The sequence below is a fragment of the Oncorhynchus keta genome, chromosome 15 (assembly GCF_023373465.1).
Source record: "Oncorhynchus keta strain PuntledgeMale-10-30-2019 chromosome 15, Oket_V2, whole genome shotgun sequence".
Classification (NCBI taxonomy): Eukaryota; Metazoa; Chordata; class Actinopteri; order Salmoniformes; family Salmonidae; genus Oncorhynchus; species Oncorhynchus keta.
Genome location: NC_068435.1, coordinates 29,067,394 through 29,211,572, shown reverse-complemented (window position 1 = coordinate 29,211,572; position 144,179 = coordinate 29,067,394). Strand labels below are relative to the sequence as shown.

The following is a 144,179-nucleotide window of genomic DNA, read 5'->3' as shown; positions in this document are numbered from 1 at the left end:
CAAAAGACCTGAGACTGGGACGGAGATTTGTCTTCCAACAAGACAATGATCCAAAACATAAAGCAAAATCTACAATGGAATGGTTCAAAAATAAACATATCCAGGTGTTAGAATGGCCAAGTCAAAGTCTGGCTGCTGGTGAGTTCTATGGGCTTGTCGGTGGACATGTGGAGCAACTCGGGAAGTTTGTCTTGCAGGTAGCGGATCAGTGGCGTGTTTCCCTCTTCTTTTTCGCCCAGATTGAATAGAACACAATTATTCCTTCGCCGGGTAAAAATGTCACCTGTAGTGTCGCCTTTTGTAGCCGCCATTACTTTTTCTTACTAAAGCTAAATGAGTTTGAACTTGGAGTGGAGGTAAGATTAGGAATTGGAAACTACTTGTGCGGAGCTCTTAGTTCATGCGGCCATCTCGTTCAAGGGTCACGTGATCCCCCTTTTCACATTCTTAAAATAAAGTGGTGATCCGAACTGACCTACGACAGGGAATCCTTCTTTCAAGTCTGCAATATGTCTCGATAGAGTGATTGCGATTGGCTGGAGGTATAAAATAAAACTCTTGATTCTAAAAGAAGCCGGAGTATGTGCAGGTGAGCAACCTACATGTTCAGTAGAAATATCACGATTAGAGGAGCTAAAGTATCCCCTTAAACAGATGTTTCTAAACTTAAACATGTCTACCTTAACATTGAAATCGTTGCACTGAGTTGTAGGCACAAAAGAAAACAAGGAGACATGGGCAAGGCTCAATATCTTGCTTGATAAATTGAAGACACTTAGACCCGTGGGTTCTGGGACTGTGTGAACAGTCCCCTCTGCCTCTGGTAGTCGTTTCTTTTTACCCCGTCGGGTGCGGCATCTCGTCGGTGTGCGTGTCCTCGGCTACCTCCGTGCTTCCGCCGGCCCAGTCTCTCGTTGGATAAAGAAAACTGGCACTGGAAGCGGATGAGGCGCTGTTTGTAGAGTGTTGGTCAGATGGGGGTGGATAGAAGTAAGCGGCCTCCCTCCTGCGTCTGTCATGGAGAGGAGGAGCGGGGCCTCTTATCTGGATTTCTCCAGAAGTAGACTTTGTCCTCGGCCTTGTCTCAAGACTTAGCCGCTTCATTAAATAGTACCCGCAAAACACCAGTCTCAACATCAACAGTGAAGAGGCGAATCCGGGATGCTGGCCTTATAGGCAGAGTTGCAAAGAAAAAGCCATATCTCAGATTGGCCAATAAAAATAAAATATTAAGATGGGTAAAAGAACAGACACTGGACAGTGGAACTCCAGCATCCTGGAGTCGCCTCTTCACTGTTGACGTTGAGACTGGTGTTTTGCGGGTACTATTTAATGAAGCTGCCAGTTGAGGACTTGTGAGGCGTCGGTTTCTCAAACTAGACACGAATATACTTGTCCTCTTGCTCAGTTGTGCACCGGGGCCTCCCACTCCTCTTTCTATTCTGGTTAGACAGTTTGCGCCTTCATTTCGCAGAACAAGAATAGACAGTTTCAGAAGAAAGTTATTTGTTTCTGGCCATTTTGAGCCTGTAATCGAACCCACAAATGCTGATGCTCCAGATACTCAACTAGTCTAAAGAAAGTCAGTTTTATTTCTTCTTTACAACATTTTTCAGCTGTGCTAACATAATTGAAAAAGGGTTTTCTAATGATCAATTAGCCTTTAAACTGAAACTTGGATTAGCAAACACAATGTGCCATTGGAACACAGGAGTGATGGTTGCTGATAATGGGCCTCTGTACGCCTATGTAGATACAACATTTAAAAAATCTGCCGTTTCCAGCTACAATAGTAATTTACAACATTGTCTACACTGTATTTCTGATCAATTTGATGTCATTTTTTAAAAAATTACAAAAAAAGTGCTTTTCTTTCAGAAACAAGGTCATTTAAGTGACCCCAAACTTTTGAACAGTAGTGTATTTGTTAAGAGAAATACCATGGTGCAACTTAGAAATAACCCAAAAACCCACAACCAATAAATTTTCAACCGGGACATTGTTTTTAAAGTAGCCCAAAATGGCAGCAAAACCACAAACCTGGCAACACTGCACTACACACACAGCTGCCTCTGTTCAAGTTTCTTCTTCTTTGGTATCATGGCATTTGCACATTTTGTTTGTGCATGCCGCCACCTACTGTGTGTTCAATCACGTTACATACACAAAGAAAAGCAAAAAAAAATCCACCACCAGCTAAACCTATATACCACTACTAAAAATAACCATCCCGTTCCAATACTTTGACTCTAACTGATCCTACACCAGGCCCACTTTGTTCAACACACCTTGTAGCATAACTTTTCTGCAGTAAAACGTCATACACCCAAATACTTCTCTGCAGCTGCCACCACAACATCTATTTTCTGTGATTCACGTTCCATTTCTGTGGTACAGCTGATAACTGTGGCAATGAAATCTAAAAAGCCAACCAAATTCGTATCACTCTGTATTGGCAAAGGCCTACTTCTCACCCTTGACCCATCATCCTCTACTCTCTTAACTGCCTCAGCATGTGACCCCCTTCTGATCCTTCTGACAATATCAACCTCTCTCACACTGGACGCTTCTGATCCCCCGCAATATCGGCACCCCTACAATTGACAGGTTTTTTCTTCCCACAGATACTAAACATTCCTTTGCCCCATGCACTCCTGCACACATCTCGGAATCTCCCTCCTACCCACTGTTGAAAAATTACCATAAGCTTGGCATCTGAAACACCGCATTGGCTTCTGCAGCTCTCACTGAATACCTGCCATGTTTTAACATGGCTTTATCAGGTAAAGACTGCTTCAAAAAGGACAATGTCTTCCCAGTTTCACCACCAGGTCTGCGTCTCACCAAACGGCAGGCGTCACAGACACAACGTATTGTCAGTTTCAGTTACTCCACCTCAGTAATTCCTCCTTTCAAAAGGAGCCCTGCTCCAGAGAGCAAAGCAAGTCACAGATCTTGTGCCTCTGTTCATCTCCCCCCGTGCCATCTCTCCTGTCCGCACGCTCGGAGGTATCCACATGTTCCTAAAGCACACCAGTGTGTGTGTGTGTGGGGGGGTCATTTTCCCAGTTAAAGTTGCACCCCTGTAGCAGAGGAAGGAGTCTGCTTCTGCTGCAGTGTTCATAGTAAAATATTACACGTTGTGGCGATACTTCACCTGTCAGCATATCTGTAACAACTGAAATACCAAACAGATGTCTTTAGCAATGTTCAAATTCACAATACTGATTTATATAGTCAGTGAAATACACAATGTTTGAGTCACATTGACTAAACTCTTTCTAGCAAATAACAGGATGACTCATCCCAGATGTGTGTGTGAGAGAGAGAGAGTGCGTGGGAGCGAGCTAATGATAGACTAACACATTCTTGTGGCTCACAGATGACCCGGTACAAACCCAGTCTTCCACATGAGCTTACAAATATAGTGCCTTCAGAAAATGTTCCTAACCCTTGACTCAATCCGCTTTTATTTTTTGGACCTTTTATTTAACTAGGCAAGTCAGTTAAGAACACATTCCTATTTTCGATGACTGCCTAGGAACAGTGCCTTGTTCAGGGGCAGAACGACAGATGTTTACCTTGTCAGCTCGGGGATTCAATCTTGCAACCTTGTTGTTACTAGTCCAACGCTCTAACCACTAGGCTACCTGCCGCCCCCAACCTGATTTCAAAATGCATTCCCTAAAAATGACTCCACCCATTTACACACAAAACATGTTTTTAGAAAAATTAAATACAGAAATAGCTCATTTTACATGATTCTTCACACACCTGAGTCAATACTTTATAGAAGCTCCTTTGGCAGCAATGACAGCTGTGAGTCTTCCTGGGTAAGTCTAAGAGCTGTGAGTCTTCCTGGGTAAGTCTAAGAGCTGTGAGCCTCACAATATCACACATGTCATATTGGACATTTTTTTTTTTTTTTTAACCAGGCAAGTCAGTTAAGAACACATTCTTATTTTCAATAAGGGAACAGTGGGTTAACTGCCTGTTCAGGGACGACAGATTGTCAGCTCGGGGTTTGAACTCGCAACCTTCCGGTTACCTTCCGGTTACTAGTCCAACGCTCTAACCACTAGGCTACGCTGCCGCCCCATGCCGCCCCATACATGCCGCCCCATACATGCATACGCCTCAACTTTTTACACATTTGGTTACGTTACAGCCTCATTCTAAAATAGATCAAATATATGTTTTCCCCTCACCAATCTACACACAATACAATATAATGAAAAAGCTACACTTTTTTTTTTTTTTTACAAAAATGCACATTTACATAATTATTCAGCCCCTTTAGTCAGTACTTTGTTGAAACACATTTGGCAGCGAACCCAACCTGGAGTCTTGGGTATGATGCTACAAGCGTGTTCTTGGGTACCTTCAATGCCGCAGAAATGTTTTGATCTGTGCCTCGACCCAATCCAGTCTTGGTGCTCTAGGGACAATTCCTTCTACCTCATCGCTTGGTTTTTGCTCTGACGTGTACTGTCAACTGTGGGACCTAGACAGGTGTGTGCCTTTCCAAATCATTTCCAATCAATTGAATTGAACACAGGTGGACTCCAAGTTGTAGAAACAGCTCAAGGATGATCAATGGAAACAGGATGCATCTGAGCTCAATTTCAAATCTCATAGCAAATGGTCCAAATACTTTTGTAAATAAGTTATGTTTTTTTAAATATATGGGGTGTTGTGTGTGTAGATTGATGAGGAAATGTTTTAATTTAATCAATTATAGAATAAGGCTGTAACAAAATATGGAAAAAGTCAATGGGTCTGTATACATTACAAATGCACTGTACATATTGCACCATACATAATTTCCTGTACATTGTCGCAGTAATGCAGTACGTGTTACATATTGGACATGCATATTGTAACATATACAATTATCTGTACAAAGCAGATTAGTTAGAACAAAATCTAGGTTATAGGAAGTGTTGCTGGACTTCTACTATGGTCAAATAGCTTAAGGTGGGGTGCCTGGACACTATGTGTCACGGATACCCCCTCACCGGCGCTCTAGGTCACCAGGCTTCTGATTATTGCGCTCACCTGTCACCGTCGTTACGCGCACCAACGCCTCACTCAACTGGACTGCTTCACCTTCTTGATAACCTTCCCTATAATCTGTCACTCCCATTGGTTCCTTCCCCAGGCCTTATTTACTCTGTTTGTGTTTAATGTCTGTACGTTTTTCGTGTTTTCGTTAATGTATTTATTAAATGATTCACTCCCTGTACTCGTACACGTTACAATATGGCACTGTACAGGAAAAACGATGTGTTGTTTGTGTCCGTAAAAACAGGGTCCAGTCTGCACTTTTGTACTGTCGCAATAACCCTGCTGAATTACTAATTCAGGACAATATCTTTATTACGAAACAATAAATTAACTATTTTAGACGGGCATACCTGTAAATGACCTACATTATCCTAATGATGAGAATGCTACAGACTTTATACTTTTAAATATGCCAGACTTACGTGCCAAAACGTGCATCAGGTCAAGTGTTTTGCTAGACTAATAAAATATGAGGCAGTAGCCTAGTATGATTATGTTCCTACAGGCTACTATCACCACAATCATCCAATATATTTTCTTCTTTAAATGACGTGGAAACAATGTTGATTCACAACCTGATTCAACCAGGTTATGCCCAGTAGGTTCACTCAGCCCATGAGATGAATAGGATAATGCATATCATTTGAAAATGTTGTTTTAATATCGATGATCAATTTCACAAAAGTTATTGATTAATTCACTGATGAATAAAGTTTTTTAAATATTTTTAATTTTAACCGAATTGTATCTTCATTTTTTGAATAAACCTATTGTTTGTTTGTAGAATGAGCAGAGATGCTCCTCAGAGTGTAAACTTTGTGGATTTGGAAACTACAAGTGCTCTCGGGTACAATGGACCCCACTTTTACTGTGACAATGTACAGGAAATTGTGTATGGTGCAATATATATGTGCAATTTGGAGAAAAAAAACGACTGGATTTAAGCCAATTGACCACTCTTTAAGGGCCGCAAAATGAGCAGTGACGCTCCTCTAGGTGTAAACTGTGGATTTGGGATTTTAGGCAACGCATCTATTCAGAAAGATGACAGAAGTGGATGATGAAGTGGATTCTAATGGCGGTAGAATCAAGGATCATTGGAATATTGTCAAAAAGAAAGGAAAACAGAGAAAAGTAGAGTACAGTGATGATAATGTCACTTCATATCTTGTAGGAGTACGGTTTGTAAATGAGGAGCAGATGATCGAATTACTGATCTTGAGGAATCTATTTGAGATATCCATACTGGAGGACAGAGTGCTGGGTAGAGTGAAGGGTGTTAGGATCAGGAGAGTCGGGCTGGTTTAGATTTGTTTTGCTTCTGAGGAGCAGAAGAAACGTGTGTTTCGTCTCACCCGATTTGATAAGTTTGAAGTGTTGTGTGTGTCTCTTAGAAGCAGGGCACTCCTCAGGGGGGTTATATCTGGAGTCTCATGGGAAGTAGATGTTGAAGAGATTAAAAATATTCCTGGAGTGAAGAGTATCTGTTTTTTTTTTTGGTATGGAGTCTCTCCTACTCAAATGCAGTTAATAAGGTATATTAACTACAGAGTCAGAGCATTTATCTTAAGACCAAGTCAGTGTGATATTTGTAAAGATTTTGGTCATGTTTCAAGCGTTTGCAGAAGGGAGAAGCCGAGATGTCCAACTTGTGGAAAATATCATATTATGTGTTATGAAAGTGACATGTTGCAATTGTGGTGGGAAAGAAGAAGCCACATTTTTCAAATGCCCCCAAAGGGTGAATGAGAATGAGGTGGCCAAAGTCTATCCAGAGCATATCATATGCAGCAGCTGTTAAAGGGATTGAGGGTGTGAATAGTGCACTTGACCAGTCCATGGTGGTGGATAAGCAGGATCCTGACATTTTAAAGGTTAGGGTGGACTTTATAGCTATGGTGATAAATGCTCCTGCCAGGTGGTGAGAAGGTCCAGGTAGATAGATATCATTGTGAGAGCGGAACCTGGGGCTGAAAGACTTCTCTGCGAAGGACTTACATGGAATATTATCACAAGCCGTAGAGCCTGAGAAGGGAGATATGGAGAATTGAAAGAAAGAAGAGATTGGAGTTTTGTTTTGTCAATGTACTATTGCTATTTGGGTGGATAAAGTTAGTTTCACTATCACGTATGGATATTCCTTTTCTTTTTTTACCTAGTTTTAGTTTCAAACCGTCCAGTCGGTGGCGGCAATACGCCTTTTGGGGTTGTAGTCCAGCATAAAACCCACAGAACTGTGGATTTGGAAGCTAGAAGTGACACAAGGTACTGAAAATGGTGTAGGATGGAATATGCATGTCCAACATGAAAAAAACTACTGGATTTAAACTGATTGGCCGCAAAATGCGCAGTGACGGTCCTCTGGGTCTAAACGTTGTGGATTTGGAACCTAGAAATACTGCTGAGTATAATGACTCACATTTTACGGTGTCACAACATACTGTGCATTTACAATGCATACAGGAAGGAAATCTTGTTTTTAAAAAATTCAAAAAATTTGTGACCCGGAAGTACTTCGTTATTCTTACCTGTTTCACAGCGGTCGTTTTGGTTTATGTTGCAGCTCGGCAGGAACAGAGTGCAAGATCCACCTTATAACTCAGTGGGTCCACCACAGCGATTGGTTTTTAGGAGAAATGCTTCTGACTCGCTGCCAAACATACTGCTAGAAAACTCTTCCTCTGTCGCCACCCCTTTGACCAGCCCCCACGATTCTCTCCAACAGAGTCCAAAAGCGAACGTTAGCTACTAAGCTAACCAAACTGGCAGTTTCACCCATGTCCTATGAGGAAGGGTTGAGTTCAACGATCATGGATTTGCTTTTCTTCAATTCCTGGTGGCTCCTTTTGCCTTTTATCATGCTTCTAGTCGTTGCAGCATTCATCGTTGCATTCGTGTTGCTGTTGTCTATGATATCCCCTTTGATTAGCCCAAAACCTCTCAAATTAAATGGGGCCCATGTCGTGGTAAGTGACCATTGCACGGTAGGTGTTGCAGGTGAATACATTTCCTAAGAAACTGCGCGTGCACACAGCAGATAGCTCATCTCGTCTACACCTACAATGAATTGACAGCTAGTAACACACCAGTTCTCTAGTGAAAACTAGTATTTTAATACTGGCATCTGTGGTTTGCATCTGTAGGTAGTCAAAGCTAGTCAAAACCAGGACATTCGTGTAAAAGAAACACATGTACTAACTTGCAAAAGTCACATTTATAATTAAGCATTAAGGCACGAGAGGGTATAGTATATTGGCCATATAACACAGCCCCCCCGAGGTGCCTAATTGCTATTATAAACTGGTTACCAGCGTAACTAGAGCAGTAAAAAATACATGCATTGTCATACCCATTGTAAAACAGTCTGATATACCACAGCTGTCAGCATTCAGGGTTCAAACCAGCCACTTTATAATTACCTATATATGTTGGACTTTGACCCCCGGGGCACAGCCCTTGTATTTAACTTCAGAAGGAATGCCCCTCCTCTCTCACCTACCACCTCTCAACCTGCAGGTCACTGGAGGCTTCAGTGGAATAGGGAAAAGCATTGCTATGGAGTGCTACAGACAAGGAGCATTCATCACACGAGTGGCAAGAGACGAGGTTAGCAGAAATACATTTAAAAAAAACATCAATGTCCTTGACTCTTTTGCCCTGTTCTTCACCCAGACAGCACATTTATCAAGCCTTCTGTCCTTTTCTTTAGAGTAAATTGGTACAAGCGAAAAAAGAAGTAGAGAAATGTGCGATTAATGATAAGCAGGTATGTATTACGTAGCTACATGTTTTAGTACAACCTGGAAGAAGAAAGACAAGGCTCTTTTTTTTGGATGCAAGTAAATGATAAAATATTGACCCTAATGATCACATTAGTAACTTCTTACACGAGCACTGACTGTTTTGGTATTCGCATTCCTCTTCCACTCGGGTTGTGCTCTGCATGTCAGTTGATGTGTCCAAGGACTACGGACAGGTGGAAAGTGTGATTAAGCAGGTAAATCACAAGTGACAGGCAATCTTCCCTCCAAGTTGTTCTCAGGAGCGCAGCTCTCCCGGGACTGCTTCGCAGAGGAAATATCAGCCCCCGCAGAGGAAATATCAGCCCCCGCAGAGAGGCACGTGATTGAACTTCACTCAACTTTCTAGGTTTTACCTTTTAGTTAACACTATCAATGTTTCGCTCTACTGTGAGAATTGGGATCGAATCAACGTAATATCAGACACGTTCAATGCAACATACTGAAACAAAGCTAACTATGCAAGAGATTTTCTTGTAGGCAGAGCGCATTGGAGTAGGATTCTATTGCATTTGACAGGTACAACCTATACTCTACCAATCCGGTGCGCCATAACCAGAGATGCAGTATCCCTATATGCAAATAGACCATTGCCATATGTGGATCTGTGCCATTCACTTTGAACAGGACTGTGTTCACAGCATGAGTGTTCGCAAGCTTGTTTTGAGATCAAAGCGAGAGCTGCATGTAGCCACGTGTGCACATGTATTCATATTATTTTCTAGTAAGTGAGTTATTAGCCCAGTTATAGCTCATTTTTAGTCAGCAATGGGGGAGTGGTTGCTTCCTACAAGGGCACACAATGTATTCAGGTAAAGTCAGGTAAAGATGTCAGGGAAATAATTATTTTTCTGTCTAAAAGGGTAGTGTTGTATTTTGAGACATATCTTGAATAAGCTAAGTAGCCAATAGGTAGAGGGTAGAATAATTTGTCTTATTCTCTGTAATAATGGTATGGGAATAATAATGCATTTTATTTTGTAAAGTGAGTTCTTGCATCAAACACCACAACATTTTCAGTCACCTCCTGGTCTGGGGGGCAAGTGGGTTAATGTCAAGCCCTGCATTATTTTTTCCAAAGGTCTCATGGAATGTAGGCCTACTTTGAACACCACACATTGGCTGCTACTGTAGGCTGAATGATAGAACAGCTATTTCCATGTTAATATGTTATGGGATACATTTTCTCCATTGTTTTTGATGGTAGTCCACTCTGGTAGTCCTACATTATGATCAAATAGCCACAGTAGCCTACTTGGCCACTGTTATAACTGTAACTTAAAGCAGGTACAGCCTCATTGTTCGCAGTAAATGTGTACCAAAAGTTACACAGAATTTTCACAATGTTCAAGTTTGAGCTCAGCAGACCTGAAATTTGCTCAGTTACAGAAAACAAATTTGAGGGAACACTGGTGATTTGAACTTTTGTATAATTATTTGCAAATGACAACATCAATGTAACTTGAATCCATTTAGTGTCAAGAGAAGCTTGGTCCGGTGGACATGCTGGTGAACTGTGCTGGGATGTCCTTCTCTGGGAAGTTTGAGGAGGTGGAGGTGGAGCGCTTCAGAGTAAGTAGGTAACTAGTAGGTTGGGGAGGCTACTGTAACTAACCAGGGGAATAGACAGACAGGGCTGGAAGGATGAACACAGAAACCCAACACCTACAGTATGTGCTTTAGAAAACAGTTTTGGCACAACATCAATAACTCTGAATAGGCAATGAGACGAGATTTTAGATTCCCAGACTGAACAGTCAATGGGTTTGATGTGTGTCTGAAGGTGGAATCGAGGGTTCAGCTTTTAGTTTAAAATGCAGTTAGCAAACCATAAGGCAAGATGAGAATGCAGTCTAGGTCTGCAGCAGATTGGATTGCAGTGGAAGAATGAGAGAGCGGTTTAATTCAAGGCCAAAGAGGTGGCAGGTTTCTTCACTCTCTCACAGTCAAGTGATTGTCCAGATTCAGAGATAATGACCGAAGGGAAATTATATTGTGTGTACGTGTGTGTGTGTGTTCACAAGTGTGTGCATGAAGGGATTGTTCCAATACTAAGATAATGACCAAGGGGAAATGTGGCTGTTCACATCCTAATGTACACTGAACAAAAATATAAATACAACATGTAAAGTATTGGTCCCATGTTTCATGAGCTGAAATAAAAGTTTCCAGAAATGTTCCATACGCACAAAAAGCTTATTTCTCTCAAAACATTTTGTGCACAAATTTGTTTACATCCCTGTTAGTGAGCATGTCTCCTTTGCCAAGCTAATCCATCCACCTGACAGATGGGGCATATCAAGAAGCTGATTAAACAGTGTGATCATTACACAGGTGCACCTTGTGCTGGGGATAATAAACGGCCACTCTAGATTGTGCAGTTTTGTCACACAACACAATGTCTCAAGTTTTGAGAGAGCATGCAATTGGCATGCTGACTGCAGGCATGTTCACCAGAGCTGTTGCCAGACAATTTAATGTTAATTTCTCTACCATAAGCCGCCTCCAACGTAATTTTTGAGAATTTGGCAGAACATCCAACTGACCTCATAACCACTCCAGCCCAGGACCTCCACATCCAGCTTCTTCACCTGCGGGATCGTTTGAGACCAGCCACCCTGACAGCTGATGAAACAGAAGTATTTCTGTCTGTAATAAAATCCTTTTGTGGCGAATAACTCTTTTTGATTGGCTGAGCCTGGTTCCCCCGTGGGTGGGCCTATGCCCTCCCAGGCGCACCCATGGCTGCACCCTTGCCCAGTCATGTGTAATCCATAGATTAATGACTAATTTGTTTATTTAAATTGACTGATTTCCTTATATGAACTGTGACTCAGTAAAATCGTTGAAATTGTTGAATGTTGCGTTTATATTTTTGTTCTGTATATTTATTTGGCTTCATTACAATTCCTGGAAGGAGCCTGGCTCCTTCTCATCCTGCCATTCCACTGCTGGTCACATGCCTCGTTAAGGGTCTGAATTCATTAGGCCTCCCTCCAGAGAAATGCTATTACTATGGAAACCGCACAGATATATAACACGTAACATATTGCAGGACTATTTTTGCTCCAGTAGTATGGGTATTACTCAGCTTTCATTCATAATAATAGTAATACATCATGAATGACTTTTTGTGCTCCTTCCCTTGTCTATAACAGAGTCTGATGGAGGTGAACTACCTGGGCAGTCTGTATCCCACACGGGCCGTAATCACCACTATGAAGGAGCGGAGGATGGGACGCATCATGTTTGTCTCCTCCCAGGCTGGCCAGATCGGCCTGTTTGGCTACACTGCCTACTCCCCGTCCAAGTTTGCCCTTCGTGGTCTGGCTGAGTCCCTGCAGATGGAAGTGGGTAGTATTTAGTTCCTCCTCCTAACCAGGTTGGAGGCCAAAAGGCCTCTTTGTGGCTAATTGAATGTACTCTTTCCTCTACTCCTCCATGCAGATGAAGCCATGTAACATTTATGTAACGGTGGCCTACCCCCCCTGACACAGACACATCAGGACTAGCAGAGGAGAATAGGACGAAGGTAAGTCTCCTCATGAAAAAGTGGAAAGTTCTCTTTTGTCTTTTACTCTGACGCCTCGTTTGATATTTTCTCTCTTCGTCCATTCCATAGCCTTTAGAGACCAGACTGATCTCCGAGACGTCTGGGGTGACTCAGCCGGAGCAGGTTGCTAAAATCGTGGTCAAGGATGCTGTGGTAAGAGACTGCGTTCTTAACAACTGTCACTATCACTATTTACTCTGCCTTAAGGCCAACACAAAAAGCGTTATCAGTACATCCCTTCTAGTCAGGACCATAGAGAGAATGGCTCTCTAGAAGTGTGATGAAGCGTTTTTTCGGAAGGCCATGTCTTTGTGACCCCTACAGCAGGGGAACTTCAACAGCTCTGTGGGGCCTGACGGCTACATGCTCTCGGCTCTCACCTGTGGAATGTCATCTCCATCACAGAGGGCCTCCAGCAGGTAACACATTACAACACACCCAGGATATTACTCTGGGGTCTTTTGGTAAACATGTGTTAACTGAACCTCAAAAATCAACTTACCAAAGCAATTTTGTATCTATTACACATCTATTATAACCATAGAGATGTAATTAAGTCATATTTTATATGATTATAACATAATAATAGATTGTCCCAAAACTGTCTGTTCCTGTCTAACTCTGGTGATCGTGAATAGTGACTAGGGCTCATAATGTTAACGTGACTTCTGTGCAGATCGTGACCATGGGGCTGTTCCGGACCGTCGCTCTGTTCTACCTGGGGAGTTTCGACAGCATTGTGCGTCGCTGTATGATCGAGAGGGAGCAGTCCAAAGCAGCGGACAAGCGGGAGTAACACGCCCACCCCAACCTCCTCCCTCATACACCCCCTCCCCCGCCTCTCCATCCTCCCAGAGTCGTAGCCACTGAAGAACCCAACCGAGCCACCACTCCTCTCCCATCCCCTTCTCCCCTAGAGGGCACAACCCTGGGTAGGCTAAATGGCCAGTCATCTCATCCACCAGTGATAATATCTAATTAAAGAAGATGGCGGATGTCTTTTCCACTTGACCGATGATGTGACACATACCATTCTTGGCAGCCATTTTGTCATTATTCCATTGACATTTACTTTTTTCCCCTTCCATGCAGAGAGGTAAGTAAGGGATAGCCAGTCTGACAGAGTATGTCAGCATGTTGACCTGCAATTCCTTTACCAAGAGTCTGACAAAATACCAACGCAAACAATACTGTATGTCATGCAGACCATTCTGAGTAAGCTACCAAATGCGTTCTGTTCCGCCTTCCAAAGCTTTTTTCTTTTGCAGGCAGGGCTTCTTTCCTCTATATTCACTCTGTTGTAACCTGTGCCCCTCCTTGTGCTGTCTATGTCATGTGGTGTTTTGGCCCCTCCTTGTGCTGTCTATGTCATGTGGTGTTTTGGCCCCTCCTTGTGCTGTCTATGTCATGTGGTGTTTTGGCCCCTCCTTGTGCTGTCTATGTCATGTGGTGTTTTGGCCCCTCCTTGTGCTGTCTATGTCATGTGGTGTTTTGGCCCCTCCTTGTGCTGTCTATGTCGTGTGGTGTTTTGGCCCCTCCTTGTGCTGTCTATGTCATGTGGTGTTTTGGCCCCTCCTTGTGCTGTCTATGTCGTGTGGTGTTTTGGCCCCTCCTTGTGCTGTCTATGTCATGTGGTGTTTTGGCCCCTCCTTGTGCTGTCTATGTCGTGTGGTGTTTTGCCCCCTCCATGTGCTGTCTATGTCGTGTGGTGTTTTGGCCCCTCCTTGTGCTGTCTATGTCGTGTGGTGTTTTGCCCCCTCCAAGTGCTGTCTATGTCGTGTGGTGTTTTGGCCCCTCCTTGTGCTGTCTATGTCGTGTGGTGTTTTGGCCCCTCCTTGTGCTGTCTATGTCGTGTGGTGTTTTGGCCCCTCCATGTGCTGTCTATGTCGTGTGGTGTTTTGCCCCCTCCATGTGCTGTCTATGTCGTGTGGTGTTTTGGCCCCTCCATGTGCTGTCTATGTCGTGTGGTGTTTTGGCCCATGCTGTGGATGCATTAACTTCGAGGTGATTTTAGTCGTTTTGGGCTCCCGAGTGGCGCAGCAGTCTATGTGCTTTTACACCTGCATTGTTTGCTTGTTTGGGGTTTTAGGCTGGGTTTCTGTACAGCACTTTGAGATATCAGCTGATGTACGAAGGGCTATATAAATACATTTGATTTGATTTGATTTGATTTGATTTATGTCACTGCATGTCAGTGCAAGAGGCGACACTACAGTCCCTGGTTCGCATCCAGGCTGAATCACATCCGGCCGTGATTGGGAGTCCCATAGGGCGGCACACAATTGGCCCAGCGTCGTCCAGGTTTGGTCGGGGTAGACCGTCATTGTAAAAAATGATTTGTTCTTAACTCACTTGCATAGTTAAATAAAGGTTAAATCAAATAAAAACAGTAATGACATTGGGCATAGCAAGAGGGCAATGCAAAAATGTCATTTGCTTCCCGGAAATAAACATCCAAGGCATTTTCAAGTAGAGAGATTGTATGTGGAAGTACAAAGGAATTTGTGTGTGCTGTGCATGTAGGGGCTTTGTGAAGAAGCCGATGGGAGAGATTTTAATGCAGTGTTATTTTACAATGTGTTTGAATAAATATATATATATGCCATTTAGCAGACGCTTTTATCCAAAGCGACTTACAGTCATGTGTGCATAGATTCTACGTATGGGTGGTCCCGGGAATCGAACCCACTACCCTGGCGTTACAAGCGCCATGCTCTACCAACTGAGCTACAGAAGGACTATACACTGACCCAGCCTACTCCAGGGAGAGAGAAAAGCCATTGGACACTGGTGGTGGCTGGGAAAAAAGAGAAACCTCCTCTATAATGTATTCCTCTTATTTGCCTGTCACTTTCACGCCATATTATTTGTGTTTTTTACCTGAGGTAAAAGCGGCAGGTTAAAGGTCAGCATGGGACAGTCATACGATGTAGTAGGAGAACAAATCCACTAACAGCTGATGACCACTCTTTCCTGTTTTCCTGAGGGGGTTGAGGGTCTTTATGTGTGATCTGTGTACATATTTTGCCTCCTTAATAAGATTGATGGGGTGGTGTCAGGACAAGGCGTGGGGTGTGACTCACAGGTTAGAGCAAAGTCCCCTTGGGCCTAGAGAGGGCGCCAGAGCTGTATTTTATATAGAGGCCAAGAGACGAAGAGGGACTGGCAAGCTCATTGAGGAGCTCTGTGTGCTATTGTATGATCTGATTTGACATTTCATGCACAGTCACTGTGGACGTCATCCAATGCGTTCCTATCTGATTGTTATTTGTCTCTGTAAGTATTCACAGATCCCTCCTGAAGTCCTCTAAAGAGGAAAATGCGAGCTCATGCAAGTCTTCCTTCCAGCGATCAACTATGTGGAGAATGTACTTCACTTTAACACAAACAATACGCTACAAATCAGAAAATATACATAATCTTTTGAAAAGCCACCAATATTTGAATGCCAAGATGTATTAAGAGACCATTTCTGTAAGTACGATGCAACTATTTGAGATTTATTTTGTTTGATGTTGCTTCTCTGTTCTATCCTAGAAATAGTTTGTAATGCAGTCAAGCACGACAATTGTGGGGACCCATTCCAAGCCTTAAGAGAGAACTACAGATGTTGATGCTAAAATAATACAATTTCATCCACAGAAAAAAAACTTGACTTGAGCCTCTTGTGGTTTACCAGTTAATTTAATACTGTTTTACCGTGTTTTTTGTTGTTGTCGTCAATTCCAGTTGAGTTTTTGTACAAAAAGGCCTTACTCAAAACCAAAATGACAGAAGTGAGAATGCATGATTCAACTCTGAGGTTCTCATTTGACATTGGTTCAAGGCATACTGTCACTGTCCCGCAAAGTGTCTGTGTCTACCTGTCATGTTATCATCTGTGTGAGTTGTTTTGCTTTTAGCAACACATTAATGTTGTAGTTGATAGACATTTGGTATAATATGTAGTTCATGGACAAAGCTATTTTGTTTTAACACTTAAGCTATGCAAATTAAACCTATGCTCACAATATGTTAAAATACTACCACCAAGTTTTAAAATGCTCTAGTTTTCCCATTCGTTGGTGTCGTCCAGAGATATTTAAAAGATTATATAGAGTTTATAAGTACAGTACTACTGAAAATTGTCATGATGCATTCCGCTTCTGTTGCCATTATATTGGTTTGTTCTGTTTTGTTTTTGCCAAACGGGTAAGAATTTCACCTTGTGTGCCATTGAAAATAAAAATGTAAGGAGTAGAACAATGTTGCTTTGTCTTATTTTCTTACATAATAAAACAAAATAAATAACTTTGGAAAATGTCATTTTTTCTTATCTTTTTTCATTTACAATGTGTCCTGTTTTAGTTCTAGGTGGGGTTTTTCCTCCTTCCAATGCCCATCTAAATCTCTGTTTTAGGTTAATTATATAATTTGCTTCTGCACTCAGTAGGCTACTGAACACAGGCCTCTTGAAAGCTTTTAGGCTTTGTTATTACACTGGTATGGAACCTAACCTATACCATATGTATAAGTATACATAGTTGAATGCACTGACTGTAAGTAGGTCTGCATAAGACTCTGCTAAATCAAGAGTTCCCAAACCTTTTCACTCACAACATTCCACACCACCCCTGCGCGCGTGCACACGCCATGTCTATTTGTATGGGCACAAGCACTGCTCATGACACCAACTGTTCACAGCTCTCCCGTCTGCGGAGATGCTTTTTTTCCAGGTTTAAAGCATATTTCCTGCAATTCTACACATTCTGTCATGGGGTGCAGAAAACATTTTTGTAATTTTAAAACTAACTTTGCAATTCTTCACATTTTGCCATGTCTAATGTGAATTCATGTGATATTTGAGTTGACTCAAACCACAAAATCTATAGGCTAAAAAACATTAGCTGACATGGGCTTGTTGGGACCTCCCGCCCCAACCACAGGGACACGCCCTACAGTTTGAGAACCACTTCACTAGATGAATAAATTGTAAAAAATGTATTTGTGTATCTGTGTTTGCTTTGTTTGGATTATGAGCTTACATTATTCCGTTGCTGAGGGTTGCACAGCCTAGATACATACACAACCTATGGTTACAGTTGATCAATCCTGGCTCCTGTGTTTACAGATGTTGAGTGGAGGGGATGTTTTGTACCATTACGGAGCGTTTCAGTTTTGATGTACAGTGTGTGTGTGTGTTCAGCCGGGTGGTTATTGGGGGGCTACTGTGTGTACTGTGGGTGGATGTGAGGTTTTACATATTCTGTTTGAGTAGTGGACTTTCATCTTCCATGAGGGGAACAGAACAGCCTGGGCAGCAGGTAGCTATAGTATACACAACCGGTCAAAAGTTTTAGAACACCTACTCATTCAAAGGTTTTTCTTTATTCTTACTATTTTCTACATTGTAGAATAATAGTGAAGACATTAAAACAAAGAAATAACACGTGGAATCATGTAGTAACCAAAAAAGTGTTAAACAAATCTAAATATATTTCATATTTGAGATTCTTCAAATAGCTACCCTTTGCCTTGATGACAGCTTGGCACAATATTGGCATTCTCTCAACCACTCTCTTCACCTGGAATGCATTTCCAACAGTCTTGAAGGAGTTCTCACATATGCTGAGCACTTGTTGGCTGCTTTTCCTTTACTCTGCGGTCCGACTCATCCCAAATCATCTCAATTTGGTTGAGGTTGGGGGATTGTGGAGGCCAGGTCATCTGATGCAGCACTCCATCACTCTTCTTTTTGGTAAAATAGCCCTTACACAGCATGGAGGTGTGTTGGGTCATTGTCATGTTGAAAAACAAATGGTAGTCCCACTAAAACCAAACCAGATGGGATGGCGTATAGCTGCAGAATGCTGTGGCAGCCATGCTGGAAAGCACCCCCACACCATAACACCTCCTCCATACTTTATATATATGTATATATGCCATTTAGCAGACGCTTTTATCCAAAGCGACTTACAGTCATGTGTGCATACATTCTACGTATGGGTGGTCCCGGGGATCGAACCCACTACCCTGGCGTTACAAGCGCCATGCTCTACCAACTGAGCTACAGAAGGACCACTTTACTGTGGGATAAACACATGCGGAGAAAATCCGTTAACCCGCACCGCGTCTCACAAAGACACAGCGGATGGAACCAAAAATCAACCATTTGGACTCCAGACCAAAGGACATATTTCCACGGGTCAAATGTCCATTGCTCGTGTTCCTTGGCCCATGCAAGTCTCTTCTTGTCATTGGTGTCCTTTAGTAGTGGTTTCTTTGCAGCAATTCGGCCATGAATGCCTGATTCACACTGTCTCCTCTGAACAGTTGATGTTTAGATTTGTCTGTTACTTGAACTCTGTGAAGCATTTATTTGGGCTGCCATTTCTGAGGCTGGTAACTCTGGGTCTTCCATTCCTGTGGTGGTCCTTGTCATGACGTTGGCCTGGGGGTAGGTTTATGACAGTCATAAATACCTCTTCCCCCCTTTTTCCTCTCTCTACCCTACTGATGTTACATTTGCAAACACCTTGGTTGACATAGAGATACTGGGAACATCAGAAGGTGGGGGGAAATAAACTATATTCTGGTAATCCAACCAATTGAACATATGCAGTGGTACTTAATGAATATGATGTCAGTTCAGTTGTCATCTGAGACATTCTCATCAAAGATAAGATGACATAAACTCTACAGTGTAAAGTCTACACATCAGAGTTATCGAAATTCAAATGGAATTGTTGTTCAATTTAAATGTTTGAATATGAAATTATTCGTGATGGGATGAAATGTGATTTTAGCTTCTAAAATGTGAGATTTGGGTTTTCATAAGGTTAGGGCTCTGCTCAGTCAGTGGCCTGTCCCTGTGAAGGGACATGGGCTATAAAACTGTTCAAACACGCCCTCCTCTCCCTTCCTATATAAAGCCTTGACGACAATGTATTCTCCTCTTCCGAGGATGTGAGGACGACGGTCTAATGTCAGAATGGTTCAGATAATAACTACAGAACGAAGCCAACATCAGCATGAGCTTTGGTTGCGAATGGTATGAAATTTGAACTCTTATTCACTTCAGAAGTGATACCTCCTAGCCGTTGAGTTAGCAACAGCAGCTGCAAACGCAGGTTAGGAAGGAACAGACAGAGTATCCCGTCTACCACACAACGACGTGACTACAACGTATCCAGTTGACCACCAGAGACCACCAAGGACAAAGGACTCGGTTGGGCAGCACGGCCTTCCATCTACCACCAACCTACTGAAGAGTAAAATTTATTGCATTTTCCTTTTCCAAATGGGCGGTAATTTAGAATGCATAAGATACTGTATTTACGATAGCTTTGCCCTGTGTCCCTCAGTCTTCCCGCTCTTTCACCCAAACCCAGCCCCTTTGTCACATTCTGACCTTTGTTCTTCTGTTATGTCTTTGTTTTAGTATGGTCAGGGCGTGAGTTGGGTGGGTTATCTATGTGAGTTTTTCTATGATTTGCTATTTCTGTGTTTGGCCTGGTATGGTTCTCAATCAGAGGCAGCTGTCAATCATTGTCCCTGATTGAGAACCATATATACCACATATGTTTTCTGTTGTGTGTCTGCACCAGCCAGAACTGTTTTTGGTCGTTTCTCTTTGTTATTGTTATTTCCGTGTTCATTTAATAAATATGGACACATATTACGGCCGTTACACCCTTTTCTTTTGTGTAAACAGCTGTCATATCTGTTCTGCCCACCAGGGACGTTTTCCTTTATGACGTAATTAGTAATCAAGTAATGATTAATTATGTGTATGTGTAATTCTGTGTGATTAGTTAGGTATTTAGCAAATAAATATTTAAACCCAATTTTGTATTGCTGATTCAACTTGTTAGCCAGGGTTCGTGCAGATACTAGGTCTTTAAGAGTTTATTCGGAAGATAACAGCTCTATAAATATTATTTCCTGGTGCCCCGACTCTCTAGTTAATTACATTTACATGATTAGCTCAATCAGGTAATATTAATTATGGATAAATTATTTTATAGAATAGCATGTCATATCGCTTAATCCGGCATAGCCAAAGACACAACACTCTGATGAATTTATCCTCTGCAGCAGAGGTAACTCTGGGTCTTCCATTCCTGTGGTGGTCCTCATGAGAGCCAGTTATATCATAGCGCTTGATGGTTTTCGCGACTGCACTTGAAGAAGCGTTCAAAGTTCTTGACATTTTCCATATTGACTGACCTTCATGTCTTAAAGTAATGACGGACTGGCATTTCTCTTTGCTTATTTTAGCTGTTCTTGCCATAATATGGACTTGGTCTTTTACCAAATAGGGCTATCTTCTGTATACCCCCTTACCTTGTCACAACACAACTGATTGGATCAAATGCAGTAAGAAGGAAAGAAATTGCACAAATTATCTTTTAAGAAGGCACACCTGTTAATTGAAATGCATTCCAGGTGAAGCTGATTGAGAGACTGTCAAGGTGTGCAAAGCTGTCATCACTTTGTTTATCACTTTTTGGTTACTACATGATTCCATATGTGTTATTTCATAGTTTTGATGTCTTCACTATTATTCTACAATGTAGAAAATAGTAAAAGTACAGAAAAACTATTGAATGAGTACTGTAGGTGTTCTAAAACGTTTGACCGGTAGTGTAGCTCCCTCAGATCATCAGGAAAACTGCATGAGGATTTAGGATCTGTGTTGCCCTGTCAGGGAATGTATAGATAGATATAGACAGAGAGATTGAGCGAGAGATACACAGACACACTGGAAGAAAGAGCAAAACACAGAACATCCAAATATACATCCACCAGTGAGATGTGGATTAAAACAGTCCCTTTATGAATCAATGGTGTAGTCCTGTCTAATAAGGGTTCAGGAATTATTCATCAGGCAGGGTTTCGGAGAGTAAAATTGAAGCTTCTAATTCTTCAAACAAGCAAAGTTCACTGAATTGATACTACTGTCCATAGTAGTTTAAATGGCTTTTCACCATGATATTTTGAGCCATGAAATCTCAGGGAAAGGTTAGGGTTATGCCACCAACCTTTTATGCATTAGATAAGAATTCAAGGTCAAAATCCTATCATGCCTATCATGGCATCAATTTCTCAATTGTATTCCAGATTAAACTTAAGTAACCAAATGAGAAGAACATGTAGGCCTACTCCAAACAAACCTACAAAGGATAACTTTGGATGGGTGACGACCAGTAGCGTCATTAGGCCTGGGCTTCAGCCCCGGATGTTTTTGGTCCAGCCCCGAACCTTTTGATTGTCTTTTTTTGTGTGTAGGGGGGGTTGCGTTTCAGTCTGATATGAGTGTCCATAACCACACATTTCTAGAGCTATGAAGTAACGTTTTACAGAGATTTTTTGATGCCAGAAATACACTGAGTGTACAACATGTTGGAATCACATTTGGCAGCGATTACAGCTTCTATTTCTGGGTAAGTCTCTAAGAGCTTTGCACACCTGGATTATGCAATATTTGCACATTATTCTTTTTTAAAAATTCTCCAAGATGTCAGGACCCGGTTACGAACTCGGGTCTCCGGTGTGAGAAACAGTCGCTTAGTAAACTGAGCCACTAATAGTTGGAATCCAGAAGATGAGGCAGACACAGCAGTACTAGAGACAGTGATTTAATAAAGAAAAAATGTATATCCTCCAAGACACAAGGAAAATCCACAAAGAGGTAAGAACAGCAGGGGGGAAAAAAACTCAAAAGAAGAATAAAAAAATAAACAACAACAAAACCAGAGTACCTCAAGAAAATCCAACTAAAGAACCAAGAGTTCACAGCATGGCTAGGTGCTAACGTACAAACACAGAGCAAAGAACTGAGGAAAACTAAGGGTTTAAATACAATCAAGGGAAACGAGGCACAGGTGCAAATAATAACTGGGAACAAGGGAAAACAAAAGGGTCAAAAAGCACAATGGGGGGCATCGAGTGACCAAAACCGGAATAACCCTGGCCAAATCCTGACACAAGGTCAGTCAAATCGGTTGTTGATTACTAGACAACCATTTTCAAGCAGATTTAAGTGAAAACTGTAACTCAGCCACTCATATTCACTGTCTTCTTGGTAACCAACTCCAGTGTAGATTTGGCCTTGTGTTTTAGGTTATTTTCCTGCTGAAAGGTGAATTAATCTTTCCGTGTCTGGTGGAGAGTAGACTGAACCAGGTTTTCCTCTAGGATTTTGCCTGTGCTTAGCTCTATTCCATGTTATCATTTAAAAAACTCCTTAATCCTTGCTGTTGACAAGCATACCCAAAGCAGGATTCAGCCACCACCATGCTTGAAAATATGAAGAGTGGTTGGATTTGCCACAAAGTTAAGGCTTTGTATTCAGAATTTCTTTGCCACATTTCTTGCAGTTTTACTTTAGTGCCTTATTACAAACAGGATGCATGTTTTGGAATATTTTTATTCTGTACATGCTTCCTTCTTTTCACTCTGTCATTTAGGTTAGTATTGTGCAATAACTACAATGTCGTTGATCCATCCTCTGTAACTGTTTTAAAGTCACTAATGGACTCATGGTGAAATCTCTGAATGATTTCCTTCCCCCCCCGGCAACTGAGTTAGGCAAGACCATGTATCTTTGTGGTGACTGGGTATATTGATACACAATCCAAAGTGTAATTAATAACTTCACCATGCTCAAAGGGATATTCCAAATCTACTTCTATTTTTTGAATACTCATCTACCAATAGGTGCCTTTCTTTGCAAGGCTTTGGAAAACTCTCCCTGGTCTTTGAGGTTGAATCTGTGATTGAAATTCACTGCTCGACTGAGGGACCTTACAGATAATTGTATGTGTGGGGTACAGAGATGAGGTAGTTATTCAAAAAACATGTTAAACATTATTATTGCCCACAGAGTGAGTCCATGTAACTTATTATGTGACTTGTTTAGCACATTTGTATTCCTGAACCTATTTAAGCTTGCCATAATAAAGGGGTTCAATACTTTTGTATTTGTTTTTGTATTTATTATGTTAAGGCCGATATACAATTTTCAAAACATTACAATACATTTATAACACATTTCACAACACACTAAGTGTGTGCCCTCAGGCCCATACTCCACTATCACATATCTATAACACATCTGTTTTATAAAACTGATTATACTGCTTGCATAAATTACCTTGATGTGGAATAGAGTTCCATGTAGTCATGGCTCCATGTAGTGCTGTGCGCCTCCCATAATCTGTTCCTGACTTGGGGACTGTGAAGAGACCTCTGGTGGCATATCTTGTGGGGTATGTATGGGTGTCTGAGCTGTGTGCTTGACAGACAGCTCGGTGCTTTCAACATGTCCACTTTGAGCCAGGAGAGATTGACATGCATATTATTAATGTTTGCTCGCTGTGTACATCCAAAGGCCAGCCGTGCTGCAGTGTTCTGAGCCAATTGCAATTTTCCGAAGTCCCTATTTGTGGCGCCTGACCACATGAATGAACAGTTCTATGGGTTGGTAACAGGCTGATTGGTTGGCTATTTGAGCCAGTAAAGGGGGCTTTACTATTCTTAGTAAGCAGGAATGACTTTTGCTTCCCTCCAGCCCTGAGGGCACACACTTTCTTGTAAGCTTAAATTGAAGATATGGCAAATAGGAGAGGCAATATCGTCCGCTATTATCCTCAGTAAGTTGCCATCCAAGTTGTCAGACCCGGTGCATTGTCATTGTTGATAGACAACAACACTTTTTTATTTCTTCCACACTCACTTTATGGAATTCAAAATTATAATTATTGTCTTTCATCATTTGGTCAGATATACTTGGATGTGTAGTGTCAGCGTTTGTTGCTGGAATGTCATGCCTAAATGTGCTAATCTTGCGGTTGGCAATATCAATCGGTTTCGTGATGAATGAACCATCTGATTCAATGAATGATGGAGCTGAGTTTGCCTTTTTTCCCAAAATGTCATTGAAGGTGCTCCAAAGCTTTTTTACCATCATTCTTTATGTAATTTAACTTTGTTTCATAGTGTAGTTTCTTCTTCTTTTTAGTCACATGATTTCTCAATTTTGCAGTACGTTTGTCAATTGGTTGTGCAGCCAGACTTATTTGCCATTCCTTTTGCCTTTACAATATTTCAATTCCTCATCAATCCACAGGGATTTGACAGTTTTTACAGTCATTTTCTTAATGGGTGCATGCTTATTAGTAATTAGGATAAGCAATTACATCTGTCAAGTGCAACGTCTGTTTGCTCCTCATTACACACCACGGACCAACAAATATTCTTTACATCAACAACATAGGAATCACTACAAAACCTCTTGTTTGGCTGGGCCTTTGGAACTTTGGTTTTACTTGATATAGCTACTATATTGTGATCACTACATCCAATGAAATACACTTTTCGTTTGATCTGATGTATTGTGCGATGCAGTGCATATATACAATTATGATGTATTATTCTTAAAAACAAGGATTTTGGAGGTCATCAGTGGCAATCATAATGGCAAACGACGACACTGTTGATGATTTCATTCAATACTTATTGACTCAAGATATTTCAGCTTTTCATTTTTAATTAATTAGTCTAAAATTAATTAAAACATAATTCCACATTGACATTATGGCGTATTGTGTGTAGGCCAGTGACACTAAATCTAAATTTAATCAGGCTTTTAAACTTCAATTTTAAACTTCAAAATTTGGAAAAAGGGGGTGTGAATACTTTCTGAAGGCACTGTATGTGTTCCAGAGTAAAGAGTAGAGAGTGTTCCAGTAGAGAGACCCACATAGTTTCTGTAATTAAGTTCTGGCAGTGTCTGCTATGGCAGGTGGGAAAGTGCAAGTTACCTGAAAAAGATCTAATCTCTCAATGTTCTAATGTCTCAATGTCTATCTCAAAGTGCACCAAATTAATGCATTTAGCTCTTGAAATTCCTTATTTTTTACCGGGGTAGGATGCCCCCGGACCCCCCTACTGGCTTTGGGCTAAGCCCCTAATGTCTTCAAATCCTAGAAACGCCCCTGACACAAGAAATACCTCACCAGCAAAGCAGCAAAGAGTGTACAACAGGCAGCAATTGTGGGATACATTCCTCACTCAAAACGTCTTTCTGTATGCGTAAAACGCAGCTGGAATAGTTTTCGGTATCATATTCTGGATGCATGCGACGTTGACCTTCATATGTAGATTTTCGGTCATGTATTTGTAGTGTACATTATGTGCATATGGAGAATATTTTTTTATCTCTTCCGTATTTCTGGCTGTCTAGATTTGGAGTCTACAGAGAAGGGAACTGTCGCCACTTCTTGAACAACGCTTCGAATATTTTATTTTGAGAGCACAATTGGGAACATTTGGAAATTCTGACGTGGTTTATATTTGGACTTTTCACGGTTTCAGCCTAGTTGGGTGAAGGGGCCGTTTTTCAATCCACACATATCGCTCCCTTTCCAGTGTTTCGTTTTTGCACCGTTCAATTGTAGGCGGCTATCCTAAAAACTTGAACAGAACATTTTCTCAGAAATACAGTTTTCGTTTGATCTGATGTATTGTGCGATGCAGTGCATATATACAATTATGATGTATTATTCTTAAAAACGAGGATTTTGGAGGTCATCAGTGGCAATCATAATGGCAAACGACGACAACCGCTTTATAGTGGAAAAGTACATTTGTCACAAACTCTTGAAACGAGGATATGCGTGGGATTTCGAAGATGCCGAGGAGGAGGAAGGTGTTGCTAATAATGGGTCGATGATTTCTCCTCGGCCGGGTTTGGCACGGCGGTGCCACGGGGCCAATAACGGCGGACCGGGCAGCGTCCCTCGTCTTTCCAAATGGCTCTCCCAACCGGACCCGCATGCAGCTATTCACAGAGTTTTGCGTGAGGCCGGGGACGAACTCGAAAGACTGTACCAGCCCGACTTCGCAGAGATGTCACACCAGCTGTATCTCACATCCTCCACGGCTGAGAGGAGATTTAGAGAGGTGATAGACGAGCTGTTCAGGGATGGGGTTAACTGGGGACGGATTATCGCCTTCTTCGAGTTCGGGGGCACAATATGCGTGGAATGCGTGAACAAGGAGATGACGTCGCAGGTGGATCACATCGCGGTGTGGATGACAGAGTATCTAAATGGACCACTGCTCAACTGGATTCAGGAGAACGGGGGATGGGTATGTGTAATCTACTGCTTTAGTTTACATTAGCCTACGCATGATGCGGAGGGAACGTCTGGATATGAACGACATAATTTACTAGCCTTCCCGATTTGATGTTCTGGCTGTTTGTCTAGCACGTCTGGCCAATGAAATATTACCGTCGCTGTCACACCTCCCTACGCTCAAACCCGCCTCCGTCGACTGTAGCCATCAGTGGCAGATGCCTTGTAGTTCCAGGGTGAGGGATCAATTCCAGGGTGGGGGGTAAAACCAAACGTTTCACTGCACGTAACCGGTGTATGTGACAATAAAACATATTAAATGTTATTTTGTTTATTTTGTCCTATAGCCCATGCCTGTTATACTGCTGTTATTCACTATACTGCTGTCACACATAGATGTCTGTGACAGGCTATCAGCATAGAACAGTCTGTACTGCACACAGGGCAGCTGAGGCACTAGTAGGATAGGATCATTATATCTGTGTAGTTCCACATCCATGGCAGGGCAGAGCAGGACAGACACACGTCAGGGGAAAGGGTGACATCAAGTTAATAGTGTGGGCTATCAGCCCCGTTCGAGACAGGACAAGAGATGAGGAACACTTATCAGAGATCTACATGACCAAAAAACTATGAGATCCCCATACTAAATCTATACTGTACACACGCACTCACACATTTTGGATACTTGATTTGGATCCACAGTCACACACGAACACACACACACACACACACACACACACACACACACACACACACACACACACACACACACACACACACACACACACACACACACACACACACACACACACACACACACACACACACACACGTACACGCACACACACACACACGCATTTACCACCAAATATCTGAGTATGCACATCCACCACTACCAGCCACACAATATCCTCTGTTCTGTTTTTCTTTTGTTACAACTATTTCCCCTCTGAAGATGAACAATGTGGCCACCCCTTTACGACTGCTGTCCTCTACAGCTCTACATCTATAAGGCCAAACTGCCAAAAATGTGTCCCTAATTGGCAGAAGTGCTATTTATGATAAGATAACATGCGTTTGCACCGTTTCAGCTGTCTAGCCAGGAAGCAAGGTGGTAGATGGGGGTGGGTATGGGAGGGGTGAAGGCTAATCAATGATTTATGTGGAGCATTTCATCTCTAAAGGATGGAGCGTTTAACATTCCCCTTGAGTCTCGTCTGCCCCTGAAGGTGTCAGGTTGTGCCACATATCAAAGGGAAGCACAGAGAGGAGAGAGGGGCCCCCAGGAGTACAGAGCCACAGACTCGAGCCAGGTTGTATGTTTAACATGTAACGTGCACCCTCCAGTGCATTTCGGTTCAGTTGGAGTCCTTTGGTCATGGGATGGTGGATCGGGCTGTGGCTGCCATGTCTGTCTGTGTGTGAGAGGTCTCTGGAGCCTGATACCCGACATCCCAGTCTAACTATGTACTTTTTTATGTAGGTCAGCATAAACAGTAATGTTTCAAGACTGAGGTTGAGACGACGGGGTTTCATGTGCCATATCCATGGGAACTGAAGGGAATATTTTCATCCAATGGATAATTCAGGATTATGGGAAAGTATATGTAAACAATTTTCTGGGTCATTTTGCCAGGGCCTTGTGATCATTGGCGACAATTGCACATCCCAAAAATGTGGTCTCTGATGTGACGTCAGAGGCTATAGAGAAGTGAGTGAGCTTCACGTCATGCCAGAAAAATGTCACATAAATTCCGTAAATGTAATATAAATACAAATACTGTTCATGCTAAATTAAGAATGTTGCAGAGATCCAACTGACAATGCAAACAGACACTATCATAATAGTTTTACTTTTCAAGGGGCAACATTCCCTGATGTTTATAATTCAGCTCATATTATGTGGTGTTCTCAGACATCTTAGGCAACAGTGTGTTCGGAATATTTTCAGACCCCTTGACTTTTTCAACATTGTGTTACGATAATGCCTTATTCAAAAATTGATTAAATAAACATTTTCCTCATCAATCTACACACAATACCCCATAATAGCAAAGTGAAAGCAGATTTTTAGAAATGTTTGCAAATGTAAAAAAAAACAGAAATACCTTATTTACATCAGTATTCAAACCCTTTGCTATGAGACTCTAAATTGAGCTCAGGTGCATCTTGTTTCTATTGAGCATCCTTGAGATGTTTCTACAACTTGATTGGAGTCCACCTGTGATAAATTCAATTGATTGGAGATGATATGGAAAGGCACACACCTGTCTATATAAGGACCCACAGTTGACAGTGCATGTCAGAGCAAAAACCAAGCCACGTGGTCAAAGGAATTGTCCGTAGAGCGCCAAGACAGGATTGTGTCGAGGCACAGATTTGGGGAACAGTACCTAAAAATGTCAGCAGCATTGAAGGTCACCAAGAACATAGTGGCCTCCATCATTCTTAAATAGAAGAAGTTTGGAACCACCAACACTCTTCCTAGAGCTGGCAGCCCGGCCAAATTGAGCAATGGGGGAGAAGGGCCTTGGTCAGGGAGGTGACCAAGAACCCATTGGTCACTCTGACAGGGCTTCCAGAAGGATAATCATCTCTGCAGCACTCCACCAATCAGGCCTTTATGGTAGATTGGCCAGACGGAACCACACCTCAGTAAAAGGCACATGACAGCCCGCTTGGAGTTTTCCAAAGGGCAACTAAAGGACTCTCAGGTCTGATGAATCCAAGATTGAACTCTTTAGCCTGAATGCCAAGCATCACGTCTGGAGGAAACCTGGCACCATCCCTACGGTGATGTATGGTGGTGGCAGCATCGTGCTGTGGAGATGCTTTTCAGTGGCAGGGACTGGGAGACTAGTCAGGATCTAGAGAAAGATGAACAGAACAAAGTACAGTGAAATCCTTAATGAAAACATGCTCTAGAGTGCTCAGGACCTCAAACTGGGGCGAAGGTTCATCTTCCAACAGGACAGTAGGCCTATACGATCCTAAAATAGTTGGTGTTATTACCCTTTTACATTTAAAAAATATATCTCAATATAAAAATGTAAAGGATTATTATTGTTCCGATACACACCGTCAAATGGATTAGGTATTGTCAACATGGTTGTTGTCTCTATTAGTGTGTGGCGGGCTGGTTAACATTGGGATAAACTGATTCAAGTTAACGGTATTACTAACACAATAACTGGCTTATGGAAGCACTTAGTGGTGTAAAGTACATAAGTAAAAATACTTTATAGTACTACTTAAGTAGTTTTTTTGGGGTATCTGTACATTGTTTTACTATTTATATTTTTGACAACTACATTCGTTAAGAAAGTATTGTACTTTTTACTCTATACATTTTCTCTGACTTGTTACATTTCAATGCTTAGCAGCACAGGAAAATGGTCCAATACACGCACTCATCAACAGAACATCCCTGGTCATCCCTTCTGCCTCTGATCTCACTAAACACACATGCTTCGTTTGTAAATGATGTCTGAATGTTGGAATGTAAAAAAATAAGAAAATGCTTCCATCTTAGTAAAGGAATTTGAAATTATTTATACTTTTTTACTTTTGATACTTAATGTCACGACTTCCGCCGAAGTCAGTCCCTCTCCTTGTTCGGGCGGCGGTCGACGTCACTGGCCTTCTAGCCATCGCCGATCTACCTTTCATTTTCCATTTGTTTTGTCTTTGTCCTACACACCTGGTTTCAATTCCCCAATTACCTGTTCATTATTTAACCCTCTGTTTCACCATGTATGCTTGTGTGATTGTTTGTTGTATTGTGGTCTGTATTGTGGGCTTGGTAATTCTCTTGTATTTTGATGACTTAGAGTAAAGTTACTTTCATTTACTCATCTCTGCTGTCCTGCGCCTGACTCCTCTGCACCAGCTACACACAGACCCTTACACTTAAGTACATTTTAGCGATTACATTTACTTTTGTTACTTAAGTACAGTTGAAGTCGAAAGTTTACATACACCTTAGCCAAATACATTTATACTCAGTTTTTCACAATTACTGACATTTAATCCTAGTAAAAATTCCCTGTCTTAGGTTAACCACTCACATGCTTGGGGTCATTGTCCATTTGGAAGACCCATTTACAATCAAGCATTAACTTCCTGATTGATGTCTTGAGATGTTGCTAAAATATATCCACATAATTTCCTTTCCTCATGATGCCATCTATTTTGTGAAGTGCATCAGTCCCTCCTGCAGCAAAGCACCCCCACAACATGATGCTGCCCACCCCTGTGTTTCACGGTTGGGATGGTGTTCTTCGGTTTGCAAGCCTCCCCCTTTTTCTTCCAAACATAATGATGGTTATTATTGACAAACAGTTCTATTTTTGTTTCATCAGACCAGATTACATTTCTCCAAAAATTACAATCTTTGTCCCCATGCGCAGTTGCAAACCATAGTCTTGCTTTTTTATGGCGGTTTCGGAGTAGTGGCTTCTTCCTTGCTGAGCGGCCTTTCAGGTTATGTCGATATAGGACCCATTTTACTGTGGATATGGATACTTTTGTACCTGTTCCCTCCGGCATCTTCACAAGGTCCTTTGCTGTTGTTCTGGGATTTATTTGCCATTTTCCCACCAAATTACATTACTCTCTAGGAGACAGAACGCGTCTCCTTCCTGAGCGGTATGACAGCTGTGTGGTCCCATGGTGTTTATAATTGCATGCTATTGTTTGTACAGATGAACATGGTACCTTCAGGTGTTTGGAAATTGCTCCCAAGGATGAACCAGACTTGTGGAGGTCTACAATATTTTTTCTGAGGTCTTGGCTGATTTCTTTTGATTTTCCCATGATGTCAAACAAAGAGGCACTGAGTTTGAAGGTAGGCCTTGAAATACATCCACAGTTACACTTCCAATTGACTCAAATTATGTCAATTAGCCTAATAGAAGCTTCTAAAGCCATGACATCATTTTCTGGAATTTTCCAAGCTGTTTAAAGGCACAGTCAACTTAGTGTATGTAAACTTCTGACCCACTGGAATTGTGATACAGTGAATTATAAGTCAAATAATCTGTCTGTAAACAATTGTTGTAAAAATTACTTGTGCCTTGCACAAAGTAGATGTCCTAACTGACTTTGTTTGTTAACATGAAATTTGTGGAGTGGTTGAAAAACAAGTTTTATTGACTCCAACCTAAGTGTATGTAAACTTCTGACTTTAACTGTATATTTAAAACCAAATACTTTTAGACTTTTACTCAAGTAGTGTTTTACTGGGTGACTCACTTTTACTTGAGTCATTTTCTATTAAGGTATCTTTACTTTGACTCATGTATGACAATTGGGTACATTTTCCACCACTGGTAGTATTTCTCTAAGTGAGAGGTATATAATATATTTCTATATATAAGATATTTACGCTACCTTTTATATATTCTTGATCCCAATGATTTTGGCCTGTAAACAACAGCCAATGTGTTAGAGCAACGACCCTGGAATAAAAAAGAATGTGTATGGGTGGAGAGAGGGTTGGTTTTACAGGTTTACTTGCTCTGGATTGTCAGTACTGCATGTATTCTTGGCTATTGTGCCATGGCTGTGTCCGAGTCAATTGTAAGTTAAAAACTTGGGTATTCCTTTATGGGTAGTGTGATGCCTATCAATGTTCTTTTTTCCTTCTTCTTCTTTTTTCTTCTTTTTTCCTTCTTCCTTTTCTTCTAAGAATTAAACAGAATATAATGAGGATGTGATGTGATGGACATTAAGAACTGGTCTTGCGATGTATAAAGGTAGTTTTCTCTTCATTTTTTCAAAACATTTAGGACAATTGAATCGAATGAACTGAGCAGGCTGGGCTGACATGCTTATAGTCTTGCTAGGACTCTCTAAATATGAGCATGCATTTATAAGATTGTGCTGTTGTTATTTCTATTAATATGATATATTATTGTTACTATTTCTTGTTTTCTGTCTGTTATCCATGTTATTTGGTTAGTTCTCTTAAAAAGCACCCTCATAGATATTTATGTTATTTCCCTCTGGCCTACACCAATTGGCAGCCAAGGGTTTACCTTAGGATGCAAATGTGCGCCATGAGTCAGGGAGATGAGGTCTTAGTTACAACAGACCCAGATATGGGGGTAGGTTTTAGTGGGTGGAATATGAGGACAATTGGAATTGCAGCTACAGTATGCTTAACAGTAAAAAATATTATGGTACAGCTATATGGACACTTAATCATCATGGTCCTTTTTAATGGTAAGTTTACAAACATTGGTTGTGGTAAGTATACTTGAAACTTTGGTATCATTATGGTAAGTGGAGAAATAAGTATAGCCAGGTATAATTGTAATGTCTTGGCAGATCTTAACAAAATAAGATAGATTTTTACTTGTCTAAAAGAGAAACAATATAATATCTATTGTTTACAGGAAACTCATTCTACGAATATAGATGAGGTTGGGTGGGAAAAGGACTCGGAGGGAGAAATATATCTTTGTCATGGGCAAAGAAACTCAAAAGGGGTGATGATACTAATTAATACACATTTTGATCTGATTGTGCAAACTGTGCAAACAGATCCGCAAGTAAAATGGATTATTTTAAATATGCTATTGGATCAAAAACAGATCTGGCTAATGAATTATACGGGCCAAATAGTAATGATCCACACTTCTTCTAAAATATATATATTAATCTATTGAGCTCACAAGCAACGAATGAATCTATTATTATGGTAGGAGATTATCATACGGTTTTAAGTAGCTCAATGGATCGTAAAGAAAATCACACCACAAACTATCACCCTCAAGCACTTAAGGAGATCACGAAGATCATGGATATATTAGAACTAGTGGATATATGGAGGCTGAAAAACCCAGACCTATTGAGATATACATGGAGGAGGCTTAATCAAACTAGCCATCTAGACTACTTTCTAGTCTCATTCTTGCTGGCATCAAAAGTAAACATTAAAAATAATAATAATAATAATAGGAGACCGAATACCATTGGACCACCATCTAATTGGCCTCCATATATACAAATATATACAACAACAATATTGAAAATGTAATCGAATCCTATTGATTAAATAATTTACTTTTTTTGCACAACATAGGTACAGCAGATCCCCTTACTTTTAAATGTACATTCAATACAATACTCATCATTAAAACAAAAGCAGTTTAGGTCAAAAGAGATTAGACTAATAGAGGAAATAACAGTGCAGGTAGGTGGTAATGGAAAACTACTATAGAGTCACAAAATAAATTAGAGTAAAAACAAAAAGAAATGGTGTAATACTCCGGGTGTCGTGGGTGTGGAGTCAAATGCAGGAGACAGAGTTCAATGCTGTGCGTCTTTTAATAGCACCAACGCACCACAGGGTGCTCACAAAAGTACGTTCCCAACCACAGGGAATCAAAAAGTAAAATGGAAAAAATCACGACTAGGCACTAACACGTACCTCTACAACAGAGCCGAAGGTTACATAGAAATAATCCCGCACAACAACCAGGCGGGCCGGCTGTCTAATAAAGACACACTAATTAAACATGAACAGGTGCTACCACTAAACATACAAGGAGGGGGAGGAAAAACAATCAGTGGCAGCTAATAGGCCGGTGACGACGACCGCCGAGCGCCACCCACCCGGGAAGGGGAAACACCCTCGGTCGGACTCGTGACAAATGGAGGTACTTATTCAAGAATGATCAAGTGTAAGGTATTACAAAAATAAAGCAAATTGGATAGAAAATTGTGAAAAATGTCAAAATAAATTATTGAATCTTCAACATAGAATTGCTATCAAAAATAATTTACAGAAACTCGTTATAAATGATGGAGTCATCCATGATTCACCAGATTACATTTTGAGGAATCAAAATAGTTTAAGCATGTTTTATTTTCATTCTCCTCCATTTCCCCTGAATGATGTTAACTGTAAGGATTTATTTCCTAATAATAATAATATAAAATGAACTTTTTGAGGCAATAACATTTTTTCAGTCTGGCAAAACACCAGGGCTTGATGGTATGCCAGTAGAGGTATAATCAGACCTTTTTTGATGTACTCAAATATCCATTTTTAGCATGTTTTATTTACTCCTACAAAAATGGTAGACTTTCAGGTACTCAACATGAAATTCTGATTTCATTACTACTAAAACATGACCCAGGTGGTAAGTATAAAGATCCAGTCCATTTAAAAAAAACTGGAGGCCTCTTACACTTGCGAAAATTCTGGTGAAATGCATAGCACATAGAATAAAACAGGTTTTACCAGATATTGTTCATCCAGATCAGACAGGTTTTTTACACGGACGATATATTGGATATAATATACGACAATTACTTGAAACAATTGACCATTATGAAACATCAAAGATACCACCCCTCGTCTTCATAGCAGATTTTGAAAATGCATTTGATAATGTACGACTATAATTTATATATAACTGTCTGGTTTACTTTAATTTCGGTGAATCTCTTATACAATGGTTTAAAGTTATGTACAGCAACCCCAGATGTAAAATAGTAAATAATGCTTACTTCTCAGAAAGTATTGAGCTTTTAAGAGGAGTAAAACAAGGCTGTCCGTTGTCTACATATTTATTTATTATGGCCATTGAAATGCTAGCTATTAAAATTAGATCGAAGAAGAACATCAAGGGGTTAGAAATCCAGGGGATAAAAACAAATGTGTCAATGTATGCTGATGACTCAAGTGTTTTCCTAAGTCCACAATCTGGATCCCTGCACAGTCTCATTGAAGATCTTGATCACTTTTCTAGCCTCTCTGGACTAAAACCTAATTATGGAAAAATCAGATTGATTAACTATTTTCTCCTATCACAGTTAACTTACTTACTAATGGCACTGCCTACTCCTGACGACTCGTTTTTAAATCATATGAGCATAAATATTTAATTTATTTGGAATGTTAAGCCAGACAAAATTAAACGTGCCTATTTATATAATGAATATGAGTTTGGGGGCTAAAATTATGAAATATTAAAGCTTTAAACCTCTCACTGAAAGCTTCACTCATACATAAGTTATACTTAAACCCAAAATGGTTCTCCAGTAGATTATTAAGGCTCATCCTTTGTTCAATAATGGCTTTTTTGCCTTTATACAGATTACAGCTTCTCATTTCCGACTAAATCATTTTTTAAAATGTATTTTTAAGAATCAAGCCATACAAAGCTGTTTACAATTTCAGTTTTCTCCTGCAGAAAAGATGGAACAAATATGACAACAAATGTTTTGGTTAAACTCAAATATACTGATTAATAAAAATGTTTAAAATGTTTATTATATTTATGAATGATATATTCAATGAAAATAAACGGAGGAGTTATGTCACATGCAGCTATTGAAAATATATGGGAATATCTGCTCAATCCAAATTTACAACCAACTGATTACAGCATTAGCACAAAAAGGGAGGAAGCAAGTGGAAAAGGGAGAAGGTAGAGAACTTGTTTGCCTGCCATATATTAAAGATACAAATTGGCTGAAAGGAATTTGCATAAATAGAAACTAATACCAGTTTCGTTTGAGGACAAAAATGTTGACAGCTACGCCAGACAGGTTGCAAAATAAATGGGAAGAGATTTTCGATGTACCGATTCCATGCCACATGGTTTCTTTTATCAGAACAAGTTTTCAGCTGTGCTAACATAATTGCAAAAGGGTTTCTAATGATCAATTAGCCTTTTAAAATTATATATATTTATATTTATATTTGGAACACAGGAGTGATGGTTGTAATCAATGCCAAAGGTGCTTCAACAAAGAACTGAGTAAAGGGTCAAAATACCAATGTAAATGTGATATTTCAGTTTCCATTTTTTTATACATTTGCAAAATTTCCTAAAAAATCTATTTTTGCTTTGTCATTATGGGGTATTGTGTGTAGATAGAAGAGGGAAAAAAACGATTTAATCAATTTTACAATAAGGCTGTAAATGTAACAAAATGTGGAAAAAGTCAAGTGGTCTGAATACTTTATGACTGCACTGTATATACTGAGCAATAAAGGTGTCTATAAAGATCCCCATAATGTATATTCCAAACCGGGTTAGTGTTCCGCTGTAGATCAAAGATAGATACTGAATGTTCTAAAAGGTATTGGAATGAATGTGGATTATTAACTAGCAGAGGTAGTATAGTGTCACCAGCCATAAGTAGGGAACATTGTGCCATTGTGTGTCTTACTCTGAGGTAATTCAATCTGCATGTTGATGTTTTCCTCTCCTCTAAAAACAGAGAGAAGTGGGAAGTTAATGAACCTAGTGACATTTAGACACATGAGAGTGGTGTGGAAAACATGTCCATCAGCCACTCGCATGCTTCCTGTTATTTTGGAGACAGTCTCAAAGCTCTAAATAGGTATGGGTCACTGGCCGTTGTTGAGTCTGGAATCACCGGTGCATGTGCCGAATATATACCTTCCCCAAAACAAAAACTATAACAAGGTCTCAATTGTTTGTAATCCATCTGGGTTGGGATGGCTCACATTCGGTCGTGATCATTACCCTCCCACATACCCCAACTCCTTCAGATTCACCTTGGTCCCGGCTCTTAAGTTTGTGTTGTGTTGTCCGGTCTTTGTGCCTTTTTTGTCCTCCTTCTTTCACCTGGATAAATGTACTATTTCCTGTCTTTTGTGGCGAGAGTAATTACAGCTGTTTAAAAGGGCCTTTATTTTGATTGGATAATAAGGTCTCTGAGCCAGACAGACAGTGCCACATACAGTAGACATAATGTTTAGGCCCTGTGTCCACCCACGTGTGGATGAGGTACACCTGTGTTTATTTGTGGGACTTTCAGTAAATAATGAGCGATTGGATAGTGGCGCCCTGGATGGCAGACGACTGCCAACTTCCTTCTGAATTGACACACTTAACCGCAGGGAGTAGTCTAGCTGAGGGGGTGGAGGGGAGTCTGGCCAAAATGTACTCTGCTAAAATACAACACAGGTCACACAGCTTGTCCAGGCCTACAGTTAACACAATTGCAACAATAATGGGTTAAGCTTAACATTGGCCAATGTTTTTTTGGTATTTTTTAAAGTCTGGTTCACAAAAGGTTCAGAGTTTATTTAAAGACACCGAACTCCACTCTTACTTCTTTTTATTTTATTTTTTATTTCACCTTTATTTAACCAGGTAGGCTAGTTGAGAACAAGTTCTCATTTACAACTGCGACCTGGCCAAGATAAAGCAAATCAGTGCGACACAAACAACAACACAGAGTTACACATGGAACAGACAAACATACAGTCAATAATACAATAGAGAAAGTCTATATACATTGTGTGCAAATGAGGTAGGATAAGGGAGGGTGAGGCAATAAATAGGCCATAGTGGCAAAATTATTACAGTATGGCAAATGAAACACTTGGGTGATAGATGTGCAGAAGATGATATCACTTCTAATTACTACCTTTGTTTTGGGTTTTCATACAGTAGGAGGAGGGGTAGAGGATGGATGAGAGCACCTGGAAGACCCATCATGAGGGAGTTAGAGGCAGGTTATTGGAGGGTGGGGGACAGGAAGAATTCACCGGGGCCAGTCCAAACACCACGGACAGGGTCGTCTAAGGAGTACTGGGAACCAGGTGGTCTTGTCTATGGGCAGGTGTTTGTTGTAATAATGTAGAACAAATTTGACTGGGTCAGTCCTGGAGAGGGTACTACCAAAATCAGGATAAGGGGGTTGAGCGGGGAGGTGTTGCTAGGATACTGTGCTGCTGTGGGCATATGGTCTGTCTGCTCCCCTTCATCTCTTCCTCTCCCTTTCCCCCTCTGTTCGGGGATGAGGGGAACAGGGACAGTTGGGAAGTCATTAATCTCCATCAGGGTGACATGCCTGTACAGGATGGAAGGGAGAACCTGTTTCTCCTGCGCCGAGCTGACATTGGAGACCTGGGTGCATCCCAAATGGAATACTTTTCCATAAATAGTGCACTACTTTTGACCAGGGCTCTCGGGAAATTGGGAAAAATATATATTTAAAAAAAAACTCTCATCACTACCCGCAGTCAACCAACTGCAACTCTCATTTCCGAAAAATGTCCATGTTTCCGAGTGTCATTTGGTGCCATCGGCCATTCATCCTGACAGAGGGGTTTATAGAGTCCATTCTTGCCCATCCAAGCCCCAGAGGACTGCAGAGGTTGATACATTTTAGTTTGATGTCATGGCGGAATGGGAACGTGCAGCCGTTAGCCACAGATGATCGGTGGGGTTTCAGAAGCCTGATACAGCTATCAACAGATCCAGATGCTTTCTAACCATAAATCAACCCCAAAACTAATGTTAAATGTTGGGATGATGTGGATTTGTGGACTGTAGGACTGGGGTTGTATAAGGGAGATTTAAAAAGCATGTATGAGCTTTGCCGGAGCAGCCAAATGTACCCCCTCTGTTGTACCCCTCTGCGGAGTGTAGTGCGGAAAGCAGAGTTTGATTGGGCATCAGTCGCTCAACATCTGCCACTCTGTTTCCACTCATCAGCAGAGAGAAAGAAAGAAAGAAAGAAAGAAAGAAAGAAAGAAAGAAAGAAAGAAAGAAAGAAAGAAAGAAAGAAAGAGAGAGTTTCAGATGCTGTAATCTCAAAAACATTTCGCACTGATAGAGCCAGGTCTCTCTGACATGAATACACACTGTAAAAAACTGTAATGCATCAAGCTGCAATAGGATTGTGAGTTTGTTCAACATTTGGGAATATAGCTGAAACAACATAGAATTTTATGTTGAGTATACAGTTTAATTTGAGAATATATATACAGTTCAATTTGAGAATATATTCTATCTAGGGATGTACCGATATGACATTTTTGTCCGATTCCGATATCCGATATTTTCCCTGCCAAAAAATCCGATACCGATAACTGATCTTGAACATTTTAGCAGCCTTTTAAGCATTCTAGTATAGTTAAATAGTTGAAATGCACACACACACAGACACACACAGACACACACACAGACACACAGACACACACACACACACACACACACATTCTTGAGCATGAAATACGGCTTTCATCAGTACGAATCCTCATCGACTAACTGCTGTCAGACTCAGCATGCTCATGGGGCTGACATCTCTGGTCCAAATGTCAGTCGTGAAGTTAATAGCAGTGATGCCCATAGCAAGTAGCTCATGGATGTGAGTTTCAACAATACTGTGTAACTCCGGTAGAGCACCATCTGCAAAATAGCGCCTACTTGGTAGTGTGTACCAGGGCTCGAGGTGCTCGACCAGTCGGCGAAAGCCAACATAATCCACGACAGAGAACGGTTGATTGTCAAAGGCAATAAATTCCATTATCTTGGCGTTAAATGGATTTTGTCTTTGAGTTGTCTCGCTTAAATGTTCTTACTCTTTCAAATAACTGCTCGACTTGTTGACTGCTCGATCCACACAGCACACATTGTGTTCTAGGTTAGGAATGCTGTGTTGCACGTGTAGCGCTATATTTTTCTGTGGCGTCATTACGTCATCTACCTACGTTATATAGGTATGCACGTCATCTACCTACGTTATATAGGTATGCACGTCATCTACCTACGTTATATAGGTATGCACGTCAGCTTTGACATCGGTTTTGCACATCGTCGTTAAACTAGACATCGGGCCGATGTTGGCATGTTTAGCTAATATAGTCCGATTCCGATATGCTTACCGATATATTGTGCATCCCTAATTCTACCTTATTTGCATTTTTCCCAGAGTGCCTTGCCTTTTAAGTGAACTGTAGTTACCACCCGTGACTGTATTTCTTAGCGAGTCATGGTTGTTGTATTCAATGGTTTTACTGTCTAAGTGAATATATTATCTTTAAAATAAAATTATTTATGGCAATACATTACACATATCATCAGGCCTTTCTTTAAGGGCCTAGTTACACCCTAACATGGTGGTCTGAAACTACTGGTTTACAGGCCACATCACTTTGCAAGTCACGTTATGTTGCCTTGCAAAGTGGTGTGTAATTCCTATTGGAATCTAGGCAGAGTGAGGATAGCGATAAATTGGAACTTTTTAATCACCCACAACCTGCATCCAGAATGACTGCCGGGATAAGGAAGATTCCTTAATGAAACTACTTAAATCATATCAACTTTAAACAGCCATTTCAGTAACGAGCGCAATAAGTCAAACTACTAACAGATTGTATTAGTAAAGAAAAATGTATGTTATTTATGTTTGTGTAGCATAAGGTCAATCAACCAATCAAATTACATGCAAAAACAGGTATTGAAACAAACAATTCTGAAAAATCTACCTGTAAGAAAGCATGCTGGGAAATATGATAATGATGGGAATGGTTTTCAGTTGTTTTGAGCAAACATTAATTTGTCATTTTACTCAACAAGCTTGATCAAATTTGGCTGACTCAAGCAGAGTGTGTTGAGCAAACACACTTTAACACATCAGTTCAAGTTCTCATCCTTTTGAAGTCTACTCAACTCACATAATAATGCTGATGAGATAATTGGTTTAGTTAGGGCTGGCACAATTACAGTATATCCATGTAACTGACGGATGAACTGATGGATGAAGACCGTCATGTAAAAAAAACAACGGTCATAACCGTTCAAAAAACAGAATGTTGTTGTGTGGAACGAACAGCTGACTGTAGATGGGATGGCCGGGCAGTCGTGCGGTCGAGTCTGTTTCGGCCATAACATGGACTCTTAACAAAGTGATGCAACTTTGTTGCTCCTTGCTGAAACAAACGAGTCTTCGGTTGCCTAGGCAAAAAAACACCCCCAACAACGCAGCAGCAGCACACATAGAAATAGAATGACTAGAACTTGACCCTGCCAATTTCACTGTTAAAGTCACGGGTACACTCGCAATAGATGTGGTAAAGAGGTCAATCGAACTCGACCAAAACAGTGGAATTGCAATGGAAATCCATAAGGGAAAGAGCCATGGGGGAAAGATCCCATGTCTACTCATTGGCCTCCAGCAAAATGTGTCTACATTTAGGCTATTGTTTATACAGTTGAAGTTTACATACACTTAGGTTGGAGTCATTAAAACTCATTTTTCAACCACTCCACAAATGTCTTGTTAACAAACTATAGTTTTGGCAAGTCGGTTAGGACATCTACTTTGTGCATGACACAAGTAATATTATAAACAATTGTTTACAAACAGATTATTTAACTTATAATTCATAATATCACAATTCCAGTGGGTCAGAAGTTTACATACACTAAGTTGACTGTGCCTTTAAACAGCTTGGAAAATTCCAGAAAATTATGTCATGGCTTTAGAAACTTCTGATAAGCTAATTTACATAATTCGAGTCAAATGTATTTCAAGGCCTACCTTCAAACTCAGTGCCTCTTTGCTTGACATCATGGGAAAATCTAAAGAAATCAGCCAAGACCTCAGAAAAAAAATTGTAGACCTCCACAAGTCTGGTTCATCCTTGGCAGCAATTTCCAAACGTCTCAAAGTACCATGTTGACCTGTACAAACAACAGTATGCAAGTATAAACACCATGGGACCACTCAGCCGCCATAACGTTCAGGAAAGAGACGCGTTCTGTCTCCTAGAGATGAACGTACTTCGGTGCGAAAAGTGCAAATCAATCCCAGAACAACAGCAAAGGACCTTGAGAAGATGCTGGAGGAAACCGGTACAAAAGTATCTATATCCACAGTAAAATGGGTCCTATATCGACATAACCTGAAAGTCCGCTCAGCAAGGAAGAAGCCACTGCTCCAAAATCGCCATTAAAAGCCAGACTACGGTTTGCAACTGCACATGGGGACAAAGATCGTATGTTTTGGAGAAATGTCCTCTGGTCTGATGAAACAAAAATAGAACTGTTTGGCATTAATGACCATCGTTATGTTTGGAGGAAAAAGGGGGAGGCTTGCAAGCCGAAGAACATGATCCCAACTGTGAAGCATGTGGGTGGCAGCATCATGTTGTGGGGGTGCCTTGCTGCATGAGGGCCTAGTGCAATTCACAAAATAGATGGCATCAGGAGGACAGAAAAGCTTAAAGCTTGGTCGCAAATGGGTCTTCCAAATGGACAATGACCCCAAGCATACTTCCAAAGTTGTGGCAAAAAGGCTTAAGGACAACAAAGTCAAGGTATTGGAGTGGCCATCACAAAGCCCTAACCTCAATCCTGTAGAAAATTTGATTTGCTGGCAGAACTGAAAAAGCTTGTGCGAGCAAGGAGGCCTACAAACCTGACTCAGTTACACCAGCTCTGTCAGGAGGAATGGGCCAAAATTCACCCAACTTATTGTGGGAAGCTTGTGGAAGGCTACGCGAAACATTTGACCTTGTTAAACAATTTAAAGGCAATTCTACCAAATACTAATTGAGTGTATGTAAACTTCTGACCCACTGGAAATGTGATGAAAGAAATAAAAGCTGAAATAAATCATTCTCTCTACTATTATTCTGACATTTCACATTCTTAAAGGAAAGTGGTGATCCCAACTGACCTAAGACAGGGGATTGTTACTGGGATTAAATGTCATGAATTGTGAAAAACTGAGTTTAAATGTATTTGGCTAAGGTATATGTAAACTTCCGACTTCAACTGTGTATGTATTTCACTCAATGTTGAGGTAAAATTGGAGTATAATGGTTTCATGGATGTTAACCCCAAGACATGTTCATGACATCATTACCAATCAATTACATTACAGGTAAAAAAACACCTTTGAATACCGTCAACGATTTCTGTATGCTGCTATGTCAAGCATATTATACGATCGGGACTTAGCATTTAGCAGTCACTTCTTCTAACACTGAAAATGGACAACTGCTACATGTTATGCAGCAAAAACAGCCAACTATATCCAAATGAGACTTAACCCAGCTAGCAATGAGGAATCGGCCCAGAAGCGGCCCTCTTCCGGGGGGCCGGAACTGCTTGAATTGGCCCGGAATCGGGTGTCGGACTCAGCCCAGAATCAAAATGAATGACTGCCCAGAATAATCTCAAGTACACCGGGCTGTTTCCGTTTACCGGAATATATATGTACCAGTCAAAAGTTTGGAAACACCTACTTTTTCTTTATTTTCACTATTTTCTATAATAGAATAATAGTGAAGACATCAGAAATATGAAATAACACATATGGAATCATGCAGTAAAGTCTTGAACAAATCAAAATGAGATTCTTCAAAATAGCCACCCTTTTGCCTTGATGACAGCTTTGCACAGTCTTGGCATTCTCTCAACCAGCTTCATGAGGAATGCTTTTCCAACAGTTTTGAAGGAGTTCCAAAATATGTTGAGCAATTGTTGGCTGCTTTTCCAAACCATCTGTCACGACGTCCGCCGAAGTCGGTCCCTCCCCTTGTTCGGGCGGTGTTCGGCGGTTGACGTCACCGACTTTCTAGCCATCGCTGATCCATTTTTCATTTTCCATTGGTTTTTGTCTTGTCTTCCTTCACATCTGGTTCCAATCCCATCAATTGCATGTTGTGTATTTAACCCTCTGTTTCCCCTCATGTCCTTGTCGGTGATTGTTTGATTGTATGTTATGTGCAAGTTATGTTCTGGTGTGCGACGGGTTTTGTACCCACTTTTATTATGTTTATATTTTGGTTTTCTGAGTTTTGTGAGCACTTATTAAACGACTCCGTTTATACCAAGTTGGTTCTCCTGCGCCTGACTTCCCTGCCACCAGCACGCACCCTTTACACCATCTCAATTGGGTTGAGGTTGGATGATTGTGGAGGCCAGGTTATCTGGTGCAGCACTCCATCACTCTCCTTGGTCAAATAGCCCTTGCACAGCCTGGAGGTGTGTCCTGTTGAAAAACAAATGATAGTCCCACTAAGCGCAAACTAGATGGGATAGCGTATCGCTGCAGAATGCTGTGGTAACCATGCTGGTTAAGTGTGCCTTGAATTCTAAATAAAATCAAGTGTCACCAGCAAAGCACCCCCACACCATCACACCTCCTCCTCCATGCTTCACGGTGGGAACCACACATACAGAGATCATCCCTTCCCCCACTCTGCATCTCACAAACTTTAACACATTAAGTCAAATGTTTGTCCTTTTGAAGTCTACTCAATTCACAGAATAATGCTGATTAAGCAATTGGTTAAGTAGCCTTTTTTACAGTGCACTCTCAGTGTGAGAGGATATGACCTTTGGTCCTTTGCCTCCTCTCTTCTCCCCCAGGCCCTCCACACCCCTCCTATCCTGTGCTTATTTCTGTCTCTTCTCAGGAGAGTCATTGGAATGTCTGCAGCTCAGGAACTGACTACATAAATAATGAGAGAGGTCCTGGGTGTAGCTTTCCTGAGTGACCAGAACAGCCAAGGGTGTGGACGGCGCTGGACGGTTTGTTCATTTGTGGACAATCTCTTCAGGCCAGGCCATGAATAGTTCATACACAGACCACCAGAGCAGTAGATTGTGTGTCTGTTTCCGTGTGTGTGTGTGTGTGTCAAGAGCACTATGTATTTAACCTGGTTGTTTATGTGTGCTTGTGTCTATTGACCTATTGTTCCATTATGCTGTGCTGTTCTGCTCTTAGGCACTACCATAGATGAATAATATATGGGCACCATAAACTCTTGACACTAAATGGATGTCCATCAAATAGAGCCCCAGGGCTGCTGATGTAGTGATGGGGAGATATCTTACACACACGCACACACACACGCACACACACACAAACACACACATTCGCTTATTACCTCAAGACCTGGCTTGCCGTGTCAGGTGACAGTAGAGATCCTTGAAAAATGCAGGGCCATGTGAGAGGCCTCTAAATATAGATGTGCTGCTATTACTGCTATTACTTCGATTACTGCTCCCCTTAGCGCTTTAATTGTATGAATTAAACACTGCACGGTATCGTAGCACCACTACCACTAACAACACAGAAACCCTACCTACTTAAAATAATCTATGTGCCTTTAATGAACTATTTGAAGTTGGAGATAAAAAAGATTGTTCCATATTTCTAGCTACGCTTGGAACTAGATAATGAGAGGGTCTATTGAGACACAAGTTGACTTTGCCACTGGGCAAACTCCAATGTCCCATTATATATCAACGTGGGGAAGGTTGAATGGTTCTGCCCAGTAGCTGGCTACGCAAGATATTTTGGGACCTGTTCCAAAAAGGCTGGCAGGGAAAATGTCATATTTTTCATTATTTCTAGGGCAACAATGGCTATTGGCTACCGCTGTACAATGTACAATTAATAATATGTGCCTTATCATAGCCGTTCCATCATCTCTCAGGGACACAATGGCATGAAGAGTAAGCCAAACCGTTGTTGAGATTCACTGACCAAATAGTAGCCATTCGCACACATAAAACACACACACACACACACACACGCATAAAACACACACACACACAGAAGCGGATGTATTGGTGTGAATCAATAATGTTGTCTTGTCACAGAGTGACATGTGAGCCATGGGGGGGGAGCAGATGGCCCCATGGCAATACAGCTCCAGCCACGACAGCCCAGTCCAGCCTCCACTGCTGGGGAAATCCCACGATCCACTGCGCAACACTGTCCATTACCAAACAGCATGGCATTATTGACATTTCCTTGAAACACTGAACAGAGTATGCCTCCAAAAGACATTGGGGTGATTGGTAAATAAGCACCGTAGTGTCGTGCAGTACATGAACATCTGAAGAAATCCTTTTCTCCTCTTTCTCCATGTGATTTCTTGTAATAGAGGAAACTTTCCTCCAGAAAATAGATTATCGTTGATGGCCAAAACTAGGTCACTGTGACTTTTTAGGTGATTGACTGATTGACTGCTTAATTGGTTGATTTGAAAACTTGAGAGATTAGTGTTGGTGTCATTGAGGAGGATGCATCTAACCTTGGTGTCATTAAGGAGGATGCATCTAACGTTGGTGTCATTAAGGAGGATGCATCTAACCTAGGTGTCATTAAGGAGGATGCATCTAACCTTGGTGTCATTAAGGAGGATGCATCTAACCTTGGTGTCATTAAGGAGGATGCATCTAACCTTGGTGTCATTAAGGAGGATGCATCTAACCTTGGTGTCATTAAGGAGGATGCATCTAACCTTGGTGTCATTAAGGAGGATGCATCTAACCTTGGTGTCATTAAGGAGGATGCATCTAACCTTGGTGTCATTAAGGAGGATGCATCTAACCTTGGTGTCATTAAGGAGGATACATCTAACCTTGGTGTCATTAAGGAGGATACATGTAACCCTGGTGTCATTAAGGAGGATGCATCTAACCTTGGTGTCATTAAGGAGGATGCATCTAACCTTGGTGTCATTAAGGAGGATGCATCTAACCTTGGTGTCATTAAGGAGGATGCATCTAACCTTGGTGTCATTAAGGAGGATGCATCTAACCTTGGTGTCATTAAGGAGGATGCATCTAACCTTGGTGTCATTAAGGAGGATGCATCTAACCTTGCAAAACATTCACCTTCAAGTTGTATTACACAGGAATGTTTAAATGGAGGCTAGTACGATCCCTTTTTCTCCTTCAGACTGAAAAAAATACAGAGGAAAGAATGTCAATGCTTGTATGAGAAAGACCTTGGGACGGGTAGATGAGCATTTTAGCACTTTTAAGATGGCAGCTTTGGCATGATGACAGTAGCAGCTTGTGATTTCTGGCGGGCTTGCCCCCCTCTGGCAGTAACCTTTGATGGCAGCTGATTGGTTTTGAAGTGTGGGGAAAGTGATGCGCGTGTGATGTCAAAGAGATGAAAGCTCGCTGGGGCAACATTCCTACGTATGGTACAGGTACAGTACGCCAAGTTATAGCACAGAGATCAGGTAAACTCCACTCACGTAAACTTCTCGTGCATGTCGTTGCTCACCCACAGTACAAGTAGATCCTATCAGATTGAAGAAGAGAACATTCCTTTTGTTGGTACCCTCAGGCTCTTAGAAGATGTCTACTGCATTTAGAGCAACTGATGTGAATCTCTCCACTATGCTATTCTGAAGGGTCTACATTGTGTTAAATTTGCAATATGTAACTTTTTGGGCAACCCAACTAAATCCACATAGAAATGTGAGTTATAGATATGTCATCATTCTAATTAAAAGCAAGTCTTAGAAGCTGTAGATCTGTTGTATGCACACTATTTCTATGCTTTCCATTCCTAAGTTTTGTTTTTGCGTCTTTTAATTTCGGGTTTTGTACACCAGCTTCAAACAACTGAAAATACAATGTTTTTGCTTATAGAAAATATATTTGACAGTGGTTTAAATTGTGCAATGAGTTTCTACACTATACTTGCTTGCTTTGCCACTTAAACTGAAAATCGTTGAACTATTTGAATTTTAGCAAGCAGGAAATGGCAGAGCGATGTCTGCATAGTGCATATTTAATCTAGGAATCTTGCCATTGTCAAGAGGACGGTGGAGGAGTGGAGGGGATAGACTCTGCCACTGCAGTATTATGATGATGGCAGCACTAGCTGTCCCCTCTATGTTACGCTGGTCTGTTCAGCATGCGTCTGAAGACACAGAGAAACTTCATATACAGCCCTGTTATGTCTTGATCCAGTTATGAAGTGCTCCTGTTTGCTTGTTAGGACCAAACAAGAAGAATACGAACAGCCCATAGACATGTCTAGACAGGGTTTACGGCCATTAAGTCAGTAATAAGACCCATAACAGGGTTTCATTTGTATTCTCAGCTATTTTATGACACTTAGTGGTGAGCAGCAGTGTTTCAAAGGAAAAACAACCAATGTAATGAAAAAAGAACAACCAATATCCTTTCTCTTTTAAATGTTGTTGACTTTCCAGAGGGCCTTGCGTTAGGTCACATGTACAGAACACTCAAGAAACTCACGACACATCTTTTGATTTATATTCTGACTAGAGAAAACACACGGCATCAGTTGGCTACTCATTTGGCTTGTTCTATCATCCCTCTATCTATCCATCCATCCTGACGTTCATAGTGGCTTAATTACAGGATTACAGGACCACAGGCTAAACAGGAGCTCCATCCTCCACAACATCACACAGGCACTGGGGTCCTCTGGCCTAAGGAGGGCTTGGCAGAGGGCTGCCAGCATCCAGACACACAAGCTGCGGGACCAGAAAGAGACATCTTGTGCTATGCCAGGGCAATGGGTGGCATGGCCAGTGAGAGATTGATGGCTTAACACCAGGGTAAAGGCTTGGCACAGCCAGAAAGGGACGGCAAATAGGTTCAGGGTAAATGGTGGCAGGATATGGTTAACTGATGCCAAACAGAGAATTGGAACACACTTCTCACTGAGCACAGACGTAAATTCATTGTCAATACAATGGTATTCATTTAACCAGTGTGTGCCTAGTGGGTTGTGTAATGTACTGTATGCCCAACTTGTTTTTCAATGTCAAAAGTCATCTGACAAGAGTCATCTGTTTCCTCTCAGTTTCTTCTGCTGATAACAAACTGGCAAAAATTATGTTAACACATGATGACATATAGTCAGAAAATTGATTGTGGTCCCAAAGCATTCTCAATATCAGTTTCCCAAATTTGTCAAGCAATTTGAATGAACACTTGGTCTAAGAAAAGCAAACATTTTAGTTGAGATGTTTTCAGTTTTAGCGCTCTTTATTTGGCCTCTAAATAGACAGCCAATAGGCAGTTTGTTGCCAATCCATTGACATGTCCCAAGGATTCATACTTGTCTAACAGGGAGCAGGGAGCTGTTGAGAAAATGCTTCGAACCTCACTCGATTGTGAAAGTGACACCCACCCTGTTAGCTAGCTCTCCACACTCCTTCACACTATACTTATTTTTTTATTTATTTTACCTTTATTTTACTAGGCAAGTCAGTTAAAGAACAAATTCTTATTTTCAATGACGGCCTAGGAACAGTGGGTTAACTGCCTGTTCAGGGGCAGAACGACAGATTTGTACCTTGTCAGCTCGGGGATTCGAACTTGCAACCTTTCAGTTACTAGTCCAACGCTCTAACCACTAGGCTACCCTAACCACTAGACCATTTATTGTCATTCATCAGACGGGCTGGGCCTGTTTCCGTTATGACTCTCTTCACATAGACATTGAAGGTCACTGTCCCGATAGGCTCCTTTAAAGAAATTGAGAAATTGCTAACCAAAGGGAGAAGATTATTCAGGTTTTTGGTTGCAGCAGAAGAATGTTGCACCAGGGCTCAAGAAATGTGAGTCAAATATGTACTCGGTGTCGTGTATCTTTCTGTCCTTGCTGCTTTTTATTCTCTTGATACATCAAACCAGACCATCGAGGAGTGTTGGCCCGCCTTGAACTAGGGCCTATCATGTTTTATTGTGTAATTCTGCTGTAGTGGTTAGCCAAGCAATGTTCTTCATGGGCAGCAAGCTAGCTAGCTAACTCATCTGAGGGAGGAAGGCAGCAAGACTTGCTTATCTAAAGGGTGAATAGTTATCATATCAGCCCCTTCAGCTCAGACACACAGTGGAGTTGTTTGTCTCCTCACATCAATGCATTTTTCTCATTCCTTTCCCTTGGTCTGGGATTAAAATCAGCTGGTTGCTGAATACAGAGTGAGAAGGGTAGAGAGAGAGAGGGGTTGGTGAACTTATCCCTTGTTTCCCAGGCGGAAGGCGGGGGGGGGTATTTTGTTTTAGCAGGGAACATAGGATTAGTTTGCTTTGGCATTATGGATGTCGTTTGCACTGATGTTAACAGAGTTTCTGTCAATATTGGACGACTGAATAAGTATTGCTTTGGTCAAGTTTATGTCCTTCCAGATAGCATAGAAAGAGGGCCGAAGGGCATAGCAAACACAAGCTTATGTCCTTCCAGATAGCATAGAAAGAGGGCCGAAGGGCATAGCAAACACAAGCTTATGTCCTTCCAGATAGCTTAGAAAGAGGGCCGAAGGGCATAGCAAACACAAGCTTATGTCCTTCCAGATAGCATAGAAAGAGGGCCGAAGGGCATAGCAAACACAAGCTTATGTCCTTCCAGATAGCATAGAAAGGGCCGAAGGGCATAGCAAACACAAGCTTATGTCCTTCCAGATAGCATGGAAAGAGGGCCGAAGGGCATAGCAAACACAAGCTTATGTCCTTCCAGATAGCATAGAAAGAGGGCCGAAGGGCATAGCAAACACAAGCTTATGTCCTTCCAGATAGCATAGAAAGAGGGCCGAAGGGCATAGCAAACACAAGCTTATGTCCTTCCAGATAGCATAGAAAGAGGGCCGAAGGGCATAGCAAACACAAGCTTATGTCCTTCCAGATAGCTTAGAAAGAGGGCCGAAGGGCATAGCAAACACAAGCTTATGTCCTTCCAGATAGCATAGAAAGAGGCCCGAAGGGCATAGCAAACACAAGCTTATGTCCTTCCAGATAGCATAGAAAGAGGGCCGAAGGGCATAGCAAACACAAGCTTATGTCCTTCCAGATAGCATGGAAAGAGGGCCGAAGGGCATAGCAAACACAAGCTTATGTCCTTCCAGATAGCATAGAAAGAGGGCCGAAGGGCATAGCAAACACAAGCTTATGTCCTTCCAGATAGCATAGAAAGAGGGCCGAAGGGCATAGAAAACACTGGGAGGTTGAAACTCAGTCTGAAGATTGTTTTATGTGAAACACATTCTTACTCCCCCATCCCCCCGTTTGACTATGACCTCATGTTCCGAGAAGGAGAGACAGCTTTGTTACGCATTCCAGAATTCCAGTCTGCGGTAAATCGCCAACTTCTGTGGGCAGACCCTCATCTTTCCGTAATTCCCGTTCCCTTATTCCTAGTGCACTACTTTTGACCAGGGCCCGCACTATATAAGGAATAGGGTGCCATTTCAGACCCAGGCCTAGTGAATCTTAGCTCGTCTCCTCACCACTTCAAAGCAGTTCCAGAGGGAGAGCCTACTTCATGATGATTATTGTTTTACCTGACAATAACGGGTCATCTGAGATCCTAGAACCTCATCCTAGACGGTGGCCTCTCTCATTTACAGATCCCAAAAGGTGAACCTGAAACCACAGCCTCATGTACACCAGTCACATCAGGTAAACTACTCCTTCTGCTATCTTGTTGCCAAAACTGACGAGAGCTCATTACAGGCTTGCTCTGCATTACAAGACATCGCTGTAATGAAAGGAGACACTCAGTGATACAGCGGCTGTCTATCTTTGATGTTCTAGCTAATACTTTCTCCTACACTGACTTAGAAGTCTCTGTTGGATGATGATTATGTGGGCTACTTACCAAACCTCATAAACGGAGGGCGTATAAGTAACTCACTTTTGATTTCATTTACTCTGGTAAGCAAACACCGCACTACCTTTTGAGTGTGTATAAAAAAGATACAGTACCAGTCAAAAGTTTGGACACACCTACTCATTCAAGGGTTTTTCTTTATTTTGACTATTTTCTACATTGTAGAATAGTCGTGAAGACATTAAAACTATGAAATAACACATAAGGAATCATGTAGTAACCAAAAAAGTGCCAAACACATTTTGATTCTTCAAAGTAGCCACCCTTTGCCTTGATGAAAGCTTTGCACACTCTTGGCATTCTCTCAAGCAGCGTCACCTGGAATGCTTTTCCAATAGTCTTGAAGGAGTTCCCAAATATGCTGAGCACATGTTGGCTGCTTTTCCTTCACTCTGCGGTCCAACTCATCCCATCTCAATTTGGTTGAGGTCAGGTGATTGTGGAGGCCAGGTCATCTGATGCAGCACTCCATCATTCTCCTGGAGGTGTGTTGGGTCATTGTCCTGTTGAAAAACAAATGATAGTCCCACTAAGCACAAACCAGATGGCATGGCGTATCGCTGCAGAATGCTGTTGTAGCCATGTTGGTTAAGTGTGCCTTGAATTATAAATAAATCACAAACATTTTCACCAGCATAGCACCCCCACACCATCACACCTCCTCCATGTGTCACGGTGGGAACCACACATGCGGCGATCATCCATTCACCTACTCTGCATCTCACAAAGACACGGCGGTTGGAACCAAAAATGTCAAATTTGGACTCATCAGACCAAAGGACAGATTTCCATCTATCTAATGTCCATTGCTCGTGTTTCTCTGTCCAAGCAAGTCCCTTCTTATTAGTGGTGTCCTTTAGTAGTGGTTTCTTTGCAGCAATTTGACCATGAAGGGCTGATTCACACAGTCTCCTCTGAACAGTTGATGTTGAGATGTGTCAGTTACAGTTACTCTGTGAAGCATTTATTTGGCCTGTAATTTCTTAGACTGGTAACCCTAATGAATTGATCCTCTGCAGCAGAGGTAACTCTGGGTCTTCCATTCTTGTGGCAGTCCTCATGAGAACAAGTTTCATTATAGCACTTGATGGTTTTCACGACTGCACTTGAAGAAACGTTCAAAGTTCTTGACATTTTCCATATTGACAGACCTTCATGTCTTAAAGTAATGACGGAAAGTCTTTTCTCTTTGCTTATTTGAACTGTTCATGCCATAATATGGACTTGGTCTTTTACCAAATAACGCTGTCTTTTGTATACTATCCCTACCTTGTCACAACACAACTGATTGGTTCAAACACATTAAGAAGAAAATAAATTCCACAAATTAAGTTTTAACAAGGCACACCTGTTAATTGAAATGCATTCCAGGTGATTACCTCATGACTCTGGTTAAGAGAATGCAAAGGGTGTGCAAAGCTGTTATCAAGGCAAAGGGTGGCTACTTTGAAGAATCTCCAATATAAATTATATTTGGATTTGTTTAACACTTTTTTGGTTACTACGTGATTCCATATGTGTTATTTAATAGTTGTGATGTCTTCACTATTATTCTACAAATAGTAAATAATAAAGAGAAACCCTTGAATTAGTAGGTCTGTCCAAACTTTTGACTGCTCCTGTATATTACAAGCTGTTTGTATTAAATTGCGTAAGCTATCTTTGAATGTGATCTGCATGTGTAGTCTATTGGCTAGCCTAACTGGTTATAAGTAGGCCTACAAACCCTAAACACTCTAGCAGATCATAGCCCACCCTAGCTCGAGCTCACTCCAGCTGTGCCTCCACCCTTTCTCCATGGTATTAGTTTGAGTGTTTAGCTAGCCTGGAGGCCTCCCTTAGTTACAGGAACATATTACAGCCTCTTTGATTTGGCCATGGATCATGGCTGGCGTATTGCAGTAGAGAAACCATACAGCCTCAAACCAGACAGTGATGTCATCTCCACACTCACCCCACAGGAAGTGATCTCACAGCAAATGATCTGCTGAGGGTTTAGCCAGGGGCACTCTTAACGGAGTTGCTAACAACCGGATGCGTCCGTTTTTCAGGAATACAGCTAATTCAACTTAGCTGCCTTTTCCACTTAAAAACCGGATGTGGGAACTCCGCTCAGGCCTGCTAAGTTAGATTAAGCCAGAGAACACTTATTGTTTCCCGTAAATCAGGGGCCTCGAAATAGTGATTTATTTTAGGTGTCCACATTTAGCACTGTCTCTGCTTATAAGTTGTGTAATAAGCATCAATGACCATACAAGAGAAGCCTATAGGGGCGGTGTGCTGCGTGGTCTGAAGGACGGACCAGGATCAGTGAATAAGTCCTTAAAAGGCATTTATTTTTATTTATTTTTATTTCACCTTTATTTAACCAGGTAGGCAAGTTGAGAACATGTTCTCATTTACAATTGCGACCTGGCATGAGGAGAGTGTGGTGGAGCCCCTGTCACAGGAAATTAACTTCTCCCACAGGGCGTACTTGTCACAACGGAAGCCACAGGCCACCTGGGAATCTTCTAGTTCCCGCGGTCTGTGAGGCCGTATCAGGCCCTCCATCTGAACTACACTGGGGCTTGGCCATGGCTCGGGGGGCTCCCACGCTCACTCAGTTGCCACAGTGTTGTGTCAATCGTTTTGGATCCAGCCCCCTTGTTGTGCTATCGTTCCTTAAGAACTGAATTTAGGCTGATAGCGAGTTGGCAAGAAATGAGGAGTGCAGAGTGGAACTGGGAACAAGCAGCTCTAGCTCTAGAACCTTGTTTCTAATAATTTCTTGAACAACTTATGACGTCTAGTGTTTCAGGTACCACACATACCACTTTGGTGTACTAAGTACCTCGTTCCAAGATTGCCTTTACTTGTCCAAGTGAACGGTGAAAAATTAAAAAAGAAGTCAGGCATAATCTTTTCATGCACCTAACCCAGGCAAAGTGACCATAGTTGACTGATTTTAGGTGGTTCCCATGGTTTGATTGTAAAAGCCAACAGATGTTATCGCAAAACAAGCTATCAGTCCATCCACTCTGCTGGGCATAGCAAAATACACAAAAAGTGTCAGTCTTCCTGTACTCATGCCCACACCACCACCCCCAACCTCACTCATCCTCCCCCCTCCCCCGGGGGAAGTACATGGTGACTCAGCTACCCTGTTCTGTTCCATTTTCTCCTTTCCTCCTCACACGTCATCGCTGGCCTTTTAAACAGCCAAAGCTCCAGAGATGGGGAGATGAGAGAGAGCAGCTTTATTAGATTGGGCAGCAACTGCCCTCAGCCCTGACCTGGCCATCCAGCCTGCTGTTATTTATAGCAGCGAGAGAGACTAGCAGTGGCATAGCTGCAGGAAGTAGGGGTGCTGGAGGTGCTGCAGCACCCTCTGATAAATTGAAATCAATAAAATTATTCAAATACTAGAGAGACACAATTTGGGCAGCAAGCGCCATAGAAATATAATCCATAGAAGGGCCTCGGAACCTCTCACCCTGGCAATTTGTCCGGTAAACTCAAGAGTACACTCGCAATGGCTGCCAGTTCTGACTTGATGGGCACGTCCATTCTATGGATTATGTTTCTATGCTTGTGGATGTCAGTGAACAACAGCTACAATTGGCTTTTCGCAACTTTCTAAATACAGTCGCGGGAAAAATGTTGTTTGGAAAGCAAATGACTGAAAAGAGAAGACTAGTCTATTCTGTCTGTAGAAACTACCGAAACATAGTAGCCTAGCGATATTGGCATGAGCAGATCAGCCATCACCAGTGAGAAAACATATGATATTCATGTTATCTTTGTCTTTGGGTGAGTCGGTGTCACTGGAAGGTTTAATAGCCTATACTGTTAGTAGCCTATTATATTTCCACCTAATATTGTATAATCTGTGTCTCGCCTCTTTTCATTGGCCTGAGCTAATGATTGCATTCACCACAAGGTCATTTTTATGGATCTCAGTTTGTAAATGTCAGAATATAATTTTGATCATTTGTGTGATATTAGAAACATTCTGCTCATGTTACCAGTCATGTAGAGGAAGTAGAATTGTATGGGGGGGAAAAGGCCACCTTTTCTTTCGAACCCTGCAACAACAAAAAATGTAAACGCTTCTGCTCAACTGTATGCCACTATGCAAATGAGATGATAGATGCATGCAATGCTTTATTATAAAGGGGAATCCCCCCCCCCCACCCCACTGCACCCCCGACTCAAAACATCTTCCCATGGCAATGAGTAGTGAGTTGTGTTCCTTTCAGTAGCAACGGTCATCAAAATTGTTAAAAGGTTTTAAAAACAATTATAAGAAATGCAACAGTAAGACAATGTATAAAGATACTCCAAACATTTAGAATGTTTATAATCCATCAGATATTGATGGAATTATGTCACATAAAACATTTTGGTGGCACGGACAAATGAGTTCAGTGATTTTGGTGGGAATTGAGGTATTCAATTTATTGGAAAATATCCCTTATTTTTTTATTTGAATGCAGTTATACTGTATACACTACCGTTCAAAAGTTTGGGGTCACTTAGACATTTCCCTGTTTCTGAAAGAAAAACGTTTTTTTTTTGTCCATTAAAATAACATCAAATTGATCAGAAATACAGTGCAGACATTGTTAACGTTGTAAATGACTATTGTAGCTGGAAACGGCAGATTTTTTTTATGGAATATCTACAGAGGCCCATTATCAGCAACCATCACTCCTGTGTTCCAATGGCATGTTGTGTTAGCTAATCCAAGTTTATCATTTTAAAAGGCTAATTGATCATTAGAAAACCCCTTTGCAATTATGTTAGCACAGCTGAAAACTGTTGGCCTGATTAAAGAAGGAATAAACTGTCTTTCTTTAAACTAGTTGAGTACCTGGAGCATCAGCATTTTGTGGGTTCGATTACAGGCTCAAAATGTCCAGAAACAAAGCATTTTCTTCTGAAACTTGTCAGTTTATTCTTGTTCTGAGAAATTAAGGCTATTCCATGCGAAAAATTGCCAAGAAACTGAAGATATCATACAACGCTGTGTACTACTCCCTTCACAGAACAGCACAAACTGGCCCTAACCAGAATAGAAAGAGGAGTGGGAGGCCCCGGTGCACAACTGAGCAAAAGGACAAGTACATTAGAGTGTCTAGTTTGAGAAACAGATGCCTCACAAGTCCTCAACTGACAGCTTCATTAAATAGTACCCGCAAAACACCAGTCTCAACGTCAACAGTGAAGGGGAGACTTCGGGATGCTGGCCTCTCTACTGAGAGAGATCTTTATAAGGTCAGACAGACTATAAGAGAAAGGTATGGTCTGACTTGCCACGAATGTCTTTTATCTGTACTTGTACTGTATTTTCAGAGGCGGTCTCCCACAGTACCTGTAAATTATATGCTCTCTGAGCTCAGAGCATAGGCTAAGGTGTGCTGCAGAGCGCCTGTAAGTCAATCCACCCACCCTGGACAGGAGAAGGTGGGAAGAAAACCAATCAGAGAGGAGAAGCTGTCCATCTGCATTCACCCACACTCAGTCCCCTGGGCCCACATGGTCACACTGCTCAAAGATGTCTCATACAATGGATTCTATAACAATACAGGTCCCACTATAATAACATTATACTGGAGTTCAGTCAAGGGTAATAAAGGTTATTTGTAGAAATAATTAAAAATATATTTGTACTATTCCAGTGGAATAAATATTGTCGATATAAATGTTTTCCCTCATAATCCTGGACTATCGGACCACCATTTTATTACGTTTGTAATTACAACAAATAATCTACTCAGACGCCAATCAAGAATGATCAAAAGCCACGCTATAAATTCTCAGACAACCCAAAGATTCCTTCCAGACTCCCACCTACCCAAGGACTTTGCAGTACAAAAACCAATTAACCACCTAACCAAAGATCTAAATGTAACCTTGCGTAACACCCTAGACGCAGTAGCACCTCTAAAAACAAAACAAAAATTCTCACAAGAAATTTGCTCCCTGGTATACAGAAAATACCTGTGGTTTGAAGCAAGCTTCCATAAAATTGGAACGGAAATGACTCTCCACCGAACTGTAAGTCTTCCAACCAGCTTTTAAAGACTACTTTTCCAACCTAATTGAGGATAATAAAAACAATCCAAAATGTATTTTTGATACTGTCGCAAAGCTAACTAAAAAGCAGTATTCCCCAAGAGAGGATGGCCTTCTTTTCAGCAGTGATGAATTCATGAACTTCTTCGATGAAAAGATCATGATCATTAGAAAGCAAATTACGGATTCTTTTTTGAATCTGCGTATTTCTCCAAAACTCAGTTGTCCTGAGTCTGCACAGACCTGCCAGGACCTGGGATCAAGAGAGACACTTAAGTTTTTTCTCCTTTATCTCTTAACACATTCACGAAAATAGTCATGCCTCTAAACCTTCCAGCTGCCTACTGGGCCCTATTCTAACTAAACTACTGAAAGAGCTACTTCCTGTGCTTGACCCTCCTATATGTTGAACATAATACATGTCTCCCTATCCTCCTGATGTTTACCAAACTCACTAAAAGTGGCAGTAATAAAGCCTCTCCTGATAAACCAAAACCTTGACCCGAAAAATGAAACACAAATAATGGATACAAAATGCTCCAGTCTGGTTTTAGACCCCATCATAGTACTGAGACGTCACTCGTGAAGGTGTCTCTCTCTTTGTCTCTGCCTTACCTGCTGTCTTGACCTCTGAATGCTCAGCTATGAAAAGCCAACTGACATTTTACTCCTGAAGTGCTGACCTGTTGCACCCTTTAGTCTACAACCACTGTGATTATTATTTGACCCTGCTGGTCATCTATGAACGTTTGAAAGTCTTGAAGAACGATCTGGCCTTAATGGCCATGTACTCTTATAATCTCCACCTGGCACACCCAGAAGAGGACTGGCCACCACTTAGAACCTGGTTCCTCTCTAGGTTTCTTCCTAGGTTCCTGCCTTTCTAAGGAGTTTTTCCTAGCCACCGTGCTTCTACATCTGCATTGCTTGCTGTTTGGGGTTTTAATCTGGGTTTCTGTACAAGCACTTTGTGACATCTGCTGATGTAAAAGGGGCTTTATAAATACATTTGATTTGATAAGATAATGAAAGAGCCAGCTATGTCTGTCATCCACCTACCTTAATAGGATCTTATTGCACTCTTGTTTTCTGAGCAATGAACAACATAAATCCAGAATGTGCTTTAGGCCTAGAGTTATTCCCCTCCTGACTCCTGTAAAACAATATGTTACATGCATAAAGTGTAGAAAATAGATTTCTCCTGGCCTGCTGATGGAGTTAAAAGATTATTAATGGAGATGATCAAAATGAGAACTGTCATTGACAGCCTTTGGTGATTTACTGGGCTATCAAGTTACATGTTCCAGGAGAGAAGGAGAAGAGCCGTGGGCGCTCACTGTTTTGTAAACACACCGATGCTGCTGACACATATTTGAATATTTATGAGAATCAGCAGGGCCATTTGCAGGTTATTTTGGAGGCAGGAGAGAGTTAAAAAAAAAATTGTAACCTTTATTTCAACAAGGAACACAGACTGAGACCAAGGTCTCTTTTACAGCTGGGCCCTGTGTATACATGTTTACACATACAGTTTAGGTACAATGATTACAAAACTAAACGAGACAAACAAAATGATCACAGATAACACAAAAAAATACAGCAACCTATTACATTTACACACAGGTTATTCTACTAACAGCACAAGAACTTGCATTACACAAAACAGTTACAACCAATACAAAAATAAAAATCCTCCAATAAATATTTAAAATGGGCGACCGGGGGACAAGAGTCTCAAGTTTAAGTTTAGTCTGCAGGCTATTCCATAGGCAAGGAGCGTAACAGGAAAAGGCAGCCATATACAACTCGGTGGAAATCGCATGGGCCTCAAGTGTAACCCATGCTTGAGACCTGGTTTTAGGAATTCTAATTCTAATATTGATGAGTGATGATAAATAAGAAGGCAGTTTATTCAGAAGTACTTTATAGACAAACACGAGGGCATGTTGTTCTCGTCTCACGGACAGCGAAGTCCAACCAACATTTTGATATAAAACACAGTGGTGAGTTCTGTAGCTAGCACCCGTAATAAACCTAAGTGCGCATTGATAAGTAGCTTCCGGCGATTTAAGTGTTGATGCCGTAGCATGCATGTAAATAATATCTCCATAATCTATAACAGACATAAAAGTAGCTTGCACAATTTCTCTTCTATTTGTAGAGGAAAAACATGTCATGTTTCTATAGAGGAAGCCACGCTTGATTTTTAGCCGTTTACAAAGTTAGTCAATATGCATTTTAAAAGACTGTTTATCATCCAACCATATCACTAAGTATTTATATGCAGAGACCTGATTAATTCGAGAACCATCTAAGCTCGTAAGTGCAAGTGTATTTTCAACCAACTTTTTGAACCTATTAAAAATCATAAAATGTGTTTCTTTGCATTTAAAACAACTTTCAGCTGTATAAAAGACCCTTGTAATACCTTAAAACCTGTCTCCAATAGTGGTAATGCTTAGTCAGCCGTTGAAGCAATAGAGTACATGACAGTGTCATCAGCATATACGTAAATTAATTTGACATTTTCTTATCTCATCACCGATATTGTTTATGTAGAGAGTGAACAGTAATGGACCAAGTATAGAACCTTGTGGGACCCCTTTAACCAACTCCAATGGCTCCGACTGGATGCCGTCGACTCTAACAGCCTGACTCCTATCCTTTAGATAGTCATGAAACCAACGACAGGCATCCAATTCCAGTCCTATTGACAACAGCTTACCCAAAAGTATCGTATGGTCTACAGTGTCAAAAGCTTTAGATAATTCTATGAACAAGGCGGCACAGTACTTTCTATTATCTAGGGCATTAGTAATATCATTTACAACACGTACAGTGGCCGTAATAGTACTGTGTTTAGGTCTGAAGCTAGATTGATTACTAGAAAGAGTATTGTTAACAGTTAGAAAAGGATTGTAGTTGCCTATTCACCAATGACTCTAGAATTTTAGAACAGGAGAGCTTAGAGATGGGCTGATAATTATCCAATTCACTACCATCACCTCCCTTGAGGATTGCTAAAACAAAAGCTGTTTTCTAAGATTTAGGAATCTTTCCTACGACAAATGTTTGATTGAAGATATGCGTCACTACCTTGAGCAATAATAGGTGCCGCACACTTGAGTAAATACGGATCCAGTTTGTCAGTGCTTAATGATTTCTTAGAATCTATAGCAGATAGTGCAGATAAGACCTCATCTTCCGTGAATTTTTGAAAATGAAAAAAACTGCTTACTGTTTTCCACATCAGCTGAAGGTCGAGGGACTGAAACAATAGAACGGTCAGGATCATGTTGGCCATTTTTTCTTTCAAAAAGAAAACCAGCAGAAATAAAATGCTTATTAAAAACATCACACATTTCAGTTCGGTCACTGATGATCCCAGATTCCGATGTAATTTTCTTCGGCAGGGATGTCAAGGAGTTTCCTGGTTTAAGTGAGTTAACAGTTTTCCAGAATGTAGTGGGATCACCAGACTCTGTCAGAGCATCAAGAAAAGACCTAGATGTTGCCTTTTTTTATTCCTCCGGTCCATTTATTTCTCAATTGCCTAAAAAGCAGCCAATCAGCTGTTTCACCAGTTTTCCTCGCCAAGGCCCATGCTTGATTCTTTTGCAGAAAAATGATTTTCAAATCACAGGAGAACCAAGGATTAGTTCGATTTTTTTTTACCCTAAGTCGCTTTAACGGGGCGTGCTTATCAGCCATGAAGGTACAATTTGATGAAAAGAAAGAGAACGCTAAAACTGGGTCCATTATGCAGTTTACGGATAAAAGCTCTGAGTAATAAAGGTCATGGATAAAGGCTTGCTCTGAGAAGTGTTTATAGTTTCTCTTTAGAATTATACGGGGGTCAGGTTTTTTTAAGCCTAGTATCTCTGATACATGCAATAGGGCAGTGGTCACTGATGTCATTAGCAAATAACCCACTAGCTATATATTTGTGAGGTGTATTTGTTAAGATAAGGTCTATTAATGTAGATTTTTGGTGGGTCCTTTGGATTAGGATGGGTAGGTATAGTTATTAGTTGAGTAAAATTTAGTTGGTTACAAATGTCTTTTAATTTAAACGATGCTGGCATCAGCCAGTCCAGATTGAGATCTCCGATAATCAATAATTCAGAGTTTGCATAATTAGACATTAACTCAACCAATTTGCATAGAGCAGATCTCGGAGCTGAGGCTGGACGATAAACTCCTGCTAGCGTTAATATTGCATTACGACCAAGGACCCCATTCAGAACTAAACATTCATACTGTTTCAGAACAGAATTTGAAATGGACACAGTGACATCTAGGTTGCATTTAACATATATGGCAATACCTCCACCTCTACCCACTCTGTCTGCTCTGTAGACATTATACCCAGCTAACAGAACATCTGAGCCTGGAGCAGAGACACACAGCCAGGATTCAGATATAATCATTATGTCAGCATGTGATTGTGAGACCAGTATTTCAATGAAATCTAGCTTTTGGATCAAGCTTCTAGCATTCAAATGAATAATTTCAAGGCCACTATTTCGAGAGCTCATATCAGATAAAGCATTCAAGGTAATATTAGATGAGCAACGCTTCCTCGTGCGGCTACTGACAGGCCTGAGTTGGATGGAGATGAGATGACTTCTAACAATACCTCTCTGCCTGTGCGAGGAAGTGGCAACACGGTACCTTGACAGTAGTGTAACAATAACATAACAGTCCATCGAAAGGTTCATCCATGTTAGCAGCACCTGTAGAGCTATTTAAAGCTATGGGGGGAGCAGTGATTATAGTCCCGAGTATCAACCCCCATGGCTATATACAGTATTGTCAATTCTCACATGCCCTGTATGAGGCTATAGTGAGAGCCAGGTTTGAGGAGAGAACGCTTGTACCAAACCTATTCAGATTTAATCCATCCTGGAGAAATACATTTGGTCGATGTAGAAAAGCTGTAAAATTGGCCACATATTGTATGCTATTGAACAACAATAACCTTTAAGCCAGATGTGTAGCTGGCGTATACGACTGAAATTATTATCCGTAGAGCGTGGAGACGGGAATGGACCTGAAATAATGCACTGTTTACCTGATTTAAGTACATTATGAATCAGTGATTTAAAGTCCTTTTTAAGTTGCTCAGATTCCTGTAGTTTAATATCATTTGACCCTACATGGACTGTGATAGCTGAAGCAGTCGGGTGTTCACTAATGAGTAGCGGGATCATACAGTCAATGTCCTGGATCCGGACACCCGGGCAACAGATGGCCTCTGCTTTCCTAATATAAACATTTTGGATCCTAGATGAGCCCACAATTAAAGACATTGGGACTACTGCTTGGTAAACATTTTTTAAAGTTGCGTCTCTCGAGTTACCTTCCTCCTAGAAAGTTGTTTGGGGCTAGTTATAGAGCTGTTTCGTTGTAAATGGTTTAGATGGCAGGGGGTCCACTTGCTTCCGGGCAAAGTTGTTTGTTCCTTTGTGGCCAGCGGCAGAAATCTCAGACTCTTCCAATACCCGGTATCTGTTTCCCAGTTCCAAGGCATCACTTTGCCTTGGCATTTTCCTGCCATGGTTTTTTGGTGTCCATACAGTAATCCATGGCTCCTAATGGCCAAGGCTCTTCCAGCGGGACCAAAGCACGTCTCACAGCCGCAGGCTCCTCCAAGGCCGCGTTGACAAGCCATGGACAACATTTTTGCCTGACTCAAGCAAAGAGTCAATCAGCTGTTCATCTTCTTAAATCTGATGAAAAATAGACACTCTACCCTACAATTCAGCAATTTTCTGGGTCAGTTGTTCACAATTGACACATCCAGGGGTGAGTTTGGTCATTATTCTGAGTTGTTAGCTAGCAACGCTAACTAGCTTTGATGTGGGGGTAGGCCCAAATCGAGCTAACACGCTAGCCAGCGTTACGGCGCTACTGCGAGTCCAATACGATTTTCTTTGCAGATAGTCTGTTTGTAGTTCACTTGCTCCATGGGATTTTTTTCCAGCAGCAGTGCATCAACTACCTAAAACACATACATATGGCCAAACACCCCAGCATGGTTGGTGACATAATTTATTCATACAATATTGTCGCTTTATCATAGGTAATCATGGTAAGACAAGCAATGATAATTGCCATTAATGGAAGCAGGTACGGGTAACTGCCAAAATAATGAAAACACTTGAGTAAATGAGGGATACAAAGTATATTGAAAGCAGGTGCTTCAACACAGGTGTTTAAAAAAAATATTTACATTTTTTAAATTGAACCTTTATTTAACTAGGCAAGTCAGTTAAGAACAAATTCTTATTTCCAATGACGGCCTACCAAAAGGCAAAAGGCTTCTTGCAAGAACGGGGGCTGGGATTAAAATAAATAACATATAAATATAGGACAAAACACACATCACGACAAGTGAGGCAACACAACACTACATAAAGAGAGACCTAAGACAACATAGCAAGGCTGCAACACATGACAACACAGCATGGTTTCAACACAACATGGTAGCAACACAACATAGTAGCAGCACAACATGGTAGCAGCACAAAACATGGTACAAATATTATAGGGCACAGACAACAGCACAAAGGGCAACAATACATCACGTAAAGCAGCCACAACTGTCAGTAAGAGTGTCTATGATTGAGTCTTTGAATGAAGAGATTGAGATAAACTGTCCAGTTTGTCCAGCTCGTTCCAGTCGCTAGCTGCAGCTAACTGAAAAGAGGAGCGACCCAGGGATGTGTGTGCTTTGGGGACCTTTAACAGAACGGGTGTTGTATGTGGAGGATGAGGGTTGCAGTAGATATCTCAGATAGGAGGGAGTGAGACCTAAGAGGGTTTTAAAAATAAGCATCAACCAGTGGATCTTGCAACGGGTGAGATGACCAGTTTACAGAGGAGTATAGAGTGCAGTGATGTGTCCTATAAGGCGCATTGGAGGCAAATCTGATGGCCGAATGGTAAAGAACATCTAGCCGCTCGAGAGCACCCTTATCTGCTGATCTATAAATTATGTCTCCGTAATCTAGCATGGGTAGGATGGTCATCTGAATCAGGGTTAGTTTGGCAGCTGGGGTAAAAGAGGAGTGATTACAATAGAGGAAACCAAGTCTAGATTTAACTCTAGCCTGCAGCTTTGATATGTGGAAAGCTTTGATATAAAGACAGTGTACTGTCTAGCCATACTCCCAAGTACTTGTATGAGGTGACTACCTCAAGCTCTAGACCCTCAGAGGTAGTAATCACACCTGTGGGGAGAGGGGCATTCTTCTTACCAAACCACATGACCTTTGTTTTGGAGGTGTTCAGAACAAGGTTAAGGGTAGAGAAAGCTTGTTGGACACTAAGAAAGCTTTGGTGTAGAGCTTTTAACACATAATCCGGGGAGGAGCCAGCTGAGTATGAGTATCTGCATATAAATGAATGAGAGAGCTTCCTACTGCCTAAGCAATGTTGTTGATGTAAATTGAAAAGAGCGCGCAGCCTAGGATTGAGCCTTGGGGTACTCCCTTGGTGACAGGCTGTAACGGTTGTCATAGGTGGAAGAAGGTGAAGAGGACCAAGGTGCAGCGTGGTACGTGTTCATGGTAGATTTAATAAAGAAACTGAACACAGGAACAAAAAAACAACAAAACGGAACCAACAAAACAGTTCTGTCTGGTGCCAACACACAAAGACAGAAAACAACTACCCACAAAATCCATGTGGGCAAGAGCTACCTAAGTATGGTTCTCAATCAGAGACAACAACAGACAGCTGTCCCTGATTGAGAACCATACCCGGCCAAAAACAAAGAAATACAAAAACATAGAAAGAATAACATAGAACGCCCACCCTAGTCACACCCTGGCCTAACCAAATTAGAGAATAAAAAGCCTTTCTATGGCCAGGGCGTGACACAGGCAGTGACTGAGACAATAGAATTTCTGACTTTATACACTGCATTCTTTGAGAGAGGTAGTTAGCAAACCAGGCCAAAGACCCCTCAAGGACACCAATATTCCTTTACCGGCCCAAAAGAATGGAATGGTCTACCGTATCAATAAAAATAGCAGCACAACATTGCTTAGAATCAAGGGCAATGGTGACATCACTGAGGACCTTTAAGGTTGCAGTGACACATTATTTGAGTGGAAACTTGAGCGGAAACCAGATTGCATACCAGAGAGAATACTATATACATCAAGAAAGCCAGTCAGTTGATTATTGACATGTTTTTCCAACACTTTTGATAAACAGGGCAAATAGAAATAGGCCTATAACAGTTAGGATCAGCTTTACCTCGCCCTTTAAATAAAGGACAAACCGTGGCTGCCTTCCAAGCAATGGGAACCTCCCCAGAGAGGAGAGACAGGTTTGAAAGGTCAGAGATAGGCTTGGCGATGATAGGTGCAGCAACCTTAAAGAAGAAAGACTCTAAACCATCTCACCCAGATGTTTTTTGGGGTCAAGTTTCTAGATCTCCTCTAGCACCTAGAACTCAGTGACTGCCTGCAGGGAGAAACTTTGTATCGGGGCAGTGGGAAAAGAGTGAGAAGCTTCGGGGATAGTCGCATTAGAAGGAGTGGGAGATGAGGAAATGTTGGACAGACAATGAGGAATGGCTGAGTTAAATAGGAATCCTGACTTAATGAAGTGGTGATTAAACAGCTCAGCCATGTGCTCCTTGACAGTAACAACCACATCATCAACATTAAGGGACATGGGCAGCTGTGAGGATGAGGGTTTATTCTCCTGGTCTTTAACCAATTTCTATAACTTCTTGGGGTCAGACCCACAGAGAGAGAACTGCTCCTTAAAGTAACTAACTTTGGCCTTCCGGATAGCCTGAGTGCACATATTTCTCATTTGCCTGAACGAGAGCCAGTCAGCCTGAGTATGCTCGTGCCGAGCCTTTCGCCAAATGTAATTCTTGAGGTGGTGTAACTCTGCAAGATCACGGTCAAACCAGGGGCTGAACCGGTTTTTAATTTACGAGGCGTGTTTGTTCACAATACCACTGAAAATATCAAAAAGAAGGTCCAAGCGTCTTCGACAGAGGGGATCAAGCTGATTCTATACCATTTTACAGAGGCCAGTTCATGAAGGAAGGCTGTGTTTCCTGAGTTAATTAAGCAATTAACATTCAATCATGTATCAAAATGCTGGGCAGGCCATTACTTTGGCCATTATTTTGGCTAGCATGGATAAACCCCCATAGAATGACAAGGCCCCCATTCACAGGGCACAAGTGGTCACTGAATGGTTTGATGAGCATGACAATTACGTAAACCATATGCCATGGCTGTCTCAGTAACCGGATCTAAACCCAAATGAACACTTATATTCTGGATCGGAGCCTGAGACAGCGTTTTCCACCACCATCAACAAAACACCAAATGATAGAACTTCTTATGGAAGAATGGTGTTGCATCCCTCCAAACACTTGTAGAATCTATGCCAAGGTGTTGAAGCTGTTCTGGCCCCTGTTGGCCCGACATCCTGTTAAGACACTTAATGCTGGTGTTTCCTTTATTTTGGCAATTACCTGTGTATCGTCAAATCAAATGTTATTTGTCCCATGCGCCGAATACAACAGGTGTAGACCTTACAGTGAAATGCTTATGTACAAGCCCTTAACCAACAGTGCAGTTTTAGGAAAAAATACCAAACCCCCAAAAATACCTAAAAAAAAGAAAATACATAAAAGTGACAAATAATTCAAGAGCAGCAGTAAAATAAAAATAGCGAGGCTATATACAGGGGGTACCGATACAGCGCAATGTGTGGGGGCACCAGTTAGTCGAGGTAATTGAGGTAATATGTACATGTAGGTAGAGTTATTAAAGTGACTATGCATAGATAATAAACAGAAAGTAGCAGCAGCGTAAACTAGGGTGGGGGGTGCAAATAGTCTGGGTGGCCATTTGATTAGTTGCTCAGGATTCTTATGGCTTGGGAGTAGAAGCTGTTTAGAAGCCTTTTGGGCCTAGACTTGGCGTGCCGGTACTGCTTGCCATGTGGTAGCAGAGAGAACAGTCTATGACTAGGGTGGCTGGAGTCTTTGACCATTTTTAGGGCCTTCCTCTGACACCGCCTGGTATAGAGGTCCTGCATGGCAGGATGCTTGGCCCCCGTGATGTACTGGGCCGTACGCACTTCCCTCTGTAGTGCCTTGCGGTCGGAGGCCGAGCAGTTGCCATACCACGCAGTGATGCAACCAGTCAGGATTATTATTATTATTATTATTTTTTTCACCTTTATTTAACCAGGTAGGCTAGTTGAGAACAAGTTCTCATTTGCAACTGCGACCTGGCCAAGATAAAGCATAGCAGTGTGAACAGACAACACAGAGTTACACATGGAGTAAACAATTAACAAGTCAATAACACAGTAGAAAAAAAGGGGAGTCTATATACAATGTGTGCAAAAGGCATGAGGAGGTAGGCGAATAATTACAATATTGCAGATTAACACTGGAGTGATAAATTATCAGATGATCATGTACAGGTAGAGAGAGATATTGGTGTGCAAAAGAGCAGAAAAGTAAATAAATAAAAACTGTGGGGATGAGGTAGGTGAAAATGGGTGGGCTATTTACAGCTGCAGCGATCGGTTAGCTGCTCAGATAGCTGATGTTTGAAGTTGGTGAGGGAGATAAAAGTCTCCAACTTCAGCGATTTTTGCAATTCGTTCCAGTCACAGGCAGCAGAGTACTGGAACGAAAGGCAGCCAAATGAGGTGTTGGCTTTAGGGATGATCAGTGAGATACACCTGCTGGAGTGCGTGCTACGGATGGGTGTTGCCATCGTGACCAGTGAACTGAGATAAGGCGGAGCTTTACCTAGCATGGCCTTGTAGATGAACTGGAGCCAGTGGGTCTGGCGACGAATATGTAGCGAGGGCCAGCCGACTAGAGCATACAAGTCACAGTGGTGGGTGGTATAAGGTGCTTTAGTGACAAAACGGAGGGCACCAGTTTGCTGAGTAGAGTGTTGGAAGCAATTTTGTAGATGACATCGCCGAAGTCGAGGATCGGTAGGATAGTCAGTTTTACTAGGGTAAGCTTGGCAGCGTGAGTGAAGGAGGCTTTGTTGCGGAATAGAAAGCTGACTCTTGATTTGATTTTCGATTGGAGATGTTTGATATGGGTCTGGAAGGAGAGTTTGCAGTCTAGCCAGACACCTAGGTACTTATAGGTGTCCACATATTCAAGGTCGGAACCATCCAGTGTGGTGATGCTAGTCAGGCATGCGGGTGCAGCCAGCGATCGGTTGAAAAGCATGCATTTGGTTTTACTAGCGTTTAAGAGCAGTTGGAGGCCACGGAAGGAGTGTTGTATGGCATTGAAGCTCGTTTGGAGGTTAGATAGCACAGTGTCCAATGACGGGCCGAAAGTATATAGAATGGTGTCGTCTGTGTAGAGGTGGATCAGGGAATCGCCCGCAGCAAGAGCAACATCATTGATATATACAGAGAAAAGAGTCGGCCCGAGAATTGAACCCTGTGGCACCCCCATAGAGACTGCCAGAGGACCGGACAGCATGCCCTCCGATTTGACACACTGAACTCTGTCTGCAAAGTAATTGGTGAACCAGGCAAGGCAGTCATCCGAAAAACCTAGGCTACTGAGTCTGCCGATAAGAATATGGTGATTGACAGAGTCGAAAGCCTTGGCAAGGTCGATGAAGACGGCTGCACAGTACTGTCTTTTATCGATGGCGGAGGATGCTCTCGATGGTGCACCTATAGAACCTTTTGGGGGATCTGAGGACCCATGCCAAATCTTTTCAGTCTCCTGAAGGGGAATAGGTTTTGTCGTGCCCTCTTCACGACTGTCTTGGTGTGCTTGGACCATGTTAGTTTGTTGGTGATGTGGACAACCTGCCCAATCTTGAGAATGGGGGCATACTCGGTCCTCATTTTCCTGTAGTCCACAATCATCTCCTTTGTCTTGATCACGTTGAGGGAGAGGTTGTTGTCCTGGCACCACACGGCCAGGTCTCTGACCTCCTCCCTTTTGGCTGTCTCGTCATTGTCAGTGATAAGGCCTAACACTTTTGTGTCATTTGCAAACTTAATGATGGTGTTGGAGTCGTGCCTGGTTCCTTTTGTCCAGGTGTGAAAAGAGAAACAGTCCTGTAGCTTAGCATCTGCTTTATCAGACCACTTTCTTATTGACCGAGTCACTTGTGCTTCCTGCTTTAGTTTTTGCTTGTAAGCAGGAATCAGGAGGATAGAAATATGGTCAGATTTGTCAAATGGAGGTCGAGGGAGAGCTTTGTGTGGAGTAAAGGTGATCTAGAGTGTTTTTCACTCTGGTTGCACATTTAACATGCTGGTAGAGATTAGGTAGAACGGATTTGAGTTTCCCTGCATTAAAGTCCCCGGCCACTAGGAGCGCCGCCTCTGGGTGAGCATTTTCCTGTTTGCTTATGGCGGTATACAGCTCATTGAGTGCGGTTTTAGTGCCAGCATCAGTTTGTGTTGGTATATAGACAGCTACGAAAAATACAGTTGAAAAATCTCTTGGTAAATAGTGTGGTCTACAGCTTATCATGAGATACTCCACCTCAGGCGAGCAAAACCTCGAGACTTCCTTCGATTTTATGCACCAGCTGTTGTTCACAAATATACATTGACCGCCACCCCTTGTCTTAATGGCTGCTGTTTTATCCTGCATAAAAAGCTTAAAACCCACCAGTTTTTTGTTATTCATGTCGTCATTCAGGCACGACTTGGTGAAACATAAGATATTACAGTTTTTAATGTCCCGTTGGAAGGATATTGTCATAATGCAAAACATGTTTTTTAGTATGTCATTGTCCTCAGCAGGTATCTCTACAGTAGCAGAGTTCCATTAGTTATTTTCTTAGCATTAAATATTCTCTCTATTCCTTGGTAGCTATGCCAAAAAAATGCTCTTAGTTATTTTGTTATTTCCACCCCAACTTAATGTGGATTTCTGACTGATCGACAGATAGCGCACCTCTTTTTTTTGTCACTTTATATAACCAGGCTATCAGTTTGCTTCTGTGTGTAATATCGATGCTATCCAAGGACTCAGACATTGTCCCCTGTTCCTGGGCCTGTGCAGCTGACGCTAGGGGATTTTCTGGGTAATGAGTGTGTGTCTGAAAAGTCCTCAGTCATCTGTTTCCCAGCAGGCAGCAGGTTGATGGATGACACCAGAGACGCTACACACGCCGAGCGACCTTGTCGCCGCAGTCTCAAGGTTGCCATCTTGTCACCTATTGTGTCTGGATTGGACAGGATAGTATAGGGCTGCGTCTGTTTAGGTAAACAGAACTAGATAGATACAGGCAGGATTTCCTGCTTGATCAATAAACAAGTGTAGCACAATATTCAATGAAAGATTCTCCCCTATAGGCTTTGCTATGGTTTCTGTTTTTCTGTATTTCTACACTATTTTTTCTTCTCTGCCCCCCTTCTTTTAGTAAGAGTTTTGTCTTAGATGAATTAGCTTTGGGGGTAAACAGCCAGATCCTCCATAGAGAAGACACTGTAAGAGCTGAGAGGTGTAGTGTGTCTGAGTGTGTCTGCAGTGTACTAAACAGTATGTTTATGGTGTGGTGGTGTAGACCCACAGCATTGGGACACGCTTGGTTTAGCGGCTGCTGCTCTGAAGCCACAATACATAGGCACTTTAATTAATGTCTGACCCTTAACCCACATTACTCCTCCTCCTCTCCTCCCTCCTCCTCTTATCCCGCCTTCTCTCATCCCTCCTTTTCCGTGGTCGTAATGAGGAGAGGAGAACTCCCAAGCTGGCCATAATTAGCCAGTGAGCCAAACAACAGAGATAACTTGCCTAATAATTTATCTGTTTTGGCAAAGGCCTTGATGCCTGGTGGTGTTTTAATCAACTGTCTGTCTGAGAGGGTGGAGACTAGAGGCCAGCCAAGCATACAAGGCTATTCCTTATCTCCCACACACAAGGCAAGTGTAGGCAAATTATCCATTCACAATAACGAACAGGAGAAGCCCGGGATACCCAGGATTGGAGTGGAATTTTGAAGTTTCCTGTTCCCCTCTTGGGGAGAGTAGAGTTAAATTCAGTCTAGAGGGACATTCTCTAAGAGACAATGCTGAAGCTCTGTATTATGAGAAAAGCAAATCAGAGGTCAAGAAAAGACAGCCCTGCTGGTGGGAAAAGTCAATCTCAGGTCGTCAAGCTTATATTGTAGCATCAGGAGATGTGGCATGCTACAGGGGTAACCATGACACTGTGTCTACATGGTGCCGCCCATGCCTGTGGCAGCCAGTGATCTTGTCTTCCCCTCATTTTGTTTCCCAGAGAGTGCTGCTGTGGGTCTCCAAGGGATTTGTTACGTGACACTGTGAATGTTGTCATAGATATAAAGCAAAAAAAGATTTACTGGGCCTGATAGAAGGTTGGGCCGGATTTTTGTTTGATTCTTGGCACCCGTGTGTGTTGATCAACAAAGCACTCTAGGTGAACTTCAGCGCTGAAAGACTGTATGTAACATTGGACTGATTCCCCAGTCCCTCACCTCCTTAAGCTAGCAGATGGTCTTGGTGAAGGGCAAACTACTTGTCATGTTTTTGTTCTTGCATGGATAGGAGAATGATATTTCACTATCTGAGTGTAAGCCAAAGGCCCTTTCCCTGTCTCCTCTGACCTTGCAGAGAGAGAGAGAGAGAGAGAGAGAGAGAGAGAGAGAGAGAGAGAGAGAGAGAGAGAGAGAGAGAGAGAGAGAGAGAGAGAGAGAGAGAGAGAGAGAGAGAGAGAGAGAGAGAGAGAGAGAGAGAGAGAGAGAGAGAGAGGAACTAACCTCTAGTTGTTGTTTTTCAACAGTAGTCACATGTTGTCTGTAATGGTGAGAAACTAGCTGGTGTCTGGGAGCTGACCGAGAGAATTAGAGCATGATGTACCATGCCACAGTCTCATGATGTCCACCTGACTGACCCATCAACTCCATTACCCATGGTGCCCTGGTGCTCCCTGTCTCAGGTTATTACACAAAGTACCATTCTGGGGTTTTCTAAACGGAGTGTCTAGTCAGTTGTTGCATTTGAATTATCCATTGTTCGGAACCCCACGTGTTATATAATTTATTGCTGCTATAGATGCACATTTCCTTTTTGCAAGTTTGTCTAGCTATCCATAATATTATCATGCATGGTCAGGAAGGTATCATGCAACGGCTAGTAGTGGCAACCGGTGGCAACCAGTCTGTGTTGTCGCAGCAAACAGTTTTTCCTGTGGTGGGAAAAGAAGGGCAACAGGCAGCCAATGTTTTTAGCAGAGGAGCTGTACTGCAGTCCTCACAGTAGGAGGTCCGACTGAGGCACCCGTACACTAAATCACACCTGTGGTGAGAAGGATGGAAAGGTGTGTGTGTTGGTGGGTGGATGGTATAAAGTGGCAGCAGTTTTACGGGCACTGGTCTGTGCATATTTGTAAACAACAGCTGGTGCACGAAATCATAGGAAGTCTCTAGGTTTTGCTCGCCTGAAGTAGAGTGTCTTATGATAAACTGCAGACCACACTATTTGCCAAGAGAGTTTTCATACTTTTTGTGTCTGTTTATTTACCACCACAGACGGATGCTGGCACTAAGACTGCACTAAGTCATCTGTATAAGGAAATAGGCAAACAGGAAACCGCTCACCCAGAGGTGGTGCTCCTAGTGTCTCGCTACTGTTATCGTCTCGCTACTGTTGTAGTCTCGCTACTGTTATAGTCTCACTACTGTTATAGTCTCGCTACTGTTATAGCCTCGCTACTGTTATAGTCTCGCTACTGTTATAGTCTCGCTACTGTTATAGTCTCACTACTGTTATAGTCTCGCTACTGTTGTAGTCTCACTACTGTTATAGCCTCGCTACTGTTGTAGTCTCGCTACTGTTGTAGTCTCGCTACTGTTATAGTCTCGCTACTGTTATAGTCTCGCTACTGTTATAGTCTCGCTACTGTTATAGCCTCGCTACTGTTATAGTCTCGCTACTGTTATAGTCTCGCTACTGTTATAGTCTCGCTACTGTTATAGTCTCGCTACTGTTATAGTCTCGCTACTGTTGTAGTCTCGCTACTGTTATAGTCTCGCTACTGTTATAGTCTCGCTACTGTTATAGTCTCGCTACTGTTGTAGTCTCGCTACTGTTATAGTCTCGCTACTGTTATAGTCTCACTACTGTTATAGTCTCACTACTGTTATAGCCTCGCTACTGTTATAGTCTCCGTACTGTTATCGTCTCACTACTGTTATAGTCTCACTACTGTTATAGTCTCGTTTCTGTTATTTTTCTCTATCTTTTTTTACTGTTGTTTTTATTTCTTTACTCTTGTTCACCTCATCTCTTGTTCACCTCATCTCATCTCTTGTTCACCTCATCTCTTGTTCACCTCATCTCATCTCTTGTTCACCTCATCTCTTGTTCACCTCATCTCTTGTTCACCTAATATCATTTTTTTTACCTCAAATTTGCGCTGTTGGTTAGAGTCTGTAAGTAAGCATTTCACTGTAAGTTCTACTACACCTGTTGTGTTCGGAGAACTTGACAAATAAACTTTGATTTGATTTGATCAATGAGGGTAGGGGCCTTTTCAATGAGCTCCTTTTTCATTTTGTGCTAATTTCAGCAACAACAAAGAAACAAACAATGGCAACAACAGGAGAAATGTCTGTTGGTTTAGTGAATAGTGTCTGACTAGGAACGGTTGTGTGTTTTGATAACAGAGCACCTAAAGTGAAGAAACTGCTGATCTGATCCTGACTCTCAATGGCCCCTGGCCTCAGGAATGTGACAGGAAAGGAAAGGGGGAGAGAAGAGGGAGTCAGGAAATACTTTTGTCTTCCGTAGCCATTTGAAATAGACTGCCTCTTTTAGTCATCCTGTGAGGCTTGGTTTGCTGGAAATATTCTCTTACACTCTCTAACAATGTGACACTATTCATAGAAGATGGCCCAGTTTATCTTTCTATTTGATCGAGGGCAATTTTGAAAGAAACATATATTTGTCTTGCTCTACAAATAGTAAATAACATGATGTGTGTAGGTAAATGGAGTCTTGATCTAATCAAGACAGACTGAAAAGAATTTGGCCCTCAGGGGACTAATAATGTAGAATTGAATTGAAGGTAACACTTGAATTCACCCATAATCAGGTTATCTGCCATGCTACAGTAGTGCTCCACTATTGAGGTGATGGGTGTGCGTTTTGTACCTATAATCCACTGTATCTCAAATGAATTGTTTATATGATTATCAATGTTAAAGCAGTCTAGGGTTAGTGCTACTGCTGTAACGACAATGTATTACCGGTCTAGGTTTAGGGACTTAATATAGGGCAGGGGCATAAACAACATGGCCCCCCTTCAGCTCTGAAGAAAACACTACAATATCATGTGTACTGCACCCCTCAACCCTCAGACCCCTCCTATATCCAAAGGTGCACTCCTTCTTGGGTTGACCAGTTTGATACAGGTTCATCAACACCAACCATTTATGGGGTCTTCAAGGGGGATCTCTATACTCTAACTTCCCATCTAGCTGTTCTCACTATCAGGGCCTGAAGGCTTCTAAATGGTATTGATTTCCTCACACAGCACATGGGCCATAAATACATTAAGCCAGGGTGGATATCCTACTGTACACGATACGGACATATGGGATCGTTTATTTTAACAGGCTGTATTCATTGAGATTATGAAGAAGCAGTTTCACCAGTAACAGGCTGTTGTAGGACCATGAAGCATCTACGGAGCATCACAGCTGTTATGCAGTGTTTTCCATTAATGACTGACCATGTACAGTATACTGTAGCTTGCATCAAGACATCAATAGGACGCAGTGTATGTTTTCATGTGGAGTGTTTGTCTTGGGTTGTGTCCATGAGTACTCTAGGTTGTGTGTGTGTGTGTGTGTTGTGTTTATGAGGGGCCCTCAGAGTTTTGCCGGGGGTGAGCATGAGGGGTGTTACGGGTGTGAGGGGAGCTGGTTTGAAATGGATCTGGCTTCCTGCATGTAATAACACTGGAGTTGGATGGCATCCAAGGGGGTTTGAGATATGCAGGCCCTTCCAAAGGAGACCCCCCAGCTAGCTTTGAACACAAGAATACACACACACACACACACACACACACACACACACACACACACACACACACACACACACACACACACACACACACACACACACACACACACACACACACACACACACACACACACACTCTGCTTGTATTAACTCGGTCTCTCTCTCTGTCTCTCTCTCTCAGGAGGCCTTTGTTGAGCTCTATGATAGACAGAGGGACTCGGTGTTCTGTTCGTGGCCGTCCATCAAGACCGTCTTCGGCCTGGCTGCACTGGGGGCCGCAAGCCTTACCATCGGAGCATACCTTACACAGAAGTGAAGGAGTTCTCCTTTTCTCTCCCTCTCTTTTTGTCCTCCCTCCCTCTTGCTACTTTCTCTTTAAAACAAATGCCAAATCAAACAACAGGCAGCTCTGCCCCCTCCAAAGAGAGAAGAAAACATGTAATGAAACAGTCACTGCCCACAGAATCCCCAACCTGCATGTCTTCAAAGCCATGTCTCTCTCTCTCAGTTTGTCATGAAACTCACTCCCTGTTCTCAAAAAAACTCCCTCTTTCTTAACCACTGCCCACAGAGAAGAAAACATGTAATGAAACATAAAACAAATCACTGCCCAAGAGAAAACATGTAATGAAACAGTCACTGCCCACAGAGAAGAAAACATGTAATGAAACAGTCACTGCCCACAGAGAAGAAAACATGTCATGAAACAGTCACTGCCCACAGAGAAGAAAACATGTAATGAAACAGTCACTGCCCACAGAGAAGAAAACATGTCATGAAACAGTCACTGCCCACAGAGAAGAAAACATGTAATGAAACAGTCACTACCCACAGAGAAGAAAACATGTAATGAAAGCCGTGCCGTTTAACTGTAATCACAGAATGTTTGGAGAGACAACTAAGGGCTTGACAAGAGAGGAGAGGAGGGGCGGGTTGGCATGTGTCCTTTTTGTTCGGCCTGCTTCAGTACTAGTTGTAGCATGAAACCTTTGTGTGCTCGTGTAGATTTGTGTAGCATGTGTCGGTGTGGCAAAAGAAAGCAGATATTGCACCTGAGGCCTCCCTTGAAGGATTTACTAATAGGAGTGCAAGGACATTGATGATTCAACCACTTGCACCAAGGTGATGGCCCCGACCCCGGTTGTTAGGGCGAGGAGCTCTTTTTGAACTGTGTGCCCCCTTCAACCCACCTTCAAAGGACTTCCTCCACACAACAGCAGCTCTGAATGTATAATTGAAGGAGTTCGCCACTAACCAGAACGGTGTGCCTGTCCACCCACCGCTTCTACAGTGCAATAGACCAGGAGCATCACTCGACTCTGAACACACAGCATCGTTATAAATACATGTATAGATACAAGGTCTCATCAGAACGCCATCTAGGTGCCACAGATGCAGCTTGCCCTGCAGAGATCTGAGAGAGAGCTGTTGGACTGTGCAGTGGAGCCTCTTTCTTTGCATTTGACCCATATGAAATGTAATAAGAGAGGATAGAGGGAGGCATTGTAGAGAGGATAGAGGGAGGCATTGTAGAGAGGATAGAGGGAGGCATTGTAGAGAGGATAGAGGGAGGCATTGTAGAGAGGATTGAGGGAGGCATTGTAGAGAGGATAGAGGGAGGCATTGAAGAGAGGATAGAGGGAGGCATTGAAGAGAGGATAGAGGGAGGCATTGTAGAGAGGATAGAGGGAGGCATTGTAGAGAGGATAGAGGGAGGCATTGAAGAGAGGATAGAGGGAGGCATTGTAGAGAGGATAGAGGGAGGCATTGAAGAGAGGATAGAGGGAGGCATTGTAGAGAGGATAGTGGGAGGCATTGTAGAGAGGATAGAAGGAGGCATTGTAGAGAGGATAGAGGGAGGCATTGTAGAGAGGATAGAGGGAGGCATTGTAAAGAGGATAGTGGGAGGCATTGTAGAGAGGATAGAGGGAGGCATTGTAGAGAGGATAGAGGGAGGCATTGTAGAGAGGATAGAGGGAGGCATTGTAGAGAGGATAGAGGGAGGCATTGTAGAGAGGATAGAGGGAGGCATTGTAGAGAGGATAGATGGAGGCATTGTAGAGAGGATAGAGGGAGGCATTGTAGAGAGGATAGAAGGAGGCATTGTAGAGAGGATAGAAGGAGGCATTGTAGAGAGGATAGAGGGAGGCATTGTAGAGAGGATAGAGGGAGGCATTGTAGAGAGGATAGAAGGAGGCATTGTAGAGAGGATAGAAGGAGGCATTGTAGAGAGGATAGAGGGAGGCATTGTAGAGAGGATAGAGGGAGGCATTGTAAAGAGGATAGATGGAGGCATTGAAGGAGTGAAAAGCAGGTTAGTTAGAGCTTTTGGCAGCCCAAACCCCTGTTTTATCAATCAAATGTATTTATAAAGCCCTTTTTACATCAGCCGATGTCACAAAGTGCTGTACAGAAACCCAGCTTAAAACCCCAAACAGCAAGCAATGCAGATGTAGAAGCACGGTGGCTAGGAAAAACTCCCTAGAAAGGCCAAAACCTAGGAAGAAACGTAGAGAGGAACCAGGCTATGTGGGGTGGCCAGTCCTCTTCTGGCTGTGCCGGGTAGAGAGGAACCAGGCTCTGAGGGGTGGCCAGCCCTCTTCTGGCTGTGCCGGGTAGAGAGGAACCAGGCTCTGAGGGGTGGCCAGCCCTCTTCTGGCTGTGCCGGGTAGAGAGGAACCAGGCTCTGAGGGGTGGCCAGCCCTCTTCTGGCTGTGCCGGGTAGAGAGGAACCAGGCTCTGAGGGGTGGCCAGTCCTCTTCTGGCTGTGCCGGGTAGAGATGAACCAGGCTCTGAGGGGTGGCCAGTCCTCTTCTGGCTGTGCCGGGTGGAGATTATATCAGAACATGGCCAAGATGTTCAAATGTTCATAGATGACCAGCATGGTCAGATAATAATAATAATCAGATGTTACTGACAGAAAGTGAAAAAATATTATCCCACCTAGCTGGGTTTCTGGCTTAGTCGAGATCCGAGAGGGATAGAGGGATAGAGGGAGAGGTAAATAGAGAGAAAGAAAGAGAACGTGTGAGAAATAAAAAAGAGGGAGCAAGAGAAGAGAGAAAGTCAATGTGTGTACAGAGAAAGAGAACAAGGAGTTTTAGGAACATACAATGCTTGGGGACAAACATAAGAGGGACAGTGAGCCTCCCTCTCCAGAAGCTAGACACTCTCAGTCTCATTTGCAGGAAGAACTGACTCTCCCAGAAAGGCATGGATCAGTTTGGCCTCACGTCACTCACTCGCTGTGTCAGCATTTTGGATGTCTCTGACTGACTCTCGTTGTAGTACTCTTTATCTTTCTCTCTATCTCTCTTGGTTTCTCTCTCCCCCTCTTGCCTGTACAGTATGTCTGACCAGAACTCATGGCCTCACCCAAGCCAAGCCACTGCTGTAAGGGGACTGAACCAAACCGCCAATTCTCCTAGAACATGTGTCCTCCAGCTGCTACTGTTGCTGGGCTCTTAGCTAGGGGACAAAGAGACCCTCCCCACAGGCCACGTTAATGGTTGATTCCACATTTAGGACGACCATGTTGGAGACACAGTAAATCCCAGTGTGCACCTCTCACAGTATCTCGAACCGTATCAAACTCTCACAGCAAGAAGAATCCCTGTTGGACTCTGTACTGTGTTGGAGTGAAGTGGGAGTCCATTGTATTCCCAGTAAACTGAGATATTTGAGCATCCTCTGCGAGGTTGGCACCGGCTGGCACAGAGCGCAACATCTCTTCAGAGTAAACAATCATTTCCAACAATGTTTTATGTGTTTGTCTAGCGTTTTCGGAAAAGCTTAGGGTTCTATTCAAACCGTGCCGCTGAAGCGTTACAGATGGCGTGGCAGAAACGTGAAGGTCATTTCTGATTGAGCCGACATATACAGTGTTTACCGTGAATGCAGCCTCCGACCAACGAGGGAACATTACCTTTACATTTCAGTTGGGCTTTCGCGCTGAACTCTGGAGATCTGGATTGAATATAGCCCTTACTATCCATATGTACTCTCTTGCTCTCTCTTTCACACACACACACACACACACCGTATGTTTATGTAGATAAGTGTAAAGAGCATGTTGTTGAACCATCTAAATTCCGTGTAGACTGTCATGTGTAGACTGTCATGTGTAGACTGTCATGTGTAGACTGTCATGTGTAGACTGTCACTTTTGTTTTAACAAAAAATCAAAAACGAATCTCATTCTTCTTTAATGTCTTCTTACATCAATGCAAAAAAACAAAACAAAAAAAAATAGTTTTCCCAGAATGAATATTCACTATGTATACCCATATCTACTGTATATCAGAATAGGACAAATGATACATATACCAACTTCTGATTTGTATTTATTGAGAGGTACCAGAACACACATATTTAAATCATAGATGGGACAACAAGTTAAGATCATGGAGACACTGAAGTGTCTAGAGAAATGGTATCTTTAGTTTTATTAATGGAACAATACACTATTTGGGGCTGCTATTGTATCGGACGTAACATTGAATAGTGACTTTCTGTGTAAGACGTGTTCATTTTGGCTTATCGCTGCTATACTGTATAGTCCTGATTTAACTTAACTCACAGCTTCAAACTGCCACACAGATACAGTATCGTTATAGAAAGCTGTAAACCAAAGTTAACCTGTAAGTAACATTGTGTTCATAGGATGTGAAGATGTAGCATGAAGAGAGAAACACCATGCCAATTCACTTTCACTCCTTTGAAAGAGTGTCAGAGTCAGATTTTGCAGGATTTCTGTGGAAGGGTTGTCGTAAAGAAGCGTCCCAAACAGCAGCCGATCCCCTTCATAGTGCATTACTTTTGACTCGGGCCTGTGGGGCTCCAGTAAATAGTAGTGCCCCATGTAGGAAATAGGATATCATTTGGGGCACAGTAAATATTAGCCTGCTTGGTGTTGTTCATAACGTTTCAGTAGATACTGTGGCAACCAACTGTATATATGGTCACCCGTGCTTTAATGATATGTATGTATGGTGATTGTTAACATAGTTATGAATTCCTTCTCAAGTGTATGTCTCCACATCTTGTGCTTTTTACCTGCTAGATTATATCATCTTAACCACGGGCACTATTATTTTTCTATAATAACATTAGTTGTGAATCCCTCCTACTTGTGATAAACCCTCAATGGATATGTACATAGACACATATAAAAACATTGTTTTCAGTACTGTAGTCTTGTCCAGACCTTTTAGATAATGACTCATTAACCTGTTCATAATTGAAAGATGTGTGATGGTTTTCTCAGATCCCCTACTGTAATGCTGTTTAAATGATTGTAGCCTACATGACACCATGGTTGTAGCATTGTAAATAGAATCCTCAGCCTGTGGCACTTAAAAAGGTGGAAGGAAATGCGTTACCATTGTTTACTGCTAAGTATGTATTCACAATAAGCTAGCTGGGATCATGTTCCCAATAAACCACATATTTCCTGCAGTCTGAGATGTGTGTTTTCTGCATGTGGTCGGGTATTGTTTTGGCTTGTGATAGGCACACTGAGTGTATAAAACATGAGGGACACCTGCTCTTTCCATGACTGACCAAGTTTCAAGTTTTAATGTCCAATGCACAAGTGCAGTGAAATGCCTTTCTTGCCAGCTCTAACCCCAACAATGCTGTCATCAATAACCATGGAATACTACAAATAACAAGGTAGGATAAAAACACACAAGATGTAAAAACAAGAACACAATAAAGTAAATAAGCATACTATGTACAAGGGTCAGTTCCTATACCATATTTACAATGTGTAAGGATACTGTATCGATAGAGGTAGATATGTATAGGGTTAAGGTGACTAGGCCACAGGATACATGATAAACAGAGTAGCAGCAGCGTATATGATGATTGTATGTGAGTGGGTGTGTCTAGAGTCAGTATAAATATATGTGCATATTATGTGTGTTATTGTTGTATATCAAATCAAATTTTATTTGTGTGTTGGAGTATCAGTGTGTGTGCATAGTGTGTAGGGCCCTGTGAGTGTGCATAGTGTGTAGGGCCCTGTGAGTGTGCATAGTGTGTAGGGCCCTGTGAGTGTGCATAGAGACAGTCAAAATTAAGAGTAAAATACAAAGGTCAACTCAGGTGAATCCAGGTGAAAGCTGTGATCCCTTATTGATGTCCCCTGTTAAATCCACCTCAATCAGTGTAGACGGAGGGGAGGAGACAGATTAAATAAGGATTTTTAAGCCTTGAGACAATTGAGACCTGGATTGTGTATGTGTGCCATTCAGAGGGTGAACGGGCAAGACAAAATATTTAAGTGCCTTTGAACGGGTTGTGGTAGTAGGTGCCAGACGCACTGGTTTAAGTGTGTCAAGAACTGCAACACTACTGGGTTTAACGCTCAACAGTTTTCCATGCGTATCAAGAATGGTCCACCACTCAAAGGACGTCCAGACAACGTGACACAACTGTGGGAAGTATTGCAGTCAACATGGGCCAGCATCCCTGTGGAACGCTTTCAACACAGTGTAGTCCATGCTCCGACGAATTGAGGTTGTTCTGAGGGCAAAAGGGAACGCAACTCAATATTAGGACGGTGTTTCTAACATTCTGAATAAAATAAAAAACACAGTCAAAGATTGACTTCTATTAAATTACATGACTGACTCTGTGACTAACATTTATTTAATTGTCTCAAATATTTCATCCACCATGTCTGTGCACTACTACATATATCAATCGAGAGAGGGGGAGTGGGAGGGAAAGAGAGAGAGAGAGGGAGGGAGGGAAAGAGAGGGAGTGGGAGGGAGAGAGAGAGAGAGGGAGGGAGAGAGGGAAAGAGAGAGAGAGGGAGGGAAAGAGAGAGAGAGAGAGAAAGAGAGAGAGAGGGAGGGAAAGAGAGAGAGGGAGGGAAAGAGAGAGAAAGAGAGAGAGAGAAGGAGTGGGAGGGAAAGAGAGAGAGAAGGAGTGGGAGGGAAAGAGAGAGAGAGAGAGGGAGGGAAAGAGAGAGAGAGAGAGGGAGGGAGAGAGAGAGAGAGGGAGTGGGAGGGAAAGAGAGAGGGGGAGGGAGTGGGAGGGAAAGAGAGAGAGAGAGGGAGTGGGAGGGAAAGAGAGAGAGAGAGGGAGTGGGAGGGAAAGAGAGAGGGGAGGGAGTGGGAGGGAAAGAGAGGGAGTGAGGGAAAGAGAGGGAGTGTGAGGGAAAGAGAGACTTTTATCAGAGGTGTGATCATAGTGCTTTTCCCTGTCTGTGTTGCTGTGTGCTGTCCAGTCAGTGCATACGGGTGGCTGGGTAGACATGGCTGTCTGAGACCCAAATCCTCCCATTCTTAGGGGCTCTGCAGAGGAACAGCAACCGCACCCCACAAGACATCAAAGCCGACTCTCTGAAACCTAGAGCTCGTCAGTCCTCGTCCTCTCCGACTGCTCTTTCGTGCAGCTAAATGCGACAAGTGTAAAAATCAAATGCCCCGAGGCCTGGTTTTTACACTCTCCCCTCATCATTCATATCACATTTGTCTTCAAAGGCCAGGGTCATGTGCTCCTTCACACAATTACTGAAAAGCATGATGCAGTAAAACTAATGCTGAGAGAGAAAAAGACAGTGGGGGAGAGAGAAAGAATGAAAGGAGAACTCTCCTCTCACTCCATGCATATAAAATACATGACACTCCGAAGAAGGAGAATTATAAATCACCCATACACTTTCAAGGGAACGTCCAGTGTGTGTATGTGTGATGGGCTGTCAGTTCAGGAGGGGGCCAGCAAGCAGATAAGCCATCTTGCTTTAAGGATACAAGGTATTGGCGAGATTTCATCCTCACTGCTGGTTAGTGGAGGGGGGTAAAAACTGATCTAAGACCAGTGTCCAGAAAAATAGTTTTACCTTTGTAGTAAAGTCCAGAAGATGCATTGAGATTACAGTACCATTCTTATGCCACACACAGACTAGCGGATGCCTGTATCTACTGCCTGGTAATACATGGCATGTCATTTCTATAAATAAATACTGTTTTGTTGGTGAATTTGGAGCAAAACATCTTGTCTCATTTGGAGTGCCACGAAACGACATTATACTAGCCTTCACAGTGTGTCTATCTATCATACACGCACATGGTGCTTATGTTGTGTTCATAACCAAGTGGAACGGTGATACATTGCCTTTGGAAAGTATTCAGACCCCTTGACGTTTTCTACAATCTACACACAATGCCTCATAATGACAAAACAAAAAGTGTTTTTTTTAAATGTGCAAATCTATTAAAAATAAAACAGAAATACCTTTCCATAAATATTCAGACCCTTTGCTATGAAACATGAAATTGAGGTCAGGTGCATCCTGTTTCCATTGATCATCCTTGAGATGTTTCTACACCTTGATTGGAGTCCACCTGTGGTAAATTCAATTGATTGGACATGATTTGGAAAGGTACACACCTGTCTATATCCCACAGTTGACAGTGCATGTCAGAGCAAAAACCAAGCCATGATGTTGAAGGAATTGTCCCTAGAGCTCTGAGACAGGATTGTGTCGAGGCACAGATCTGGGGAAGAAATGTCTGCAGTATTGAAGGTCCCCAAGAACACAGTGGCCTCCATCATTCTTAAATGGAAGTTTGGAACCACCAAGATTCTTCCTAGAGCTGGCTCCCCGGAAAAACTGAGCAATAGGGGGAGAAGATAGCGGTGCAGCAACGCTCCCCATCCAACCTGACTGAGCTTGAGAGGATCTGCAGAGAAGAATGGGAGAAACTCCCCAAATACAGGTGTGCCAAGCTTGTAGCGTCATACCCAAGAAGACTCGAGGCTGTAATCGCTGCCAAAGGTGCTTCAACAAAGTACTATGTGAATGGTCTGAATACTTATGTAAATGAGGTATTTCAATTTTAATACATTTAAATAAAAAATGTTAATGCATTTTCTAGCATTTCTAAAATAACAGTTTTTTTCTTTGTCATTATGGGGTATTGTGAGGTCATTATGGGGTATTGTGTGTAGATTTATGAGGGAAAAAACTATTGAATCAATTTTAGAATAAGGCTGTAACCTAACAAAATGTGGAAAGTCAGGGGGTCTGAATAGTTTCCCAAGGCTCTGTAATTACCAGTTGTGAAGTCGGAAATACCAGTCGGATGCATTCACATGCTTTGAACTCAAGATTGGCTAATGGCCAACAAGTTGCGTCAACCATAAACTAAAATACAGCTATTATGCTTGTAAACAAATGAGGGTTCGTAAACTATATTAGATTTTTTTTATGAATAAATATTTAGTTGTTACATTTAACAGCCGAAATGCTGTTATCAATGGTAATTTAATTAATAGGTGATGTCAGAGGTTACTTTTAAGGGAGAAGTGGGAGCTCAGGGGTGATAAATGAGTTACCCACTAGTAATGACGTTACCCACTAGTAATGACGTTACCCACTAGTAATGACGTTACCCACTAGTAATGACGTTACCCACTAGTAATGACGACTAAGAGTGGCGTTGGAAGTGGATTTTCCCAGTCGTATGTGGTAAACTTGGTTATGAATGCAGCATTAGCACCTCATGGTGGTTAGAGCGTTGGACTAGTAACCGGAAGGTTGCAAGTTCAAATCCCCGAGCTGACAAGGTACAAATCTGTCGTTCTGCCCCTGAACAGGCAGTTAACCCACTGTTCCTAGGCTGTCATTGAAAATAAGAATTTGTTCTTAACTGACTTGCCTAGTAAAATAAAGGTAAAATAATATATAAATAAAATACTGCTTGTATTACACTGTCATCTTGTGGCTGGTGTTTGGAAATGTTTTGGGAGTATCCTTTGCTTAAAAGCTGAAGTAGAACAGCTTTTGAGGGGCACCTTGGTGGTGTTTGCTGATCTGTATATGGCCCGAAGACATTTTGTTTACTTTAAATATTAAAATCATGTTTTGCACATTAGGATGTTGCTTCCATTTCAATTTGTCATAGGAGCCCTCCAATATTTTCTAGCATGAAGTTTCGAAGACAAGAGGAGGGAAAAGACAAACTGCCATTGATCTCCTCTGAGCCTCAGACTAAATATGCTTATGGCGCCATCAAAGAGTACTCTCAGGACGCGTGATGGTCAATCATTGAACAGGTGCAGATATGCCTGTAGTGCAGCTCCTAACCACTGGCAGTGTTCAGACGTCCAATCCGATGATTATCATTGAAGGCATTATAGGCATTATAGCCATGACAAATAAGTTTCATCAGAGAAGAGCATAAAACATGTGTTATACTGTATGACATTAAAATTATTCATGTGTATGGCGGTTATCAAAATATTACATCAATCAATGTATTTAGGATTATCATTATATCAAATGTATTTATTTACCTAGGCACTTTTAATTTGGCTTTCTTGCTAACTCAAAATAAAACAATAGTTAAATATGTGGTCGTGAAAATGTACCATACAAATATTTATATTTATTTAGCTGCTTTTAGAAAAGTAAAGAACATTTACAACTGTTAGTGTCATTTATCACTTGCACTTGTAGTCCATCTTGCTCTGAATACAACATTTTACTGCCACATATTTACAAAGAGAATATTAAACTGTAGTCAGTTTAACATAATTTGTTTAAACTTAAATAAAAAAAGCTTTCTCTGGCACTTTTCTTCAAAACGTTGTTGTTTACAGTAATAGAACACAGATGAGTTTTGTCAGAGTACATAAAGTACATAGAGTACATAAAGTACATAAAGTACATAAAGCAGGCAAAACATGTCTTAAAATAAGGCCTTTTTTTATGTTCTGTCTCTCTTCACAGCATATTACTCATATAAACATACAGACCCTCCCACCATTATAAGGTAAAGCATGTAAACCTGCCATTTCTCCTAAAAGTGTGTATCATCAAGTCTAAGATGCTTTGACCATATCGGTCAATCTTCTTGATCCTTGAAGGTTTAAAACTTACTGGGAGTGACTAGGCACTGTTGCTGGGAACAACGACAGAGCAGCATGATAGAGAGAAATACCTAAATATACATAGCTCTCATATACATAGCCACAGTCTCCAGACTGGCTCAACCCCACCCTGCGTCATCATTCCACCCTACTATAACCCTCCCACAGTGAATGAAGCCCAGTTCCATTTAGACAGAGAGATGTTGGTCCTCGGGCATTAGAGACCTTTACATCCCCGTATCAGTCCAATCCAGTCTAGTGAAGTCCAGCCCATCCTTTTGGTTTCAAAGTCTAGAGCATCAATACCAAGGGCTCCGGGCCCCATGTCTGAAGCTATAGAAGTAGAATACTAAGTTTGAAAACAGCCTTCAACCTCAGTGGTCCCCACAGCTTTTCCCCTCTCACTCCAGCAAGCCCTCCTCTCGGCAGGCATCTAGGGGTGGGGGGAAGAGAGGACAGACGTGAGAAAACAAGAACACATCCTACTAGCCTGGTCTCAGATCTTATTGTGCTGTATAGCCAACTCTTATGGTTGTTGTTATGGCATAGCAACGACAATAGGTGTTGCCTATACAGCACCAACAGATCTGGGACCAGGCTAATGCCCAACAAAACAGTAGGCTTCTTTGCTTCAGGGAAAGAGTTCAGTGCAAGATGCTTCAGGTTTTTTTCTCATCCCGTCTCACATCAAAGATAATCTGTCTTGCTCACTGTACTTTTCATTCTGGGAACTGATGCACCAGCAAATTCCAAATGCATTATGACTGCAGCAGCAAATGCATTTCCTTCCAAAACACAGAAATGCAAACACTGTATCTTACATCAATTATCATTAATCTTTTATTGAAACTATAAGCAGACAAAATAACAAGACAACAGAGGAGCCCCCCCACACCCACTGCTACTCTATGTTGTTATCTATGCATAACCACTCTAAAACTCTACCTACATGTACACAATTACCTTGACACCGGTGCCCCCACACATTGACTCTGTACCGGTACCCCCTGTATATAGCCTCCACATTGACTCTGTACAGGTACCCCCTGTATATAGCCTCCACATTGACTCGGTATCGGAACCACCTGTATATAGCCTCCGCATTGACTCTGTACCGGTACTCCTGTATATAGCCCCGCTATTGTTGTTTACTGCTGCTCTTTAATTATTTGTTTTTCTTATCTCTTACTTTTTTAAGGTATTTTCTTAAAACTGCATTATTGGTTAAGGGCTTGTAATGAAGCATTTCACTGTAAGGTCTACACGTGTTGTATTCGGCGCATGTGACAAATACAATTTGATTCGATTCGATTTTAATCAGAGGGTAGGAGGAAAGGACAGGACACAGACAAGCCCATACTACACCATAACGAGTTGGCAATACAGGACAGCTCACAAGCACAGGCACGTGCCATCCGCAGCCACAGGCACGTGCCATCCACATGTGGGTGCCAACCAGCAAGGGCCAGAGTTTGTGTTTGTCCTACCTGTGTGAGAGGTACAGGGCGGGACACGACAGGGTGGGTGGGGAGGGAGGGAGCTCAGGGTCCAGGTGTAGGATGAGGGGGGTTAGGAATGCTGAGCGTCTATACCTGCTGGGCTGAGCACCAGGGCCTGCAGAATGTCAGACAGGGAGACGATGCCCTCGATGGCCGAGCGATCATCCACCACCACCAATCGATGGACCTGACACACACACACACACACACACACACACACACACACAAAGTTAGAGAGAAAGAGAAAAAGAGAGGCGTGTGTGTTAGAACTCACCTCTGCTTTGACAATCCTGTCCACGATGGTCTCCAGTGTGTCCAGCTTGTGGCACTGCATGACCCCCTCAAAGTACTGCCAGCGATGCCTCAGAGCCTGGGTCACGGTGATGTCCAGGTTATTATAGGTCTTCTCTGCTGCCAGGTTCTACACACATGATACATAGACACACTCATATGGATGTATTTTTGAAGGAAAATATTCACAATATATTGTTGAAGGAGGAAGTCAGGTGATTACCAAGGTGTATTAAGATCATCAATATTTAGTAACCACTTACTATGACATCAAATTTGGAGTAAATATCCACCACTTTCCCTGTGAGGAGATTGAAATATAACCATGAGGCTTCACCACGAGAGTTAAACTGAATCTAAATCAATGAATCCATCAAATGACCCTTTTAAAGCATCTTTGAACAACAGCTGTCACAAAGTGTTTTACAGTAACACGTACCAGATACGTCCACCACAGGCAGGGCAGACACCCTCCTCTCTACGAAGATCTGCAGGGCCTTGATGATGGGTGTGTCAGGGTGGATGAAAGCTATGTTCTTGTAGGTACCGATGCCCAGCTCCCCCAGGGTCTGCTTCATAAAGGCTGGCTTGGGCATCTCGCACACCTGGAACAACACAACATAGCGAGAGAGACACTTTCAGTTTCTATTCACCTTCTCCAACTGTTGTCAGATTTTTGTTTCAAGAAAGACCGTTTTTCTTATATTCTTCCCCAATGGGACTAGTGTGTATTATCATAAAACCTAACGTCAGGTTGTCAGTAATGGTTTGAGACTTACAAAGAGCTGTAGGAACTTGAGGATCCTCTTGTGTGTGAGGATGTAAAGTGGGTTTCCCGTAACAGGGTCGATGACAGGCAGACGGTGGATCTTGTTTTTGATGAGGGAATACACCGCATCAAATATGCTTCAAAGACAAACATAAAACGCACATTAAAAGAAAATGCAGGCATTGTCTTCGCAGGTATGTATATTCAAAACACATAGTGGGGCAAAAAAGTATTTAGTCAGCCACCAATTGTGCAAGTTCTCCCACTTAAAAAGATGAGAGAGGCCTGTAATTTTCATCATAGGTACACTTCAACTATGACAGACAAAATGAGGAAAAAAATATACAGAAAATCACATTGTAGGATTTTTTATGAATTTATTTGCAAATTATGGTGGAAAAGAAGTATTTGGTCAATAACAAAAGTTTCTCAATACTTTGTTATATACCCTTTGTTGGCAATGACAGAGGTCAAACGTTTTCTGCTAGTCTTCACAAGGTTTTCACACACTGTTGCTGGTATTTTGGCCCATTCCTCCATGCAGATCTCCTCTAGAGCAGTGATGCTTTGGGGCTGTTGCTGGGCAACACGGACTTTCAACCCCCTCCAAAGATTTTCTATGGGGTTGAGATCTGGAGACTGGCTAGGCTACTCCAGGACCTTGAAATGCTTCTTACGAATCCACTCCTTTCGTTGCCCGGGCGGTGTGTTTGGGATCATTGTCATGCTGAAAGACCCAGCCACGTTTCATCTTCGATGCCCTTGCTGATGGAAGGAGGTTTTCACTCAAAATCTCACAATACATGGCCCCATTCATTCTTTCCTTTACACGGATCAGTCGTCCTGGTCCCTTTGCAGAAAAACAACCCCAAAGCATGATGTTTCCACCCCCATGCTTCACAGTAGGTATGGTGTTCTTTGGATGCAACTCAGCATTCTTTGTCCTCCAAACACAACGAGTTGAGTTTTTACCAAAAAATTTATATTTTGGTTTCATCTGACCATATAACATTTTCCCAATCTTCTTCTGGATCATCCAAATGCTCTCTAGCAAACTTCAGACGGGCCTGGACATGTACTGACTTAAGCAGGGGGACACGTCTGGCACTGCAGGATTTGAGCCCCTGGCGGCGTAGTGTGTTACTGATGGTAGACTTTGTTACTTTGGTCCCAGCTCTCTGCAGGTCATTCACTAGGTCCACCCCGTGCGCTTCTGGGATTTTTGCTCACCGTTCTTGTGATCATTTTGACCCCACGGGGTGAGATCTTGCGTGGAGCACCAGATCGAGGGAGATTATGTATGTCTTCCATTTCCTAATAATTGCTCCCACAGTTGATTTCTTCAAACCAAGCTGCTTACCTATTGCAGATTCAGTCTTCCCAGCCTGGTGCAGGTCTACAATTTTGTTTCTGGTGTCCTTTGACAGCTCTTTGGTCTTGGCCATAGTGGAGTTTGGAGTGTGACTGTTTGAGATTGTGGACAGGTGTCTTTTATACTGATAAGTTCAACCAGGTGCCATTAATACAGGTAACGAGTGGAGGACAGAGGAGCCTCTTAAAAAAGAAGTTACAGGTTTGTGAGAGCCAGAAATCTTGCTTGTTTGTAGGTGACCAAATACTTATTCTCCACCATAATTTGCAAATAAATTCATTAAAAATCCTACAATGTGATTTTCTGGATTTATTTTCTTCTCATTTTGTCTGTCATAGTTGAAGTGTACCTATGATGAAAATTACATGCCTCCCTCATATTTTTAAGTGGGAGAACTTGCACAAACAGTCATGCACACATTCACAACTGCATAATAGACATTGTTATGCAGTAACAACTTACCTTGATTCGGGTGATATGTTCACTAAAGGTTTGAATGTCTCTTGCAAATATACTTCTGTGGAGAGGGACGATGGGAGTTCAACGTTCGGTACATCTAGTTTAATGTTATAATATAAACCAGAGCTCTTTACATACCTCTCCATGTCTCAAGTTTATGATCTTCCAACTCATATATTTGCACCTATAAAACAACACAACTATATAGATATAAAAATACAAAAAAACACACACACAATACAGAACTACAGAAATCCATCATAGGTTTCAAATGTTGAACAAACATAACACAAAATGGTTTCGTCCACTCAAACTTTACCAACGGTGACTTGTAGTATCTGTTTAGTATGATGATGAAGTCTGTGATTGTCAACATTCCTGAAATGAGAAGACATGTCAGAATGACTAACGGTTGTCATGAAGCTGTCGTAAAGCATTAGGTTGCTAACGGACTTCATGTCAACAAATCACGCTCGACTGGCTAGGACTCGTAACAAAACTGACGAACATCGTATTTAAATCTGGAGATAATTGTTATCTGGGTCGTTCCACCAAATGAGTGACATTTTGGGTCATATAGGTTCATCTAAATAATAAAAAAGAGCACATGTACAACTTAATTAAAAAACACGTTTTCCCATCTCAACAGGTTAAATAAAAATTACTATAGTAAGTTCCTAAGTGTAAAATAAAGTGTCCGGGTTGACCGTAACAGCATTGACCGTAACAGGGTTGACCGTAACAGGGTTGACCGTAACAGGGTTGCCAATTTCATCTTACATCAGCCATGAGTTCCCTCGTGACAGGGGGAATGGAAGCTTGTTATGTGCAACAGGGATGGGCAATTGAATGCAAACTTAACAAAAAAAAAAACGTATTGATAAAACATTTGTAGCCTGTCTTGCTATGGGTAACAAGGAGTTGGCGTGTTGTGCTCGACCCATTCAGTTTCACACCACAAAACACCAGAAATGGACAAAAAGAGTAGAACCAGTTCACCAAATTGTATCCATGTGGTCTAAATTCATGTGGTCTATAAATCAAATCAAATAAAACTTTATTTGTCTCGTACACATAATTAGCAGATGTTATCGCAGGTGCAGCGAAATACTTATGTTTCTAGCTCCAACAATGCAGTAATACCTAACAATACAAAACAATACTCACAAATTCCAGAAATTTAAGAAAGAAATTCAAAAGTTTGGACACACCTACTCATTCAAGAGTTTATTTTTTATTTTTTACTATTTTCTACATTGTAGAATAATAGTGAAGTCATTGAAACTATGAAATAACACATATGTAATCATGTAGTAACCAAAAAAAGTGTTCAACAAATCTAAATATATTTTAAATTTTGGATTCTTCAAATTAGCCAACCTTTGCCTTGATGACAGCTTTGCACACTCTTGGCATTCTCTCAACCAGCTTCATGAGTAATGCTTTTCCACCAGTCTTGAAGGAGTTCCCACATATGCTGAGCAGTTGTTGTCTGCTTTTCATTCAATCTGCGGTCCAACTCATCCCAAACCATCTCAATTGGGTTGAGGTCGGGTGATTGTGGAGGCCAGGTCATCTGATACAGCACTCCATCAGCACTCTCTTTCTTGGTCAAATAGCCCTTACACAGCCTGGAGGTGTGTTGGGTCAAATCAAATCAAAGTTTATTTGTCACGTGTGCCGAATACAACAGGTGTAGACCTTACAGTGAAATGCTTAGTTAAAGGCTCTAACCAATAGTGCAAAAAAGCTGTTAGGTGAACAATAGGTAAGTAAAGAAAAATAACAACAATAAAAAGACAGTGAAAAACAGTAGCGAGGCTATAACAGTAGTGAGACTATAACAGTAGCGAGGCTATAACAGTAGCGAGACTATAACAGTAGTGAGACTATAACAGTAGCGAGACTATAACAGTAGCGAGACTATAACAGTAGCGAGACTATAACAGTAGTGAGACTATAACAGTAGCGAGACTATAACAGTAGCGAGACTATAACAGTAGCGAGACTATAACAGTAGCGAGACTATAACAGTAGCGAGACTATAACAGTAGCGAGGCTATAACAGTAGTGAGACTATAACAGTAGCGAGGCTATAACAGTAGCGAGGCTATAACAGTAGTGAGGCTATAACAGTAGCGAGACTATAACAGTAGTGAGACTATAACAGTAGTGAGGCTATAACAGTAGTGAGACTATAACAGTAGTGAGACGAGGCTATAACAGTAGCGAGACTATAACTATAAACAGTAGCGAGGCTATAACAGTAGCGAGGCTATAACAGTAGTGAGACTATAACAGTAGCGAGGCTATGAAGTAGCAGTAGACAGAGGCTATAACAGTAGCGAGGCTATAACAGTAGCGAGGCTATAACAGTAGCGAGGCTATAACAGTAGCGAGGCTACATACAGGCACAGGTTAGTCACTCTGATTGAGGTAGTATGTACATGTAGATATGGTTAAAGTGACTATGCATATATGATGAACAGAGAGTAGCAGTAGCGTAAAAGAGGGGATGGCGGGTGGTGGGTGGCGGGACACAATGTAGATAGCCCGGTTAGCCAATGTGCGGGAGCACTGGTTGGTCGGCCCAACTGAGGTAGCATGTACATGAATGTATAGTTAAAGTGACTGTGCATATATGATAAACAGAGTAGCAGCAGTGTAAAAAGAGGGGTTGGGGGGTGGAACACATTGCAAATAGTCCGGGTAGCCATTTGATTATGGCTTGGGTGTAAAAACTGTTGAGAAGCATTTTTGTCCTAGACTTGGCACTTCGGTACCGCTTGCCATGCGGTAGTAGAGAGAACAGTCTGACTTTTTCTTACTGAAAAACAAATGATTGTCCCACTAAGCGAAAACCAGATGGGATGGCGTATCGCTGCAGAATGCTGTGGTAGCCATGCTGGTTAGGGTGCCTTGAATTCCAAATAAATCACTGACAGTGTCACCAGCAAAGCACCCCACACCATCACACCTCCTCCTCCATGCTTCACGGTGGGAACCACACATGCGGAGAACATCCGTTCACCCACACCGCGTCTCAAAGACACGGTGGTTGGAAGCAAAAATCTCAAATTTGCAGACCAAAGGACAGATTTCCACCAGTGTAATGTCCATTGCTCATGTTTCTTGGCCCAAGCAAGTCTCTTCTTATTATTGGTGTCGTTTAATTGTTTTTTTGCAGCAGCAATTTGACCATAAAGGCCTGATTCACACAGTCTCCTCTGAACAGTTCATGTTGAGATGTGTCTGTCACTTGAACTCTGTGAAGCTATTATTTGGGCTGCAATTTCTGAGGCTGGTAGCTCTAATGAACGTATCCTCTGAAGCAGAGGTAACTCTGGGTTTTCCTTTCCTGTGGTGGTCCTCATGAGAGCCAGTTTCATCATAGTGCTTAATGGTTTTTGCAACTGCACTTGAAGAAACATTCAAAGTTCTTGAAATGTTCCGGATTGACTGACCTTCATGTCTTAAAGTAATGATGGACAGTCGTTTCTATTTGGTTATTTGAGCTGTTCTTGCCATAATATGGACTTGGTCTTTTACCAAATAGGGCCATCTCTGTATACCACCCTACCTTGATACAGCACAACTGATTGTCTCAAACGCATTAAGGAAAGAAATTCCACAAATTAACTTTTATCAAGGCACACCTGTTAATTGAAATGCATTCCAGGTGACTTCCTCATGAAGCTGGTTGAGAGCATGCAAAGCTGTCATCAATGCAAAAGGTGGCTACTTTGAAGAATCTCAAATAGAAAATATATTTTGATTTGTTTTACTTTTTTTTTTTTGACTTACTACATGATTCCATATGAATTATTTCATAGTTTTGATGTCTTCACTATTATTCTACAATGTAGAAAATTGTACAAATAAAAAACAAACTTGAATGAGTAAATGTGTCCAAACCTTTGACTGGCACTATCTATCTATCTATCTATCTATCTATCTATCTATCTATCTATCTATCTATCTATCTATCTATCTATCTATCTATCTATCTATCTATCTACACATTTGGAACTCAGTTGGGGTTTCAACTTGAGAGTTAGAATAGTAGAATACACAAGGTGCAATTTCAAAACTTGGTTGTGCAACATCAGTTTTCCTCTTGTTGTGTCACTCACTGACAGTCATTCAATTAGCCCATGTAAATGAACATGTTTTAGATGGGTAAATTAGTCTAGAGAGTCTAGCCAGCTATCTAAACATGTAATAATCAAGGACGAATTACCGACAGGGCCTGCAGGAACACCATTGATTTTGTTTGTCACTCTCACTCAGATAAGTTTGCAATATTGCAATATGTGTAGAATTGTAGGAAATTAGCTGTAAAACTGCAACAACTAAAACGTTTTTAATTCCGGTGCTGAGTTAATGTGTGGTGGCTAACTATATGGCTAACAGGCTATGTGTTTGTAGATCGACTGAGGTGAATGAAGCTACAGCAACCAATGTGATAATGGCTGGGGTTTTGCTTGTTTTTGCTGTTCTTTGAATTAGCATTTTGTTGTGTGTTCGCATCAGTGAATGCATTAAGCATGAATGCATTTCATGTGAACGTGTGTCATACACAAAAGGCGTTTCTTACCCACAAAACACTGCCTCTCCGAGTCCCACAGTGGAGCAGCTCGCACCCCATTGGCCACTAAGGCATAGAAAGCCTTCTTCACCTGTGAGAAAAGACCACAATCATGCACAGAAACACATGGATGGCAAGGTTCTGAAGGTGGTATTGTACATATTGTACAAATGTGGAAGTGTTCAATTGAAATCCAAATCAAACACTAAAGCATTCTGGTTTTAAGGGGTTTCATACTCAGATAAGGGAACTACAACCTTGAGTTTAATAGATTCAGTGGCTGATTACTGTTTAACCATTTTATGAGGCAAATCATTAGCACTAGCAATAGCACTGCTCTCCTCATGGAACATTAACCAAACCGCTCTCAGCAGTGCCTTTCAAACCAAGGAGACACTTCAATAGCCATAAGAATGTCCCTCAGTGGACAAACCTAGTAAGATAAACAAAAGCTATGCAGATGCTCAATGTTAGGTTATAGTCAGGCCTACTCAAACGTATTTATACATAGTCTGAATTCTCAACCCTGTGTGTCTGTCTGGGCTTGGCCAGAAAGTGTCTCAGATTGCTGATCTAAGATCAGGTGCCCCGTGTCCATGTAGTCTTATCCATTATGATCTAAAACGCAAAAAAATAATTCTCAATCAGCACTTCTACTTTGAAGCGCTTTTTGAATATGGTCCCTTATCCATGATGGCTCCAACGTGATGTCAACATGTAGTGATGTGGAGGAGCTGGGCTCACTTACTTGCAGTCCAGTGTCAAACACAACCAGCTTGGAGCTGGTGGGGACGATGTCATAGCAGGTATGGGACTTCATAAAGCGCATGTAAATGTCACTGTCTGGTTCAGCAGCTGTAAAGACAGACACAAATATTCACACCAAATGTGTATATTGGATCATCTCAATATTCATACTGAACCAATGATGCCACCTCTTGGGCTGGGGGATCCCTTATTCCAACAGAGCATGCTGACAGGACTGCAGAAGGCTTTGCGCTATCACCAGGCAATAGTTGGGTTACGATCAAAACACATCCTGCATAATAAGGCTTCAATGTGAAGGATTGTGATTTTGCAATCAGGATGACACTTGTTGTATTGGTAAAAATGAGCAAAACCAGAGTAATTTAACCTATGAAGCGTCATATTCTGTGAATAGCAACCGGTGTCACCTATGTAATGGAATTAATATTCACATTACAATTCACACCAGCACTTTAAAAATTAGCATGCAATCCATATTGAGCCCTGGTCTTAAAACTATAAGCTGATACCATTGCAAAAACGCCAAATAAATGGCTACATAACACCATCAAGTAAAATTCCAAATGTAGACTAGTCGACTACGTAAATGCACTTACCAACACCATCATCGTCTAGTTCAAGTTTCTCCAACATGCCTTCGAATAAACCGTAGAAATTCTGTAAGAATAAGAGACAGTCAAGAACGCGCTCCAAACCTACCACAATATGACATCAGACGCACGCTTTCAGGCGCACAACCACTCGCCGTTTGGCAAAGTTAAGATTAAAATAACAATATACATTCAATAACTGCTGGCACTTTACACCATGACAAAATCATCTATATTTTTGAGAGACTTCCAGTAGGCTACATGTCCTTGCGCAAAGGCAACATTAAGAAAAGCAAGCCCCGTCTGTCTGACAATGTCAAAACGTGCGTACTGCGTGCAATTCATTCAATTGCCCTTGTCCAAGTTTCTACTGTAGACTGTGGGCAATTCATATCTGGAGCACTGTGCCTGCCAGTAACTGTAATGGCACATTATTAGTAGACTACACACCCCTTAACTCTGTATTAGTGGCAGATTCCTAAATATATCAAGCAGCCAATGTTTACTGTAGGAGCATACTACTGAATAAAACAAAGGAGTGTACAAGTCTTCCGGATAAAAAACGAAGCAAAAATATTTTTATTTTTAAAAAACAGACTGACATAGGCTACGTGTGACGTGTGACAGTGTATCTGCTCGGAAGCATATGTTTTTTTGCGCATTCTGTGGATTGTGAACGACAAGGGAATTCGTTCAATTTGCATTTATTATTATGATCACGCACCAGAATCCTACATGCGAAACAACCACGGCTTTTCACCATATTAGGAAATCCCTTACGTTGCCAAGCAGCCAGAAGCTAAGGATTCCCCGTCCTTCTCTATGCCCTTAACTTTTTTTGCAAGACATTAAAATGAAACTATTTGCACAATAGATAATTATTTACGTATATGGGTAGTGCATAAAAATAAATCCGTATTGCAAGGGATGAAGTAGGCTGGCTACTGCACAATGACTAAGACACTGCAGAGACAGAGGCTGTGCTGCAGCAAAATAATCCTACAACAAAATAAGTCTGTGTACAGCACAAACATGCAAATGTCAATGAGGCAAGTTCCCTTCCTCCCTATCCTACAAAACACTTCATCATGGCACATACAATGAGCCAAGCCATACGCCATACTGTGCTCTTTGTAGCATATGAGGATTCAAAATCCTTTAAAAACATGTTTTTCTTCATCTCCCCTAGACCCTTGATTAGACCCTAATCCAGTGCAGTAGAAGAAACAGCCCTGAAAGATCACCCCTGGCATGTCCAACCAACCCCCCCAGAGTCACCCTCATCGTGACACAGCAATTCTCAGCCTAACCCCGCATCAGCATGGGCATGAATCCCATCCCAATCTGCTGCTGCACTGCCACAGGGAACAGGGAAGGGAACGCGCTGTAGGTTAACACAGGGATGTCAATTGGAGATGGAGGGCTGTTTCATTAACGCGCTTCCAGATTGGAAGTGGCAGAGAAGTCATTCCTTTGATTATGGTAAGAGGAGAGCCTGGTGTGTGTTGAGAGAGAGGTGAGGAGAGAGGAGAAGAGAGACAGCGTGAGAAATGATCAATATTAGAGTGAGAGAGCGAGATACTTATGGCTCATGGTCTTATAGTCATGGGGTTTAGGGTGTAAGAAGAAACAACAAAACCAAAGATGGTGATGAAGGATTGACTTACACTATCAGGGTAGTTAGTGTGTGCTACAGCTCAACCAGACAGACACAGACAGTTACTTGAAGGATTGACTTAGCTATCAGGGTCAAGCCAGACAGACAGACAGTTACTTGAAGTATTGACTTACACTATCAGGGTAGTGTGTGCTACAGCTCAACCAGACAGACAGACAGTTACTTGAAGTATTGACTTACACTATCAGGGTAGTGTGTGCTACAGCTCAACCAGACAGACACAGACAGTTACTTGAAGGATTGACTTACACTATCAGGGTAGTGTGTGCTACAGCTCAACCAGACAGACACAGACAGTTACTTGAAGGATTGACTTACACTATCAGGGTAGTGTGTGCTAGCTCAACCAGACAGACACAGACAGTTACTTGAAGGATTGACTTACACTATCAGGGTAGTGTGTGCTACAGCTCAACCAGACAGACACAGACAGTTACTTGAAGGATTGACTTACACTATCAGGGTAGTTAGTGTGTGCTACAGCTCAACCAGACAGACACAGACAGTTACTTGAAGGATTGACTTACACTATCAGGGTAGTTAGTGTGTGCTACAGCTCAACCAGACAGACACAGACAGTTACTTGAAGGATTGACTTACACTATCAGGGTAGTTAGTGTGTGCTACAGCTCAACCAGACAGACACAGACAGTTACTTGAAGGATTGACTTACACTATCAGGGTAGTGTGTGCTACAGCTCAACCAGACAGACACAGACAGTTACTTGAAGTATTGACTTACACTATCAGGGTAGTTAGTGTGTGCTACAGCTCAACCAGACAGACACAGACAGTTACTTGAAGTATTGACTTACACTATCAGGGTAGTTAGTGTGTGCTACAGCTCAACCAGACAGACACAGACAGTTACTTGAAGGATTGACTTACACTATCAGGGTAGTGTGTGCTACAGCTCAACCAGACAGACACAGACAGTTACTTGAAGGATTGACTTACACTATCAGGGTAGTGTGTGCTACAGCTCAACCAGACAGACACAGACAGTTACTTGAAGGATTGACTTACACTATCAGGGTAGTTAGTGTGCTACAGCTCAACCAGACAGACACAGACAGTTACTTGAAGGATTGACTTACACTATCAGGGTAGTTAGTGTGTGCTACAGCTCAACCAGACAGACACAGACAGTTACTTGAAGGATTGACTTACACTATCAGGGTAGTGTGTGCTACAGCTCAACCAGACAGACACAGACAGTTACTTGAAGTATTGACTTACACTATCAGGGTAGTTAGTGTGTGCTACAGCTCAACCAGACAGACACAGACAGTTACTTGAAGTATTGACTTACACTATCAGGGTAGTTAGTGTGTGCTACAGCTCAACCAGACAGACACAGACAGTTACTTGAAGTATTGACTTACACTATCAGGGTAGTTAGTGTGTGCTACAGCTCAACCAGACAGACACAGACAGTTACTTGAAGTATTGACTTACACTATCAGGGTAGTTAGTGTGTGCTACAGCTCAACCAGACAGACAGACAGTTACTTGAAGTATTGACTTACACTATCAGGGTAGTTAGTGTGTGCTACAGCTCAACCAGACAGACAGACAGTTACTTAAAGTATTGACTTACACTATCAGGGTAGTGTGTGCTACAGCTCAACCAGACAGACAGACAGTTACTTGAAGTATTGACTTACACTATCAGGGTAGTGTGTGCTACAGCTCAACCAGACAAACACAGACAGTTACTTGAAGGATTGACTTACACTATCAGGGTAGTGTGTGCTACAGCTCAACCAGACAGACAGACAGTTACTTGAAGTATTGACTTACACTATCAGGGTAGTTAGTGTGTGCTACAGCTCAACCAGACAGACACAGACAGTTACTTGAAGTATTGACTTACACTATCAGGGTAGTTAGTGTGTGCTACAGCTCAACCAGACAGACACAGACAGTTACTTGAAGTATTGACTTACACTATCAGGGTAGTGTGTGCTACAGCTCAACCAGACAGACAGACAGTTACTTAAAGTATTGACTTACACTATCAGGGTAGTGTGTGCTACAGCTCAACCAGACAGACACAGACAGTTACTTGAAGTATTGACTTACACTATCAGGGTAGTGTGTGCTACAGCTCAACCAGACAGACAGACAGTTACTTAAAGTATTGACTTACACTATCAGGGTAGTGTGTGCTACAGCTCAACCAGACAGACACAGACAGTTACTTGAAGTATTGACTTACACTATCAGGGTAGTTAGTGTGTGCTACAGCTCAACCAGACAGACACAGACAGTTACTTGAAGTATTGACTTACACTATCAGGGTAGTTAGTGTGTGCTACAGCTCAACCAGACAGACACAGACAGTTACTTAAAGTATTGACTTACACTATCAGGGTAGTGTGTGCTACAGCTCAACCAGACAGACACAGACAGTTACTTGAAGTATTGACTTACACTATCAGGGTAGTGTGTGCTACAGCTCAACCAGACAGACAGACAGTTACTTGAAGTATTGACTTACACTATCAGTGTAGTTAGTGTGTGCTACAGCTCAACCAGACAGACACAGACAGTTACTTGAAGGATTGACTTACACTATCAGGGTAGTGTGTGCTACAGCTCAACCAGACAGACAGACAGTTACTTGAAGTATTGACTTACACTATCAGGGTAGTGTGTGCTCAGCTCAACCAGACAGACACAGACAGTTACTTGAAGGATTGACTTACACTATCAGGGTAGTTAGTGTGTGCTACAGCTCAACCAGACAGACACAGACAGTTACTTGAAGGATTGACTTACACTATCAGGGTAGTGTGTGCTACAGCTCAACCAGACAGACACAGACAGTTACTTGAAGGATTGACTTACACTATCAGGGTAGTTAGTGTGTGCTACAGCTCAACCAGACAGACACAGACAGTTACTTGAAGGATTGACTTACACTATCAGGGTAGTTAGTGTGTGCTACAGCTCAACCAGACAGACACAGACAGTTACTTAAAGTATTGACTTACACTATCAGGGTAGTGTGTGCTACAGCTCAACCAGACAGACACAGACAGTTACTTGAAGTATTGACTTACACTATCAGGGTAGTGTGTGCTACAGCTCAACCAGACAGACAGTTACTTGAAGTATTAGTTATATATCACATCCTCAATCAATCAACAGTGCCTTCTGAAAGTATTCATACCCCCCAACATTTTGTTGTTACAGCCTGAATTCAAAATGTATTAAAAAAAACATTCACCCATCTACACACAATACCCCATAATGACAAAGTGAAAATTTGTTTGTTTTAGAAATTTTAGCTAATGTATTGAAAATGAAATACAGAAATATCTCATTTGCATAAGTATTCACATCACTGAGTCAATACACGTTAGAGGTTGCGTGTTCAAACCCCCGAGCTGACAAGGTACAAATCTGTCGTTCTGCCCCTGAACAGGCAGCTAACCCACCGTTCCCAGGCCGTCATTGAAAATAAGAATGTGTTCTTAACTGACTTGCCTGGTTAAATAAAGGTAAAATTAAAAATCACCTTTGGCAGTGATTACAGCTGTGAGTCTTTCTGGGTAAGTCTTTATGAGCTTTACACACGTGAATTGTACAATATCTGCACATTAAAATTGTTCATGCTCTGTCAAGTTGGTTGTTGATGATTGCTAGACAGCAATTATCACATCTTGCCATAGATTTTCAAGATGATTTAAGTCAAAACTGTAACTAGGCCAATCAGGAACATTCAATGTCGTCTTGGAAAGCAACTGCAGTGTATATTTGGCCTTGTGTTTAATGTTAATGTGAATTTGAAGGTGAACCTTCAAAGGTTAACCTTCACTGAAGGTGAATTTGTTTCCCATTGTCAGTTGGAAAGCAGACTGAACCTGTTTTTTCTCTAGGAGTTTGCCTGTGTTTAGGTCTATTCAATTTCTTTTTATCTTAAAAAAAACTCCCTAGTGCTTGCCAATGACAAGCATACCCATATGCAGCCACCACCATGGTTGGAAATATGAAGTGTGGTACTCAGTGATGTGATTTGCCCCAAACATAATGTTTTGTATTCAGGACATTAAGTTTATTTCGTTGACACATTTTTTCAGTTTTACTTCAATGCCTTATTGCAAACAGGATGCATGGCTTGGAATATTTGAATTATGTACAGGCTTTCTTATTTTCACTTTGTATTTTGGGTTAGGATTGTGGAGTAAGTACAATGTTGTTGATCCATCCTCAGTTATTCTCCTATCACAGCCAAACTAATTGTTTTAAAGTCAACATTGGCCTCATGGTGAAATCCCTGAGCGGTTTCCTTCCTCTCTGGCAACGGAGTTAGGAAGGACACCTGTATTTTTGTAATGACTGGGATTATTGATACACCATCCAACATCAGCTACCACAGCAAGTGAAATCACTGCACCACTTAAAGAGCTGCAGTCAGTTTTAGAATGGATGGCAAGGAATAAGTTAGTTCTAAATATTTGGGACAAGTCATTCACTAAACCCTAAACCGACTAAATCTTGTAATGACTAATGTGGAAATTGAGCAAGTTGAGGAGACTAAACTGCCAGGATTGAAAACTGTCATGGTCAAAGCAGACAAGTTGCTAAAATGGGGAGAGGTCTGTACACGGACAGCTAACGTTAATAATATGCATGTCAATCTCTCCTGGCTCAAAGTAGAGGAGAGCTGGACTTCATCACTACTTGTATTTGTGAGAAGTATTAACATGTTGAATGCACCTTAAACTGTCTGTTTAAGCTACTAGCACACAGCTCGGACACCCATGCATGCCCCACAAGACATGCCACAAGAGGTCTCTTCAAAGTCCCCGAGTCCAGAACAGACTATGGGAGGCACACAGTACTACATAGAGCCATGACTACATGGAACTCAATTCCACATGAAGTAACTCATGCAGGCAGTAAAAAACAGATAAAAATACACTACATGATTTTGGCCGGAATTTTTGCTGTCCCAGACAAGTTTGTGAGATCGGAGACAAAATCCCCTCGTCATTGCCAACTCGGGGCGCGCGGCCGTCACTCGTTTAATTTGAGCGGGCCAAAGGCGCATTTAGTCTTTGAGCAGTCCCAGATATTTTCGAACAGGTTTGATTTTAATTGGCACAAAATCTGCAACGCTCTTGTAGTGTGAGATATGAAACGACATGTTTTGAGAACAGCAATAGCCAAAGACAGCTCGCCAGAGAAGAAGCCAGTGAGACGACGTTGTTTTGCTTCACCCAGAATGTGTAGACTCTCGAGAAGGAGTGATGACTACTACCAGTATGTGTTTGTACTTGCCTTCAAACAAAGCCAAAGTGACAAATCGTTACAGCTCTGAAGTTCACAAGCAATGCTATTCAATTCAAAATGTTGGCTAGATATTTCAAAGCTGTATGGCAAGCGTGAATGTCTGACAATGTTTATGAGGCTGCATTGAGCAACAGCTTGTAGCTACGTAAATCGAATCACATCATAGATTTTGCCAGACAGCATGGTATGGAGAATCCAAGTGAAGAATCTTGTAGTGTGTGATCACCGTCTGTGCCAGATCGTTTAGTGTGCACACCACTACATAGGCAACACACAAAAAACTACAGGAATCGCGCTCTCTGCAGCTGATGTGAGTAAGAATTTTAGACGGGTCAACATTCACAAGGCCGCAGGGGCAGACGGATTACCAGGATGTGTACAGCGAGCATGCGCTGACCAACTAGCAAGTGTCTTCATTGACATTTTCAACCTGTCCCTGTCCGAGTCTATAATGCCAATATGTTTTAAGCTTACCACCATAGTGCCTCTGCCCAAGAACACTAAGGTAACCTGCCTAAATGACTACCGACCAGTAGCTCTCACGTCTGTAGCCATGAAGTGCTATGAATGGCTGGTCATGGCTCACATCAACACCATCATCCCAGAAACCCAAGACCACTCCCATTTGCATAATGCCCCCACAGATGATGCAGTCTCTATTGCACTCCACACTGCCCTTTCCCACCTGGACAAAAGGAACACCTATGTGAGAATGCCATTCATTGACTACAGCTCAGCAATCAACACCATAGTGCCCTCAAAGCTCATCAATAAGCTAAGTACCCTGGGACTAAACACCTCCCTCTGCAGCTGGATCATGGACTTCCTGACGGGCCGCCCCCAGATGGTAAGGGTCGGTAACAACACATCCGCCACGCTGATCCTAAACACAGGGGCCCCTCAAGGGTGCGTGCTCAGTTCCCTCCTGTACTCCCATGACTGAATGGCCAAGCACGACTCCAACACCATCATTAAATTTGCCGATGACACAACAGTGGTAGGCCTGACAACAATGAGACAGCCTATAGGGAGGAGGTCAGAGACCTGGCCATGTAGTGCCAGGACAACAACCTCTCCCTCAACGTGATCAAGAGAAAGGAGATGATTGTGAACTACAGGAAAATGAGGACCGAGCATGCCCCCATTCTCAGACAGGGCTACAGTGGAGCAGGTTGAGAGCTTCAAGTTCCTTGGTGTCCACATCACCAACAACTAACATGGTCCAAGCACACCATGACAGTCGTGAAGAGGGCACGACAAAGCCTATTTCCCCTCAGGAAACTAAAAAGATTTGGCATGGGTCCTGAGATCCTCAAAATGTTCTACAGCGGCACGATCGAGAGCATCCTGACTGGTTGCATCACTGCCTGGTATGGCAACTGCTCAGCCTCTGACCGCAAGGCACTACAGAGGTTAGTTGCGTACAGCCCAGTACATCACTGGAGCCAAGCTTCCTGCCATCCCGGACCTCTATACCAGGCGGTGTCAGAGGAAGGCCCTAAAAACTGTCAAAGACTCCAGCCACCCCAGTCATAGACTGTTCTCTCTGCTACCGCACTGCAAGCGGTACCGGAGCGCCAAGTCTAGATCCAAGAGGCTTCTAAACAGCTTCTACCCCCAAGCCATAAGACTCCTGAACATCTAGTTAAATGGCTACCCAGACTATTTGCATTGCTCCACACCACTGCCACTCTCTGTTGTCATCTATGCATAGTCACTTCAATGAACTCTACCTACATGTACATACTACCTCAACTAAGCGGTGCCCCCGCACACTGACTCTGTACCGGCACCTCCTGTATATATTGTTATTTTTTAATTACTTGTTACTTTTATCTCTAATTCTGATGCATATTTTTTGAAACTTCTCTGTTGGTTAGGGGTTCGTAAGTAAGCATTTCACTGTAAGGTCTACACCTGTTGTATTCGGCGCGTGTGATTAATGCAATTTGGTTTGATTTGAGGAAAGACGGTCGTTTAAAGAAAGAGGCTCAGCAATGTTAGAATTGTGAAAGTCGTGTAGTGTCCACCCGGCTTAGTGGAACAGCGGGGACTACGAAGAGACACACACAGGCATAGACACACGCATACACACACACATGATAACATACGCACTATACACACATGTACACATGGATTTTGTAATGTAGAGTAGTGGCCTGAGGGCCCACAATGTGTTGTGAAATCTGTTGTATTACAATGTTTTTAAAATTGTATAACTGCCTTCATTTTGCTGAACCCCAGGAAGAGTAGATGCTGCCTTGGCAACAGCTAATGTGGATCCATAATAAATACAAATACAGTCACTGTCTACCTCTACTGTACCTACACAGTGGAAATCCTCCTGCATTGTGCCTGTTCCCAAAAACGCCAAGAGACAGAGCTAAACAACGTCAGACCTGTTGCACTCACTTCTCAGTTGATGAAGGCATTTGAGAGAGTGGTCCTTGCACAACTTAAGCAACAGGTGCAGGGGTTTCTTGACTCCCTGCAGTTTGCCAACCAGGCCAAGATAGGTGTGGAAGGTGCACTTGGAGAGAGCAGTCCGCATTATGCTATTAAGAGTTTTCCAGTGCCTTCAACAATATCCAAGCCAATCTTCTAGCCTGCAAACCACAGGTCATGCAGTTACATCCTTCCACCATCACCTGGTTCATGGACTACCTCACTGACAGGCCGCAACGGGTCAGACAACAGAACCACTCGGTCTCAGAAACCATCATCACTAACACGGGTGCCACAAAAGTGAAGGTTTTGTCACCATTCCTCTTCACCCTCTACACAGCAGACAGCCAGCACGCCCAAGCCTCCTGTCACCTACAAAAGTTTTCAGATGATTCAGGCATTGTAGGCTACATCACTCCCTACACAGGGAGGAAATATCCTCATTTGTGGCACGGCGCATCTAAAACCACCTGGAGCTTTTAATGCGTCTAAAACCAAAGAGCTGATAGACTTCAGGAGGAAGAAGGAGCGCATCTCCTGTGATCATCACTGTGGAAAGGGTGGACTCGTACAAATACCTGGGGGTGGTGATTGACGATAAGCAGCAGTGGAAAGAGAACACCTCCATGGTTTTTCAAAAAAGCTCAGTAAAGGCTATTCTTTTTGAGGAAGCTCAGATCCTTTGATGTCTGCTCAAAAATGCTCCAAATATTTTTTTAATAGCGTTGTGTCTAGTGTCCTGTTTTACAGCGTAATCTGCTCGGGGGGCTAACATCATTAGAGACAGTCTAAACAAAATCACAAAGAAGACTGGATCTACCATTAGCACCCACCAGGACAATCTAGAGCCCATCCTGGATAAGAGGATCCTCAAAAAGCTCAACAGTATAGAGGCCAACACTAGCTACCTCCACAGTATCTGCCTGGAGCATTGCAGTTTGATGGCAGACAGATTTTGGCAGACAGAAATCCTTTTTACCATATGCTATGAGGCTTTTTAACATGAACACTTCATTTTTATATTCATTGATGATGTGCTGCTCTTAGTGTCTGTGTGTTCTTGTGTTTTTATGGTGTATTTATTTGTAATATATCTACTGGCTGGTGCAATAAAAATGTTCCTCTGGGGGATTAATAAAGTACTATCTTACCTCTTATCTTAAAGACATCAGTCTTGTTAAACTATGTAGAATTTATTTTTAAACAACATTTTCCTAGGTCCCTCAAATAAAAGAAAAATCAGGCTGGTGTTGTATTTAATAACAATAATTGAAAGGGGGATGGGGGCATTAAACAATGTGAAAAAGGGGGCCCTGGGGGAAAAAGGTTGGGAACCCCTGGTCTAGGAGACACAGAAAATCACCTCAGCTTCTCCCTTACACCACTTTTCCTCGGCAACCCTGCAATATTGCTTCACTGCACAATCAATTATCACTGCTACTAACACACAGCCTAAACCAGCAGTTGGTGTAGTAGGTAGTAAGAGGTATCACTCACTGGCTGTGAGGTAGCTTGGGGCAGTGGGAAGGCGTAGGGTATCGGAGAGGAGGAGGGCTTGGCAGAGGCGGGCAGGCTGAGGCGCTGTCCGGTGTCTGGTGGGGGTGATGAGAGGGAGCGGCCCAGACGTTCAGGGACACTCTGGTGGACCTCCTGGGGGAACAGCATGGACTGGCTAGGGGCCTGGGTGGGGGTGCTGGGTGGGGTGGGGGAAGACGAGAGGCCGGAGACTGTGGAGGAAAAACAAAGACCAGAGAAAGGATTAGCAGCTAGCACTGGTCTACACAGGCCTGTCATTTATACATGGAGTTTCCCTAGACATCTCCTGTAGTGCTGTTGCAATGTTCACAGTCAATCTCAACTCAATTGTCCTTTCTGATTGGGATATACTGTACCCTTTCAACATAGTTTGTGCTTGTCACATGATACTGTAATAGTGGAGTGGCTCCCCAAGATATTTTGCTTTTCAGAACAATATTGATTGGAATATCATTAAGTATCCTCATTTATCATCAGCAAAGCTGATGGGTCAATAATGCTTGATTCATCCAGATGAATCATCTGAATTGAGCTTGCTGATGGGATTTTCCATTCACATCATGTGTAGTTAAGTGCTGCCAGGGCCTGGAAACCTGCCAAGAAAATAATGAAAATATCCAGCCCACCCTGTCCCTAAAGAACAGCAATCAATTGATTTCAGTGGATCACTGCAGTGCAAGCAAAGCTTGTGAGTCCTATGACAACTACAGTAGACTTATTTGAATGTACTGTATGTAGGTTGTCAGGAACGGGTTGGACCAACACACAGTATCAGAGAACATCTTCGAATACCTAAAAAATGTATCCAAAGCTGGTTCAAATTTCAATCAAATAAATGTGAAGAACATCTATATTCTGGCAATTAACAATAGAGTGGAATATAGTTATCGATCCATCCTTCCTCTATTCCTAGCTTCATGTACTACTACCACTACCACTGTGCCATTACCCAGCCTTGATGATGTGTATCATATCATAAATCAGTGAAGAGATACAGGTAAATGCCAAAATAAAGGAAACGCCAACATAAAGCATCTTAGTAGGGCTTTGGGCCACCACGAGCCGCCAGAACAGCTTCAATGCACATTATAGATTCTACAAGTGTCTGGAACTCTATTGGAGGGATATGACCACATTCTTCCACTAGAAATTCTATAATTTGATGTTTTCTTGATGGAAAACGCTGTCTTAGGCACCATTCCAGAATCTCCCATAAGATTTCATTTGGGTTGAGATCTGCTGACTGACTGACACGCACACACGCAAGCACACGCACACACCCTTTAAACCCCCTGTTCTCCTTTGAGACACCTCTTTCAAAGTCACAGAGACTTATTCTTCTTCTATGGATGCCAAAATAATAGGCAATTGGCCATGTTTATACATGACCCTAAGCATGATGGGATGTGAATCGGTTAATTAACTCAAGAACCACACCTGTGTGGAACCACCTGCTTTCAATATACTTTGTATCCCTCATTTACTCAAGTGTTCCCTTATTTTGGCAGTTATCGGTATCTAGTGTACAGTATACCATACAGAACTAACAGTGATTCAGCCTGGCCATAGTAATATTGGACAGCTGCCTGAGAGGCTCCTGTTCTGGCAGTGTCTGTCAGGTCGAGGCTGCCGCTTGATCACATGGACAGCCCTCACATGGCCCTCAGCAGTCACGACCCATCACGGGGAACGGGTTGACATATGACACCCACCCACACACATGGCCCGAGCCCCACCCTGCTGACATATTTCTGAGGCCATACTTCCAGTGACGTGGGTGATGCGTACCGAGTGGTTCACATTTCCTCCACTAGACGCTGGGACTGCCATGGTACTCTGCTCATCTCCAGTAACTTATCAACAACTTCACTTTGACATTCAAGTCACCACTCACTGATCTAACAAATCACCTATAGAACTATAAGTCATAACTGCCTTATGAAGGCACACTGTCGTAACAGCGGAGGTAATTAGGGATTACTTGAACCGAAATGTAAATTATTCAAGCAAACTAAATGTTTGATCTGAAAAACGACCACTTCCCAGGTTGCATTACACAGCAGAAACATAAATAAACCTTTTTTTGCTAGAAGACAGATTAGTCTATCAAATAACCTTGCTTGCATTATTTCTGATCACCCTTTTTTTACCAACCCCTCCACTGGTTGGAGGATCTGGTGGAAAACTTTGCAATTCAATATACAGTTGAAGTCAGAAGTTTACATACACCTTAGCCAAATACATTTAAAATCAGTTTTTCCACAATTCCTGACATTTAATCCTAGTTAAAATTCCCTGTCTTAGGTCTGTTAGGATCCACATTTTATTTTAAGAATGTGAAATGTCAGAATAATAGTAGAGAGAATGATTTATTTCAGCTTTGAATTCTTTCATCACATTCCCAGTGGGTCAGAAGCTTACAAACACTCAATTAGTATTTGGTAGCTTTGCCTTTAAATTGTTTAACTTGTGTCAAACGTTTCGGGTAGCCTTCCACAAGCTTCCCACAATAAGTTGGGTGAATTTTGGCCCATTCCTCCTGACAGAGCTGGTGTAAACTGAGTCAGGTTTGTAGGCCTCCTTGCTCGCACACGCTTTTTCAGTTTTGCCCACAGATTTTCTATAGGATTGAGGTTAGGGCTTTGTGATGGCCACTCCAATACCTTGACTTTGTTGTTCTTAAGCCATAACTTTGGAAGTATGCTTGGGGACATTGTCCATTTGCGACAACGCTTTAACTTCCTGACTGATGTCTTGAGATGTTGCTTCAATATATCCACAATTTTCCACCCTCATGATGCCATCTATTTTGTGAAGTGCACCAGTCCCAACTGCAGCAAAGCACCCCCACAACATGATCCTGCCACCCCCGTGCTTCACGGTTGGGATGGTGTTCTTCAGCTTGCAAGCCTCCCCTTTTTTCCTCCAAACATAACGATTGTCATTATGGCTAAACAGTTCTATTTTTGTTTCATCAGACCAGAGGACCTTTCTCCAAAAAGTACGATATTTGTCCCCTTGTGCAGTTGCAAAACGTAGTCTGGCCTTTTTATGGCTGTTTTGGAGCAGACACTTCTTCCTTGCTGAGCGGCCATTCAGGTTATGTCGATATAGGACTTGTTTTACTGTGGATATAGATACATTCGTACCTGTTTCCTCCAGCATCTTCAGAAGGTGCTTTGCTGTTAACCGATTTTGATTTGCACTTTTCGCACCAAAGTACATTCATCTCTAGGAGACAGAACGCATTTCCTTCCTGAGCGGTATGACGGCTGTGTGGTCCCATGGTGTTTATACCTGTGTACTATTGTTTGTACAGATGAACATGGTACCTTCAGGCATTTGAACATTTCTCCCAAGGATGAACCAACTGGCCCCTCAGTTGTTTAACTGAAACACCCAACAATCGACATCTAATTCAGCATGTCAGATTGTGTCACACTACATTTTGAAAACACTGAAAAGCTTTGTGTATAAAAGGGTAATGGTGAACGACTGTGACGGCATCATATTGGCCAATGTTCTTTCCATTAAGTCTAAGGAGGAAGGCAGGTGTCACAATACTGCTTGGCCTCAACATTAAGCAATCAGTGTTTCTGATCTGCAGTGGTGAGGGGCAGATTTCCCTTAGGAGTTTGAAAGGGGTGACTGGGCTGTCAGCCATGTTGGGTTATGAGGCTGGCTGTCTGATGTACAGTGCATTCGGAAAGTATAAAGACCTCTTGACTTTTTCCACATTTTGTTACATTACAGACTTATTCTAAAATTGATTAAATGTTTTGTCCCTCATCAATCTACACACAATATCCCATAATGACAAAGCAAAAACAGGTTTCTAGAAATGTTAGCAAATTTTTAAAAAATGAAATACGACATTTATATAAGTATTCAACCCTTCACATAGTACTTTTTTGAAGCACCTTTGGCAGCGATTACAGCCTCGAGTCTTCTTGGGTATGACGCTACAAGCTTGGCACACCTGTATTTGGAGAGATTCTCTCATTCTTCTCTGCAGATCCTCTCAAGCTCTGTCAGGTTGGATGGGGAGCGTTGCTGCACAGCTATTTTCAGGTGTCTCCAGAGATGTTCGCAGTTCTGGTTGTGCCACTCAAGGACATTCAGACTTACCCCGAAGCCACTCCTGTATTGTCTTCGCTGTGTGCTTAGGGTTGTTGTCCTGTTGGAAGGTGAACCTTCACCTCAATCTAAGGTCCTAAGCGCTCTGGAGCTGGTTTTCATCAATGATCTCTCTGTACTTTGCTCCGTTCATCTTTGCCTCGATCTTGACGAGTCTCCTAGTCCCTGCCACTAAAAAACATCCCCACAGCACGTTGCCACCGCCACCATGCTTCACCGTAGGGATGGTGCCAGGCTTCCTCCAGACGTTTATTTCACCTTTATTTAACCAGGTAGGCTAGTTGAGAACAAGTTCTCATTTGCAACTGCGACCTGGCCAAGATAAAGCATAGCAGTTCGACACATACAACAACACAGAGTTACACATGGAATAAACAAAACATACAGTTAATAATACAGTAGAAAAAAGAAAAAGTCTATATACAAATGAGGTAAGTAAATTAAGTGAAGGCGATAAATAGGCCATGGTGGCGAAGTGATTACAATATAGCAATTAAACACTGGAATGGTAGATTTGTGGAAGATGAATGTGCAAGTAGAGATACTGGGGTGCAAAGGAGCAAGATAAATAAATAAATACAGTATGGGGATGAGGTAGTTGGATGGGCTGTTTATAGATAGGCTATGTACAGGTGCAGTGATCTGTGAGATGCTCTGACAGCAACTCTTCTAGCCTGGTCCCATACTGTACGCGCTGTAGTGCAGACAACTCTTCTAGCCTGGTCCCATACTGTACGCGCTGTAGTGCAGACAACTCTTCTAGCCTGGTCCCATACTGTACGCGCTGTAGTGCAGACAACTCTTCTAGCCTGGTCCCATACTGTACGCGCTGTAGTGCAGACAACTCTTCTAGCCTGGTCCCATACTGTACGTGCTGTAGTGCAGACAACTCTTCTAGCCTGGTCCCATACTGTACGCGCTGTAGTGCAGACAACTCTTCTAGCCTGGTCCCATACTGTACGTGCTGTAGTGCAGACAATTCTTCAACCCTGGTCCCATACTGTACGTGCTGTTGTGTAGACAACTCTTCTATTGTTAACATGTCAATCTCCTCTATTATTGTCATGCTGTAACCATAGAAGACTTGGCAACAGCACATACAGTATAGGGCCAGACCAAAATCAACTGAGCACCACATATGGGTTTACACATACAGGTTCACATCATAATGGCAGTAGTGCCTTGACCTCTTCCTCCACTGATCCCAGGTCAGACTAGGGCTAAAGGTCAACCAGAGGTTAGTCCCACCCCTTAGGAGCTGTGGAGTTCATGCAGCCCAAGCATCCAGTGAGATGTTCCAAAGGCAACATTCATAAAACCCCATGTATCCAGTGTGATGACCCTGTCCCTGACACTCCTGGAGGAGAGACACCGTCATTTTTATAAAGTATTATCACCCAGCTCAAGCAACAGGACTATCAATTACCATTTCATGTAGCACGAGACTACTCTTAAATCACGATGAGTTAGATTGAATGTAATTAACATGCAAACATGTTAGTTTACCGTCTCATATCCTCACTGTACAACGTTAAAAAATCAAATGTTTCCGAGGGACACCGGCCATAAAGACCTTCGAGCTGTCAGCAGCCCCTATATGTAGCTGCAGTGCCAATTACAAAATGGATGCTCTGTTTTTACCGTCTGGATCAGCAGGGGGTCCGGGTGATGTCTACCTTACTGTACTTGTTACAAAATGTATATGCCGTTTATACTGTACTACTACTACTGTATTAATAGAGGGTCCATTTGACTGCTCCGATAAGAAACATTTATTCTGAGTGCGATTGTTGATCCAGGATGGAATCTAAAAAGACCTTGAGGGAAGGATAATATATTCAACATATACTGTCTTCAGTCTTGTGGTCCGTCATACACGGGGCGCACAAAACACAAGAGCACCTGCTTTTTCCATGACATAGACGGACCAGGTGAAAGCCATGATCCCATCTGGATGTCACCTGTTAAATGCACTTCAATCAGTGTAGATGAAGGGGAGGAGACATGTTAAAGAGACATGGATCGAGATATGGATTGTGTATGTGTGCCATTCAGATGGTGAATGGACAAGACAAAAGACTAAGTACCTTTGAATGGGGTATGGCAGTAGGTGCCAGGCGCACCGGTTTGAGTGTGTCAAGAACTGCAATCGCTGCTTGGTTTTTCACGCTCAACAGCTTCCTGTGTGTATCAAGAATGGTCCACCACCCAAAGGACATCCAGCCAACGTGACACAACTGTGGGAAGCATTGGAGTCAACATGGGCCAGCATCCCTGTGGGAACGCTTTCGACCCCTTGTAGAGTCCATGCTTCAATGAATTGAAGCTGTTCTGAGGGGAATAGGGGGTGCAACTCAATACTAGGAAGATGTTCCTAATGTTTTATACACTCAGTGTATACTACTCAGTTAGACACTTTTATAGACAATTTAAGTGGTGTGATCATGTGAACAGCATAAGACATTACCAGGCAGACATGGTGGCTCTGACTGGCGTCTTCCTTCCGCGAGCAGGTCCTGCTCCTTCCGCTTCTTACTCCTCCTCAGGCTGCCAAACCTCTTCATGGATACAAGTGGGTTCAAGCGATGGGTTCAGCACCCAATATGGACCATGACCATCCAGGATAGGGACCGGTCACAACTATTGGGCACCACCACCACTCCCCAGAAGAGTGACGAGAGAGCTACTCCGGCTACTCCGCCTGATGCCCGTTTGTAAATACAATAAAGTTAAAGATCTGTGTCAAAGATGACAAGATCTGTGCCAGAATGAAACTGAAAATGTCCAGAAAATGTCTCTGAGTCCACAGAGCCCAGCAGAGGCTGCAGGCGAAGCAGGCTCCCCTCTCAGGGAATTGATGTCTGTGGCAGCTCACACGTTTGCTGGAGAACACGAAGGGAAAGAAAGCTGGAAATTCCACATGTTCTCTGTGAGACAAAGTCCAACACTCCGAAGTGATGATGCACAGCGTAGCACAGTGCACACAGGCAGAATATCTCTGGTCTCCTATTTCTCTGCTGAATTTCACTCTGCTCCTCCTCTCGCTCTCCCTGCTCTATTTTGCTCTCCCTCTCTCTCTGCAGAGCCCTAGTAGTGGCGTTGGTTGCTGTAATTTGTCAGGTGCAGCTCTGGGTGGTGTCTCTTTAATATAGCACGCGTGTCAGCAGACTGTAAAAGGAGGCCTGCCCGGGAGGGCCACACAAAGTGATTGGCTAAGCATCTGCTTCTCGCTCCCCAACACATTCAAATCACCATACCCACATCGGTCTCACTCTGTCTTCGTATACACACTCACACTATATCTCAATCCAACTAAAGACAGTAAGTTGACATAAGAATTCAAATCCCCATCTACTTATAGTGGAACACCCAGAGAAAGACTTGAAAGATTGTCAGGGCAGTAAGGGTAATTGAATAACTGTGGAACCGCCATGAAAATAATATAACCGTCAAATACATTTAAATAGTCCTACATTCATATATACACACATACCTATGTATGTATGTATGTATGTATGTATGTATGTATGTATGTATGTATGTATGTATGTATGTATGTATGTATGTATGTATGTATGTATGTATGTATGTATGTATGTATGTATGTATATATATATATATATATATGTGTGTGTGAGTGAACAGGTAATCAAGTGGCTACCCGAACTATTTGCATTGTGTGCCTCCCCACAAACCCCTCTTTTACGCTGCTGCTAATCTCTGTTTATCATATATGCATAGTCACTTTAACTATACATTCATGTACATACTACCTCAATCAGCCCGACTAACCGGTGTCTGTATGTAGCAGCCTCGCTACTTTTATAGCCTCGCTACTTTTATAGCCTCGCTACTTTTATAGCCTCGCTACTGTTTTTCACTGATTTTTACTGTTGTTTTATTTCTTTACTTATTATTGTTCACCTAATACCTTTCTGCACTATTGGTTTGAGCCTGTAAGTAAGCATTTCACTGTAAGGTCTACCTACACCTGTTGTATTCGGCGCACGTGACAAATCAACTGTGATTTGATCAATTTGATGTTATATTAAAATAGACAAAAAAAAAAGTTTCTTTCAAAAACAAGGAAATGTCTAAGTGACCCCAAACTTTTGAACGGTAGTGTATATGTAGCAAAGAAGATGGAGGGGTTAAATAAATTAACAATCCTGTTCAACCTGGCATGGTATAATTAGTTACGGAATCTTTATAATTTATAGACTAATCAACGCTGATAAATAGGCCATTTTGTTTTTGTTCTGTAAATTGGAGGGAAACACGCATCGGACTTGATATGAATAGTTTAGTGCGTCAAAATCGGAATATGTATTTTTTCTGGAATGCCTCACCAATCTGACATTTCTTAATGAATATACTAGACTAATAATATTTAAAGGTAATAACTTGAATAATAATAATGAATTGCTACTGATAATAGCGAAGTGTAATGGCAATAGTGAAGTTGCAGAGAAAAGCCACGTGTTTCTTTAGAGTCTGATACGCTCCAATCCTCCCCCCAACGGTTATGTCGGTGACCATGTGGATTGGCCTGGCCAATTACTGTATCCCAGAGTTTCCCAAACTCGGGCCTCGGGACCCCAAGGGTTGCACGTTTAGTTTTTCCCCCGAACACTACACATCTGATTCAAATGATCAAAGCGTGATGATTGGTTGATTATTTTAATCAGCTGTATAGTGCTAGGGCAAACAACTAAAAGTGTCCCCCTTGGGGTTCTGGGGACCGAGTTTGGGAAAACCCTGCCGTAACCTCAAATTCCATGACCGTCACAGCCCTACCTGTCGTGACTCATGGATGTTGTGTAAGATCTGTCAACTCCCCAGACCACATCACCTGCCTAACAGAGAGACAGCTAGGTCAGATCACTGTCCCAGTACTCTAGCGAACTCATTAAGACTGACCTTAAAAGACTGCTGAGCCCAGTCACAAATCCCCTCAACCATCCTCAGCTGACTAAAGGGAGGCCCCATGGTCTCTCCCTGGGCTGGCAGCTGTAGATTTATCTGATCACACGGGTTCCACTCAATACACTAACACCCCCACACAACGCCCTGCGATGACCCAGTTAGTTATGACACTATTGACTACCTTCTCCACGACCCCAGATCCATTCAAAATGGTTATGCAACTGATCAGCCCAAATAAGTCAAAACAGCTCAGCAGAGCATGAATGAGGAGATGCAGTCAGGGTGTTACCTATGACACCTCCATTGTTTTTACGCTTGGCTTGCATAAATTATGGAGAAAAATACTTCATGAGCATTTCTTCTTCTTTCTCTAGACTTCACTTCACTTTCAATGTAGTCTCTTCTTTCATTTTATACTATATTGTCATGGGTCTCAGTGAATTGGTGGGCAATTTATAAAAACTACCCACTCCCTTAATTTACTGACCATATTATACAGTACACAGGGGAAGGGGAGATAGTGACAGAACTTGGGAAAGAAAGATGCAGACTGCCTGCCTGCCTGCCTGCCTGCCTGCCTGCCTGCCTGAAGAGCTTGATACAAGTCTGTTTAGGCATTTCCAGATAAGGGCATGAAAGAGCTACAGTTGTCTGCCACGGGGAGGGAGTGACAATGTCCAGACTATGGGAAACCACACATGTAAAAAAGCTATAAAACTGAGGGATATTCTGATTATATTTGCAGGAGACAAATGCAGCCAGGATGGCATTGGAACAGACAGGCATCAACCTGATTCAATGACAACATAAATCATTTTTAAAATGACCTTGAATGACAAATCGCTTATTATATTATAGCATAAAACCAAAAATCCAATCTTGACATCCAAAACACATTCATGGTTCCAGCTCCAAACAACTTCTCATAATGTGAGGGGGGAACAGAGCAAGGAAAGAACAGAACAGGGGATATAGCACTCCCTGGTGGCCACTGGTTGCCATGAACCTTGAAGAGTTGTGTCTACAGTCAGAATATGAGTTTCAGTGTGGTTGATGACCTATATCAATCTTCAAGAAGAAACAGAGCTTTCCCCAAGCTAAGGCCCCAGATTAAGCATTACACTATAAAACTGCCAAACAAGCCACTTGAGGCTTTTTTGCATAGTCACTTCACCTCTACCTACATGTACAAATTACCTTGACTAACCTGTACCCCTGCACATGGACTTGGTACCGGTACCCCCTGTATATAGCCTCTGTATTGTTATTTTATTATTTTACTTTTAATTTAATTGTTTACTATAGTTTATTTGTGTATTCGGTGCATGTGACAAATACAATTCGATAGGAGCTGGGAAGAATGGGTGAATCCCAGCCAGGGAAAATGTCTCACCTTTTAAACAAAGTATTTCTATGTACAACAGACTAGTTTGCATTAGACCATCAACTATACCAGTACTGTCAATGAAGAGCTTAAAAGGGCAATTCCGCCACTTTTCAACCTCATATTCATTATCTACAGCATTGGTTCCCAAAACGTTTACAGTCCTGTACCTCTTCAAACATTCAACCACCAGCTGCGTGCCCCCTCTAGCACCAGGGTCAGCGCACCCTCAAATGTTGTTTTTTTGCCATCATCGTAAGCCTGACACACACACACACACACACACACACACACACTATATGATACATTTATTAAACATACGAATGAGTGTGAGTTGTCACATAGATCTCTTATAGGACCAGGGCACAAATAATAACGATCAATAATTGTAATCTTTATTTAACCATCTTACATATAAAATGTTATTTGTTCATCGAAAATTGTGAATAACTCACCACAGGTTAATGAAAAGGGTGTGCTTGAAAGGATGCACATAACCCTGCAATGTTGGGTTGTATTGGAGTCTGTGTTAAATCATTTTCCACACACAGTCTGTGCCTGTATTTAGATTTCATGCTAGTGAGGGCTGAGAATCCACTCTCTCATAGGTATGTGGTTGCAAAGGGCATCAGTGTCTTAACAGCGCGATTTACCAAGGCAGGATACTCTGAGCGCAGCCCTATCCAAAAATCTGGCAGTGGCTTCTGATTCAATTAAATTTTCACAGAACCGCTTGTTGCAATCTCGATGAGGCTCTCTTATTGAGATATTGGTAAGTGGACTGGAGGCAGGGCATGAAAGGGATAAAGAATCCAGTTGTTTGTGTCATCCATTTCCAGAAAGCACCTACGTAAATGTGCACCCAAATCACTCAGCTGCTTCGCTATATCACATTTGACATTGTCCGTAGCTTAAGTTAATTTTCATACAAAAAAATCATAAAATTATAGAAAGACCTGTGTGTTGTCCTTGTTAATGCAGACAGAAAAGAGCTCCAACTTCGAGCTCCAACTTCTTAAACATAGTGTAACGTCTGCTTCCAACTCACACCCTCAAACACATAGATCCCCTGAACGCAGCTCACCTTCCAGCCCTCTTTCCAGCTCAAACTCTCAAACACCTATATCCCCTGTACGCAGCTCACTCTCCAGTTCCCAATCACCTGTTCACACACCTATGTGTCATTATCAAACACTATTTAGTTCAGTTCTTTGCACCCCATCACTGTGAGGTATTGTGACACGTCTTTCGGAGCTCTGTTTTTCACGTGAATGATAGTTTTTGCCTGCATTGTTGCCCTTTTGGACACTCTGTGTATGACCTTCTGCCTGCCCCTGGACCCAGCTACCTGACTCCTCCTGTGGTCCTTTGCAATAAACACCTGCTGCTCCCTGCACTTGAAACCAGCTCCCCTTGTGTTCATGACACAGCCTCAATTTTGTCCCGCACATTGAATATAGTTGCGGAAAGTCACTGTAATCCTAGATTCAGATCATTCGGGCGAGAAAAAACACCACCCAGATAGGCCAGTCAAGTGAGAAGCTCGTCACCATGCAAGTGAAAATTATGGTCAGTAGAGAACATTAAGCTCGTCTCTCAATAAATAAAAAAACGTGTCAATATTTTGCCCCTTGATAACTAGCGCACTTCTGTATGTTGTAAAAGCGTTACATGGTCGCTGCCTATATCATTGCATAATGCAGAAAATACACAAGAGTTCAGGGGCCTTGCTTTAACAAAGTTAAGCACTTACACTGTAGTGTCCAAAATGTATTTTCAGCTCTCAGGCATTCTCACACATACCAACACATCTTGACCACCAAACTCCATTTGATGTCACAAAGCTGTCCAGTACATTAAAAATATTATTTGATGTTGTCCTGGTTTCCAGAAGATGTCTTCTTTAATTGACCCCCCATAAACGTAACATATACCGGGAGCTGTGCCAGGCCCGCAACATCTGTCTCATCCAGCTGTAACGCATATAATTCACTGGCTTATATGCGAAACAGTAATTGTTTCAAAACATCTCCTGTCATGTCACTGATGCGTCGTGAAACAGTGTTTGATGAAGACATTGTCTGTATAGTTTTTTTGGCCTTTTGTCCCAGCCATATCTGCGGCAGCAGGAAGAATTAAGTCCTCTACAATAGTATCGGTAGCTCACAATATAAGATGCTTCTAATTAATGGTATCTGTTACTTTTATACATGTTTTACTACTCGAAAGTAGTCTTTATTCTCGCTCTACCTATATTTGACATTGTGTTGTTATTTCGCTGAACACTAGATGGTTTGATAACATTTTTGGCAGTGAAATGAGGCTACTCGGGCGAGGGGGAAAAAAAATTAAATGCATAGTCCCGTTGGAAAATATAAACGTATCGTCTGATTTATTTTTGTATATAATTTATTTTGTATTTTTTGTGGATGTGAATCACATTTATTTGGCGTACCCCCGATAGCATTGCGCTGTCAGGCATTCTCTGCAAGGGTACGCATACCCCAGATTGGGAATACATGATCTCCAGCATCATACCAGTGTATTCATATGTGGAAATGGCGCATTTCTATTATCTGTGGTTAAAGAAATAAAATGCTTATCGGTGACATCACAGGGTAGGATTAACATTTTTTTTTTAAAGACCTGCAATAAATTTCTAGACAGAGTGTATTTTCTTGCTACCCATGTCACCAGAAATCTCAGCATTTGAAATGCATGTTTTTTAAGTGTTTCAGCTTTTGATGATTTCAGCAGAAATAACTTTGAACTTTAGATTTTTTTTCTACATGAAGTAGAAATGCATCGTTTTCACATCATAAAGTATTCACCCCCCTTGAATTGTTCCACATTTTGTGTTACACCCTAAATTTGAAATGTGTTATATTGAGATTTTGTGTCACTGGCTTACACACAATAACTCAATGTCAAAGTGGAATTATGTTTTTAGAAATTTGTAAAAATTAAAAGCTGAAATATCTTGAGTCAATAAGCATTCAACCCCTTTGTTATGGCAAGCCTAATACACTACCGGTCAAAGGTTTGGACACACCTTGTCATTCAAATACTTTTTTACTATTTTCTACATTGTAGCATAATAGTTGAAGACATCAAAACTATGAAATAACACATATGGAATCATGTAGTAACCAAAAAAAGTGTTAAACCAATGAAAATATATTTTATTTGAGATTGTTCAATTAGCCTTGCCTTTGCCTTGATGACAGCTTTGCAACACTCGTGGCATTCTCTCAAACCGGAATTCCCACATATGTTGAGCACTTGCTGGCTGCTTTTCTTTCAGTCCTCTCCTTCTTGGTAAAATAGCTTTTACAAAATTACTACCATTGTTTTGTGTTCTTGACTGCATGTAATTTTGTAATTATAACAATATAATTCTGTTAACATCAGCTAGAAAAAATGTGCTTGGACTCTAGTTCAATGAATCCCAGAGGCCAGCAGCACAATACATTAACTCAATCTGACATGCTTGCTTTACAGTCCATCCATGAAAGCCAGAAATCAAAGTCAAAACAAAGTCCTATTTGTTTGTCACTTTCTATATTTTTACCCCAAGAAGAAGTTGACAGTGACACTGATGAAACGAGTCTAAACGAGGAAGGAAGCCCATCTGTCTAGTCCTCTAATAATATAGTATGGCCCTCTCTAAGATAAAAGACCCAGAATACTCTCAGGACAAGGCAATGAGATGATGTTTGCATTGTTTGCTTTCAAGGAGGGGACTGCTGCCCCCTACAGCTCTTGCAGGGAATTTTAGCACTAATGTGGTGTGACTGTATAGGGTTTTAGTGTTGTGACTATTTTATTTTGAAGAGCTACCGGTGTTTGCCATGCTATTTATTCTATAATATTACAACAGCGCATCTGCACAATATTCAGCAATAGATCATTCTGTCAGAATCAAATTCTAAGATCAAAATAATGCTGATAACTTCCTGTCTTGAGGTTTTTCAGCATGTAACTACTGGAAACCACAGTCGGCTCTTTGAAATATATTTATTTGTATTACCTTTCCTTGTCCGAGAGAAGAGCTTGATGCTAGAGTTGGACGATGAGTTGGATGAAGAGCGGAAGATACCGCTGAAGTTGAGGCGGCAGGGCGACTTGGGTGGTGAGCGGTCCTGGTGGGTGGAGGGGTAGGGGAAGATGGTTCTAGATGAGCCCGGACTGGTCTGACACTGGGAGTGGGCAGGGGCAAACATGGGACTAGAAGGTTGGCTGACACCAGCAGCACAACCCCTCACAAAGAGCCCTTTAGTTAGGCTGGCAGAGTGAAAGCAGACCTCTCCCTGAGATAGAAGAAAAGAGATGAGGGAATTTCATTTACATACACTCATGCAAATACCTAGTTTATTTGTGTACAAAGTGTCACTATACAGCCAGGTGGATAACACCTGGAAATACTATGATAGAGGCTTTATGGACTACAGTCATCAAAGAAACCACAACATCCATCATCAGCACAAAATGTCTCTGTTGGATGGATTTGCATTGGAGCCTGAGTGGAATTTCTAAGGCTTGATATCAGCATCTGTAGGCGAGATGTTCAGAGCTTGGGTGAAGCCACTTCTCTTTGTGAGAGATATGAAACCATATGTAGTCAGAGCTATCACATTAGTGTTTCCCCTTTATTCATTTAGCAGTGACTTCTTGCGAAAGAACGTGTTTAGGCAAGCGAGTCACCTTGGAGAGTTATCAGCAGATCTATCAGCTCATTCAAAACACGAGGAAAGACAGGTGGTTCATTCACTACATACAGTATACTCTGGACAGTAGGAAAAAATGAGAACAATCAAATCCTAAGAATTCGGAGAAAAGAGGTTGTTGGGAAAATAAATAAGCGAAAGGACGAAAAGACTGACTCAGACAATGTAAAGACAGAGAGGAAAGAGGAAGCTTGTTTTGCAGGGATCAATTTCCTGTATTTGATCCGACCATGTCTGGAGACTGCCTCCTTGCACTTCCCCACCCACAGTCTAAGGAGTTGGTAGAAAAAAACATGATAGAAAAAGGACAAGGTAAAACCAAATCACTGCCAAACTCACAACCAAAGGAGACAAATCTAGCCAGAGCTCACACAACCAAGAAGTTGTCTAAACAGCTCTGATACATACTTTCTACCATTTTAAATAAGTCAAACACCCAGTCATAGACTGTTCTCTCTTCTACCACACGGCAAGCGGTGCCGATGAACCAAGTCTGGAACCAAAAGGACCCTGAACAGCTTATAGTTCAATCGTTAACCAAATAGCTACCCTGACTATCTGCATTGACCTTTTTCGCACAAACTTTTATTTTAGTCATCACATACGCTGCTGCTACTGTTCATTACATATCCTGTTGCCTATTCATTTATATGCACATACAGTGCATTCAGAGATTATTCAGACCCCTTGACTTTTTCCACATTTTGTTACAGCCTTATTCTAAAATTGATTAAATAGATTTTTCCCCCTCATCAACCCATATAATACCCCATAAAGACAATGCAAAAACAGTTTAGAAATGTTTGTAAATGTATAAAAAACAGAAATATCTCATTTACATAAGTATTCAGACCATTTACTCAGCACTTTCTTGAAGCACCTTTGGCAGAGATTAGAGCCTTGAGTCTTCTTCTGAGGTCCTGAGCGCTCTGGAGCAGGTTTTCATCCAGGATTTCTCTGTACTTTGCTCTGTTCATCTTTCCCTCGATCCTGACTATTCGCCCTGTCCTTGCCAATTAAAAATATTCCCAGGGATGGTTTAGGGATGGTGTCAGGTTTCCTCCAGACGCGAGCCTTGGCATTCAGGCCAAAGATTTAAATCTTGGTTTAATCTAGCCAGCTCTTGGAAGAGCTGTTGGTGGTTCCAAACTTCTTCCATTTAAGAATGATGGAGGCCAGTGTTTTTGGGGATCTTCAATGCTGCAGAAAGTTTGTGTTACCATTCCCCAGATCTGTGCCTCGACACAATCCTGTCTCGGAGCTCTACGGACAATTCCGTCAACCTAATGGCTTGGTTTTTGATCTGACATGCACTGTTAACTGTGGGACCTTATATAGACAGGTGTGTGCCTTTCCAAATCATGTCCAATCAATTGAATTTACCACAGGTGGACTCTAATCAAGGTGTAGAAACATCTCAAGGATGATCAATGGAAACAGGATCCACCTGAGCTGTTTTCACTTTGTCATTATGGAGTATTGTGTATTGAAAGATGAGGAAAAACTTGAATTGAATCAATTTTATAATAATGCTGTAACGTAACAAAATGTGGTAAAGGGGTCTGAAAACTTTGCGAATGCACTGTATCTACCTCAATTACCTCGTACCCCTGCCAATTGACTTAGTACTGGTACCCCGTGTATATAAGCAAGTTATCGTTACTCATTGTGTATTTATTATTACGTGTCATTACTTTTTTTCTCATATTTCTCCATTTTCATCCTCTCTGCATTGTTGGGAAGGGTCTGTAAGTAAGCATTTCACGGTTAGTCTAAACCTGTGGTTTACGAAGCATGTGATGAATAAAATGAGATTTGATCCAATTTAATTGGATGATTACCTTGCATTCATCTGGTTTGGTTTGATCTTTCAGTATAACCCTGAGCTTCTGCAGAACAACCTTCATATGTGGGACCTCTACCATGACATCTACAAACCCACTGTCATGTGAGATCTATTTTCACAGGTGATTGTCAGACATCCACCCACTTCTTTAACAGTGCCACGACACTCCCTCCCCTCAGCCCTTTTCATTACAGCAGAGGGCTCCGGGAACAATGACCGTCTGACTGTCTCACTGCCTGTGTCCAAACACGATGCTCAGATAACTTAAAACTATAAAAATGAAAAGGTAAAAGGTGAGAATCACAACACTGTTAGTCAAGAGTAATTTCATTGTGTGTAAACACGAGTATGAAGAGAAGACAATTTACCTTAGGAGAGCCATCCTTTTCCGAGCCACCAGACTCTGCATCCAGTATGGGGGAGGTAAAAGCCCTAAGGTCCTGCAGACAGACAGGGAAGGCTTGTGTCAAACTGTCAATGAGATAATACTAAAGGCTGATCACTAAACATTCAGGACATGCCTCAGAATAACAAACTGGCATGTTATGACATGCAGCATTTCTTTCTCAACACCATCATCTATACGTTGTGTAGTCAACACACCCAGACAGTGATTGATTGGCCCATTTACTGTAATTTACAGTTTTAGGTTCAATCTTTAACACGTTAAAATGTGCTTCCTCCAAGACATGTTAACCTCTAAAAGAGGAGAAACATGTTAAACCACTACTGGGGCATGACATAACCAGGAAATATATTTACCCTATATTCTTCCTCATAGCAAGGATTGGGTTTCCTCATACTGTTCTGTATTAAAAACAACAACAAAAAACTGTTTTAAGTGAGAAGTAGGCATTGGTCTGAAGCCAAAAAAGAAAAGAAACTGGAAAAGCTGGAAAACACTCATGTGTTTTCCAGCACACAGCTTTGACCTATTACAGTAGCTACAGTACATTTTAAGTATTGATAGTGTGCGAAGTACTATGTGTACAATTGAATTAGCATAACGTAAACTCACCCCATTCCGTACAAATGTGCGCAACCGCAACATTCAAACGAGGCGACAAAGAAAACTAATGGGACTGTAGCGACTGTATTGATGACAAAATCGGGGGTGTGAACTAGGTTTCTATTCAAGCGTTAATCGACATGGTATTGGCTCTATAGTATTGAAAAAACGGACCCTCCGTTACATCGTGGCGTGTCGTAACGTACAGCACGCGTAAAGCAACTATTTCTGTCTTACAATCTCTCTCCACCAGGTGTAGCACTTCTCTCATCGTTTAAAAACAAGAAATGGACAGTGACGGGGTAAGGGGGGATACCTAGTAATTTTTTTCGTCATCATTGCATGCGATCATCATTCTCAAAGCCGCTGTTTACTTCTAAGATCACTTTAGCACCGCCCCAAAAACCTGATTCAAATTCAACACAAACCTTCAAATAGGTATAGGTATGTAATGAAATAGGTATGTAGGTAGGTAAATAGGTATGTAATGACACATTATATCAACTCTTAGTGTTTTATTTACATTTTAGAGGCGATAAGGTGATAAGTTGGACAAATCGAGTGGGGGAAAGAGCAGTTTTCCCACACAACATCTCTCCATCTCTCCATCACGCATTAGTTTCGCTTCCCCACCCGCCATTTAAAAAAACGACCCGACGGGGCTCATTGCCTGCTTGAATTATGCAGAAACAGGCAGCGTTTAGGTCATGTAATTAATTATGTTGGAAAGGGGAGAAATTGTGCTTTACAATGGTATTGACATTACAGTTGATCTGGAAGTATTACGTTTTTGGGGGCGCTAAAATAAGGGCAATTGTACGGACCAAGGCGATGTACGAGTTTACGTTACGTCGTTTGTCAGCTCCACATGGAACAGCTTTCATTTCTCCGTGACAGGCCCACAATCTGCCACTCTGCCATAAAGCACTGTGTCCCTGGGCAGTACCGTAGAGATGGCGTGCATCGACCTCTTCCTTGAGTCTGAGAGCTGGTCTCACCTCCGTTCTAGCAAAACGCATGCAGTAGTTCACGCAACCACACTCACTGCCACTCCACGAACCAAAAGGCCACCTAACAAATGAAAATAAGTGTGTGTCGGGAGCCAAATAATTGTAATAATTGTACAAAGGTATCCTACGGTAGGCGAACCCACCATCTTCAGATCCACGGAAGGAAACTAAAGCATTACACTACGAACTCTGTTCCTAAAACATTGACTTCGACAGAGCATTTAGATTAACAGTCTGGAAGTGTTTGTTCCAAAATGATTTTGTTCATTCACTCAGTACTGATTGAATGTTTATTTCTCTTGCTTGGTTTAAATATAAATAGTCTAATACAGTTGACTTGTTGAAAAATACTAATTTAATCACATAGCTAACCAAGTTAGCAAGCATGTCATTTTCTTTTGACTGTGCATAGCATGGCACACAATTTAAGCAAGCAGAGAGCGGATTCGATTAATCTGGCCCGGGATCATGGACTGGCAGCTCATGACGAGAGGCAGGGAATGTGTTGTGTAGCTCCAATCAAGTTGTTATGGTGTCATATTGGCTTAGATATGATGGTAGGGAGATTGTGATAATTGTATATCAGTGTAGAGTATCCAAGTTGTGCATGCCAATCATCAGGTTTCAAAGGTGAAAATTAAAATATTTCATAGCAATAAACCAATGTAATTGCATGGAAAAGCAGATGTGTATAAACATGTCTAGAGGTATTTTTTAATCCATACATTACTCCTGGAAGGGGCAAGGAAAGGCACGGGACTGCTCCAACAATGGATATCATCCAAAGAATACCTACATGAGCTGCAGCAACATGCACCAGCACTCACAATAACATGAGCTGCAGCAACATGCACCAGCACTCACAATAACATGAGCTGCAGCAACATGCACCAGCACTCACAATAACATGAGCTGCAGCAACATGCACCAGCACTCACAATAACATGAGCTGCAGCAACATGCACCAGCACTCACAATAACATGAGCTGCAGCAACATGCACCAGCACTCACAATAACATGAGCTGCAGCAACATGCACCAGCACTCACAATAACATGAGCTGCAGCAACATGCACCAGCACTCGCAATGAAGCACCTTTGGCAGAGATTGGCGCACCTGTATTTAAGGAGTTTCTCCCATTCTTCTCTACAGATCCTCTCAAGCTCGGCCAGGTTGGATGGGGAGCGTCGCTACACAGCTATTATCAGGTTTCTCCATATATATTAGATCGGGCTCTAGCTGGGCCACTCAAGGACATTCAGAGACTTGTCCCAAAGCCACTCCTGCATTGTCTTAGCTGTGTGCTTAGAGTCGTTGTCCTGCTGAAAAGTGAACCTCCGCCCCAGTCCGAGGTCCTGAGTGCTCTGGAGCAGGTTTTCATCAATGATCTCTTTTTGCTCTGTTCATCGTTCCCTCGATCCTGAATAGTCTCGCAGTTCATGCCACTGAAAAATATCCCCACAGCATGAAACTGCCACCACCACGCTTCACCATAGGGACAGTGCCATATTTTCCTCCAGACGTGATGCTTGGCATTTAGACCAACAAGTTCAATCTTGATGTCATAAGACCAGATAATCTTGTTTCTCATGGTCTGAGAATCTTTAGGTGCCTTTTGGCAAACTCCAAGCGGGCTGTCATGTGCCTTTTCCATCTGGCCATTCTACCATAAAGGTCTGATTGATGGAGTGCTGCAGAGATGGTTGTCCTTGTGGAAGGTTCTCCCATCTCCACAGAGGAACTCTGGAGCTCTGTCAGAGTGACCATCGGGTTCTTGGTCACCTCCTTGACCAAGGCCCTTCTGCCCCGATTACACAGTTTGGACAGGCGGCCAGCTCTACAAAGAGTCTTGGTGGTTCTAAACTTCTTCAATTTAAGAACGATGGAGGCCACTGTGTTCTTGGGGACCTTCAATGCTGCAGAAATGTTTGGATACCCTTCCCCAGATTTCCAAAGTCTGTGCCTCGCAATCCTGTCTCGGAGCTCTACAGAAAATTCGACCTCATGGCTTGGTTTTTGCTCTGACATGCACTGTCAACAGTGGGACCTTATATAGACAGGTGTGTGCCTTTCCAAATCATGTCCAATCATTTGAATTTACCACAGGTGGGCTTCAAGGATGATCAATGGAAACAGGATACACCTGAGCTCAATTTTGGGTCTCATTGCAAAGGGTCTGAATACTTATGTAAATAAGGTATCTTTTTTTTTTTTATATATAGATTTGCAAAAATGTCTAAAACCCTGTTTTCGCTTCTGGGGTTATTATGGGGTATTGTGTTTAGATTGATGAAAAGAAATGGAGGTAATCCATTTTAGAATAAGGCTGTAACGTAACAAAATGTGGAAAAAGTCAAGGGGTCTGAATACTTTCCGAATGCACTGTAATTGCAGCATGCAACAATTTCAAAGATTTTACTGAGTTACAGTTCATAAGGAAATCTGTCAATTTTTTAAAAATTCATTAAGTCCTAATCTATGGATTTCACATGACTGGGAATACAGATGTGCATCTGTTGGTCACAGATACATAAAAAAAAATTAGGGGTGTGGATAGTGCTGTGGTGGTCATGAAATTTCATCAGCCAGTGATTGTCAAGCATATAACTGTCGTCTCACGGTCGTCTCATTGACCGTTAATTAACATAAACACATTTAGCATCTCCTGGCTAGCCCACCGATGCAGACCTTTGGAACATCTACATTTTAAAAAGTCTAATTAATCCATGTAATATAGCTTACACTTCACAATAAATCCATTATTTATTTTAGACAAGGCTAAAAAAAGAATAATATGAAGAAAATGTAGCCCATTTCAGATTAACAGAATAGCATACTGTGAGTTGTCCTTATGTTAGGTCCTGATCTGGCTATGCCAATTGACTGTGGGCTACACTAGTTAATTTAGCCGACAAGATTTTCTTAGAATTCTGTGGCATTATTTTATAGTATGAAGAATACAATTGAACAAAGCTGAATAAAATAGAAAGGATGTTTTACCCAAACAATGAGGGAGTGCTGCACATGCGGCTATTCTGTGTTGAGTGGTTAATAAAGAAATAGGTATTCATTCCTCTATGCTTTATTTTGAGTTATTAATGTAATCTTGGGCTATATGTTTAGATGTTTATTCATTGTAAGGCTTCATCATGCAACTCTAATAATGATTTGAAAAAAGTTGCTTGAAAAGGCATGAGTTCTGCTTAGTTTTTTTGCACAGGATGTACACACTACAGCAGTTACTCGTTCACAATTTCACAAGCACTTGATAGTGCCTAGAATTTCCCGACTGCACCCCCTTTGTGTGGTTGTAATGCACCCTAAAAAAAAAAATCCATGCCTTTTGTGGGCACAACGGTGATCAGGTCATTCTCACAGGCTTCTAGTGAAGACAGACACATCCGAGACGGAACTGTGCGCGTCCTTATCCAAGGTGCATATTGAAGATATTGGAAGAACTGTCCACATTCACTTTTCGTCAGCCAACATGATGAGTAGGACTAACCAACAGCAAAATGCACTGGCCTATGTCAATCTACTATTCTGTTGTGTGCGAGAAATAAATATTCCAAGCCGTCTGGGACAGTTGTGGGATACGATAGATCCCAAATTAATATAACCGCTAGCATCAAAAAAACTTTTATGCAATGTGGCTGATGTAACAGATTAGAACATTTCGTTTAAAATTTTTATAAATTATCAGGCTATTTCTTCACATTATAAGTGCAGCAATGTGCACATGGAAGTAGGCTATAAGCTTGAATGCTCCATTAGCGGAAAACACCGAATAGCAGCACTGTAGAAACTATTACACTCAACGGAACGACTTGATTAGTGTAGTGTCAACAACGCAGCCACTGCCAGCTAGCCTACAAAGTCAACAACGCAGCCACTGCCAGCTAGCCTACTTCAGCAGTACTGTATCATTTTAATCATAGCTTAACTTTCTGAACATTCGAGACGTGTAGTCCACTTGTCATTCCAATCTCCTTGCATTAGCGTAGCCTCTTCTGTAGCCTGTCAACTATGTGTCTGTCTATCCCTGTTATCTCCTCTCTGCACAGACCATACAAACGCTCCACACCGCGTGGCCGCGGCCACCCTAATCTGGTGGTCCCAGCGCGCACGACCCACGTGGAGTTCCAGGTCTCCGGTAGCCTCTGGAACTGCCGATCTGCGGCCAACAAGGCAGAGTTCATCTCAGCCTATGCCTCCCTCCAGTCCCTCGACTTCTTGGCACTGACGGAAACATGGATCACCACAGATAACACTGCTACTCCTACTGCTCTCTCTTCGTCCGCCCACGTGTTCTCGCACACCCAGAGAGCTTCTGGTCAGCGGGTGGTGGCACCGGGATCCTCATCTCTCCCAAGTGGTCATTCTCTCTTTCTCCCCTTACCCATCTGTCTATCGCCTCCTTTGAATTTCATGCTGTCACAGTTACCAGCCCTTTCAAGCTTAACGTCCTTATCATTTATCGCCCTCCAGGTCCCTCTGAGAGTTCATCAATGAGCTTGATGTCTTGATAAGCTCCTTTCCTGAGGACGGCTCACCTCTCACAGTTCTGGGCGACTTTAACCTCCCCACGCCTACCTTTGACTCATTCCTCTCTGCCTCCTTCTTTCCACTCCTTTCCTCTTTTGACCTCACCCTCTCACCTTTCACCCCTACTCACAAGGCAGGCAATACGCTCGACCTCTTCTTTACTAGATGCTGTTCTTCCACTAACCTCATTGCAACTCCTCCAAGTCTCCGACCACTACCTTGTATCCTTTTCCCTCTCGCTCTCATCCAACACTTCCCACACTGCCCCTACTCGGATGGTATCGCGCCGTCCCAACCTTCGCTCTCTCTCCCCCGCTACTCTCTCCTCTTCCATCCTATCATCTCTTCCCTCTGCTCAAACCTTCTCCAACCTATCTCCTGATTCTGCCTCCTCAACCCTCCTCTCCTCCCTTTCTGCATCCTTTGACTCTCTATGTCCCCTATCTTCCAGGCCGGCTCGGTCCTCCCTCCCGCTCCGTGGCTCGACGACTCATTGCGAGCTCACAGAACAGGGCTCCGGGCAGCCGAGCGGAAATGGAGGAAAACTCGCCTCCCTGCGGACCTGGCATCCTTTCGCTCCCTCCTCTCTACATTTTCCTCCTCTGTCTCTGCTGCTAAAGCCACTTTCTACCACTCTAAATTCCAAGCATCTGCCTCTAACCCTAGGAAGCTCTTTGCCACCTTCTCCTCCCTCCTGAATCCTCCCCCCTCCTCTCTCTGCAGATGACTTTGTCAACCATTTTGAAAAGAAGGTCGACGACATCCGATCCTCGTTTGCTAAGTCAAACGACACCGCTGGTTCTGCTCACACTGCCCTACCCTGTGCTCTGACCTCTTTCTCCCTCTCTCTCCAGATGAAATCTCGCGTCTTGTGACGGCCGGCCGCCCAACAACCTGCCCGCTCGACCCTATCCCCTCCTCTCTTCTCCAGACCATTTCCGGAGACCTTCTCCCTTACCTCACCTCGCTCATCAACTCATCCCTGACCGCTGGCTACGTCCCTTCCGTCTTCAAGAGAGCGAGAGTTGCACCCCTTCTGAAAAAACCTACACTCGATCCCTCCGATGTCAACAACTACAGACCAGTATCCCTTCTTTCTTTTCTCTCCAAAACTCTTGAACGTGCTGTCCTTGGCCAGCTCTCCCGCTATCTCTCTCAGAATGACCTTCTTGATCCAAATCAGTCAGGTTTCAAGACTAGTCATTCAACTGAGACTGCTCTTCTCTGTATCACGGAGGCGCTCCGCACTGCTAAAGCTAACTCTCTCTCCTCTGCTCTCATCCTTCTAGACCTATCGGCTGCCTTCGATACTGTGAACCATCAGATCCTCCTCTCCACCCTCTCCAAGTTGGGCATCTCCGGCGCGGCCCACGCTTGATTGCGTCCTACCTGACAGGTCGCTCCTACCAGGTGGCGTGGCGAGAATCTGTCTCCTCACCACGCGCTCTCACCACTGGTGTCCCCAGGGCTCTGTTCTAGGCCCTCTCCTATTCTCGCTATACACCAAGTCACTTGGCTCTGTCATAACCTCACATGGTCTCTCCTATCATTGCTATGCAGACGACACACAATTAATCTTCTCCTTTCCCCTTCTGATGACCAGGTGGCGAATCGCATCTCTGCATGTCTGGCAGACATATCAGTGTGGATGACGGATCACCACCTCAAGCTGAACCTCGGCAAGACGGGGAGCTGCTCTTCCTCCCGGGGAAGGACTGCCCGTTCCATGATCTCGCCATCACGGTTGACAACTCCATTGTGTCCTCCTCCCAGAGCGCTAAGAACCTTGGCGTGATCCTGGACAACACCCTGTCGTTCTCAACTAACATCAAGGCGGTGGCCCGTTCCTGTAGGTTCATGCTCTACAACATCCGTAGAGTACGACCCTGCCTCACACAGGAAGCGGCGCAGGTCCAAATCCAGGCACTTGTCATCTCCCGTCTGGATTACTGCAACTCGCTGTTGGCTGGGCTCCCTGCCTGTGCCATTAAATCCCTACAACTCATCCAGAACGCCGCAGCCCGTCTGGTGTTCAACCTTCCCAAGTTCTCTCACGTCACCCCGCTCCTCCGCTCTCTCCACTGGCTTCCAGTTGAAGCTCGCATCCGCTACAAGACCATGGTGCTTGCCTACGGAGCTGTGAGGGGAACGGCACCTCAGTACCTCCAGGCTCTGATCAGGCCCCACACCCAAACAAGGGCACTGCGTTCATCCACCTCTGGCCTGCTCGCCTCCCTACCACTGAGGAAGTACAGTTCCCGCTCAGCCCAGTCAAAACTGTTCGCTGCTCTGGCTCCCCAATGGTGGAACACACTCCCTCACGACGCCAGGACAGCGGAGTCAATCACCACCTTCCGGAGACACCTGAAACCCCACCTCTTTAAGGAATACCTAGGATAGGATAAAGTAATCCTTCTCACCCCCTTAAAAGATTTAGATGCACTATTGTAAAGTGGCTGTTCCACTGGATGTCATAAGGTGAATGCACCAATTTGTAAGTCGCTCTGGATAAGAGCGTCTGCTAAATTACTTAAATGTAAATGTAAATGTAAAACACCATTATCAAAAGTGACCGCAAATGCAATTATGCATGTAATGCTTTTATTATAAAGGTGCATTTTCAAGGTGACTTGAGCTTCATTTTATTTGGCCAGTTTAATTGTGATACAAACCTTATCAAAACATATAGGCCTATTGGCTCGGCTACATGAGGTTAATGACTAGGATTCTAAAAAGTGGCAAAAAAGGCATTGTTTCTTAAGCTGGGCATCATTCACAAGTGATAATATATCATTCACAAGTGATAGGCTAATAGTCACCCAAATGACTATTCTTGATTTAATCTTTACATATATTATTTAGTGTATGTGTGAAATTTGTTTGGATTTAGAATGGACCATTATGCATCCAACAATACATGTAATCTATGCACTTAAATAGCGAATGGAGGACGCTTTTCCCGTGGTTAATTTTCTTGCCAGCCAGGTAGGCTATATTCCTGTTGTAAATATAAGCAATGTGCTTATATTAGGAAAGTTGAGAAATAAATATAGTAGGCCTAGCCTATAGAAAGCTGATGGGATCCTCCTCTTTTTAGTAGAGGCCATCACTCTGTTTTCTCACGCAATCTTCTGATAAATCAACTGTAAATTTCGGTGTTCGTCAAGGTTCCATTTTTAGGACCACTATTGTTGTCACGATATATTTTACCTCATGTTAACTTTCACTGCTAGGCGGACGAAACACAGCTGTACATTTAGATGAAACATGGTGAAGCCCCAAAATTGCTTTCCCTGGAAGCCTGTGTTTCAGACATAAGGAAGTGGATGGCGGCAAATGTTTTACTTTTAAACTCGGACAAAACAGAGACGCTAGTTCTAGGTCCCAAGAAACAAAGAGATCTTCTGTTGGATCTGCCAATTAATCTTGATGGTTGTACAGTCATCTCAAATAAAACTGTGAAGGACCTCGTTACTCTGGACCCTGATCTCTCTTTTGACAAACATATCAATAATATTTCAAAGACAGCTTTTTTCCATCTTCGTAACATTGCAAAAATCATAAACTTTCTGTCCAAAAATTATGCAGAAAAATGTAACCATGGTTTTGTCACTTCTAGATTAGACTACTGCAATGATCAACTTTCTGGCTACCCGGATAATGCACCAAATAAACTTCAGTTAGTGCTAAACACGGCTGCTAAAATCTTGACTAGAACCCTAAAAAATGTATCATATTACTCTAGTGGTAGCCTCTCTACACTGGCTTCATGTAAAAGCTAGGGCTGATTTAAAGGTTTTACTGCTAACCTACAAAGCATTACATGGGCTTGCTCCTACCTATCTTTCCGTTTTGCGCCTTCCGTACATACCTACACGTGTGCTACGGTCACAAGATGCAGGCCTCCTTATTGTCCCTAGAATTTCTAAGCAAACAGCTGGAGGCAGGGCTTTCTCCTATAGAGCTCCATTTTTATGGAATGGTCTGCCTATCCATGTGAGAGACGGAGACTCGGTCTCGACCTTTAAGTCTATTGAAGACTCATCTCTTCAGTAGGTCCTATGATTGAGTGTAGTCTGGCCCAGGGGTATGAAGCTGAACGGAAAGGCACTGGAGCGACGAACCGCCCTTGCCGTCTCTGCCTGGCAGGTTCCCCTCTCTCCACTCGGATTCTCTGCCTCTAACCCCATTACGGGGGCTGAGTCACTGGCTTACTGGTGCTCTTCCGTGCCATCCCTAGGAGGGGTGCGTCACTTGAGTGGGTTGAGTCACTGACGTGATCTTCCTGTCCGGGTTGGCGCCCCCCTCGGGTTCATGCCGTGGGGGAGATTGTGGGCTATACTCTGACTTGTCTCAGGATGGTAAGTTGGTGGTTGAAGATATCCCTCTAGTGGTGTGGAGGCTGTGCTTTGGCAAAGTGAGTGGGGTTATATCCTGTCTGTTTCGCCCTGTCCGAGGGTATCGTTGGACAGGTCCACAGTGTCTCCCGACCCCTCCTGTCTCAGCCTCCAGTATTTATGCTGCAATAGTTTATGTCGGGGGGCTAGGAACAGTCTGTTATATCTGGAGTATTTCTCCGGTCTTATCCGGTGTCCTCTGTGTGAATTTAAGTATGCTCTCTCTAATTCTTAATTTTTATTTTCTTGCTCTCCTCTCAGAGGCCCTGAGCCCTAGGACCATGCCTCAGGACTACCTGGCCTGATGACTCCTTGCTGACCCCAGTCCACCTGGTCATGTTGCTGCTACAGTTTCAACTGTTTTGCCTGCGGCTATGGAACCCTGACCTGTTCACTGCTACCTTGTCCCGGACCTACTATTTTGGACTCTCTCTGTACCGCACCTGCTGTCTCTAACTTTGAATGATTGGCTATGACAAGCCAACTCACATTTACTCCGGAGGTGCTGACCCGTTGCCATTGATTATTATTATCTGACCCTGCTGGACATCTATGAACGTTTGAACATCTTGGCCATGTTCTGTTATCTCTACCTGGCACAGCCAGAAGAGGACTGGCCACCTCAGAACTTGGTTCCTCTCTAGGTTTCTTCCTAGGTTCAGGCCTTTCTAGGGAGTTTTTCCAAGCCACTGTGCATACATTTGCATTGATGTCAGAGTGATTAGAGGGACAATAGAGTGCTGAATACCAGGCAGTTAGCAAGTTTGGTAGGATACTAATTTCCAGCAGCACCATCAGAGCTTGGAGAATCCTAATTACAGTGAATTCAGAGATATAAGCTTTTTGTGCATATGGAACATTTCCGGGATCTTTTATTTTAGCTCATGATACATGGGACCAACACTTTACATGTTGCGTTTATATTTTTGTTCAGTATAGTTCATCAATGTATCATCATGGTCAGCTATTGAAGTAATCAATTTTGTCTCTGAGGAATCAAAGGGTGCGTTCGTTAATTCACTCTGGCTTTCTACTCAGATTTCAGAGCACTCTCATTCGTAAATTCATTGTTTCCAACAGCACAGTTACAGTCACCAACACTCTAGATAACACGTAAACAGCCTAACCACCTCGGCTAGGGTGAGTAAAATGGTCAGAGTGAGGTGTACTCTCATTTGTGTCTGGAAGTAGTTAGCTTTAGTCCTTGACTGCCATTGTGAGGTCAGAACGCTTGTATCATCCCTACTCCTCTGACAGAGCTTCTAGTGTGCACTCTGAACACTCCGAGAACCCACCGCTCTGAATTTACGAATTGACAATCTGACAACTCTCTGAATTCACGAACGCACCCAAAGACAACCCATATTATGCTAGCCTGCCAGCACCTTAATTGTGATCCTATGTTTGTGGATTTAAGGCATTTGATTCAGTTGGCCATGAATTGTTGCTAGCTAGACTCAGCAACATTGGTCTCAGTGAAGGGGAAGTAAATTGATTTAGGAATTATTTTTATGACAGAACACAATGTGTATATACTAACAATTACAAGTCCAGCTTTCTTGAGATTAATAGAGGTGTGCCCCAGGGTTCCATTTTAGCTCCTGTGTTGTTCTCCATTTTTATTAATGATTTGGGAAATGGGATGCAACCAGCAAAGTTACATCTACAGTGCTGTGACAAAGTATTTGCCCCCTTTCTAATTTCTTATTTTTTTTGCACACTTGTCACACTTAAATGTTTCAGATCAAACCTATTTTAAAATTACACAAAGACAACCCAAGTAAACACAAAATGCAGTCAAGTGATAATGTTATTTATTAAGGGAAAAAAAGCTATCCGAACCTTCATGGTCCTATGTGACAAAGTAATTGCGCCCCCATGAATGAATTTTCTGTGGTTAATCACATTTTTTGGAAAGCAGAGTTCAATTTCACTAGCCACTCCCAGGCCTGATTACTGCCAGACCTGTTCAATCAAGAAATCACTTAAATAGAACCTGTCTGACAAAGTAAAGTAGGCCAAAAGATCTCAAAAAGAAGGACATCATGCTATGATCCAAAGAAATTCAGGAACAGATGACAAACAAATTAATTGACATCTATCAGTCTGGAAAGGGTTACAAAGCCGTTTCTAAAGCTTTGGGACTCCAGCGAACCACGTTGAGAGCCATTATCTACAATTGGAGAAAATTTGAAACAGTGGTGAACCTTCCCAGGAGTGGCCGGCCTACTAAAATTACCCCAAGAGCGCAGCGACGACTCATCCAAGAGGTCACAAAAGAACCCTCAACAACATCTAAAGAACTGCAGGCCTCACTTGTCTCAGTTAAGGTCAGTGTTCATGACTAAACCATAAGAAAGAGACTGGGCAAAAATGGCATCCATGGCAGAGTTCCAAGGAGAAAACCACTGCTGACCAAAAAGAACATAAAGGCTCGTCTCACTTTTGGCAAAAAAACAAACATCTTGATGATCCCCAAGACTTTTGGGGAAATATTCTGTGGACTGACGAGACTAAAGTTGAACTTTTTGGAAGGTGTGCATCCCGTTACATCTGGCATAGAAGTAACACAGCATTTCAGAAAAAGAACATCATACCAACAGTCAAAGATGGTGGTGGTGGTGTGATGGTCTGGGGCTGCTTTGCTGCTTCAGAACCTGGACGACCTGCTGTGATATATGGAACCATGAATTCTACCAAAAAAATCCTGAAGGAGAATGTCTGGCCATCAGTTCATGACCTCAAGCTGAAGCGCACTTGGGTTATGCAGCAGGACAATGATCCAAAACACACCAGCAAGTCCACCTCTGAATGGTTAAAAAAAAAACTAAATTAAGGTTTTGGAGTGGCCTAGTCAAAGTCCGGACTTGAATCCGATTGAGATGCTGTGGCTTGACCTTAAAGGCGGTTCATGCTCGAAAACCTTCCAATGTGGCTGAATTAAAACAATTCTGCAAAGAAGAGTGGGCCAAAATTCCTCCACAGCGATGTGAAAGACTAATTGCAAGTTATCGCAAACGCTTGATTGCGTCACCTTTGTCACATAGGGCCATGAAGGTTCGGATAGTTTTTTCCCTTAATAAATAAAATGATCACTTAAACTGCATTTTGTGTTTACTTCGGTTTTCTTTGTGTAATATTTAAATGTGTTTGATGATCTGAAACATTTAAGTGTGACATGTGCAAAATAATAAGAAATCAGGAAGGGAGCAAATACATTTCACAGAACTGTATAAGCAGATGATAAAGTCATATAATCATGGGCTCCTTCTCTGGTTCAGGCTGTTGAAGAGCTCAACACTGCTTTTCAGTCACTGCAGGCCTCCCTTTATGGTCTCAAACTAGTCTTGAATGTACAAAAAACGAAATTCATGATCTTTACCAGAGCTTGAACTCTGCCAGAGTTGTCAGTGTCACATCTGGTGGCTTATCCTTTGAAAGATGACATCCTACAAATACCTAGAGTTGAAGTCGGAAGTTTACATACACAGGTTGGAGTCATTAAAACTCGTTTTTCAACCACTTCACAAATTTCTTGTTAACAAACTATAGTTTTGGCAAGTCGTTTAGGACATCTACTTCGTGCATGACAAATAATTTTCCAACAATTGTTTACAGACAGATTAATTCACTGTATCACAATTCTAGTGGGTCAGAAGTTTACATACACTAAGTTTACTGTGCCTTTTAAACATTTTGGAAAATTCCAGAAAATGCTGTCATGGCTTTAGAAGCTTCTATTAGGCTAATTGACATCATTTGAGTCAATTGGTGGTGTACCTGTGGATGTATTTCAAGGCCCACCTTCAAACTCGGTGCCTCTTTGCATGACATCATGGGAAAATCAAAATAAATCAATTGTAGACCTCCACAAGTCTGATTCATCCTTGGGAGCAATTTCCAAACACCTGAAGGCACCACGTTCATCTGTACAAATAATAGTACACAGGTATAAACACCATGGGACCACACAGCCATCATACCACTCAGGAAGGAGATGCATTCTGTCTCCTAGAGATTAACGTGCTTTGGTGCGAAAAGTGAAAATCAATCCCAGCACAACAGCAAAGGACCTTGTGAAGATGCTGGAGGAAACAGGTACAAAAGCATCTATATCCACAGTAAAACAAGTCCTATATTGACATAACCTGAAAGGCCGCTCAGAAAGGATGAAGCCATTCACTGAGAAATGTCCTCTGGTCTGATGAAACAAAAACAGAACCGTTTGGCCATAATGACCATCGTTATGTTTCGTGTAAAAGGGGGAGGCTTGCAAGCCGAAGAACACAATCCCAATCGTGAAGCACAGGGGTGGAAGCATCATGTTGTGGGGGTACTTTGCTTCAGGAGGGACTGGTGCACTTCGCAAAATATATGGCATCATGAGGAAAGAAAATTATGTAGATATATTGAAGCAACATCTCAAGACATTAGTCAGGAAGCTTGGTCACAAAAGGGCAATGACCCCAAGCATACTTACAAAGTTGTGACAAAATGACTTAAGGACAACAAAGTCAAGGTATTAGAGTAGCCATCACAAAGCCCTGACCTCAATCCTAAAGAAAATGTGTGAGCAATACTGAAAAAGTGTGTGTGAGCAAGGAACCTGACTCAGTTACACCAGCTCTGTCAGGAGGAATGGGCCAAAATTCACCCAATTTATTGTGGGAAGCTTGTGGAAGGCTACCCAAATATTTGACCCAAGTTAAACAATTTAAAGGCAATGCTACCAAATACTAATTGAGTGTATGTAAACTTCTGACCCACTGGGAATGTGATGAAAGAAATAAAAGCGGAAATAAGTCATTCTCTCTATTATTATTCTGACATTTCACATTCTTAAAATAAAGTGGTGATCCTAAATGACCTTAGACAGGGAATTTTTACTACGATTAAACGTCAGGAATTGTGAAAAACTGAGTTTAAATGTAATTGGCTAAGGTGTTTGTAAACTTCCGACTTCAACTGTAGGTGTATGGTTTGATGACAAGTTGTCCTTTAAAGTTCATATGGATAATCTTGTGAGGAAGCTTAAATTGAAATGGGGTTTTTACTTTCCTATTAAGGCTTGCTTCCCGCTTATGGCTAGAAAGAAGCTGGTTCAGGCCACTTCTCTCTGTAATTGATTATGGTGACTTGTTGTATATGCATGCAGCCTCCTCCGTCTTAGAGACTGGACTCTGTTTATCATGCATCCTTGCACTTTATTACAAATGCCAAGTCACTCACCCACCATTGCACCTTGTATCAAATGGTAGATTGGACCTCACTTTATATGCTCAGAAAGCTACATTTGTATGTGTTCATCTACAAAGCCCTTTTGGGTAAACTCCCTCTTTTACCTCTGTAGTCTGGTCTCCTTCACCACCAGCAGTTACCATACCTGCTAGGGGGTTGCTACTTAAAGTCCCCAGGACATTCACAGTATTAGGCAAGACTGCCTTCTCTTCTTGCACACCAGAGACATGGAATAGTCTACAATCCATGCTTTATCTAGATATGTTAGTGCCACTGAATTAATTTTAAATATTGATGGAGACTCTATGGAGGAATGTAAATGTTTTTTGGGGGGGCTGGATCATGTTGTACTGTATGTTTTAATTCTGTAATGCATTGATTGTTGCTGCCTTCTTGGCCAGGTCTCCCTTGAAAAAGAGACTGGGTCTCAATGGGCTTTTCCTGGTTAAATAAAGAAATATATTAAAAAACAGACTTAACACTGTGCTCACTGTTCAGCATTGTTTCAGGTTAAACCAGGCTGATATGATGCTAATGCGAGTAACTTTGTTAACTTGAGCACAGAGAACATGATGTGAGAGAAACCAGAATAATACTCTGAAATCCAATGAATCATGACTCCTCTGCTCTCTCCTTCGTGTTGGCCCTAGTTAAGATGCAGGCACCCATAATGAATCATGACTTAGTGGTTTAGAGCAGAGACCAGATCAGTGTTTCCTTCCAGCTGTTTGCTTCCTTTTCTTACCATTTTTATATATTTTTCTTCTTCTTCACATTTGTAAACGACAACATCAGATATCTTATTGCCCACAAGCCAACTCGTACTCTTAACTTCCATTTGAACATGTTAAAAGTAGGCTTACTAATGACTTGATTAGCCAGTTTCTAATATTCCATTTCATGCAAGAATGGAAAAGAACAATGCTGGTGTGTTAAGATATTAATCAAATAAAACAGCAGTGTTGTTTTTTATTATGATGTAATTAAAACATAAAAGGCTATAAAAAAAAAAACACCATGACCTCAAATGTGAGGACTAGAGTCTGTCAATTGGAAAGGATGCCCATGTGGATTGACGTACAGTAACAACGCTGATGCGCATAGCTGAAGTTGCAATATATTTTGCAACATTGTGGCCCAAACACACTAACGTAGCCTACTGCATTAATCTCACTGTTATAATAAACGCCCACATCGTCTGCTCTTGACACAATGCCACAGTAACAAATACCCATAGATCTCACACAACGTATATCATTTAGGAACTTACTGGCATATTTATGCGTAGGATTCCCTTTTTCTTCGAGTTATCCTTCTTGTTAGACTCCATCACCGTGCTCCCCATTTTCAGACTAATAATGCTATTTTCTTTATTTTTAACGAGCAAGATCAAGTTTGGGTAAATTGCGTGGCATATGCCATACGTCTTTATGTGTAAAAATAAGTTTCAAGTCAAAGTTCTTTCAAAGAAATTAGTTAATTTACCAGGAAGTATACTGCACTACCGACGCATTAGGCCTACCTACCGCTGTATTGACATCACCGAGACTGAGCGTGCTGTTTCAACATAAAACATAGGGTGTGCTACAACCTTGCCTTGAGTCAGGGATAAACTTAAAATAGTAAACGCAACTCTGGAACACTCCAATTAGTAGGCTATGATATGTTAAGTTTCGTATGGTATGTATTTATTTGTGGATGTCCCTCATTCATGTTGTATGGTATCTTACGAATTACAATGCATATGATATGTTAGGAACTGTAATTCGTACAATATGTACCAATTTGCAAAACGTGTGATATTGTTATGAGTGGAGATCCCTATCTTGTTACGCCGATGATTGATGGCTCACTGGCCAATCAGATGAGAGCTCTGTGTTTATATTGTTTGCACACTTGTTTAAACTTCAGGTTGTTGGTGTTGTGCCGAACATCCCCCCCCCTCTCGCGTGAACCCAATTCTTCATTGCTGCGACTTGCTTGCTAGTTGAGATTTCTGCTCTTCACTCCATTGTCAGTTTAGCCTACATTTCACTGATTTTAGTAGCAGAAATCATTTTTTATTTGTGTCCTTCAAGGCAGCTGTCAATGAACACGTTTTTTTATGACGGTTTTATCGCGGGGTAAGCACTAGTAATGTCTGCAGTTTTCGTGTTTGGCTATTTGTTTCAAGTGTATTAAGTCTATAAATACATCTCTTTGCCAAAATTCGTCATATCTTATTCGACTAGTAGTTCTGAAATGTTTATTGCTTGCCTACATTTGACTCCCTCCTCTATGTTTAATATAACACACACATAAATTATTAACTTTGGTTGCCAATCCTTACGTGAAGTTTGTTCGATAGAAAGACCCCCCCCCCCCCACACACACACACACACACACACATACATAAGTAATATGTCCCACAGAAAGTATTTGACTCTAGAAAATGGCCTTGCCGAAATACCCCCCCAACCCTTCTAAGTTTGCGGACGGCACAACAGTGGTAGGCTTGATTACCAACAACGACGAGACGACCTACAGGGAGGAGGTGAGGGCCCTCGGAGTGTGGTGTCAGGAAAATAACCTCACACTCAACGTCAACAAAACTAAGGAGATGATTGTGGACTTCAGGAAATGCTGTATGTTGCGTTTATATTTTTGTTCAGGATACTTCTTTGTGCTAGAGCTGGTCAGTCTGTGTTGTATGTCAAGTTCTTAATAAACAGCACAAAAGAGTTGTTGTGTCCTTCAACCCCTGCCACCATCGAGGAGTTGACCAGAATACACAAAGTGCATCCATTAAGTATAGTTAAGTTGAACTAACGCTAGCAAGCTAACTGTGATGAGTCAGACAAGCTAGATGCTGTGAGGAGGGTACGTTAACGGTTTGTTAACGGCAACAGATGCAAAACACAACAATATGCTACAAATTACAAT

The 144,179-nt window shown here is 42.2% G+C and overlaps 2 protein-coding genes and 1 pseudogene across 9 annotated transcripts; 2 read left to right on the top strand and 1 right to left on the bottom strand.

Annotated features, from left to right (window-relative positions):
* Positions 1–5,880: 5,880 nt before the first annotated feature.
* LOC118394742 (3-ketodihydrosphingosine reductase-like) lies at positions 5,881–13,228 on the top strand (annotated as a pseudogene).
* A 12,193-nt stretch (positions 13,229–25,421) lies between these two features.
* Positions 25,422–76,222, top strand: LOC118394741 (apoptosis regulator Bcl-2-like). The gene is made up of 2 exons (XM_035788246.2): positions 25,422–26,556; positions 76,033–76,222. Exons 1-2 carry the CDS (start codon positions 26,011–26,013, stop codon positions 76,165–76,167), a joined length of 681 nt encoding a protein of 226 aa, XP_035644139.2. The 5' UTR covers positions 25,422–26,010; the 3' UTR covers positions 76,168–76,222.
* A 10,012-nt stretch (positions 76,223–86,234) lies between these two features.
* On the bottom strand, positions 86,235–142,850 carry LOC118394739 (5'-AMP-activated protein kinase subunit gamma-1-like). 8 transcript variants are annotated; one of them, XR_004827811.2, is made up of 17 exons: positions 142,528–142,850; positions 125,820–125,864; positions 125,426–125,497; positions 122,515–122,794; positions 107,999–108,228; positions 97,081–97,141; positions 96,465–96,571; positions 95,726–95,807; positions 91,448–91,506; positions 91,267–91,312; positions 91,132–91,186; positions 89,308–89,434; positions 88,968–89,133; positions 88,792–88,829; positions 88,512–88,658; positions 88,226–88,424; positions 86,235–87,171 (listed from the first exon to the last, which is right to left on the bottom strand). XR_004827811.2 is itself a non-coding variant. In XM_035788240.2 (17 exons), exons 1-17 carry the CDS (start codon positions 142,600–142,602, stop codon positions 87,140–87,142), a joined length of 1,716 nt encoding a protein of 571 aa, XP_035644133.1. In that variant the 5' UTR covers positions 142,603–142,849; the 3' UTR covers positions 86,235–87,139. The 8 variants fall into 8 exon arrangements, 7 of the variants coding, with proteins under 7 accessions (XP_035644133.1, XP_035644134.1, XP_035644136.1 ...); XM_035788240.2 differs by having other exon boundaries at positions 88,331–88,424; positions 142,528–142,849; XM_035788241.2 differs by lacking the exon at positions 125,820–125,864 and having other exon boundaries at positions 88,331–88,424; positions 142,528–142,848.
* Between the last annotated feature and the right edge of the window lie 1,329 nt (positions 142,851–144,179).

Excerpts from the sequence above, each read along its gene's own strand:
- LOC118394741 (XM_035788246.2), top strand. The coding sequence starts at position 26,011 with ATGGCAAACGACGACAACCGCTTTATAGTGGAAAAGTACATTTGTCAC. Across the intron at positions 26,557-76,032 it reads TTCAGGAGAACGGGGGATGG|GAGGCCTTTGTTGAGCTCTA; the intron begins GTATGTGTAATC and ends TCTCTCTCTCAG.
- LOC118394739 (XM_035788240.2), bottom strand. The coding sequence starts at position 142,602 with ATGGGGAGCACGGTGATGGAGTCTAACAAGAAGGATAACTCGAAGAAA. Across the intron at positions 91,507-95,725 it reads GGAGAGGCAGTGTTTTGTGG|GAATGTTGACAATCACAGAC; the intron begins GTAAGAAACGCC and ends TTCTCATTTCAG. Across the intron at positions 87,172-88,330 it reads CCTGGTGCTCAGCCCAGCAG|ATGCCTGCCGAGAGGAGGGC; the intron begins GTATAGACGCTC and ends CCCCACCCCTAG.